At 36.5% G+C, this 144,179-nt stretch overlaps 1 protein-coding gene across 1 annotated transcript; it reads left to right on the top strand.

The window, feature by feature from the left end:
- The first annotated feature begins 63,140 nt into the window (after nt 1-63,140).
- TRPA1 (transient receptor potential cation channel subfamily A member 1) lies at nt 63,141-120,795 on the top strand. The gene is made up of 27 exons (XM_079155291.1): nt 63,141-63,348; nt 69,214-69,373; nt 71,883-72,058; nt 76,379-76,486; nt 78,288-78,396; nt 78,575-78,720; nt 79,711-79,847; nt 80,784-80,832; nt 82,301-82,400; nt 83,768-83,868; nt 84,871-85,040; nt 85,126-85,290; nt 86,849-86,963; nt 87,858-88,024; nt 89,410-89,503; nt 91,966-92,025; nt 92,533-92,631; nt 98,085-98,155; nt 98,713-98,875; nt 99,668-99,757; nt 101,254-101,423; nt 103,270-103,399; nt 103,798-103,980; nt 113,358-113,426; nt 117,130-117,240; nt 118,953-119,050; nt 119,967-120,795. Exons 1-27 carry the CDS (start codon nt 63,238-63,240, stop codon nt 120,175-120,177), a joined length of 3,363 nt encoding a protein of 1,120 aa, XP_079011417.1. The 5' UTR covers nt 63,141-63,237; the 3' UTR covers nt 120,178-120,795.
- The last annotated feature ends 23,384 nt before the right edge of the window (nt 120,796-144,179 follow it).

Here is a 144,179-nt window from a genome sequence, read left to right as displayed (position 1 = left end):
TTAAATATATATATATTACATTGAAAAGGAATTATTTCACAAGAGTTCTTTGTGGCATTCAAATTTTGTAAAATGGTGAGAAGAGCTTCTTAGTGTGAGTGATAAGAAAAATAATGTCTCAGAATGTGATTTTTAAGTAGTCTACTTTTAATAAAAATAATAAAACAAGAATTGTTACAGTTTGAATGTTTGTGTCCCCTCCAAAAACTTATAATAAAACTAATCCCTCATATGACAGTATATAAAAGGATCTTTGGGAGGTGATGAAGTCATGAAAGCTAATGGATTAATGTCTTATGAAAGGTCCTCTGCCATGTGGGGACACTGCATTTGTCCCTCTAGGGGATGCAGCAACAAGACACTATCCTGAAAGCAGAGAGGAGCCCTCATCAATCAACCTGCAGGTTGCTTGATCTTGGCCTGTCCTGCTTCCTGAATTGAAACAACTGAACTTTTGCTGTTTATAAATTAACTAGCTTCAAGTATTTTGATATAGCAGCACAAAGACAAAAATACAAAGAAAATCAATTGGATTACAAATTGTGGACAAGCTTGCAAATTCAAAATAATCTATAACTCTTCCTTGTAGTGTGTTTGTGTGAAAATGTGTGTCTAACTCTGGAGTAACTTTTAAAAATATCGGTGATGTTTCCCTAAGATTCCCCAAAAATGTTGGGTATAGATAGTCATATGTTGATATCCTTAGAGTATTCCCTCATGGTTGTAGTATAAATCTAAGATTCAAAAGGACTAAGTGTTTGTATATTCAAAAGCCCACTGATGGAGGGAAATTCAGTTCAATGAAATCAATAGAAAAATCACATTCCCTTTTGGTTATCATCTCTTCATGGATAGGAAGAGATCATCTAAATGTAATGCCTTAGGGTTAGAAAAATTTTAACTGTTAAAACTTTTGATCTACAAGAGAAATTGGTGTTCCATACTCCACTTAGTAGATCAAGTCATTCTTGCTAGTGTGGCTAATTTTGAATTATGAACAAGTTCTATAGAGATGGAAATGTATATATAGAGTTGGATTTCAGACTCAGATGTGACGATTTCTACCAAGAGGATAGCCTAATGAGTGGAGGCAGGCCAGGAAGCTGTGAGAGTCTGGGCTAGCCTGGTGATTCCCATGTGCCGCCTTCAGTTCTAAGTCATGAAGAATCCACTAACAAAGAATTGCCAGACTTGACAATGTGCAGGTGGGGCCAAGATCAAGTCCTCAAAATCAGGCTTTAAGCAACATTTATGAAGGCAAATTCTTCAAATTCTTCTTCTTTAGTGTATCTTTAATGCTCTACCTCACTGGTACTATTTGGTAGAATTAATTGTGAATGTTCATTTTTTTGTAGCAGGCATTTCCTGTATACTTATTAAAATGAGAGAGCCTGTTCTGACAATTTGATGTGAGTTTCAAGTTCAAAAGATTGATAAAATTGTGAGCATCTACTGGCTGCATTATTTGAATAGGATAAAAGCTTGCCTTCAAGCTGCTGAGTGAGAAAACCACCAATTACAATTTCAATGACAAAGATTTGCAAAGACACTGAGGAGGGTGATTTGGGCTAGCCTGGGAATTGAACAGAGGCTTCTTAGAAGAAATACTTCTCCAGCTGCACAGGAATAAAGAGATGTTAGCCAGCGAAGGTGGCAGGTAGATAATGCCTCCAGTGGAGGAAGCACAATGGATAAAGCCTTGACAGTATGGAAAGAAGGAAAGGAAACACAGCCATGTGCAAGGGAGGTGCAAGCAGTTGAAAACATTCAAGGCAGTCTGAAGGGTGGGAGGTGAGGCTGGAAAGTTACAGGGTACAGGTCATGGAGAACAATGCAAAGATCCTGAGGCAATGTGGGAGTCACGGGAGGGCGCCAAGCAGAAAGATGCCTTTAGAAAGACACGACAGTCTAAAGAAGGAAGAACTTGAAGCAGACAAAACAAAATAAGGTAATTTTTGAGTAAGAGGAAGATGATGCGAGATTGAACAAGGCAATAACCAACCATAAGAATGGGGAGAAAGCCATCTGGGCTTTATCGGGGCTAAAATTAGTAGGTGGTAGAGGACGGTGAAGGGGAAAACATTGAGATGGTGGACTCAGCATCTGGCTTGGGCAAGCTATGGGCTAGACTGAAACTATGGTCTACAAGAGAAGCAGACTTAGAAGAACCTAAAGAGTTGTGGTCCTGCACATTTATGCCAGATAGTTGGATCTGTGCTGAGTGGTGTAGCCGAAGTCAGGAGCTACAGATTTGAAAATCCACAGCCCAGAGATAGGAATCAAAACCATAAAGTTGGATGACATAGGGAGTATGTGTAGGATGTAGAGATCAATGGTCAGAAGCAGCAAATAAATGAGAGGCACGTAAAGGATTAAAAAAAAATCAGTAAAAAGAAATTGGAAGACATGAGTTAGGGGTTGTTTCATTCAGGTTTTTGGTGCTGTGACCAAAAGACCTGTCAAGAACAATGCAGAGGAGGAAGTTTACTTTGACGTTATGATTTCAGAGCTTCAGTTCATGGTTGGCTGACTCCATAGCTCTGAGTCTGAGGTGAGGCAGCGCATTATGACAGGAGGGCATGGGAGAGAAAATCAGCTCAGAACATGGCATCCAGAAAGATGGGGCAGACGGTGGTGGTGGGGACTGCAGGGAAGACGCATCCTTCCAGGGAATGTCCCCAGTGACCCACCTCCTCCAGTCATGCCCCACCTGCCCATAGTTACCACCCAGTCAGTCCATTCAAACTAGGATGAACTGATTAGGTTGCAACTCTCATAATCTAATAATTTGCCTCTGCATATTCCTGCATTAACAGGTGTTTTGGGGGGACACATCATATACAAACCATAACAGGGATTGAGTTTTAGAAAGAACCAGTGGGATTAAAGAGGATCCGATAGAACTGGAGTAGGAATAAGACTGACAGAATATATTTGAAATAGTTGAGCAGATTTTAATCCACAAAGTAGCTTTGAGTCAGTTTGATTTTGGGAGGATCATTTCTGTCTGTTTGCCAAGCCATTTGTGCCATCTAATGTCTGCATTTTCCATTAACTGTGACTACTACTGCAGGTGGCTATATAAAGTTTTTTAAGTAAATAAAGTTAGAATTTAGTTCCTCAGTAGTACACATGCATTTATGAGTAGTACTACATACAAATAGAATTCATGACATGGGCATATGGCCATGTGTAGCTAGTGGTCACCATATTGTCAGCACAGATACAATATTTCCATCATGTCAAAATGTTCTGTTGGACGATATATTGGCCTAGAAAATAAATTGACAGGTCTGTTATTACCCAGAAAAGGAGTCATGCAATCAAAACACAGTTTACCAGTAGGAAAATTATAGATATGGTTACAGTAATTACGCAGTCCAATGTTCAAAACATAAAACATTTTCCAGTATTACAATTAGAAGTCTTTGAAGATTCAAATTACATACACCTAATTACAGTAAGTGAGTGTTTAGCAAAACAAAATAAATAGAGGTTAATTCACTTCCCTCTAGCGTTTACTCAATAAAAGTTGTGTATGCTGCTATCATCTGGGTGGCTAGGAAAAACTGGACTAGGCATTTTTTTTTTTTTTTTACTGTTGATTACCATTTTTATTTTATTTTTCTATTAAACTATTATTTTAATTGTATAAATTTGTTAGGTACAAGTGTGATAATTCAATATGTACATACAATGTGCAATGATAAAATCAGGGTAGTTAACATTTCCAGCTCCTTAAACATTTTTCAATTTTATTTTTCTGGTGCTGGGGATAAAACTCAAGACCTCATGTATGCTAGTTACATGCTGGGGATAAAACTCAAGATCTCATGCATGCTAGTTACATGCTTTCCCACTGAACTATACCTCCAACCCTTTTCAAATTTTTGATTAACATGTAGTCCCATTTGTTTACAATAAAAAAACAAAAAAAACCAAAAAGCATATATATATATATATATATATCTAGATATATATATATCTAGAAATTGAACCCCTATATAGAGAAGCAGGACATATAGCTCAGTGGACTAGGCATCTCAAGTTTATATTTACTTTCCCAAATCTTCCAACAGACAAAAATAGTATATGCCTTTCATGTTTCAAGGAATATTTGGTTTTTATTTTTTTAAAAAAGGCCTTTCACCATCTTTAATCCAAATCAATGATCTAAATTGTTTAAATTGTTTAGTATTATAAAGTGAGATGTCAGAAGTCCCTAAAAAACTGTTTCACGGGGAAAAATATGGAATAAAAGATAAAAATATCTCTTTATATTTATGTTCTCTAGAATATCTTCTTTTTGGAGAATAGTGATGTTAGCCTGTCATGATAGGCAAACAGTAGTGAACATAATAAAACATTAATATCTACCATAGCAATGACTCAGAAGGTGAAGGCAGAAATGCATTCACCAGCTCATTTGCCATGGTATTTGGTTACTCTAGCGGTGCTGTCAAGTGGAGATGCTGTCAGGCTGCTTGACTCAAGTGGAAATGGCCCTCTCCTTTCATCCCAAATAACCGATCAAGTTAGTTTCTTCATCATCCAATAACTTGACCAGCTGTATGGCGCAAATACATCCTTAGCTTTTACAATATGAATCTAAAAGAGATTCTAAATAGTCTATAAAAGTCCAGTAGAAGAGCAGTGGTGAGAATATGGAGAGAGGATAAATAAGAAAGAAATCAAAGCATTAAGAAATGATGCCCAAGAAATACAGAAGAAAACCTAAGAGCAAGAATGTTGAGCAGAGTTCAGGGATACAAGCTGGTATCCCAACAATTTGGGAGGCTGAGGCAAAAGGATCACAAGTTCAAGGCCAGTCTCAGAAACTCAGTGAGACCTTATCTCAAAATTAAAAAAAGAAAAATGTGTGTGTGCAGGGGATGCTGAGGATGTGGCTCAGTGGTAAAGTGCTCCTGGGTTCAATTCCCATTACCCGGTCAAACCCCAGCAAGTGCTAAAAAGCTGTTATTTTGAGAGTGACCAGCAGGTGGCAGGAGTGCTGCAGCTAGCAGGAACATGGTCTTCATGATGCACAGAACTGAAAAAGACCTGTGATCAACTTGAACTAACTGCTTCTCTTTATAAGGCAAAACCAGAGGCACAACATAAATATTCATATCTTCAAGTAAATCTTTCATCCTGAGAAAAGATAATGTTAAACGTGATTTACAGAAAACTTATATATAACATCTGCTTCAAAGGAGTGAGGATGGTGTGGGGCAGAGATGAGGAAGGAAGAACCCAACGTGAGAGAAGTAGTTGGACTACTGTCTGCTGTAGGAGAGGCCATTATGGAAGAAAAATAGCTTCTGGTTTTCTGTGGCTTCATCAAATTCTTATAGGTGAACTTAATGCCTGTGAGGCAGCGTTGGAAACCAATATCTCAGACAATCTGAATGAAGAGAGGAGCCCCTGCTGTTAGTGCATATCCCTTGTGCGCACAAAAAGCTTGCATTAGCCCTGCTTCTGGTTGGAATGAGCAGCTTTTGGTACTGCCTGAGGACTGCAGAGAAGAAGGGCAGGTGGGATGCAGGTACTGAGGTCAGAGGCCAGCTCCTCAGCCCGGGAGCTGGTGGTGCTCATCAACACGAGGAAAGCATCATGTTTTGTTTTTGTTTGTTTTATTTCAAACCTAGGACTAAAGCTGCTTTCCCATTCCTAGGAAAGCATAGTTCTCAGTGTAGGCTGCTTGAATCCCATGGGGTCTTTTAGAAGAATCACACCCTAGAGCAATCGAATCAAAATCCCCAGGAGTAGACATCCTTGTTTGTAAACCATAACTGGATAACAAAGTACAGTTAAGGTTAAAAGCAGTGGCTGGGAGTTGAAATCTAAGACAAGGTAAGGGAGAGGAACCTGGAACCACAGGGGAACCATGTAGGGAAGACTGGAATGCATGTAGAAGCATTTAGGCTAGTAGGTTCTATTCAGGGGAGGGATATATTTTTAAAAAGTAATTTCTGTTGGTTCTTTCTCTCTTTCTTTCTTTCTTTCTTTCTTTCTTTCTTTCTTTCTTTCTTTCTTTCTTTCTTTCTTTCTTTCTCTCATCACTTGATGCTGAGCATAAATAAGCACTAAGTACATACAAGGAAATAGGACTTGGGCATCATCCTCAGAGAGTGAACTGTCTAGGTCTCCTTCTCTATCACTTCTTTCTCCTCAGCATGTACACACAGAAATAGGTTTCAGTCCTAAAAAATAAAATCCTCCACTCCTCTCTAGACCTATGCTCTTAACACTCATCCTCTCATTTTATTCTTATAATCCAAACCCTAACCCTCGCCCTCACCCTAACCTTGGGTAAATTTCTTAATTTACTTAAGTCTGTTTCCTATCTTAATAAAAATTAAAAGTGGGAATAAATGGTCTGTAACCATTTTTCAAATTAAAAAGTTTATGATTTTAAGTAACTTTTTGAGAATTTACTCTTTGGTTTATATCTGAAAGGAATGTGTTTCAGCATTTCCACGTTTAGAAGAGACAATATTTGTTTTAAAAGAAACAGATGTAGCTCTGCATGCAACATGGATTTCATTAATCCTATTTGTAAATCTTTATTAAGTAATAGCTACCATCTGTTGAGATCCGAAGGAGTAAAGAATTTTTTGATTACAAGCAATAACATAAATTGAAATTTTGGATCCTCAAAGAATATTTTTCAAAGAATTTTATGAACACAGAGTTGTAAAAATGTGATTGTATACTGGTACCCTTAATTTTATAAACCTTAATGCCCTCACTGCTGTTAGGAAATTGTTGGGGCAAAAAGAAAAATACGCTCATTGGAGAAAGAGCAAGTAGTTATTTTTTCTGTAGAAAATGAAACCTGAAAAACTTGGAATAAAATTGGAAAAACATTGAATTGCAAAAATGCATTTTTTTTTTTTTTTTGCATTGAATTGTGTGACAGTTTACCCCATGAGTTTTTCCTTGGATAAGCAGATCTGTGTAAACCAGAGAACCAAGAAAGCAGTAGACAGTTTCTTTCACAGAGAGTAGGGATAAAAAATATATTGAATTGAACTTTGTGAAAAATTTTTTAAGTTAAAACTGGTTGAATATTGCTAATTTAATATGAATTTAGCCATATAGTTCTTCCTACATAGAAGTATCAAATACCAATTCTACCTGCATATGCTGTGAAGACCCTAAGAGATATCATTGTTTTTAGTAATGTCCAATTAGGAATGACAATGTGAGAAATGTTAGGCTAGGCTCCTGCTCAAGAGAAGCCTGGACCACAGGGAAACTATAATGAAACCAGAGGTCATGTTTGAGGGCTGAAGGAGTAAAGAAGATGACGAGGTTGCAAGGAAATATACAGGGTGGATTCAGGCACACTCAAATTTGCATCAAGTTGCACCAAAATTAGCTCTAGCTTTCTCTATGCTAGACATGTTGAGGAAAGGACCAAAGGCTAATCTCAACTCCACTATGACTGGGAAATAACACATTTGAATCCTTTACTAGAAGGATGGAAAACAAAATGTGTAAATTGAGAGGCTTCCCTGCTTTCTCCAGCATTCTGCAGCTCCTTCCCTAACACTTTCCCTGATATACCCAGGTGCCTTTCTATGTTCTTATTCCTCCTCACCCACTTCCAAGAGTCCTTTCCCATTTAGGTAATTTTACTTGACTTCTGCTCCCTAGAGAGCCCTCTTATCTTGATGTCTCCTCAGTCCCACAGGTACAAGTATTTTTTGAAAAATTTCACCAATGTAAAACTCCATTTAATATCTTATAAAGAATCTATTAAGATCTTTGATATCTACTCCTTTGTATTCTTCATTTGGGTGCCTGTGTAGTTCACTAAGATAAAAAAAACTCTTTGGAAGATTTACTGTTCTTAAGAAAGTCTGATATAGAAAACTACATTCAGAGAAGAATATATAAACATGGGTGAAAGTGCACTTTTTATTATTACTTGGTAGACAATGTCTCACCAGTCCAGGTCTTAGGAATTTAGTAATCTCAAATTTCAAATTTCTGGGTGCATAACTTCCAGACATAAAATGAGCTGAGATAAAGTACTAAGGAAGTTTATGAATGTTTCACATGTGATACCTAATCTCAATCCATTTCTGCTTACTTTGCGTAGACATCCAACAAATCTGCCTTGTTTCCAAAGTAAATTGGATTCAGCAAGAAGGTCAACATAATCAGGGTTGAAACAAGAGGGTCTATATAGGCATATACAAGGAAGCAGCATTTAAAGAAAGGATAGAAGAAAAATCAAAATGAAATAAGAGACATTTGAAAGAGCAATTTTGGGTGATTCAGTATAGGCACACAAATTTTTTAATTGATTCTAGGATAATGGCTATATAGAATTCAGAAAAAAATTTTTGTCCTGATGAACGTATTTTCAACAAGGGTTTAAAATAAGTGACTTTTAAAGGTAAGTAGCAAAACATTAAATTTAGTCAGGAAAAAGATCATATCCAAATGTTATTTGTTTATTTAGTTCTTTAAGTTTTAGGACTAAAAGCAACAATGGTCAGCCATCCAGAAATTCAGCTTTCTAGATTGACGTATCTCTCAAGGATTGTAGATAACTGAAATTCTCCTGTTTAATCATTAACTTACTCAGTGTGAGCTTAATAAATGTTATTGATTATTACCTAATGACTAGTGAAAACAAGTTTTCCATTATATCTAGCTAATATAACTTTTGGGGAAGAATATGTTATATGAGAAATTTTATCTTTAATTGGGTAGTGTCGTAGATTACAGAGATAAAGGAAAACCCAGGGATGTACTTTAACCTAGTCTTGTAAAAATTTTGAAATTTCTCTTTCCACTAAGACATTTAATGATAAACTGGTAAATATGGTACTACAACAGGGTGCATGAGAAACTTATTTTCAAATGATGAAACTGAAGAGTCATGATTATTCTAGTGGTTTTATTTAAGTTTTTTTTTTAAACATCATCCATGCAGACCACATGATTGTGAATTTGTTATGTGATAAAATCCCTGGTGTCTGGTCAATGTTCACATGTACAATGCCTATTTGAGTGTGTTTCTGGGCAATGCAGGAGCCTTCCTGCTCAGTCTGGTTACTTTCCTGATCAGGGCCACCACCCAGTGCAGCATTAGGGCAACAGAGCAGAGGCAGGTACTGCACAGAGTTCTAACATGACCAAACACCTAGAAGAGACATCCCCACCTAACACATGGTGGTGGCGGACACCAGATATCATGGCTGAGGATCAGCCTGCTTTACATAGAATTGGTTAAGATTGCTCTTAAAACCTTGCCTGCCCTAAGAGTTACCTTTTACAATAAATTCCATCAAAGTAGCAACCATCCCAAGGCACTATTATGCAAGATGGTGATGGTATAAGACAAAAAGGGAAGCAACAGTGCCATCTGGGTAGCCTAGGGAAGATGAGAACACCATTTTAAGCATACCTGGTATTATGGGCTGAGTTGCATCCCTCCAAAATTCTTAGGTTGAAGTCCCAACTTCTAGTACCTCAGGATGTGGCCTTATCTGGAAACTGTCATTGCAGATATAATTAGGATGAGATCGTATTGGAGTAGGATAGGCCTCTAATCCAATATCACTGGTTCCTTGTCAAAAGGGGAAATATGAACCCATACACATGCACACAAGGAGAACAATACATGAAGAGGGAGACAGAAGTGAAGGTAATGCTTCTGTGTGCCAAAGATGCACCAAAGGTTATCAGGAAACTACCCAAAGCTAGAAGAGAGGCATGGAATAGGTCTCCCTCATGGCTGTCAGAGGAACCAATGATACCAACATCTCAATTTCACCAACTTCACTCTCAGTATTATTAGAAATATTTCCATCTGTGATTCTGTTGACCAAGGAACAGACCAATTAAATGATATCTTTAATGGAGTAGCACTCTGGCCACACTCTTGCTGTGGGTGCCACAAGTCAGATCCAGGAAATTTAACGAACTATCATTGAAACTATGTACAGGGCTCACTGTAAGGCATTTGGTGACAATACATACATAAATTATTAACCTCTGAATTGGGCATTAGTCAGAATACATATATCATCTTTGTAGCGTTTCATTGTTAACCCACGGGACAAAAAGAAAATCTCGGGTGGTAAGGTCAAGTCACAGGACTCCTTTGAATTTATGATAGGTTCTATGTCTCCAAGTTGAGGCTAAGTCTATCTGCAGCACTTCCGTCCTGCTCATAAAAAAGAGTTCATTCTCCAGGAATCCCTATTTCCCAGACATGTGCAAGAGTAATGCCCTACAAACATAATGGTGAACAAAGTAGAAGATCATCTATTATTATATTATTATAATAAATCATTTACATATTTATCTTTCATTTATAAAGGGTGATTCTCTCAAAATCTCTAAAATCATATTATTTAATTCCTTCACACATATTGGGCTTCGAAGAATATTCATTTATAGATTGAGGGGTGAATTTATGTGGAATAATAGTTATTCCTACTTGCTGCTTCTACTTTTATTCTCTTCCTAGATGTTTTTTGGAACACTTTGAATTCCACATTCACTCTCCGTGTTTGAGAAATCCACCCATAATGAGAGCTTTCTATTTGTGTTCCTTTGACTTTACTGGATAAAAAGTTCTCATCTCTCTGTTGCAGGATGACCTACTAAAGACTGTGATAAACAGCATCATTTAACCACAATTAGAAGTGCTTCCTGGCTTAAATCCTAATAAAATGACTTTAGGAAATAATCTGCTCTATTGGTGGAATGAGAAGAGCTGCCAAATAGCAATAATGGATCTGGGAGAAGATTCTGAGGGGAAAAGTTTATTAAATCTGAATTCTTTCCTTAGAATCCTTTGTTTTGTTTTAAATGGATTGCAATGCAATGCTTTCAAATTAATGGGGGTCCTTAAATTGGACATACCTCTAATTACCTTTACATAAACTTTGAAGACACTTCCTGTGGCACCTATATGTTACATTTCTGCTTTCCTTCACCAGGTTTGATCTAGTTTATTATATGCTTAAAAAACATTTTTGAAATGAACACTGAATGGCTTGTACAAAAGCAGAAATTATTTTGGCCTTGGCAAAATGTAGAGAACAATCTGTAGACATTTTAAATCATGAAAACAGATGACTCTAGCCTGGGATAACAAACACTAGAATAAAAAAAACCTCATCATAATTCATTCTGTTTTTAAGAAGGGCATATTCTCTTAAAAGAAAAACCCTGGCCTTATAGTTTTTTATTCTAATTTATAAAATCTATGCATCCGTTCCAAAATCATTTTTATTCATTTAACATGGATCTAAGGTCAAATACCCATTGAATTAGAGTCTCTTAGAACACGGACTGAGCAAGTCTAAGAAACATGGCAGCTGACAGTGAGTATTGGGAACTGCTGTGGTTTCACCATGTCCCCAGAATTTGAGTGTTGCAGACTTAATCACCAGAGCAACAGGTTGTAAAATTGAACCTTTATGACACGATTGGTGGGTTAGTTTTGAGGGAATAGGATTCTGATGATGCCATTATCACAGGAGTATGTTAGTTATTGACAAAATGGGTTCCTGAAAAAAGAGATGAGGTCTTCCATCTTCCTTCTTTCTGCCACATGTATACTCTTGCCCTTCTGAGAGAACACAGCCAGAGGACCCTTGCTAGATATGACCCTTCAACCTTAAACATTTTATCTGTATGTGTGGTGCTGGGAAACAAACCCAGGTCCTTGTGCAAGCTAAGCAAGTGCTCTATCACTGAGCACTACAGACCCAGCCTGAACTTAACTTACAGAACTGTGAGAAATAAATATAGATCTCTATTCTTTACAACTTACTATCTCAGGCAGTGTGTTATAGCAAAATTGACTGAAACAAGACAATAGGGAATAGAGAGGCTTGTAGTGAGATGGAGATTCTCCATAGCTGCCTTCCACTCCAGGAGAATGTTACCAAGCAGAAATGCTGGCCTAGATTTTAATGTCAAGTTTTGATAAACACTCTGTTCAGGTTGAAGGAAACACCTTAGTGATCTCAGTATATACTATGGGTTGTGATTTGTGACCTCTAATTAAGGTCCGGTGCTCATTATGTATGCTGTTGAAAGATTATTCCTTGTCTTCAAGGAGATTATAATCATCAAATGAAGTGTGATAATGGAGATGGATAAGATTCTATGAGAACACAGAAGAAAGAATCCTTATCCTGAAGCAGGATCACATAGTATATGTTCTTCATTGTCTGGCTTCTTTAACCCTGCATAATGATTTTGAGATTATCCATGTAATAGTGAGAGTATATGAGTGTTTCAGTTTTTTCATCCCTTACCTTTTTTAAAAAATTCTTTTATTCATTCTGGTGAATGCAGTGGTGCACCTTGTGAATTTATTTGCATTTCCCTAATGACTACTGATGTTGAACAGCTTTTCCTACACTACACTTTTTTACACCCTATCTATCTTCTTTGGTGATATATTTGTTCAAATTGAAGTCAATTATTTGTCTTCATATTGTGTTTTAAGAATTCTTTATATATTCGAATTACAACTTCTCTGTTGGAGATCTGTTTCACAAATATTTTCTTCCAATCCGTGCCTACTCTTCTCTGTAGACTGGGTAATTTCTTCCCTAAATGATAGAACAAGTTACCCAGAAATGGGTCTCCTCCTGAAATTCAGTTCATTTAGCCTTCTTTATATGTGAAACTCCTAAAAAGTTAAAAAAAAAAAGTTTCAAAAAAGATTTTATCTGGTATTTTCTCATTGTTTTGGCAGGAGCAAATTTTTTTAAACTTCTATATTCTAGCTGAAAGAGTAACTTAGAATTTGTTAAGGATATTAGTATAATCAACAAATTCACTAATAAATGAAAAAAATTCAAATAATAGAATTTCAGGAATTTTCTACCTAACACTTGGGGTAAAATAACTAGTAGTATTACAACTCCTTATAACTAATGGATGACTAATGAACTGTGATGCTGTGTCATTTGGCATATTGTTCTATAATACCAGGGTTAACTTCATACTCTGTACTTCGACACATCTAAGGAATCTGAGCTTGAATTCAACATTCTTAATATCTTCTAGTTACTCTGATAATTCAGATGAAGAAAAAAAATAAAGGAAGATAGATTCAAAGAGAAGGGAGGAAGAGAACCAAAGAAAATAAAATTAACTTGAATGCAAAAAACTTAACTTTTTTTTCATTATTGGATGTAAACCTCAATTTAAATCATTCTTAGATTTCTTCTTCAAGTGAGGCAAATCATCAGAATAAACTATCATGGAATTTAGTAGAGATTGTGAATGAAAATATGACCAATTCTTTGTGAAAATATCAACGAGATACTCATTAATCATAGCTCATGAATGGCCAAATCTTGTTTTCCTATTTATCAAATGTATTTGCAGAGATAAAAACAGATTAGAGCAAAAGCACAAAATTTCCTAAGCGTGCTTCAGAAAACTGCCATCAACAATCCCTGTGAATCTTATCTAGAATGGTGTTTTACTTTTTTATTTTTCTGTATTTCAGATGCTGACCCTGTATTTCTTGCCAACCCTGGAGAGACTGTCCCTGTCAGCACAAGCAGTTCCTGGAGATAGTAGGCCATTTGAGCTGGGCCTTCCAGATGCAAATCAACTAAGAGAAGCCCACACACCGACTACCTCTGTTGGGCTATTTAGGGTTATATTCCCCTGTTACAATTGTCACAGGGTACCAGTTCAACTCAGGACTGCTGCTACAGCCCAGAGCTCACTAAAATAATTCAAACTAATTAATTTATAGCCTGTGTACCTTGCCTCACTCATTCTTCCCCCTGGAAACCATAACAGAGACTCTTGCCCATGGTCCCCTCCTCCTCGTCCACCTCCTGATTGAACCTGGGGCTTCCCTGTGTGGCCCTGCCTGGCATTGCATTCTCCTTTCCCTTGGGACCTGTGACAAAGAAACTATCTTTTCAGTGACAATTTTCTCTTATTTGTTAGCCTCACCATCCCTTAATAATAACGAAACTTACATTTTAAAACACATAGCTTTGTGTTTTACTCCTTTTTTCCAAGAGACATACAAGAAAGCCTCAATCAATAAATGACAAACTTGTTAAGAAAATAAGAAAAGAAGTTACTCCTTTTGGATATCGATTATGGACTCTATTAGCTGTTTTCCTAACAGTGTCACATATAATTTTTTAAGTTAGGTTTCACGATCCCTATCTTATAGGCAAATAAACTAAGATTCAGGGAGGTTTCCCACACGATGAATTGAAGAGTTAGAATTAGCAGGCCCTAACAGAATGAATCAAACAACATTGCCCTATGTAAATTTATGATTTTTAATAAAAAAATGGAAAAAAAAAAGAATTAGCAGGCCCAAGTGACACCAAAATCATCATCGTTCTTTATTAATATCCTGCAAATTCAGAAAGAAACATCTGATCTCAAAGGACAGAGTCGTAGAGGTTTGGTAAACCTGTATGTGAGGTTCCTGTGATGAATTGTAAAATTGATAGTAAGATGTGGATTAGTATTACTACTTGGACTTGGACCTATGTTTCATACTTCTGGAAAATACTAATGTCTTTTGTGAGAACACATATATTGATCAAGAGGAAAGGGTTTGAATCCTAACATGTCTTTCATGTAGATTTCCGGTTTTAAAAAATAGCTGGGATAGGAGTTTGGGGAAACAAGTATTTGGGGAGATAGGCCTTCCCACGCCAAAACTGCTTTGTAAAAAAAAGTTCTCTGGTCAAGGGAACATCCTCCTTGTAATTTAAATCTTGCTTTAAAGCCTATACTTTCAGATACAAAGTTAATGATGAAACTTCACACTAATAGAGCATTGTGACTTTTCAATATACGTTTAATATATATGACATGTATTAATATATATTAAATATATGATATATATTAATGTTCGTTAAATATGGAATATTATTTTTAATGCATAATATATGAATGTAATTTTAATATGATACATTAATGTATTTAATATATGATAAATGTTAGTATATATGTGTTTTAGTCAGTTTTTTCACCACTGTGACCAAAAGACCTGACAAAAATAATTGGTGGAGGAAAAGTTTATTTGGGGGCTCATAGTTTCAGAGGTCTGAGTCCATAGACAGCTGACTCCATTCTTTGGGGCTCTGTGATGAGGCACAACATGGTAGAAGAGTGTGGTGGGGAAAGTGGCTCAGGACATGGCCACCAGGAAGTAGGGAGAGACTTCCCTCTCAACAGAAAAAATATAAAACCAAAGGGCACGTCCCCAGCCACCTACCTCCTCCAACCTGCCTAGGTTACCACCAGTTAATCCTTATCAGAGGATCAATGCACTAATTAAGTTGAGGCTCTCATAACCCAATCATTTCACCTTTAAATTTTCCTGAATTGTCTCACATATGAGTTTTGGGGGAATCATTTTTATATAAACTGTAACACCATGATTATGATTTCTTTTTTCTTTTTTTCTTTTGTGCTGGGGATCGAACTTGATGACTGAGCCACATCCCCAGCCCTATTGTATTTTATTTAGAGACAGGATCTCATTGAGTTTCTTAATGAGAAACTTTTTCCTTTGGCTGAGGCTGGCTTTGAACTTGGAATCCTCCTGCCTCAGCCTCCTGAGCTGCTGGAATTACAGGAATGCGCCACTGCGCCCGGCTATGATTTCATGTTTTTTAAAGAATTAGTTTTATTATTACCTAGACTGCTCCACACCTTAATTGTCTGGGGAGCTTCCCCATAAAACCGGTTCCTTTTACAATGTTGGGTTGCCCTTGGCTAAAACCTGGCTCCGCCCTTCATTGCTGGAGAATGCCACTAGAAGGCAGTACTACAGCCTAGGGGTTCTGTATGACCAACCCAACCGCCAGGCTGATCAGGATGACCTGAGGCAGCAGGACACACAGCCAGCTAATGCTTCTACTGTCCCCCATGACCCTCTACTCAAGTTCTTTTTCTTGACCAGATAAAAATAAGAACCTCTAGTTTTGGGGTAAATTGTGTTTTCCCATTTCTGTCACTAGCCCCTTTCTCTTCTATGGGATGCACTGCAACTGGTCTACAATCTGTCCCCCCACTTATCTTGGGAACATCCTCCTTGTAATTTAAATCTTGCTTTGGTTTTATATATCCCCTGTTTGTGTGTGTGTGTGTGTGTGTGTGTGAGAGAGAGAGAGAGAGAGAGAGAGAGAGAGAGAGAGAGAGATACAATCCCTTTTAGTTCTTCTGTGGGCTCTGGTTGGATCTAAGGACCCAATTTATACACATCTGATTAACAAAAGGAAAGCGTAAAAAAATTTATTAATTTTATACATACCTAGGGATCTTACGAGAGAGGGAAGTTCAAAGAAATAACCAACATGTGATGCCCTTAAAGGTATAAAACTTTTAAGACAACAATAAATTTGTAAAGTAATGACAGTAAAAATGGATATCTAGATTAGGGTATTAAATTCTAGGGATGTTACTAAGAGATATTTGGGAGTGAAGGAATATAGAAGCTGGTGGAAGATAAGGTTATTTCATAGTTTGCTTAGTCAGGTTCATTGCAGCCCCATTATCAGTCTCTGGTGATCAAAACTATTTTCCATCCTGGGTACGTGAAGGACATCACTCCTAAAAGAATCGCTATGACTTACTGCATTTAGGAAAAGACAATCCAAATGGTTCTTCTTGCAGTTACAGTTTCTCAAGTGATTTTAGCTTGAAATAATCAATGTAGCACTTGTCATATTTGGAGATGACGTGTCTTTACCTCCACTGTAAATTATATCTCTGTTTAAAGGACCCGGCTATCTAGAGTAGAATAATGTGCTTCATTTCAAAATTAGTCTTCCAGCAGATTAGTATAGGTGTCTCAACTAATTTCTTTGGGCCTTAGAATTCTTTCATGAGGGCTTTGTACTAGGTAGTCTCTCTGGTCATTTCTGGCTCTAAAACTTCCCCATTCATACATTTCCATTGGTAAGGGCATAAAACTACACAGCACAGGGCTTAGCTATCGTTTCATCCACCACCTTACCTTTCCTAAATCATGGAAACATTTGCCATGGAAATGAAACAATATTAGGAAAACTGATTGGATTTTCTCAATTTGTTAGGACATAATAATGATGTATGTTCTTATGTGTTTGAATTTACTAAGAAATTGCAGTTGGCACCATGTTATTACCTTTGTTGCATTCAGCTTATTATATTATTTCTATTTCCAATTACCCACATTTACTATTTCTTGTCTTCTTATATAAAGAAAATTTGCTGTGAGGAGACACAGAGGATTTTAGAAATACATTGAGTGGCAAACATCTATTAGATCCAAAGATTGGTAGAATTATTGGTTTTAGAAAATGGAAAGTAAGAATCACTTTGCAGTAAGAGGGCTATCATTTTGGCAGGGGTAAATAGTTTTATAAATATTCTAATAATTTTTAAAACTATATTCTTATTTTTATCAAAATTATATAGGTAAATATTTTAAAGAAACAGATTTACGTGACTTAAAAATATATACCATTTTCCATACCACAATGGCAAAACCTTCCAATTTTAACCTATTTTATAACTTCCCTTCATATCTCAAAGTACTATGCTTTTCGATTGTTCAGTCTTTGATTTTTCAGCTTGAGCCCTCCATTGATTGCTGAAAATTGAAGATGAAACATAAACAGTCTTTTTCGTCTTTTCACTGCCACATGCAAATACACACTTTTTAAAACTTTAGTTTTTCATAATTCTATATTGGTATGAGTAAATAAATGCTTTTAAAAGGTGGAAATTTAAATATACAATGATGTTTTCTTTTTATACACATCTTATTTAATTGGAATTAAATATTTTTGTTAACTTTTCATATTTATTAATTAGCATAAAACTTTAGTTATATAAATATGCTTTTTTATGTTCAAAAACTTCAGATGATTTATAAATTACATTGTCTTGAGCAAATCCCTCTCAAAACTTTCTACTGCTTCAGTCCGTATTATTTCATCTTAGTACAAGAGTACAGGGTCAGCCTTTCATCATCATCTTGGTAGTTACCTTCACCTCTCAGCCTCTTTTTTTCTTTGCATATCTAGTTGTTTTCTATATTTCATTGTTATCATGTGGCAAATCTTCTTTAGCTCATTTAGATAGAAAACATGGGGCTAATCTTTTGAGAACTTAATATTATTCTATCAAGCTATTTAATTGATAGTTGTTCTGGGTATAAAATTTTAATTTGGATACCTGCTTCCTTCAAACTTCTGAAAACATTAGTGCATTATCTTCCATTGTTGCTATTGAGAAGTATCTTCAAATATTCTTAAATATTTTCCATTTTTATAAATATCAGTTTGCTCTTCTGAAGTTTTGTTTTAATTTTACATATTGTGCTGAACACCTTGGTGAGTCCTTGTGTTAGCACAAAATTACTGAGCTGGGTGCAAACTTCATGGATCAGCATAGCCTTTATTCAGTGATGAAGTCATGCCTCTGATGGACCCACTTTCATGGTGTAAAATGAGCCACTGGCTAAAGGGGGAATCTTTTCTTATATAGGTTGTACTGAGATATGACTTCGTTATGGACAGTGTGTCAGTTTGGGCACTCAGGAAAACAGATTTGCGAGAATTTGAAATTTGTTTTACTAGGCAATATTTTTACTTGGGGAAGAATGGAGGGTCTGAGGTCAGTGTTCACTGTTTATCTCTTTCCTTTCAGGGTCCCATTTTACTGTCACTGGAAAAGGAATTATTTGGGGAAGGATCAATGTTTTGGCTTTCTCTTAGAGATTGCCATTTTAGGCTTGATGGATGTCTCCTTCCCAGGGATTTTGTTTTGCCATTGGATGATGTTTGCTTCCTTTCTAGGGATTGTTCTGTCACTGGGAAAGAATCAATGCCATCAGTGTGCTGCTCTCCTCCTCACTCCCTCTTTCCAGGTCACATTACTTTGGGATTTGTCATTTTCCATATCTTATACCTTGTACCTGAAAATTTCTATATTTTATTCTCAGAACTTTTCACTAAAATTGCTAATTACCCAGTTAATACCTTATCCAAGATCATGCCCTATTCTAGGGGGAAGATTATGGTAATTTTCTAGTGGTTGAAAAAAAAAACCAAAATCTGACTTTTGCTTCAATGCAGAGAAACTCTGAAGGGACTTTTGAGCAAGCCTTTCCCATAAGATTGGATGAGATTTCAGTAACAACCTTGAGAGTTGATTTTTTTCCCTCTTCCCAGTTACACTTCTTCTCTTTCTTAATCATTTCTCACAATAGTACTCCTCAAAAACATTCTGCATGCAAATATTTGTTTCTTGGTCTGTTCCAAGAAATTCAATCCAAAACACATATCTTTAAATGTTCTGCTTGGGGAGAATAATCCTGGCTACCAGATTTTGGGGATTCCAATGGAGAAGGAAACAGAGATCTCAAAATTTAACATGGAAAGATTTACTTAATCAAACACTTCTTTTAACTTCACCTTTAATTATACTTTTTCTTTTGTTCCTGTCTGATTTACAGATCCACATCTCCCTGTTTTATCCTCTCCTGTAATTTTTCTGAGATGATGGATTATCTCTTGTTTGCCTGGAATGTGTGTACATGTGATGCATTTGGAGGGTGCATTTCTTTTTCAGAGACATTTGGGCACTCCTATTGATATAAACCATATAAACACACAACATGTATCTTTGGAATTTTAGAAGAGCTAGTATTTAAAAATTGACAAAGAAAAAACATTGTTTCCACCAGTAAGATTTCCTCAATATTCTAATCTACATTTTTAGTTTTTAAAAAAGTTCAGTAAATATACATAACCTAAATTTAATTCTATATCCATTTTTAACAGTATAGTCAGTGTGTTAAGTACATGCACGTTGCTGTGCTATCTCTTCAGACATATGTTCATTTTGAAAAAATAATATTCCAGTTTAGTGGGTAATTAAATAGCATCTCCCCTTCCATTATGTCTTGAAGTTCACTGGTCTAAATTCTATCTCTAAATTTCACTACTCTAAATAACTAGTAGAAGTGGAATCATACAAGTTCATCTTTTGTAATTGGTTTATTTTACTTAAAGCCTAGTGTGTTTAAGGTTCATCTGCATTATAGCATGTGTCAGGATCGTCTTGCTTTTTAAGGCTGAATGATATTCTGTTTTGTGAATATACCATATTCTCTTCATTCATTTTTCCATTGGTGAAAACTTAGGCTGCTTCCATCTTTTGGTTGTTTGAATAATGCTATTGTGAGCATGAATGTACAATATAAGCCTATTAAATTATTGCTGCCTTTACTCAAAAACTTCTTCAAAGGTCTGCAATGGTCTTCCTAATTCTTTTTTGTTGAGATTTTCTCTTTCTTCTTCTTTTGTTCCTCCCAGTTTCCTCATAGCCCTTCGCTACTCTTACAGTCTCAAAGAGGAAAACAATATCCATGAAATCTCAGTGGTCAGCAGGGCTTTGCTCAGCCTCAAAGGGACTCATACCCAATCTAAACTAGGATTCTGAAGATGAAGAGATTAGAGCAGGTAAGATCATAAGTTAATGAGTTAAGCTACTTTATGGATGATATAGTTTTATATGACCTATCCTTGAAAAATTATAATTTATATTAAAAGTTCTATGGAAAAATACTGAATAAACATTTAGGATATAATCTGCACTACTCTGTATAGTAGGGATGCCACCTGAATATAACCTGGAAATTATGGATACTTGTGGAAAACAACCATTTTAGAAATAATTTCAAACTATACTGTAACAAAATAATAGGGACATAAAGTTGAGTGTTGCCAACAGTATTCAAGTTCACAAACATGTTTAAGCAGCCACAGTATTTTAGGCACTGAATATAACAAGAGAAGTTACCTATTAATATACGCTTTAAATATTGTGACATGTTATCCAAATAATGAAACTAGGTCAACATTCCCCAGGTCCCCCCATGGGGATAGGTAGCCATAGAGAGATAATGTAACCTACCAAATGGACCACAAGGGAATCAATGTAAACCTACACAGGTGGTCTGTATCAGAATCCAAAAGATCCGATTCTCATTTCTGTGCTCTTACCACTAGGGTATTCAAGCAGAATACATCAAAAAGGCTATAAAACCAGATTAGAATCGAGACGCCTCAGTTTGATAGAATAGAGCCCCATCATGAAATTTTGCATTTTAACTTTTGAATTCATGGAACTAATATCCAAAACACATGTTATTCAAAAATAATCTGAAATTTTACGTGTAATTAAGTCACCAGAATGTATGTTAGGTACAGTTCATTTTCTAAAGTCAGTAGAACTCCTTCCTGGTCTGATTAATATATACCATCCCTCAGTTACCATAACATGAGGTCTCGGTGACAACAAAATAGACAATTTAGTGTTTATAAAGATCTTTAGTTATAATCTTTTTAAAACAATCTCTTTTACTCCATTATAATATTCTAAAACTTCATGTTCTACAAACACAATTTTAACTTTTGCAAAAAAAAAGGGGGGGGCTCTTTTATTCATAAAGATTTCTAATATAAATTATTTGACAGAATGCCTAGATGAACTATCCTCTACATTTTGATAGAAACAGAAACTGGGCTAAACTTCAACTGAGATTTCCATAAAGAGTTGGACCTGAGATCAAAGTGGACTGAGAAAAGAATCTCTCTGATGGTCTGAATTTCGGGAACTCAGTTAAGAGTCGATTCCCTTGTTACTGATGCCACTCCCAGAAAAAAAACCAGGGTGAAAATGATCTGAAACCCAGGAAGAAGAGAGATTGTTCTTGGAAAGCTAATGGGTTTTAAAAGCCTCATTGTTTTCATCTGGTGAGAACCTGATGGGCAGCTTTAAGCATCAGGAAGATGAGAAGTGCTTTCTGAGAGCACAATTTCATTATTATTAAACTTCTCACAGTGAGTTGAGGTTTCTTGTTCAGAAAAGTGCTGAGGAAAACTTCAGTCTTGTTGAGTAGTAATAATGTAGAAACCTGATGTGGGGGGACCAGCAAAAGTAATTGGAAGATACCAGTGAAATCAAAAAGGATTTGCCTTAGAGATACTTCAAGCTAAGATGAAGACAAAACCCTCAAAAGTTAGAATAATCCCAACTGACAGCAGTAATTGTGATTTTGTGAGCTACCATTGTACATTCCATCATTTAAGGTCAAAAAATTCTCCTAAGACACCAGAAGAAAAGTCTCTACTCCTTATGTTAAATTATATTCCCATACTTTAGAAGAAAGAATTTTTACTTTCACAAAAACCACTCCTAAGAAGTGTTCTTTATCTGTGTAATATAAGGACATTACGTATCCACATGAATGACAATGTCTTGTGTCATCTGGACAGGCCAGAGCAACAGAGAGAGTCTGGATGGAATGGGCCAGTCATACATGCAGACCTGGCTTCTTGCTCCATGGTTTGTTTTTTGTTTGTTTGTTTTGTTTTGTTTTGTCGTTGCTGTTTTCTATTTACCCAAGACATTTTCTCCTTATTATTCCCAGGGTGACTTCTAGTCTGACTCCCACACATTTAAGTTTCTCCTTTAAAACCACTTACCCAGAACACCAAATAATTTTTATTGTTTCCCCAAAGGCTAGTTGAGGTAGTTTAAGTTTACACACACACACACACACACACACACACACACACACACACACACACGCGCACACACACATTCTTAAAAGAGGCTATAGAAAGTGCATATTTATGAATACATACCTTTATTTGAGATATTTCTGTGCAGTCTCCTCTTATGATTCCTGGCTTTCTGACTGTTCCTTAACTATGGGTCATTATTTTGCCACTTTTTGGTGTGTTTTTCCATTCTATCATTTCCCAGAGAAAATGCTATTCCCGCTTTTTTAAAATTTTTTTTTCTTTTTTTTTTTTTTTATTGTAAACAAATGGGATACATGTTGTTTCTCTGTTTGTACATGGCGTAAAGGCATACCATTTGTGTAATCATAAATTTACATAGAGCAATGTTGTTTGATTCATTCTGTTATTTTTTTCCCTTCCCCCCACCCCTCCCACCCCTCTTTACCCTCTATACAGTAGTTCCTTCCTCCATACTTGCCCCCCTCCCTAACCCTAACTCTAACCCTTCCCTCCCCCCCATTATGTGTCAACCTCCACTTATTAGCGATATCATTCGTCCTTTGGCTTTTTGAGATTGGCTTATCTCACTTAGCATGATATTCTCCAATTTCATCCATTTGCCTGCAAATGTCATAATTTTATCATTCTTTATGGCTGAGTAATATTCCATAGTATATATATACCACAGTTTCTTTATCCACTCATCAATTGAAGGGCATCTAGGTTGGTTCCACAGTCTGGCTATTGTGAATTGAGCAGCTATGAACATTGATGTGGCTGTATTTCTGTAGTATGCAGATTTTAAGTCCTTTGGGTATAGGCCAAGGAGTGGGATAGCTGGGTCAAATGGTGGTTCCATTCCAAGTTTTCTAAGGAATCTCCACACTGCTTTCCATAGCGGCTGCACTAATTTGCAGCCCCACCAGCAGTGTATGAGTGTACCTTTCTCCCCACATCCTCGCCAACACCTGTTGTTGCTCGTATTCTTGATAATCGCCATTCTAATTGGGGTGAGATGGAACCTTAGGGTGGTTTTGATTTGCATTTCTCTTATTACTAGAGATGTTGAACATTTTTCCATATGTTTGTTGATTGCTTGTAGATCTTCTTCTGTGAAGTGTCTATTCATTTCCTTAGCCCATTTGTTGACTGGACTGTTTGAATTCTTGGAGTAGAGTTTTTTGAGTTCTTTATAGATTCTGGAGATTAGTGCTCTATCTGAAGTATGATTGGCAAAGATATTCTCCCACTCTGTAGGCTCTTTCTTCGCATTGCTGATAGTTTCCTTTGCTGAGAGAAAGCTTTTTAGTTTGAATCTATCCCAGTGGTTGATTCTAGCTTTTATTTCTTGTGCTATGGGAGTCCTGTTAAGGAAGTCTGGTCCTAGACCAACAAGATGAAGATTTGGACCTACTTTTTCTTCTATAATCTGCAGGGTCTCTGGTCTGATTCCGAGGTCCTTAATCCATTTTGAGTTTAGTTTCGTGCATGGTGAGAGATATGGGTTTAGTTTCATTCTGTTGCATATGGATTTCCAATTCTCCCAGCACCATTTGTTGAAGAGGCTATCTTTTCTCCATTGCATATTTTTGGCCCCTTTGTCTAGTATGAGAAAATTATATTTATTTGGGTTTGTGTCCGTGTCCTCTATTCTGTACCATTGATCTACCTTTCTATTTTGGTACCAATACCATGCCGTTTTTGTTACTATTGCTTTGTAGTAGAGTTGAAGATCTGGTATTGCAATACCCCCTGTTTCACTCTTCCTGCTAAGGATTGCTTTAGCTATTCTGGGTTTCTTATTCTTCCAGATGAATTTCATAATTGCCTGCTCTATTTCTGTAAGGTACGTCATTGGGATTTTAATTGGAATTGCATTGAATCTGTATAGCACTTTAGGTAGTATGGCCATTTTGACAATATTAATTCTTCCTATCCAAGAACATGGAAGATCTTTCCATCTTCTAAGGTGTTCTTTAATTTCTTTCTTTAGTGTTGTATAGTTCTCATTGTAGAGGTCTTTCACCTCTTTCGTGAGATTGATTCCCAAGTATTTTATTTTTTTCGAGGCTATTGTGAATGGGGTAGTTTTCCTAATTTCTCTTTCTGAAGATTCATCACTTATGTATAAAAATGCGTTGGATTTATGGGCATTGATCTTGTAACCTGCTACTTTACTGAAATCACTTATGAGTTCTAAGAGTTTTCTGGTGGAATTTCCAGGTTCCTCTAAATATATAATCATGTCATCAGCGAACAGGGATAGTTTGAGTTCTTCTTTTCCAATTCGTATCCCTTTAATTTCTTTGGTTTGTCTAATTGCTCTGGCCAGAGTCTCAAGAACGATGTTGAATAGAAGTGGTGAAAGAGGGCATCCCTGCCTTGTTCCAGTTTTTAGGGGGAATGATTTCAGTTTTTCACCATTTAGAATGATATTAGCCATGGGCTTAGCATAAATGGCCTTTACAATGTTAAGGAATGTTCCCACTATCCCTATTTTTTCTAGTGTTTTGAGCATGAAGGGGTGCTGTATTTTATCAAATGCTTTTTCTGCATCTATTGAAATAATCATGTGATTCTTGACTTTAAGTCTATTAATATGGTGAATTACGTTTATTGATTTCCTGATGTTGAACCAACCTTGCATCCCTGGGATGAAACCCACTTGATCATGGTGCACTATCTTTTTAATATGTTTTTGTATGCGATTTGCTAAAATTTTGTTGAGAATTTTTGCGTCGATGTTCATTAAGGATATTGGTCTGAAATTTTCTTTCCTTGATGAGTCTCTGTCTGGTTTAGGTATCAGTGTGATATTGGCTTCATAGAATGAGTTTGGGAGGGTTCCCTCCTCTTCTATTTTATGGAATACTTTGAGAAGTATTGGAATGAGCTCTTCCTTAAAGGTTTTGTAGAACTCGGCTGAGAACCCATCTGGTCCCGGACTTTTCTTTGTTGGTAGGCTTTTGATGACTTCTTCTATTTCAGTACTTGAAATTGGTCTATTTAAATTGTTTATGTCCTCCTCATTCAGTTTAGGCAATTCATATGTCTCTAGAAACCTGTTGATGTCTTCGAAATTTTCTATTTTGTTGGAGTATAGATTTTCAAAATAGCTTCTAATTATGTTTTGTATTTCCATCCTGTCTGTTGTGATATTTCCTTGTTCATTCCGAATTTTAGTGATTTGGGTTTTCTCTCGTCTTCTCTTTGTTAGTGTGGCTAAAGGTTTATCAATTTTGTTTATTTTTTCGAAGAACCAACTATTTATTTTGTCAATTTTTTGTATTGTTTCTTTTGTTTCAATTTCATTGATTTCAGCTCTGAGTTTAACAATTTCCTGTCTTCTACTACTTTTGGTGCTGTTCTGTTCTTCTTTTTCTAAGGCTTTGAGCTGTAGTGTTAGGTTGTTTATTTGTTGAGTTTTACTTCTTTTATTAAATGCGCTCCATGAAATAAATTTCCCTCTAAGTACTGCTTTCATAGTGTCCCAGAGGTTTTGATATGATGTGTCTTTGTTCTCATTTACCTCTAAGAATTTTTTAATTTCCTTCCTAATATCTTCTGTTATCCATTCATCATATAATAGCATATTGTTTAATCTCCAGATGTTGGAATAGTTTCTGTGTTTTACTCTTTCATTTATTTCTAACTTCAATCCATTATGATCTGATAGAATACATGCTAGTGTCTCTATCTTCTTGTATTTGCTAACATTAGCTTTGTGGCATAATATATGGTCTATTTTAGAGAAGGATCCATGTGCTGCTGAGAAGAAAGTGTATTCACTCTTGGTTGGATGGAATATTCTATAAATGTCCGTTAAGTCTAAATTATTGATTGTGTTGTTGAGATCTATGGTTTCTTTGCTCAATTTTTGTCTGGAAGATCTGTCCAGTGGTGAGAGCGGCGTGTTAAAATCACCTAGTATTATTGTGTTGTGGTCTATTTGGTTTCTGAAATTGAGAAGGATTTGTTTGACATACATAGATGAGCCACTGTTTGGGGCATAGATGTTTATGATTGTTATATCTTGCTGATTTATGCTTCCCTTAAGCAGTATGAAATGACCTTCTTTATCCCTTCTGACTAACTTTGGCTTGAAGTCCACATTATCGGAAATGAGGATGGATACTCCAGCTTTTTTGCTGAGTCCATGTGCATGGTATGTTTTTCCCCATCCTTTCACCTTTAATCTATGGGTATCTTTTTCTATGAGGTGAGTCTCTTGCAGGCAACATATTGTTGGATCTTTCTTTTTAATCCAGTCTGCCAGTCTATGTCTTTTGATTGATGAATTCAGGCCATTAACATTCAGGGTTATTATAGAGAAATGATTTGGTTTCCCGGTCATTTGGTTCATTTTTAAAATTTTGTTTATTTATTTGTTTGACACAACTTGTTTCCTCCTTTATTTGACAATTCCTTTAGGATAATTCCTCCCTTTGCTGATTTGCTTCTTTGTTTTTCATCTCTTCCTCATGGAATATTTTGTTGAGAATGTTCTGTAATGCTGGCTTTCTTTTTGTAAATTCTTTTAGCTTTTGTTTATCATGGAAGGATTTTATTTCATCGTCAAATTTGAAGGTAAGTTTTGCTGGGTATAAGATTCTTGGTTGGCATCCATTTTCTTTCAGGGCCTGAAAAATGTTGTTCCAGGACCTTCTAGCTTTTAGGGTCTGGATTGAAAAATCTGCTGATATGCGTATTGGTTTCCCCCTGAATGTAATTTGGTTCTTTTCTCTCACAGCCTTTAAAATTCTGTCTTTATTTTGTATGTTAGGTATTTTCATTATAATGTGCCTTGGTGTGGGTCTGTTGTAATTTTGTGTATTTGGAGTCCTGTAAGCCTCTTGAACTTGATTTTCCATTTCATTCTTCAGATTTGGGAAATTTTCTGATATTATTTCATTGAATAGGTTGTTCATTCCTTTGGCTTGTTTCTCTAGGCCTTCCTCAATCCCAATAATTCTTAAATTTGGCCTTTTCATGATATCCCATAGTTCTTGTAGATTCTGTTCATGATTTCTTACCATCTTCTCTGTTTGTTCAGCTTTGTTTTCAAGGTTAAATATTTTGTCTTCAATGTCTGAGGTTCTGTCTTCCAGGTGTTCTATCCTATTGGATATGCTTTCTATGGAGTTCTTAATTTGGTTTATTGTTTCCTTCATGTCAAGGATTTCTGTTTGGTTTTTTTTTCAATATCTCTAACTCTTTATTGAAATGATCTTTTGCTTCCTGTATTTGCTCTTTTAACTGTCGATTGGTGCGATCAATCAATGCTTGCATTTGCTCTTTCATCTCATCATTCAATGCTTGCATTTGCTCTTTCATCTCCTTGTTTGCTTCTCTGATCATTTTAATTATGTACATTCTGAACTCCTTTTCTGTCATTTCTTCTGCCATGCTGTCATTGGGTTTTATTGATGTAACATCTAGATTTGTTTGCAGCATTTTCTTTCCTTGTTTTCTCATGTTGTTCAGATATCAGTGGACCACTGAGATATTGCAGATTTCCTCTGTTGATTTACAATGACCCTGAAGATTTCTATATATATCCCCTCTTAGCCTTCAGTAGGCTGAAGTCTTGGAGGAGGTTGATAATGCGGTGCTCCACAAGGAAGCTGCCTCTCTAGGAGTGGTGGCCTTCAGGTGGGGTATATTCCCTGCTAGTGGGCAGAGGTGCCTCCACTTGTTGACCAATGGTCATCCAAAGGGGACCTAGGCTGTGGGCTGAGGCAAGGCCTGTTTGGGCCTGAGCCTCTGGTTTTACCGTCCTTGTGGGAAACCTCACCCAGCAGGGAAGACTCACCCGGTGGGGAGGTCTCGCTGGTCAGTTTCCTCCTACAGGTTCCCCTCAATTTACAGCTACTGCCTGGGCTGGGCTGCCTTCCTCTGCAAAGTTTCCAGGGGCCCGGCCCTACCTCCTGGGCCTGGGAGCCTCACCCTTCGCAGATGAATCTCCTTAGGCTGCCCCTCCTCAGAGAATTTGCCCATAGGCCTGGAACCTTCGCTCCGCCCTTAGCCTGTCTCTGTGCGGCTCTTCCACCCAGAAGCCTCCTAGATCCTGGGACCCTGCTCTGCACCTAATCGCCTGGCTGCGTGGCCCCTCCTCTGAGCAGCCACCTGTGGCCCCGAACAATCGCTCTGAGTCCCAGAGACCCGCCACAGGCCTCTTCCTCCAGACAGCCGCCCAGTATGCCGGTGCGGTCGCTAGGAGTCCAAGAAACTCACTTCGTGCCTCCTCCTCCCACCAACCACCCGTAGCCCGGGGCAATCAATCACTCCGAGTCGAAGTGACCCTGCCCGTTCCTCCTCCTTCTCCAGATAACCCCCCGGGTGTTCAGGAGCAGTCCCTCTGAGTGGCTCTGAATCCACGTGACCCGCTGCACGGGTCCTCTGGGCAACCGCCCGGAGCTCTGGTGTGGTCCCTCAAGACCAAGCGTCCCACCACGCTTCTCCTCCAGGCAGCCCCCCTGTGTTCAGGAGCTGTCACTTTAAGACCAAACAACTCACCACTCGCCTTCTCCTCTGAGCCGCCGCCTGGAGCGCTAATGCAGTCACTGCGAGTCCAAAGGACCCGCCGCGCTCCTTCTCCTCCTTCTCCTACTCCTCCGGGCAGGCCCCGGGGTTCAGAAGTGGTCAGGGTCCAAACAGCTCGCCACGCAGCCCCTTCTCTGGCAACCGCCTGTAGTTCCCGTATAGTCACCCGAATCCAAGCGGCTGCTCCTCTTCCTCCTTGTCCTCAGGGCAGGCCCCGGGGTTCAGAAGCGTCGTTCTGATTCCAAACAGCTCGCCGCGCGGCTTCTCCTCTGGCAACCGCCTGCAGCTCTGGCGCAGTCTCTCCGAATCCAAGTGGCCACGCTCCTCTCCTCCTCCTCAGGGCAGGCCCCGGTGTCCTGAGTCCACACAGTTCTCCCCGCCACTCCTCCCCCGGGCAGCCGCCGGAGCCCCAGTGGCTGCTCCGAGTCCCAGCGCTGTGCCGACCGGCCTCCTCTATGGCGCTCCAGCGGGGGGAGGGGCGTCTCGCCGGCAGTTCTACTTCACAAAGTTTCCTGCGTTCCGGGACCCCCGTCCCATCCGGGATGCCCCCCCAGGGGGTGAGAGTCACCCAGCTACTTTGAGTTGGTCCCAAGCGTCTCAATATCTCCTCTCTTGAATCCTGAGTTCTGGAGCAACACGTAATGCAGCCACCCTCTAGGCCGCCATCTTGAAAACCCCCCGCTTTTTTAAAATTTAAATCTGAAAAAAATAAAAAAAAAAAAAAGAAAGAATCGAACTCCTTTGATTCAAACTTCCCAGGCTCCCTCAGGTCCCTGCTGCCCAGTTCCAGGTTCCAAGTGTTTCCAGCTGTAGGAGGTCAGGGTTTGCACCTCAGGACCGCAGTCAAGACCCAGTCCATTATCAACTCCATGCACATCCTGAGAACGCTAATGCTCTCTCCATAGACAGCGGTATCCCGAAAGTACAATTATTAATGTTATAATTCTTTTTAAAAATACATTTTCATTTTAATCTACACATTGTAATTCTCCATGTTTATGGGGTACAGTGTGACATTTCAATCTATCTGTATAATATGTAATGATCAGATCAGGGTAATTGGCATACCTCTCAGACATGTATCGTATGTTTGTTCAGGAGATACTGGAAAATCCTGACTACTAATTACATTGAAATATTTAATTATTATGAACCATAGTTATAGTTATCCTACTGTGCTATGAAACATCAGAAACTGTTCTTCCTAACCAATTGCATTCCTGTACTCATTAATCACCCTCTGTCCATCCATCTTTCCCTCTTACTTTTCTAGGCTCTGGAAACCACTATCCTGTTTTCTACTATTTTAGGATAGTTGATTTGGACGTTTCCAAATCTAAGTGAGAACATCACTATTTGTCTTTCTGTTCCTGAATTATTTCATTGAACATAATGTCTTCCAGTTCCATTCATGTTGTTACAGATGATAGGATCTTATTCTTTTTATGGCTAAGTAGTATTCCTTTGTGCCTGTATACCACTTTATTTATCCATTAATCTGTCAATGGACACATAGGTTGATTCCCTATTTTGGTTGTTTTTGTGAAAGAGTAGAGACCCCCTTATAGAAAGAAAATGGTAGAGACTCTCTGATTAAAAACAAATACAAAATGGGTGTGAATAAAATCTTTGAGTTGTGCTGACTGTGGTCAATACAAGGACACAAATACCCGAGATAAAATAATGTGTCCATGAGTTAAAAGGACTTTGTGACTATTTCTGTGAAGGAACGGAACGTATCCCTCCAGAGGCCCCAGAAGCTGCCAATTTCAGATATGGGTAGTCTGGCTCCCTCGGAACCCCTGCCTAACTCGCCCTGCTAACCCACCAGTTGCTACCTAAAATAGATAAACTAAAGCTTGCTGTTTGTATTCCTTGAAAAAAAAGAAAGGCCCCTGTTGTGAGCCTGCCAAGATTTTTTTTGTGTATGATTTTTCACTTTGAAAACCAGTTTGCTGAAGTCTGCCAAGATTTTTTTTTGTGTATGATTTTTCACTTTGAAAACCAGTTTGCTGAAGTCACTACTCACTATTGCCCCACTTAGAGTAGTGGTCCTGACGCATCAGTCTGTTTTTTTTTTTTTTTCTCTTTCCCCAAAATAAACTTTTTCCTACTTTAGTTTCTGGTGGTTTCACTATGCATTGATAACCGGACCCCACAACATTTTGAACCTGGGAGTGAATATATTTCTTCAAACCCTGACTTCAATTCCTTCGGATAAATTCTCGATTGTGGGATTGCTGTATCACATGGTGTTCTATTGCTGGTTTTGTAAGGAAACTCCATATTGTTTTCCCTAATGACAGTACCAATTTAGTTTCCTACTCTCAGTGTGGGAGAATTCTCCTTTCTCTCCATCCTTCTCAGCATTTTTTATCTTTTTTGGTACTAGCCATTCTAACCAGGGCAAGGTGATATCTTATTAAGGTTTTTATTTTCCCTGAAGATTAATGTGTTTTTAGTCACTGAAGATGTCAATTCAGGTCATTTTCCCTTTTTTAAAATGGGTATTTGTCTTTGGTGTTGGGTTGTTTGAGTTTTTTGTTTGTTCTGGAAATCAATCCCTTTTGGGATTAATATTTTGCAAACTTTTTTTCTCCCATTCTGTATGCTGTCTCTTCATTCTGCCAGTGGTGTCCTTTGTTGTACAGAGTTTTGTAAGTTTTATATGATTCCATTTATCAATTTTTGCTTTTGTTGCCTATGCTATTGGGTTCAAAATCCAGAAAAATCTTTGCTAAGACCTGAGGTAGTTTTCTTCTAGTTATTTCATAGTTTTGGGTTTTACACTTAAGTCTTTAGTCCCTTTTCGTGTATATGTTGAGAGATAGGGTCTAGGTCTTTTCTTCTGCTTATGTATATTCAGTTTTCCCAGAACTATGAACTGAAAAGACTGTCCTTTCACAATGTATGTTGGTTAAAAATCAGTTGGCTGTAAATGTTGCATTCACTCCTGGGTTCTCTATTCTGTTTCATTGGTCTTTGTGTCTATTTTTATGCCAGTCTCATACTGTTTTGGTACTATTATTTTCTAGAATGTTTCAAAATCAAGTATTATAATGCCTCCAGCTTGGTTCTTTTTGCTTAGATTTACTTTGAATATTCAGAGTCTTCTTGTTCCATACAAATGTTAGAAATTTTTTTTTTTCTATTCCAGTGACTATCACTGGTATTTTGTTAGAAATTGTACTGAATCTATAGACTATTTTGGATAGTATAGAAATTTTAGCAATATTAGTTATTCCTTTGTTGGTGTCTGTCAATTTTTTGGTATCTTCTCCAATTTCTTCCATAATTTTGTAATTAGACATTATTCACATCCTTGGTTAAATTTATTCCTAGATATTTCATTTTTTGGTAGCTGTTCTGAATGAGATTGTTTTCTCAAATTTTTCAGCAATTTTGTAATTGGCGAACAAAGAGCTACTGATTATGTATATTGAATTTGTATCCTGTGACCTTACTCAGTTCTAACAGTTTCTTGGTGGAATCTTTTGGTTCTTCTGTATATGAAACTATGTCATCTGCGAACAGGTATAAATTGACCTCCTCTTTTCCTAATTGTGAACCCTTTATTTCTTTCTCTTACCTTATTGCTCTGGGTAACACTCCAATATTATATTTAATAAGATTAGTGATAGTGGGCATCCTAGTCTTGTTCCTGATGTTAGAAGTAATGACTTCAGCTTTTCCCAATTCAATATGATGTGGGCTGTGGGCTTAACATGTGGAAGTGCATTTCCTTTACCTAATTTTTGCAGAGATTTTTTCATCATGAAAGTATGTTGAAATTTATCAAATGGTTTTGTCTGCATCTATTATGATATTATGGTTTTCATTCTTCATACTGTTGATGAGATTTATTGCATTTATAGTTTTGCATATTTTTAAGCCTCCTTGCATCTCTGGGATAAATTCCACTAGATCATGATGTATGATCTTGTGTGTGTGTGTGTGTGTGTGTGTGTGTGTGTGTGCATGTGCAGTTGGATTCTATTTTCTATTTTTTTGTTGAGAATTTTATTCTCTAAGTTCATCAGGGATATTGATCTGTAGTTTCATTGTTGTTACATCCTTGTCTGCCTTAGTACCAGGGTAATACTGACCTCATAGATGGATTTGGAAGGTTACTCCTTTTAATTACTTTGGACTCATTTGAGAAGAATAGGAGTTCTACTTTAAAATTTGGTCAAATTCAGCAGTGAAGTCATCTGGTCTTAGGGTTTTCTTTGTTGGGAGAGATTTTATTATTGATTCAATCTCATTACTTATTTTTGGTCTGTTCAAGTTTTTTATCCTTGTGGTTCAGGTTTGAGAAGGTATGTGTCCAGAAATTTTTCCATTTCTTCTGGGTTTTACAGTTTGTTGTTCACAATAGTCCTCAATAATCCTTTGTATTTTTGTGCTATCTGTTGTCTCCTTTTCCATCTCTGATTTTATTCAAATTTACTGGGATTTTTTTCTTATTTAGTCTAGTTAAAATTTTCTCACTTAAAAAAATCTTTTCAAAAAACCAATTCCTAATTGATATTTTATATTTTTAAGTCTCTTTTATTTTTTCTCTGATCTTTGTTATATTTCCTTATAATAATTTTGGGCCTGGTTTGCTCTTGCCTTTTTAGCTCCTGCATAATTAGGTAATTTATTTGTAAATTTTCAATTTTTTTTGATAAGTTTATTGTTATAAATTTCCCTCTTAGTACCATTTTGGCTATGTCTTATCAGTTTTGGTATATTGTGTTTTCATTTCATTTGTTTAAAGGAATTATGATTAACATGGATTAATGTCAAATGATTCCTCTGTTTTTTGGTAGGGGCAATGTATTAGTTGCATACCACTGTATACTCCACATCTAGCAAAAAAGCCTAGTGCAATTGGCTCAGATGACATCAGTAATGAATGAGAAATAATAATGATATATTCTTTAGGATAATAGCACGTTATCTTCACCTCTAAGTTTCTCATAGCTTTTCAAGAGTCATAGAATAACACATAGATGGATAAAACATCTTCTCACAGACAAACATTTTCATCAGTGAACAAAGTAATTAGGATAAAACCTGTCCCCATTTTATAAAGCATAGAAAATCACTCAGATCACTAAAAGCCTTTTGACAAATAAAAGCAAGTTGAGGTTAGTTTTAGGCCATGCTTAGACTGGAAATAAAGTAGAAGATGGTGGAAACTCGAGTCACCGGGGAGAACAGATTCTCCAGCAACCTCCGGGCACCCTGTAGGTTCTCACACTGTGTGTCCTACCTTTCTCTTACCAGGAGCTCCATTTTCCAACACTGTAGTGTCAATGAGCTTTAAATTTTACCCTGTGCTTCTTTTTTCCACCTCAGTGATATTACTCCTCAAAGTGTAAAATTGTTAAAGACACAGAAGAAATATGATTGGTCAACAAATATATGGAAAAATGTTCAGCATCACTAGCAATTAGAGAAATGCAAATTAAAACTACACTGGGGGGCTGGAGTTGTGGCTCAGGGGTAGAGTGCTTGCCCAGCATGTATGAGGCACTGGGTTCAATTCTTAGCACCACATAAAAATAAGTGAATAAAATAAAGGTCTATCAACATCTAAAACATGTTAAAGAAAACTACACTGAGATTTCATCTGACTCCAGTCAGAATGGCAATTTTCAAGAGTACAAGTAACAATCAATGTTGGCAAGGATGTGGGGGAAAAAGGTACACTTATATATTGCTCATGGGACTGCAACCTGGTGCAACCACTATGGAAAGCAGTAGGGAGATTCCTCAGAAAAATTGGAGTGAAACCACCATTTGATCCAGTTATCCCACTCCTCAGCAAATACCCAAGGACTTAAAATCAGCATACCATGTGGCAAAGTCACATCAATGCTTATAGCAGCTCAATTCACAATAGCTAAGCAATTAAACCAATCTAGGGGCCCTTCAATAGATGAATGGATGAAAAAAAATGTGGTACATATACACAATGGAATATTACTCGACCATAAAGAAGAATGAAATTATGGCATTTGTTGGTAAATGGATGGAACTAGAGAATACCATGCTAAGTGAAGTATGCAAATTCCAAAAAACCAAAGGCCAAATGTTCTCTCTGATATGCTGATGCTGACTCACAATAGGCCAGTGGTGGTCCAGTGGGGAAAAGTAGAGGTTCATGGGATTGACGACGGGAAATGGGAGAAAGAGACAGGGGCTGGGAAGGGGAAGGACAGTAGAGTGAATCTGATAATACTTTCCTATGTTCATATATGAATTCACAACCAGTGAAACTCCACATCATGTACAACCACACAATGGGAAGTTATACTCCATGTATGTTTGATATATCAAAAAACGCTCTACTGTCTCGTATAACTAAAAAGAACAAATAAAAATTTTTTTTAAAAAATTTAGAAAAATAACCAGAGTGTGAAGTTGATACGTTTCTTTTGCTACCCTGAAAGACCTGATGAAGATAGGTGGAAAGTGTTTTAAAAATGACTTTGGATATTCTACCCTTGCTTCAACTAGACCAGTTTTGTGTTTACCTAATGTACATAGTAGGATTCTGAGTGAACTTTTTATTTGTAGTCTGATTGGCACCGGAAAAAAAAAAAAAAAATAAGGATTTTGAAGACCTTGGAACAACCTCTCCTTTTTGTAGTTTCTGTTTTTTTGTATTTTTGTTTTCAATGACCTCAGGTAGCTGAATCAATTCTCTGACCCACTAATATGAACTCCCATATTTTACTTCACAGTTTTACTTAAATGCATATTTCTGGCTTCAGCATCTGGTGTTCAACATCTCATGTTCATGACATTTCTTTTAATTTTACATTTTTATAAGAAGTAATACATATGATGGGTACCATTATTTCTCATCCTTTCAGGGTCTGATCTCATTGCTCTTGAATTCTCTTCTGTAGCTCAATATGCAGTAATTGCAGAGGACACACACAGGGCAAATCTTGGCTTTGTAGAAAGTGCTCAAGATGTAGCAGATACCCTGATCTACATGTCGAGTGCAATCATACTTTTGAAAGCTGAGTCATAAGTTTAATATATGAGTCAGTATTCTATAACTATTGTCTCCTTCAAATTAATAATTTAAATATTGCATATTTAAAAGGCAAAATGAGCATACCAAAATATTTTTAAAAGTTAATATTGTTACAGAAACTTGTAAGTGGAGTGATTTTTCACTCAAAATTTTTACTGACATATTGCAATGAGTGATGATATGACTATAAACTGTGTTTCTTCTTTTCTAGTAGGGTTACAAACTTTCTTTATTTTTCTTGGGAAAATGTTAGTAATCAAATAAAACTGAGCATTCTTGATAATATAAAATTTGAGACAATTATATACACACACACACTAAGATTAAGGTGAACAGGATTTTTCTTTCTTTGGAAAAAAAATGATTGTCCAAAGACACTAGGAGATACTTTAATACAAACATACTATAATAACTGAAGGTACTGAGACAATTACTTATGATTTATTTTGGTTACTTAATTCCCATTATTATACAATTTGAAGAATTATTGTTCCATGGATTCAGTTGATTTCAAGAAATCCTGGAACTACTTAAAATAGTATGATTTCATTTATATATTTGTGTGTAACTTTCCCCAGAGAAACTGCATTCAGTTTTTATCAGAGTCTCAAGGAAGACCATGACTCCAGGGAAATAAAACATAACCAATTTTACTCATTGATTAGTTAAGCCTCTTCTATATATTTTGAGGTGGACGTCTGTGGGTGGTTTCTCCCCACTCATCTTCCCCTTCTTCAGTGACAGTCACAATTTTTATTTGAGGACCCACTTATCACTATTTTAGCCTATGTCTGAGAACAGTTTCATATTTGGGTATTGCCAATATATTGCCTTTTTGCTTAAGCAAATTTGGGTTGGCTTCTCTGCAAGTTGCAGCTTAAACTCTCTCACATCTCACTTCATCATCCATAGGCTGTCTTCCATAATTGGGTTCTGCTTTTTGCAGACGAGATCAAAATTTGGCCAACAGAAATTGCTTTGACTTTCTTTTCCAGGAACGGATTGTACAGTATGTGGAAGAAATGCCAACCTCGTGCTAGCTTTGAGTCTTCATGAATCAATGTTGTTATTTTAAATTTTGGCTTCTTTTGCCAAATTATCTTTTCTACATTGCTTCATTTCCCTGGAGGCCACTGCTGTGCCAGGGATGCTGCTTACTTGCCCTTGCAGACGTATTTCTCCTACCTCAGGGTGGGCAAGAGAGGTTCCTTTCAGCTTTCCTACTCTAGTGTATTCTTCTAGATACCAGTAGTTTGCGGGGAGGAAGAACATTTTGGCATAGGAAAGATTCTTAACAAGATCCTGGACACTTGATTTCAGTTCTACAGACTGGCTCTTTATTAATGCTTGCTGGGACAAAGAGAAGGCCATTTCCAGTAACTGCATGGATAAAGCACTAGATATTAACCCTTGATCATATTAGTTAAACCTTTTTGATGAGAATGCTCCTGATCTCATATAGATTTAGCACAGCTCCTCTGAAGGAACATTTTTCTTTTCTTTTTAGACTTTATTATATTATACACGATAAGAAAAGTAGATGGAGGGCTGGGGTTGTGGCTCAGTGGTAGAGCACTTGCCTAGCATGTGTGAGACACTGGGTTCAATTCTCAGCATCACATAAAATTAAATGAATAAAGTAAAGTTATAAAATGTTTAAGTTCTTAAAAAAGAAAAGAAAAAGAAAAGTAGATGGAATAGGCATGTGGTTAGGATGTGTAATAGCAGAATAACCCTCCCTCTGAACCTATTAGAAAAATTCAGAGAAAGTAAATAAACCATATTTTCAAAGGCTTTAGAGAGCAATAGAAACAAGGCTGAAATAATCTTAAATTGGAGAGAAATGAGACCCTTCTTCAGGAAAGTAAAGACAATCAGATATTTTTCTTCTGAGGGTATTTGAAAATTCTGTGCATAGCTGAAGAGACTATAAACAGGATTTTTAAGAAGGAAAGAGTGATCAGCAAAGCTTTTAGTGGTTACATGGGGTTGAAGATTTAAGAGCAAAGTTCAGGGGTTAAAATGCATGGTAAATTTCCTCAGTAATCATTTTCTGGGCTCCAATTCTGTACAAAAGCTAGAGGAGGAATACTTTAAAGAGGCAGTACAAATCTTGGGTCGTTCTATTGCCTACAAATGCCAACTAGTACTCCCCCAAGATACTCACCAAAATTTTGTAGAGTAAGGATCCAAAATGGTCACCTTGGAAATCAATTTCTTACACTTTTCAGAACTGAAGAAGCCATCACAAAAAAAAAAAAACTATTTAAAATCTCAGAATGGACATGCTTTAAAATAGACATGAATCAGACCTAGACTATATCTTATAAAAATGCCAACACAGCACTGACTTAATGCAGTAACTTAGTAGATTAGATGTTCATTCTTTCTCCTTGTCTTCCTTAGATGGTTAATCTTGGGTGTCAACTTGACTGGCTTGAGAAACTCCTAGGAAATTGGAAAACACACTTCCTGGTGTGTTTGTGAGGATGTTTCCAGGGATGACTGTCATGTGAGACAGCAAACTGAGTAAAGAGGGCCTGCCCAAAATGTAAACAGCACTGTCCAAAAAGTTGGGGGCCCACATAGAACAAAAAGTGAAAGAAGAAAACAGCTTTTGCCCGTTTGAATGGGCGCATTTTTTTTTTTTTTTTTTTTTTGCCCATTGACTGTACATCAGACTCGACTTTTCGGCCTTTGAACACAGACTTGAACCAGAAGCTCTCCAGAGGTGCTTCCAGGCCTTTGTCTTTAGACCGAGGCTGCATCTTTGGTCCTTCTTATTCTGAGGCTTGTTGGGCTGAGCCACTATTGGTTTTCTCGGCTCTGCAGCCTGCAGATGGCTATTATGGGACTATTCAGTCCTTGATTGTGTAAGCCAATCTAATAAATCCCCTCTTACAATTATATGTGGGTCTTAGTGGTTTTGTTCCTTTGGAGAACTCCTAATGCAGTTCCTAAGAAAGGAAATAGAAGATATGAGTACCCTCTGAAGAGAACTTACATTAACTAGACATTTTTATGGGTTTTAAAATACCATATATCTCACATGTAATCAGGAATTGCTAGGCAGAGAGCCAACTCATGAATGATCTAGGTACTGAGGTGAGCAGAAAGTCATTAAAATTCTATCAACAGTATTAATGCAGAGTTATAGTAGTAGAAGAATATGTAAACTGAGCAGTAGGATTGAATAGAGACTCTGGAAATAATCTTATAGGTATTTAAAAACCTGATGCATGACAAAGCTGACCTAATAATGCACTAGAAGCAAATAGCATTTTAATGATCATCCTGAGTTAATTAGATGTTTATATCAGGGGCAAGTGTACTTTGATCCCCTATCTCTCACACATTATGCATTAAATCCATTTTATATCAGTGTCATCTATAGGTGATAGGTAAAATATCAAAAGTTTCAGAAATAAACATAAGTCATCTTTGTGACTTGGAGTAGACAAAGAGTTTTTAAAACAGTACACAAAAACATTAAAGATAAAATAAAATATTGGTAAAGAGGACTATGTTAAAATCAATTACTTTTACATGTCAAAAGATTGTAAAGACAGTGTATAGGGTAAAAGAAGATGTTTTTTACATACATCTGAAAAAAGCAAGCCCTTATCCACAACATGTTAATTATTCTTACCAATCAATAAAAAAACATAGATATCCCCCAAATATAAAATACTGAAAAGTATTTAACCATATATATTATAAAAGAGGATATCCAAATGAAACTTATTTCATTCTTATCAGCTAATTGCAAATTAAAACCATATTGTAAATACTATAATATTCTTGCTGGAAATTAAAAATGAAAAAGCTGGAAAATACCAGGTTGGCAAAGGGAAAGTGGATCACTTATACATTGCAGATATGAATATATGTCCATATAACTACTTTGGAAAATAGTGATATCTACTGTAACTGAACACATGCATGCACTATGACCCAACAATTCATTCCTGGGTCTCCATTCAACAATGAATTAAAACATGAGTATATGCTCACCAAATGACATAAAGAATTTTCATGGTGACATTATTTGTAACAGCAAAAATCTTGAAATGTTCAAATATCAACAAATAATATAGAATGGACAAATAAGTGGTGGCATATTAACACATTGGAATATATGTTACAATGAGATGGAATGATTTATAACCCTCAAAATTTTAAACGATTTCAAAATACCTTATCCTAAGTGATTCCATTTGTATAAAATATATAAAAAAGAAAATATGCAATGATAGAAGTCACAATGGTGAACACTCTTGGGAAAGCAGGGGTGCTCTTAAAAGGGATACAGTGAGTCTTCGGAAGTCCTGATGATGTTTTATTTCTTCATCTGAATGCTATTTATGCATGGGACTGCAATTTGTGAAAACCTGTCTAGATTTACATTTTTACTATAATAATATTTGTGTGTTTTTAATATTTGAACCAAGTTGTTTAAACCATATACAGAATAGCATAGTGAATCATCATATAATTGTGTAACCACACTCAGTTACAATGATGGATTTATAGGTAATTTTATGTCAACTATACTCTCACTTCTCACTTCCCATACAGTTTCCAAGCAAAGTCCAGACACCATATTATTTCATTCATAGATATTTTAGTCTGTATCTCTGAATCATATGTACTCTTTCTAAAATGTAGCCACAATAACACTACACTAAAAATTATTATACTATGAATCATTCCTTATTCTAAAAATATAGTCAGTCTTCAACTTTCCAAGCTGAGCATGTACACACTTTTTAAATATGAGACAAAGAGATTATCTAAACTTCCCTTTTCCTCATCTTTCTCATTTCATCTTCCCAAATGAGGCTTGGAGTGGTCCAAGTGTTTTGGAGTCCCTTGGATCCAAAGCATCTTGCTGGATTACATCAGTTAACAAATACTTCTAGTGTCTACAGTTTCACAGGCCTAGGTATTTTGCAAAAAGAAGGAAGGAAAGTGTAGGAATGTAAATGAGTATAGACACCTTTATAAAAATTTTAGCACTCAGAATCTGACTGGCCTATGTACTGGGGAGATTCCTCTGTAGTATGTAAATGCAGGTGTGTTCAGAGAGTAAAGGAAGTGGGGACACCTTCTGTGGATCCAGAAGTGCACTCTACTTGAAAGGGACATGATTTCCATACCGGTTTTTTTAATCTGTTAGTTTAACTACAAATTCTATGTATACATGTAAGTAAGTTTATTTAGTTAATATTTATTTAGTTAATGAGTAAATGACAAGGTTCTCTGCATGTTGTACACACACAAACATGTAGACATTTACATTCTATGTTTACAGTTGGCTCCCCTTTCTATGGACTTTTATGATAGAGTTTTCTAGTTTGTAAAATATTTTTTTACTACATATTGTATTTTTTGAATGACATGTATAAAGAAAGATACTTGATGACATTTCTTCTTAAAATCAGTATTTGAATTTTTGGAATTATAAGAGGATCATAAATGAAGAAGTGTAAAAATGGAAACAGTTTTCTGTAGTAAATCATAGCTTTGTGGAATTCAAGTGACATGATAATTCACTATTCATGTTTGTTACTGTTGTCTGGATATTTATATAAAGTAATTACAGTGCTTACTCTGAGCAGGATGTTTAAACCAATGATATGATGGCAAAGGAATTTATATTAGCATGACCTGTATTTACTCAGCAGGTCTCAATGTTAGATGCCTTGAGTCATCTTTGAGGAAGTGGGCCTAAGGCTTTGCAATACAGTGGTGCTTTCCTGGGTGATTTTTCAAACAATAAACTTTTATGGCTGCCAAAGCAGAGTAGTACATTGATAAATCTTCCTTGCATCGTCATAATTGGTCTCAGCGGCAGATTGCATGGCATGGAGGAAACTCCAGTCAGCTGACTTTCTTCTTGAGAATATGAGGAATTAATCCAACTTTGGGGGCAGCAATCCCTGCTGAATTTTGACTGGCTTCGTCTTCAGACACTCAAGAGACATCTTGAAATTCAGTAATAAAAGTGAATACACAATGATAAGATTTTGTTACTATTTTGAGTTACTAGTATTTTTTTTCTATACCATTATTGGCATTTTAGTGAGAAATTGAGGGAGACTGCATTAGCATAAATGTTTTTTATTGCAAGACAAAGAAAGTGTTGCACTTTATTAATCATTTTATTTATTATCAAAGAGTACAGAGAAAATCAGTTCCAGGGTTGCTACGGTAGCTCAGAAATAGTGTTGCAGATGCAGAATACGTTCATCTGCGGTGCCACCTTTCTTGCATACCAGCTTTTATCCTCTTCTATTTGCTTTGTGTCGTGCTGCAGATCCAAGCATTAAACCCTATCCTGGTGGTGTCCAAAGCTAAAGAAAGGAAGTGAGCAGGAAAAACATGGCCTTTCATGGTGTGAAAGGAGAAACATTATTTTCAGAAACTCCCAGCTCTCCAGCCAACCTCCTCAAGCCTCAAGTTCTGGATGTTCACATCCAGATGAATAACTGGCAAAGCGGAATGGGATTACCAGTCTAGACCGTATATGGCTTATTCCCTGGAGTTCATCAAATGAAGCTAATACTTTCAAAGAAAGAGGGCTAAAGACACCAGTTATGCAAGGAGCCAGCCCTGGTGTGGGTTGCGATGTGGCTGTCTGCCTCACACCATTTTGAACAGGAATTCTCACATAGATTTTCTGGCATTGCCTAACATGTGCTATACATCAGATGTAGGTAAACAGAAGTCAATAGGAAAAGCAAGAAAATAACACACAAATACAAAAATCTTATTTCTGAAGAGTTTGAGTGCACAAACATAATCATTCACTCTATTTTTAAAAATTTAATTTTGATTGACACATAATAATTGTACAGATTTACAAGATATGAACTGATGTTTTATCTATGTATACAGTATGTAATGCCAAAATTAGATAAATTAGCATATGCACCACTTTAAACACCTATATGGAAGATCCATAAGTCAGGTCACATATTGGAATGTAAACTTGCTCTAGCTAAATGAATAAGTTGAAATGAGGATAGTAGTTAAGCAGATATTTTCAATCCTACAATAGCACTGAAAGAGTCAGTAGAAAGGAGCATCAACAGATGAAAATCAAGTTCATTCCCAACATGAAAAAACATAACTAAAGCATATGTCCTTGTGAAATACTCTGTCTTTACATGCAGGTTCATCAAATTGTTTTTGAGAAATCAAAATAAAATAATGCTTTAAAATGTATCAAAGAACAGCAAAAGATAGCACAAAGTAACCAAAAAAAAAAAAAAAAAAAAAGAAATAACACAAATGGAAATGGAGATTATATCATAGTTACTATTCTTGAACAAACACATCTGAGTTTATCTTTTCTCCAAATATTTATCACATTTGTTAAGATAGCTTTCCTGTTATTGTAAGTTTTTCATGTGGTTAGACACCCTTGTAACTACACAACACAAAACTAGCGATGAGGCAACTTTGCAGAAAATCCCAGGCAACATTTGGCAATATGTATGAGCGCTTGATCTCTTGTCAAAATGGAAGATTAACATCTGTGCAGAAAGAAAGTCACCTCTTTAAATGGCAATGTTAAGAAAAGGTAGAGGATGGCAGCTCCTACTGGTGGGGATTCTTACATGGTTTTCTGGGCCCCATCTTAGCCTGAGCTACTTCTTTATACCACTACTCCTAACTCAAAATAATACCACTTAAAAATGCAAGCCATCAAATCCATGTTGTGTGACCCTTGGACGTTTTTGTTTTTCTCTTTAACTTTATTGAAGTATAATTGACAATTAAAAAGGGTAGAACACTTCCTTAGTATGCACAAGTCCCTGGGTTCAATACCCAGCACCACAAAAAAATTGTATTCATGGTGTGCAACTTGATAATTTATATATTATATATATGTACATATACATATATATATTTCATTATATATGTACATATAGAAATTTTTTCAAAATCAAGCTAATTAACATATCCATCACCTCATATTTACCTTGTGTATGCACATACACCTGTTTGTGTGTATGTGGGTGCAGGCCTGTGTGGTGAGAATATTTAAGATTTACTCTCTGAGCAAATTTCTAGTAGAAACTACATTATTATGGACTATACTGACATTGTTGTACTTAGGTCCTCAAAACTAATTTACCTTGCATGCCTGAAATTTTGTATCCTTGGATCAATATCTCCCCATTGCCCTTACTTCCTGTTTCTGGCTACCACCATTCCACAATCTGTTTATACAAGTTTGGGATTTACTCTCCTTATTCTCAGTACAACACAAAGGGATTGGGTTTGGCTTGCAAATTTTGTTTTTTCAGTTAATTGGAAATTCTTTTAATAAAATAAAATGATAACGAATTTTAAAAATTAGGGCTGGGGTTGTAGCTCAGTGGTAGAGCGGTTGCCTACCATGTGTGAGGCATGGGTTTCCATTCTCAGCACCGCATATAAATACATAAAACGAAGGTCACCGATAACTAAAAACATATTTACAAATACAAGAATTAAAAAAATTAAAATAGCAACACAAAAATCTAGATCTAACCCAACATACTGCTTGAGAAGGAAGTGAGTGATGGTTTTGCACATGTCCTGGGACGGGGAAGAAAAGGCAGCTGAGACGTTTCAGAGAGGATTAGTTTCTGTCTGAAAGCTGACAATGTGCCTGGAGGCCCCACCTTCAGCCTGAGGCTCTGGGAGTCCCCACATTAAAAACCTGGTTTGGGCAAAGGGTGAAAAAGTAAGTCTGAGAGCTTCAGTAAATGACAGTCTCGAAGGAACCCACTTACTCCTGTGGGGGTGAGAAGGTGGGTGCCCCAATGGGATGGAGAGAAGTGGAGGTGGGGAAAGGAGTGATGGGGGTAGTAGGACAAAGCCCAGCATCACACAGAATTCCTTGTTCTCTCTCTTTTATTCTTTTCTTTTATTTCTTTTACCTGTTTTTGTCTTATTCACTTGCTCTGGGAGGTGACTTCTACAGGACTTCTTGCAACTGTCTACTAGAGAGGTACTAGCAATGGAACACATCAGAACAATGGATGATAGGAGAGAGAATTCAGGGTGGCCTTTCACACTTGCTGCCTCCATCAGTGTCTCTGGGCAATAGCATTAACTGAGATACTGCTCTTGATCTTCTCAATAATAATGAAGTGATTTCAAGAATAGATGATAATGATGTTCACCCTGTCTCTCAATTTGGCCTTTACTGCCAATTAACTGCTTATTTCCCTGGGACTTGTGCTTGGAATTTCCCAGTGAGGGAAATAAGCAATTCATTCAAAATTAACCCTAATCTGAATAAATTTTAGACATTGATGAGCAAGCGAGTAATTGTAATTTGTTTTGTTTTCTGTAGCCACAACACAGGAAATTTATATCTGGAAGGCTTTCCTCTTGAGCAGGCAACTTGTCTGGAAGTATTTATTGAACACAGGATGAATCATACTGTCAAGGATTAATGTTTACAAATGAAAGAAATTAATTATTCTAGCAGAGCAATGAAGAGTGTAGGTGAGGCAATTTGTTGGTGCATGGAGATTATTAAAGGTTAGAATTGGTGACCTAAGTTACCATGGAATCTTTATCTCTAACAACCCTTCAAAGTCATATCCTGGCCTTAGGGCAAGTCACTCAGCCACTCTATGCCTTAGTTTCTCATCTGTAAAGTGGGGAAATTTAAGGAACTCCTTCAGAGGTTGTGAGAATTGAATAAGATAATAAATGTGAAACAATGAAATATAAATATAAAAAATGATTCATTGTGATCATTCAATATGTGTGACCAATGTTCACTATTTACTGTACCTTGGTGACTCTGCAATAGAGATTTGACGAAACTTAAGGCATTATTTTCCCTTTTATTATAGCAACTCAATTAAAAAAATTAGCCATGTTCCTAAAGATTTAGCTTATCCTATAGAACCACAGTAAAGCACATTAAATTTTTGAAGAATCCAAGGTTTAATATTTGTCCACCTCAAAGTTTCATGAATGGTCCATCTTGTGCTGTGCTCCTAATGCCTTCTCAGATTTCTGAATAAAAATCAGCATAATAAACGTTTTTTATTTTTTTATTTTTATTTTTTGGTAACAATGCTTGTAAAACCCAGATAGTTATGTATTAAAACATAAGAAGCATTTTCTCATACAGCATCTAATTTATTTCTAACAAAACCCTTCTGAGGTTGGTTTTATTATTTCCATTCTAAGCACAAAGGATCAGAAGTCCAGAAAAATGAAATGGTCGATCTAATGTTATAACTGCCAGGTGGCAGGTTGAGACTCAAACTTTGGTCTTCTTATCTCAAATTCCAAGTAATTGTGAAGGCTTTTGTTCTCTAGGCCTGGAAAATTCTGGTTTGGCAGAGCATTCTATGGATAGCTAGGTAACTGGGATTTTCTACCAGGGAAGTAGGTAGTGGGTTTTGTCTTATTTTCTAATATGGAAGTATTTATTTTACTCTTGGTGATTCAAGAGAAACACAAAACCCAAAACTACCAAACATAAACGGCAGATTAATTCCTTCTTTTGGTAATAATCCACTACATTATAATTTTAATATAAACTCAGGTCATTCTCCATTTAAGCTTTTGAGCTTCTTGTAGCTATGCAGTGTAAACGATATATCATTTAGTTTTTTGTGTTTTTTTTTTGTGGTACTTAGGATCGAACTCAGGGCCTTGTGCTTGCAAGGCAAGCACTCTACCAGCTGAGCTATCCCCCCAGCCCTATCATTTAGTTTTTAAAGGGAAAAATAATTAATAAATATATTCTAGGTATATCACTTTTAATTCTTTGAGATATTATTATTCCAGATAATGTAGTACAGCATTTTAATGTTTGAGATCTTATTTTCTTAATAAAACTATAATTTCATATTCCACCAATTTCAGTTTTGATAATTTTCTACAAGCTGTTCTTTATCCTTTGGGATTTGTGTAATGCACATAAAATGTCTGCTATTAAAAGTGTTCTAACTTTGATCACTAAATAGTGATCTTGTTTAGCATGGAGGTTTAAAAAAATCTTTTTTGATTGTGCATACTTTGAACTTTTGTTGTTGTACATTCTACAAATTAATACTCTTGCTGATAGCATGCTCTTCTATTATTTTGATATTAAAATTTTGGAGATATTACTGTCAATAGCAGCACTCAGGATGAAGTATTAATAATGGGAATCATATGCATCATCATCATCATCATCATCATCATCAAATTTCCTCAATAAATTGGGGTAGAGGTGAAAGTCTTCCATATGGAGAAATATCTGATTTGGAGCTCCAATGGTTCTGAATTGAAGATGACTTTTTTTTTTTTTTATAGCTAGAGCATAATCAGATTCACTTTCAACTTTGATTAGCATCACTGTCATAAACACCAAAGGTGCTTCCAATCTATACCTGAATAACTTAACCACTTGGGGAAGCTGTTTCATTATTTATACTAAATGTTTGAGATGACTGTAATGTATTACTATTTCCACTGTTGTTGCAATGCTCACTATTAAAAAATAGCAAATTTGAATTCTGCAACTTCTCTCAGGGAAGTCCCTGGTGACATTCTGGTCTTCCTTTTCTTTATCTTTCTTCAGATTTTGCAAAGTTAAAATTTTCTACCGTTTAAAATCTCCTTCATCTCATGGATTTCTGGTTGACAGATCTTTTTTCCTCCCTTCTCTAAATACACTTACCTCTCTTGTCCCCAGGAAGTCAGAAACCTCCAAGACATTCTAGACTCTGCTTCTCTCATTCCAGCCTCAAACAGTCCTCCAACTTCAGTCATGTCTACGTCTCAGAGGTCTAATAAATTTTTCTCCCCCTTCATCTCTACTGCCTTAGTGAAAGACTTTGACCTTCCTATCTACCATGGTTATGCCATCTTTATTGACTTTACTGACCCCACCCTTGATCTGCTTGCTTTGTATCCTATGGGGAAAACACAAGGATCTGAATTGAACCTAAAGTTAAAATGAGGACAGTCTCATTATAAAAGTCTCCATGTCTTCATGTTCTTCTTTCCTTTCACTCCTTCATGAGCATGTTGAAATTCCTTAATTTCACCATCTTTTCTCATTTGTGAATTGCATGTGCTTTTCCTTGTGCTATCTTCGTCTTGCTAACATAACTCTTCCTTCACCATCCCAATTTCCTCCTGGCTAGTAGCTCCCCATCCAGCTTGGGCTTTTGCTCCTTTGGAGAGCCTTCCCTGATCCACCTATACCAGTGGTCCCACAGCAACTGTGGAAGAGACTTCTGACAAACATTGCTCTTCTTTCTTTTAGGTACTACATTTCTCTGACTCCTATGTAGTTATAGTCTTGTGGCTACCACATCAGGTCCAAAATAATAACCCTAGAGATCTATTTTTTACATTCAGAGCACAATCACATTCACTTTAAACTTTGATTAGCATTACTGTGATAAATGCCAAAAGTGCTTCCCATCTATACCTGAATAACTTAACCAGCAGGAGAAGGCATTTCATTATTCATGCTAAATGTTTGGAATGATTGAAATGAGTACCTTGAAACTCACTGTTCCATGCTTTTTACCCTTCCATGATTCAATGTAGAGACATGTTTAAGTAGCCCTAAGATGGCGGCTAGCATTGGGCCAAGAGGTGGCGCATAATTAGTGTTAACATGGCGTGATCTCTTATGACCTTTTGCCTGATTGGTTAATGTCTCCTCTGCGCTAGTGGTCAACAGATGTTCCTCATTCTTTCTTGATTGGTACCGTAGTGCGTGCTCCAATCGTGCTAATCCTAAGCTGATTGGCTGCCTTAGGTATATAAGACATTCTCTTCACCTGGGCAGAGGTTGCAGGTGGCAGGTTGCAGGACACAGGACGCAGGACGCAGGCTGCAGGCTGCAGGCTGCAGGCCGCATGCCGCACCCCGCACCTCCAAGAAGCGACCCACCTCTAAAAAAAGCAGTAGACCTTTGAAAGCTAGCCTCTCTGAAAGCGTAGCACCTCTAAAATTAAGCAAAGCCTCTCTTCCTCTAAGCAAAGCCTCTCTTCCTCTAAGCAAAGCCCCTCTGCCTCTAAGCAAAGCCTCTCTTCCTCTAAAAGCAAGCAAGGAAGCAGCCCAGAAATAGAAGTAGTTCATTCCCAGTCTGCCTCCGATAAATTCCCGCGGGATTGTTGCCTTGGCGGCAACAATCCAATACAAAAGGAAGCACAGGGAACTATGAATCAAAGGTGTCAGAGCCTTTGATTCATTTGGAAAGTGGATTAAGCTGAGAATACTTGTTTTGCATGGAGGGGATTGGAGGATATTATGTTAAGTGAAATAAATTGGGCACAGAAAAAAAAAAAATACTGCATGTTCTTACCTATATGTGGAAAATAAAAAGTTGGTCTCCCAGAAGTAGGAAACAGAACAGTGATTAGCAGAGTCTGGGAAGGGTGTTGGGGAGCGGGCATGAAGTGATTAGCAACATGGTAAGAAACAACTATGGTTGACAACTCAATGTGTCAAAGTAGCTCGTGAGGAGAATTTTGAATGTTCCCAAGACAAAGAAATGATAAATGTCTGAGAGAATGGATGTTCCAATTATCCTGATCTGATCATTACACAGTGTACTTATGTATTGAAATGCCACAATCATATCCCACAAATATGAACAATTACTATGTGTCAACACACACACACACACACACACACACAAACATATTTAGAATATCTATTTTGAACTTTTCATGATTAAGACCCCAGCCTGTACTACCACAGTAATACATTCTGCTTCAAATTTGTACTTCTCTTTCTTGTTAAGTTGGAAGCTCCTTATATACCTCGACATATGAAGTTACTACAAACTAAATGTTTCTGAATTAATAGAATGAATAAATAAAAATGCCTTAGGTAAAGAAAATGGAGAAAACATCAGATGGAACATTTTCATTCAAGTTTTCATACCTCACATCCAGAGTTAGTTTGATTAAAAGAAAAAACAAGTTTTGCAAGGTAATATGTTAATTACTCTATTTAGAAGTTTATTTTTTTCCTGAAATCATATAGACACAGATATGTTTATGGTGTGAATATATCTGATAGATAAGTATTTCTGATAGACACATATTTATGGTGTGAAATATTTATCATATTTAATTTTTTATACTTTTTCCTTGCATAGTTCAGTTTTGTTCACAATTTAATGTTGCATAACAGATTTTAACAAGTAAATGGCAAGGCTGCTATTCTCTATTTATTCTCTTGATAATCTATTTCTCTTGAAAATCTGTCCTAGTAACAAAAAGGTCATTAGTTTTATGCAAAAATTAGATAATTCTCCTATGCCTACTCCTATTAACTACTTTGATTTGTGGTACTGGTATATTAAAGAAGCATAGTAGATAAGACAAATGTACAAGTAATAATTAGGTGATTGGTTTTGAGCAGGCAACTATCAAATTTCAAAGCCCAAATTATGAATATATAGTGTTCACTCATAATTTATATAAGGCAATTTAATAAAAGGCATAATATTGACTCTTAGAATGAACCACCCCTCATATAATTATATTGGACTATAAAAGTGGTGCAACCTATTGACCAAGAAAATGAACAGTGCTGTATTCGGTCATTTATACCTGTGTAACAGGAGTAAATTTCCATGAATAAAGGTAAGCACTTTTTATTCAATTTCTCGTGACTTTCCTATGTTTAAAGTATAATGCATGTGTTTTAGAAGTTAGATGAGTCAAATATTCTGGCATGTGAAATGAATGTTTACACTACCATATACATCTGAATGCCAATTTGGGTTTCAACTATACAACAGAAAGTAGGGTCTCATTTTATATTTGGTATTATTAATTTCAATCTGACTTAGTTCCTACTATGAATTGATGAGATTAAAACTTCATTATAAATCCAATTCTATTTGAATTGTTTGAATCATGGTTTTCCAGAATTTACTAAGAGTCTTATGATTTGGAATCCTAAAAAAGGTTTTTATTGATTTGTTTTTTTTTTTGCAGACTGTGTTAAATTAATATATATTGAAACAGTCAAACAAAGTCTCTTTAAACTGAAGTCAGACTTTGAACTGCAGATAGTATTATGTTACTGCTTAAGATAAATTCAATAAAATATTTTCATATAATAAAGTAGCTCTGTAATAAAAGTATTAACATAAATAGTAGAGATGCTATTAAATAATAATAAAAGTATTAACATAAATAGTAGAGATGCTAAGAGAAAAGAACTTTCTTTTGTAATCTTACTGTTCCAGTCTAAATGACCTGGGTAGTAATTATGTGCATAGTAGGTAAAGTTGCACCTTAGAGGATTTTTGTAATCAACAGTTTTAATTGTACTTCCAAATTCTATAACTACTGAAACTGTGAGTAATCTGCTACATCTCTTATTTACTGGCAGATATCATAGAAACAGATTCTAAATTTTGGTTGTTGCTTCAGGATAAATAGAAGTAAATATTCCTAACATACAATGAACTCCATCATTTGATCAGATTAAGTAATAAAATATGTATAACTTTTTAAAAGTTGAATACCACCAAAATAATTCTATGCCTTACTTTATTCTAAAATCGGTTGCACTATTTTATTTGACACAATTGACCCTTAGGAAGGTTTTCCTTGTCTGGGGGTCAACTAAATTAACTTTATTAATATCTTATATTTTAAGTAATCTATCAGATTTACATTTTTATTAACTCTTTCAAAAATCACTCTAGACCATGGTTGCCAAGGACTCAGAGAATGGGGCTCATTTGGTTAATCTGTGTATATCTCTCGGTCTCTGGGAAGCAGAAAGGGCAAGATATGCTTCAGGTTTCTCCTGTAGCAAAATACACTGACTTTCTCTGATTACATGGTAGAAAAAATCATTTTATGGGTATCATGGTAGAGTTTGTGTGTGTGTGTGTGTGTGTGTGTGTGTGTGTGTGTGAGAGAGAGAGAGAGAGAGAGAGAGAGAGAGAGAGAGAGAGAGAGAGAGAGAGAAAGAGAGAGATCTGGGCAGGGCTTGATGAGTGGTAGAATCCCAGTAAACATTAGATTTCCCTTTTCTCCCTAACCCAATGCTTTTCTAATATTTCACAATAGGCTATATAAAAAATTTCTCTGCATACATTTTGGCATAAATAGGGCAGAATCCTTTAATCATATGGAAATTAAGAGAAAGTAATTGGATGAAGATAGTTATCTGAACCTACGTACCTATATTCCTTCCATTCTGAAATTCTATAAAGAGACCCAAATAAAACTCTGTGTGTATGTGTGTGTGTGTGTGTGTGTGTGTGTGTGTGAGTGTGTGTGTGGTGTGATGTGTGTGTGTGTGTGTGTGTGTGTGTGTGTGTGTATGTTTAAGAAAGAAAAATCTAAACAGGGTTGGAAAAAATGATGCTACCAACAGACTAGAAACGTGAAAGGATTCCAGAAAGATAGAAGTTAGGATAAGATTTACAAAGTTATTAAAACAAAGGAAAACACAAACCCAGGCAAAAGAATACTGCAATGAGAAGAAAGGTGGGGAGGCCCTAGAAGTGAGTCTCCTCATGTAATCACCTAAGAAGTTACAAGTTGAGAAGCGACAGGGAGACTGGGGCTCATCCCCACAACTCCTCTCTCTGATTTGTATTAAGCAACAGGTGCAATAGTGTTTACCCATGAGCTAAGGCAGAGTGTGGGCAACTGGGACCTGAGGCACAGTACTTCTCCAGGGAGGACAAGGCACTGTTGTACCTAGATGGGCAGGTTAAGCACACCAGCATCACATCAGATCTCCTCACAAAATCCCAGAGGTTGGTCTTAGTGAATAGAAGAGGCAAGTGACACTAGGACATCAAAATGGGCAGATGGATTATTCAGCATTTGAAGGAGCGAATGCTATTATATTGAGAAAATGAGGTTAATAGGATGACAAGCAGATGAGGACTCAAGAATGAAATGAAATGAAAATGTGAGACTATATTACATTTCCAGAGACTCAATCTGAGACTTTGAAATAAAAATTTCTTCATGACACTTAGAAATATGGATACTTGATAGATAAACAAAACTAAAAAATAAAACTGTGAACTGCTTCAGGTCAAACAATTTTCTCAAAATATAGTACAAAAAGACTAAGAAGTAAAAATTATGATAGCAAACAAAATACAAGGAAAATAGATTAAGAATTTTTAGTATATATACAGGAAAATCAAATATAAAAATAAAAGAAACCATATATATATTATATATAAATATATATATATATATATATATATATAATATATATATGTCCAGTCAGGGAGAAATAGTATCAATTCCTTGTCCTTCCCACTTTTTTCTCAAGGTGATGGAAATTATCCTTCCTCCCTTCTGAACCCATGCAATTGGGGTACATTTGACTCCTGTGTGGCTTCACCAGAGGGCACATATCTCAAGTCTGCATAATCAGGTCATTTTTCTGATCATGGTGACTGGATAAGAGATTGGATTCAAAACCTAATTAGAGCCAATGATACATCAGGAAATTTTGTGAAACTGGTGGAAAATTCAGTGATCATACCAATGAACATAAACTTGGAAAATTTGAACCTGGTGCTGCTATAGCTATCTAGGTAAGCCTTCAAAGAAGAAAACTTTCTTTCTATTAAAAAAAGAGATAAAAGGAAAGAGAAAACCAGTTTTAATGACATTGGGTCCCCAGATAAAGTCGCGTCTTAAGTTAGTACTACCATAGGTCTTTTTAGTATTAGGGTCAATAAATTCTACTTTTGATAAACAAGAATAAATTTGATGAGCCAGGCACAGTAGCACACAGTAGATCGGGAGGCTGAGGCAGGAGGATCCCATGTTCAAGGCCAGTCTCAGCAAAAACAAGGTGCTAAGCAACACAGTGAGACCCTGTCTCTAAATAAAATACAAAATAGGGCTGGGAATGTGGCTCAGTGGTCGAGTGCCTCTGAGTCCAGTGCCCAGGACCTGCCCCACTGCCAAAAAAGAGAATAAATTTGATTAACAAAAGTGGAATTGGTCGCATATTTTTACCATTTGTACATGAAAAGATGTACAATGGATAGAGAAATAAATGATGATATTAATACATGGAATATAATTTTCCAGAACCAAAGAAAATCACTAAATTAGAAGGGATCACAAGAACAAAAGAAGATTCTTTACTCCAGGAATAAACACAACAATCCAAAATAATTTGAGAGAGAAAACGAAATAACTTACAAAGAATGATTATGAAGTAAATCAATAGAAGACATTTTATCTGTAAAAATATACTATTAAAAGTAATAGCAAAGTCTTCAAATTTCTGTGAGCAAGTGACGTTGAAAAGATTTATACCATTTTAAACCACCATTTAATAGGAGGTTAAACTAAGGACGGTATTGGACATGCTAGGACTTAGCATTTTAATAATATACCTCTCTGGGAGAATGAATTGTATACGAAATTCAGAAAAGGTGATATGAGTTCAAGACAAAAAATGATAAAGATTAGAAGAACCAGAAAAATAAAATAAAGCAATGAAAGAATTTGGAATTATCTATGTATTTTTATAAAGCTTAATTCTTCAAATTTGAAACTAACGTACAGGATAAATTTAATATGGATAGGAGAGGAATTCAGAGAAGAGAGATGCAAATGTTATAAGTTTATTAAAGTATAAATAAGAAAAATGTAGGCAATCAACACTTGAGATTGATAAAAATCTTAAGTTTGTTGAAATTAAGGGGAAAATCACACAAAAAAATAGAATATGAAATCTTTAAATGAGTAGAAACTAAAAATGTACAAGGTCAACACAAAGTGGCAGGAAGAAACAAAGCAATAAAAATAGGTAAAATTTTAAAAGCTTTATTAAAAGAAAAATGTAAATGTATTAGTGATCATAAATATGAAAGGAAAAAACTTTTAGACTGGATTAAGAACAAAATAAAACCACCTCTAAGCTTGCCTGAGACACATTTAAATGAGAAAAAAATGTGCACAGATAAATATTGAAAATAAGGAGATGGAAAAAATACATAAGGAAAATAGTAACAAAGAAAGATGGTATAGTGGTATTAATACCCAGTAAAATGAGATCTAAGTTTAAAAAGCATTAAAGAGAACAGGTATTTCACATTGGTAAAAGTATAATCCAAGAAGATATAAATTTACTATTATTGTTATGAACATTTATGTATATAAAATATATATTAGAAACATATAAATGAAAAATTGATGATACATGATTAAACAGTCAAATCCACAATCACGGTGGAATTCCTTAACAGAAGTTTTTGTAACAAGTAAACAAAAAACAGGGATGTAGAAGATGTGAGGAACAAGTAATAGGTTTATACAAATTGATTTGTATAAAACTGTATGTTATAGTACTATACTAAATACAAATTATTAGACCAAAAAAAACCCCAATGAATTTTAAAACACTGATAAGATATATTAACAGAACATCATTAACAAAATTGCAAACTAAGAAGAAAGAGTTTAAAACTCCCAACCATTTAAATATTAAAACTCTTTTGAGTAATGTTTTTGTTGAAAAGGAAATTTGAACACAAATATAAGAATTAATAAGAAATAAATTTAAAAAACCATAATTTTTAAACACTTTCTTTACAGTTAAAGCCAAAATCAAGCAACATGTTATTACTTTAAATGAATAGATAAAAATATAAGAAGATTAAATATACCAATGACTCTATTTTTTTTTTTACATCTTCAAAAAATTCCAAATAATTTTACAGAAAATAGAAATTAAATGACAAGGATAAAAACAGAAAAGCATTTAATAAAACAACAAAAAATAGAAAACATGGTTGCTAAAGCCTTAAACTGATTATTAAAAAAAAAACAAACAGTAAAATAGGTCAAAGTCTGAAAAATAAAGATGTAAAACTTACACATCTCAAATAAACATCAGAAGCAAGAAAGGGGAAGATTTAGAAGTTTATGAGAACACTGTGATTCCCAATTCATTTTTAAGTGTATATGAAATGAATGATTTCTAAGGCAATTACTATTTGCTAAATTTGACTCAAGAAAACATAGGAGATCCAAACAGATAATCAGCATCCACAAATAGAAAATGCAGTCAAATGTTGAGCCCTGAAATACCTCATATTTTAACGTTTTCATAGATTAGTTCTTCTAAAACTTTGAAAAATTATTACTTGGAAAATTTTATAGCCTGATAGAACTCCAGGTTGAAATATAATTCAAATTACTGTAAGAAAAAATACAGCTGAATTCATCTATAAAAATCTGTCGTTTCATCTCTGTAACTATAATTATATATTTAGCTAATAGCAAAAGGAAGTTTGGGACACTTAAGAAGCAATTCTTTAACCTAAATAACATACTTTTCAAGTTGGTAGTGATGCTGAAAATCCAGGATAAATATTAAAATCAAAAAGAAATCTGATAAGAAGTAGTAGTAGCTACACATCTCATGGTAGCCAGTCTATAGTTTAATCACAGGAATATTTCTAAAGAAAACAAATAAAACAAAAACAAAGAGAAAAACCTAACCCTCTAGAACAATTAACCAGAATTTAGAGTTGCTATAGTGCATCATCTAAAATACCTAGGTGTAAACAAAAGTTTTTAAGACATGTATAAAAAAACAATGAATTATAATCCTTACTCAGAGAAAACATTAACACATACAAAATGATTCTGCCTGGCCACAGACATTACATTTGTCAGTTAAGTATTTCAAATCAGCTAATGTACGTATATTAAAACTTAAAGAAAATACATTCAAAGAACTAAAGGAAAATATGATGACAATGACAAAATAGAAATAGCAAGTAAAACAATCAATCAACTGGTCTCTATAGTTGAAAAGACAATAATAATTTAAATATTCACTTATAGGCTCAGCAGAAGATTTGAGAAGGAAGAAGCAGTAAACTTGAAGGTTTATCAATAAAATTTATCTAAACTAAAGCAGAGAAAGAAAAAAAGTTTGGGAAAAAAACTGAACAGAGCCTCACAAACTTAATGAGACAACATTAAGTTCACTATCATGTGTAACAGAGTCCCAAAAGGAAAGGAGAGAGAGAAAAGGGGATGGAAAATTACTTAAGAAACAATGGTTAAAATTTTTCCATGTTGGATATAAAGTATTAATTTAGCATTTCCAGAAGTTCAATAAATACTAACCAGGATAAATACAAAGAGATCAATACCTAAACATATTATAGCTATGTTGCTGAAAGACAAAGAATAAGTCTTGAAAGCAGGAAGAAAAAAACTACTTATAGAAAAAAAAAAAAAAAAGAATATTTGTTGACTTTTCTTAGAAGCAATGAAGGTTTGGAGCCAGCATAATAACATTCTGAGTGCTGGAAAAAACACCTATCAAATAAAACTTCCACATGTAGCAAAAAGAATCTCTTACTACTTTTTTCAAGCAAACCTACTTTTCAAGAAATTCCGAAAGAAGTCCTTCAAAATGAAAGTTAATCATACCAGACAGTAACTCAAATCTTTAAGAAGGAATGAAAAGCACCAGATATGATAAATGCGTAGGCAAATATAAAAACTTTCTCTATGTGTGTTCCCTTTTCTTCTTTTAATTTCTTAAAAAATGTGTAATTTTTGAAGTAATAATTAAAACAGTATTTTGGAGATGTTGTATAACATGCATAGATGTAATAGATATGTATAAATATATTACAAGTGACAATAATATAAAGAATGAGAGGAAATGAAGGAGTGTTGAAGCAAGGTGACCTTAGTAGATAAATACTAACCTGGTATTGATTGTGGTAAATTATAGATGAGCATTGTAATTGCTACACTCTAAAAATAAGTAAAAATTTCTAAAAATGAATTAAAATGGTATGCTAAAAATATTGAATATAAAATAAGGTGGTAAAAAAAGAACATAGTAATAGAGAAATACATGAGACAGAAAACAAATATCAAAATGGTGATACCATATGAACAATTACACTTAAAGTCGATAACCTGATGAGTGAACCCTGTAATCAAAAAGGGAGCCCGTCAAGCTGGATAGCAGAGCAGCATTCAGGTACCTATCCAGTATTTATAAGAAACACTTGAAAGACACTAATAAATCAAAAGTAAGAGAATGGAAATGACTTAGCATACACATGGTTAATGTAAGATATCTGGAATGGCTGTATCAGACAAAATAGACCTAAATACTAAGGGGAGAAAAGAGAATTTCATAGTGGTGAAAGGGAAATAAAATGGAAATAAGACACTTATAAATATACATGCACCTAAAAACAAAGACTTCTTTGCAAATGAAGGAAATCTTGACAGAACCAAGTGAAGAAGTAGATAACTGAACAATTATAATTGAAGATTTGAATATTCTTCTTTCAGTAATGGATAGCAGAATAAACAGAAAAATCACTAAGATTTTAGGAAACTTGAACAGCTCTATTAGGTATCTAGATATTAGGTCCAGCTCTAACCATCTGGACCTAATATCTTCAGGAACTTTATCAGACAAGAGCAGAAAACATATTCTTCTAAGAATAATCTTCAGTATAGATCATCTGCTAGTCATAAAAACAAATTTGATGTCTACATTTAAATTTATGTAGCTTGAAATCATGCAACGTATGTTTTCTGTCTATAATCATATTGAAATTAGAAATCAACAACAGAAAGAAACTTGGGGAAGTCCCACATATTTGGAAATAAAAAACAGACTTCCAAAAGTAATCTGTGAGTCAAAGAATAAACCACAAATAAAAACACAGCAAATCAAACTTTATGAGACACAGTTAAAGCAATGTTTAGTGAGTATTTTACAGTTTTAAATGGTTTTATTAGAAGGAAGAAATATTTGAAACAAACTAATTTTCTACTTCAAGGAAGTAAAGAAAGAAGCACAAATCAAACCAAAAATAATCAAAAAGCAAATCAGAGAGAAAATACATTTAAAACAAAACCAAAAGTTGAAAAATGATAATGAAAATTAATAGATTTGACATCTAATTGTTGGAAAAGATGAATAAAACTGGTAAGCTATTGGCTAGAAAAGAGAGATGATGCAAATTACAAAAAAAAAAAAAGAGGAGACATTATTACAGATATTGTAAGAATTCAGTGAGGTGCAAGGGAATTTTATGAACAATCTTATGCCTACAAATCAACAACTGATGAAACAGACACATTTCTCAAAAGAGGCCATGTCACCAAAATGGACTCAAGCAAATATATAAAATCAAAACAATTCCATAAAGATAAAAAAATATTAGCCAGGTGTGGTGGCATATGCCTGTAATCCCAGTGGCTAGGGAGACTGAGGCAGGAGGATCCAGAGTTCAAAACCAGCCTCAGCATCTTAGCGAGGCCTTAAGCAACTTAGTGAGACTCTGTCTCTAAATAAAATGTATTTTAAAAAAAGAAGGGCTGGGGATGTGGCTCAGTGGGTAAGGGCTCCTGGGTTCAATTCCCTGTACAAAATAAATACATAAATAAAACTATTGAATTAGTAATTTAATGTCTTTCAAGAAAGAAAACAAAAAACTTAGGTCCAAAGAATTGTACTGGTGAATTTTTCCAAACATATTGAAAGAGATAAAGTAATCCACCTTATCTGTTAGGGATACATTACCAGATCATCCAGTGGATGACTGAAACCATGTTTTTCTCATTTTAACTAAGCACTTATCATCTGACCATAACTTTTGTGATGTGAGGGATGATAGCAAAACTAGTACAAATTTCTTTCTCCTTCTTCCAAGTTTCATGGGAGAGGATTCATTCTTACTATAGCTCTTAGCAACTTCAGTATTTTTTCTTTTATTAAATTCATTTTGTCCCATTGTCTCAGATGTGGAACACCTATTAAAAACTTAAATTAAGCAACACATATGCCAGTTCTACATAATTTTTTTAAAAAAAATTAATATCAGGTTTACAATCATAAACAAGGAAATGAACTTAGACCTCTACCTTATATCATACATAAAAATTAACCCGTGGATCTATGTAAGAGCTAAAACTATATACCTGCAGCACAAAATATTAAAGAGAATCATTTTAACTTTGCCGAAGGCACAAATTTTCATATATGATATCCAGAGTACAATCCATAAAACACTTGACAAATTAGACTTTTATATCAAAATTTAAAAGTTTTGATTTTCAAAAGACATCACTAAGAAAATAGAGAAGCCATGGACTCTGAAAAATATTTGCAAATTATTTATCTAACTGAAGGCATATCTAGAGTAATGGACTCTTACATCTCAATAGTAAGAAGGTAGTCCAATTTCAAAAGAGGTAACAAAACCTAAAAAACATTATTTTTAATCAAGAAGACATAAGAATGGCTAATAAGAATGATACAATATGGAAAATATCATGAGCCATTAAGAAAATGATAACAAAACCCACAATGACTACAAAAAAAAATTAACAATACTAAATTTTGTGAGGATAACTAGAATTCTTATGCAGTGCTGGTGGATGTGGGAGTACAGTTACTTTGGAAAAAATGGGTATTTTCAGACAAAGCAAATGTACAGTTATAAAGAAAAAATTATCTTCTGAAAATTTCTCTGAAGGTTTTTCTGTAATAATTATCCTTATTTTGAAATTACAATGGTTAAATATTAGGTTTTATTACTACTCATCAATAATTAAGCTTCAAAGGGAATAAGATCCTAATTGTAAATGGCTAGATATCATCTTGTTCCTGTTTACATTAGGAATCTTAAGTCCAGTAATTTGCAGTAAAGGAAGCCCTGCCTATGAAAGAGATACTTTTGGTTGGTACAAAATAATTTAACTATCAATAAGAAATGGTTATAGGAATTCCTGAGAGGTCTATGGGAGACATTGCTGAAAAATTCGTGAAATGGAGAAGTCCAGTCAAAGATGAAAGGAAAAGTGAATTAACATTTCAATGTCTCTTTTCACAAGCAGAAACGTGGCGGGGGATTAGGCAACTCTATAACCCCAATCATCTATATTTTTCAGCATTAAAGCAAGAGAACCAGTTGGAAAGAATACATGCTTTGGGGTAGGTATATCTGTTTGTGCTTGGGATGTATACATGTAAATGAGGTGCAGAAGCTAGAATCAGAAGACATCATTCTGTAGAGACTTTGTGTTGGCAGCAGAGGGACATTATAAAGGAGGAGGTGTTGGCCTTAAGTGACTCTTTCCTTAGCACCCTCTCCACCGTGGGAGTTTCCTGGACCCCTCATCCTATCTGATACTGGCTATCATGACATATGCTTTGCCCGAGCTTCCGAAATGATCCCTTTGAGACTCCTTTTTCTTTCCTTTTGGCTTCAGTGACCCTTTTGATCTAAGAATTGGTAGACAAGCAATTGATCATATCAATTCATGAAAACAAATAAATAGTCAATATTTCTAAGAGGCATTTCCATTTTAAAAATGGGCTGGGTATCTTGTCTTAAAATGAAAAAAAAAATTAAAAAAAAAAAAGAGCTGGGGATGTGGCTCAGTGATTCAGCAACCCTGGGTTTATTCCCTGGTAAAAACAAATTAATAAAAATATAACTGGTAACTGGTGTACATAAAATGCCAGAGAGAGTAGGGACTCAGTGAAAGGTTACTTTCTTTACCCATCCCTCTGACCTCTGATTCTTTCCATTATTGGTCCTTCTCTATGTATGACTTCTTTCAACTAAATCATAGCAAAGTGTGCAATTGATCCCTGCTCTGTGCTCCCTCAACATAAATGCTGGTGGGAAAACTCTTCAAGGGGCAGGATTGAAGATCTTCAACCTTCAACATCTTCAATCTTTCAATAGCCACATTTATGGACTGATGATTGCTAATAAGTTCAACACCATCCTTGCAAGGAATTCCATGGGTGGAATTGATGTCGACCCGTCATATGAATGGGCAGACTTTTGGGGAACTTTCCATCGTTCCTCAATAACATCTAATTTAACGACCCTCTGCTGTCATTAAATTCTGCAAACTTTTATTGAGCTTTGGTTCTAGCTAGTTTCTGACTTGGTGTGGGTCTAGTGTTAAGTACTGGTGAAAACCAGGTGAATCTGACAATCCAGGACCTTAAAGGAGTACAGTTTGTCAAAGCAAAATTGTCAAAGCAAAATTGTCAAAGCTAAATTGTCAAAGCTAAGTTCTGTCCTTTTACTTTTTAATCTCATGGTCTAAGCATAGCAGCAGTAGTTTCAGAGTCTCTTTTGGCTGTACTCAAGTGTAGAACTAGAACTCCATTGAGCAGGAACACTTTCCACTGCACTCAATTTACACCTATGCTATTGATCAATAAATGCAACACAAACCCATGAAAATAAGTCTCTTAAACAAAGTTGAGTACAAACAAGCTTATGCCAATCAATAGTGGGTTATGTTTAACCTGACTGTCATTTTTGTTAACCATTCTTAACACGAAAGCATGAGGGGGATTAAATATTGTCATCCACAGGAAATGGGACCTGAGATTCAAAGGGACTTGGTCTAATCCCTCCAACCAGTGTAGGATGTAATCACTCTCCCAAATGTTTGGAAAGTTTTACTAAAAACCTAATTTCTAAATCAAGGAGACTCCCAAAAAGATATAGGCAAGCTCTGTCTAGGACATTTAGCTGGAAAAAAAAATCCTAAAATTAAAAAAAATAAAGTGCCCCGTTATACACTCATTCCTTCATTCTGTCTCCCACTCCCCACACCCTGATTCCTTTCCCATTCCCTATTCCCCTCTCCTCCATCTCCTTCCCAGTCCCTCTCCCTCTTCCTACTCCTGCGCATGCTTGTTGGTTAGGGGGCTCTAGTGTTTTTATTATAACAGACTTGCTGGATCCACCCTGACTTGTTCAGTCCTTCTGTCCTCCACAAGGGCGAGTCCTGAGCAGATACAGACACGAAGTCTGCATTCATTCCTCCTTCCTGCGCCCCGCCTGCTTCCTGGCTACAAGTAGTCCAGGCCTGAGAACTCCTTTCAGAAGTTCTCCCGGGGGGGGAGAGTTTTCCCGCTGCCTGAGATCTGCACGGTGAGGGAGAGCTGGGACTGGGCGCGGACTCCGCGGAGCGCAAAGCCCAGTCAACTGCGCTCTCTGGCCCCAGGTGCTCACGGACTTGGGGAGCAGCGGCGCCAGGTGACGTCTAGGTGGGGACAATGAAGCGCAGCCTGAGGAAGATGCTACGTCCTGGGGAGAAGAAGGAGCCCCAGGGCGCTGTGTATCTGGGCGTGGAGGACGACATGGACGAATCCAAGGACTCCTTTAAGGTACCCTGGGCGATCAGCAGCTGGGACCCGCTCCAGTTGGGAGGGGTTTGGCTAGCGGTTTCTTTGTGGGCAGCATTTGGATAGAGGGACTGGAAGCAGCAAGGGTGGAGAGAAAAAGAGATGCCCGCTTCGGGGTACGAGCGCAATGTTAGTACTCCTCACAGCCGGGGGAAGCTTTCAGGGTCATACTCAGAATGCGCCCCTGTAGTGCCCGTTTCCTCTTTTCGGTGCGCTTAGTTGTTCAACTTGTTTTTGATGGTGGGTGGGCAACAGTGATCCGGAGCTCTAGCCCAAAGGTACCTTTGTCATTTGCTAGAATCTGCGAGAGTTTTAAAGTTTGTGTCTTTCGCATGGATACCAAACTGGTAGTTGGATAGCTATCCGAGAGGTGCTTTGGGATTGAGAAGCATTTTTGTCTAATAGTGTCAAGCAGAGAACACCTGTAAATGATGCCTGAAGGACATTCATGAAATGGAGCGACAGGATTGGGGGTGGGGGAGTATCAGAAAATCTACGGGAGGGAGACCTTTTGAAGATGGGTGGGTAGCTAGGATGGGAGCTTCTATTTATTATGCAGTTCTCTGGACTTTTTGACCTAAACGCAGCACAAGCTGCCACCTGATGGTACCCTTCTAGTCAGAGGAGCAGAGGCTTTTGAGTTTCAGAAAACCCACCACTGTATTTCCTCAGATTGACAGCAGGAGAGACGGTCTCTTTTGTAATGAGAAGATAGCATTAAAGATGAATTTTGAAATCCCCATCCCAACTCCCTTTCCACAGTGAAACCATCTTAACAGTTCCTTACATATTTTTCAGAAAAAAACCACAAATACAGATACACACGTTCATACATCTTTTTTTGTTTACAAAAGTGTGACGTCACAGAGATTTGTATTTTGATTTACTTACAAAATTCATTTTAGTATACTTTTCAAATCAGCAGTTGGGATTTACCTCATTCTTTCTAGCAGCTTCATGACACTCCGTTTTATGAATGTATCATGATTTATTTAGCCAGTCCTGCACTGATAGACACTTACATTGCCTTTTGTTTTTTTGGTTTTGTGTTTTGCCATTACATTTGTGATTGGGTGTGTCTATGAATGTAGATGATCTCTCGGATAGTGTCTTTGACATGAATCTGGGACAAGAAGAAATTTTTAAATTCCAGAAATTACTTAACGTGATTCATTTTCTAGAGAGATTTGCTGAAGGATTTCTGCAGCCCAGTCTCAATCTTTTCTTCATGTTTTTGTTTAATTGTCTTTATTTAGTTTTATTCGACTAAATGAAGTAGAGTCATTTATGTTATTTGTTACATTAGGGCCTGCAGATCAAGGGATTTAGATATTTTATCTTGCTAACTGCAGTAATTATAGGTCATTCCATAAAAATCCCAGTGAATGGACTCATTTCAGTGCAACATATATAACACTGGAGGGTTTTGAAATCAGGGGCTTTCTTGGTGTCTTCTGATTTGAAAGATAGGGTGTATAATTTATTTTCTCCAGTACATACCCACCGTATCTCCTGAATGCTAATTAGAGGATCACCAGGCACATTGGGGCACATCTATAATCCTGGCTCCTCAGGAGGCTGAGGCAGGGGAATGGCAAGTTCAAGGTCAATCCCAGCAACTTAGTGAGACCCTGTCTCAAAATTAAAAAGGGTTGGGGATGTAGCTTAGTACCAGTAGTAGTAGTAGTAGTAGTAGTAGTGCCCCTGGGTTTGATTCCTAGTACTGGGTGGAAAAATGGAAAGATGGAAGAAAACTTCTAAGATGAGAAATGTAGAAAAAGAACCATCAGACTGATACCTTTTGTTTTGTTCAATAACTTTCTTTCAAGAGAGTTAAAATGTTAGTATTTAACCTTCCATTTGTTGTAATCTCTCACCTGAGTTTTCCTCCTTTTTCACCCCATTACTGCTTGTATGAATTTCATTAGAGCAAAGTAAAACAAATGAATTTGAAATCCCTGATTTAAAAGGACTAGTTATAATTAGCTTCTCTAAAGTGATCTAGTCTATAATATACTGAATCCAGTCATATAGTTCAGAATCCAAAAGAGCATGAAGGGACCCTGCGACAATAGGAAGCAGCGTCAGATGCATATGTAATAATTTGCCTAAATCATGTCCTAGGCTTAGCTTCAGACCTCTATTAAAGAAATCTCCTCAGAGCCTGACAACATATCAGTTTCTGAATTGAGCCTCTGGAGCACATCAGTAATACCTCGTGAGCTCACAGGTTCTGTTGAATTCACAATGGCAAAACAGTATCTACTTAACTTCCATGAGTACATGAGATGTGCTGGTACTTCCTCTAAGGAGTGTGGAGTTGGGTTTGTGTTGGCAGCACATCGCTGAACAGACCTATAAACTGCTCTTTCAGGCATGGGGTGGGCAGTATAAGCCTTTTATCATCATTCAAAGAGCATATCAAATTCAAGTGCAAAATGCTTCCACATGGATTTAGGTATACACTTTTATTTAATAAGACATGAAATTGAGGAAGAACCTTCTTTTGCAAGAAGTCCATTTTTTATTTATTACTGAATATGTGTAAATTTGAAAACAGATTCTTATTTTATGTCCTGTAATCATTAAAGGTATATATAGACTATATGGAATTCAGGTATTTTTAAGTTGAAAAGTGACACATCTTATTTAAGAATCTACAACAAAAGAGTAATTTCTTCAGTGCTCATCTGTGGTAACAGAAGTTAGATCCAAGTTCAAAAATTTGAGATTAAATTTTTATTTCAACCTGAACTTTACTGAATTAACCCTAATATGCTAATTTTTTACTAACTATATTAAGATAAGTATTTTAGGACAGTTTGATAGCTTTTCTTTTCAGGCATGAGAAATTTTCTAGTTATCTTTAAAAATAATAGATTGGCGTTTTGACACATACATTATCATGTGGCAAATGTGACCAGTCATAGTCAAAGGTAGAACTAAAATGAGTATCTAGATATTTTATTTGGGGGAGGTTTTCTGCATTTTCAGAAACTCATCATTGTATAATGGGTTCCATGAAAAGCTACTGTCTCATAGAACATTTTGCTCTGAGTCTATGTAATGAAGTATTCATTTAGAAATAGCTTTGGAAAATTTTTAGGCAAATGTTTACTTGGTCACATATTTGCAAATCTGGAAAGTGCAAGAAATAATTTTAATTATGATGTAGCCATAGAACTGGAATGAAGTTCTATTAATATTTCCTTAGGCTGATTTATGTTAAGCTTCTAGGGAATGAAAACTCACCAACTAGTCAAGGGGATTCCTAGTGCATATAATAATCCTCATGGCCCCACTTGCCACTATGTAAGATCTCTGTTTATTCATTTCTTCCTCTGGAAAAAAATTTGCACATATAAAAGTATCATTAAAAAGTACATGAATGTGTAGTACACACCTAGCATATGTAGTGCATAAAATGAGAGATTAGGAAAGAACTAGAAGCCGAGTGTGGTGGCACACGTCTGTAATGCCAGCAGCTTGGGAGGCTGAGGCAGGAGGATTGTGAGTTCAAAGCCAGCTTCAGCAAAAGCAAGGTGCTAAGCAACTCAGTGAGACCCTGTCTCTAAGTAAAATACAAAATAGGGCTGGGGATGTGGCTCAGTGGTTGAGTGCCCTGAGTTCAATCCCTGGTACCAAAAAAAAAAAAAAAAAGAAAAAGAAAGAACTAGATACAGTATTTCTCAAACTTTTTTCCTCTTTGAACCTCCTTAAACAATACGGAGGATCCTGAAGAATGTGTGTCTGATTTATATCTGCCAATATTTTTCATATTAGAAATTATAGTGGAGAAAAATCTAAAAAAAAAAAATGAGAAGGAACAGCACACTCCAGTAAAATCATTGCTGTGAGTTCCCACACATCTGGGAGACTCCATTGTGGACTGGAGAGAGAGCCAGAGGGGCTGTATAGCAATGGTTGCTAACACCACCAGGAAGACCTCCTTCGAGGCAGGATTTAGGAGGGCCACAGGAAACTGGGTGGATTGGAGACAGGAGAGGAAGAAGGTGCCTATTGTTCAGGTGAAGAGCCTTGCAGAGCTCAAGCATGACATGCATACAGCAGCACAACATGGAGCTGGAAAGGCCCAACTCCCAGAGGCCACCGCATGCCATTAAGGGACATGTTAGCATTTGGCCTCAGCCTCAGTTTTGGGCCAAAATTTGCAATTCACCTTTAAATTTGACCTTGTCTTTGGAAGACAAAGACAAATATTTCCAAATATCAGAATAACTAATTCAATGGCATTTCTAGCCTCTCTGACCTGATATATCATCAATGATGTCATTGTAATCTCAACAATGTAAAGTCATCAACAGTAGGATTAGGTATGACAATCAGATTTATTGATAATACCTAAAATTCACTTTCAAATATAGGCAAGATTTCTAGAAGCAACTTGGAACAAAAATCTTATCAGTCAATTGAAGTATAATTACTTTTGTAATTAATGCTTTTTAAAAGTCTTCATTTTCTGTGTAAGGTAGACATTAAAATCTTTAGATGATTGAATAAGGAGATATATTGTCAATGAATGTTATGAGAGGATTCAATAGTTAATTTTAGGAGGAACTTGATACACGTTATTACCCAACATATTTGAAGAATTTAAATAAGAATGTAAGGTAGATGAGAGAGTCAAGTTTATGACATGAAGACTTTTGTAAAAAATTTGTTTGCAATAGTGACCTTAATAGCATTAAATAAAATGACCTTTAAAGTTTTCTGTAACTTTTAGTAATTTGGTTCTGTTTAGGCTACCAGCTTTCCAAGAGAAAATCCTATTTGGAAATTTTTCATATTTTTGTGAGAATGAATCAAAACAGAATATAAGCACTATCACCTAAAATTTCACAAGGGGGAAAAACAATATTATCCATGATAAATCATCTTCAGTCTACACATGGTGAACATAAGGGAAGTAAAAAAGTGTCGGAGAAGTGGGGTGTTCAAAACAGCTCTAGCTCTTCCCCTGAGTGGAAGTGACATTTGTTTGGAATTTTACATTTACAGGTCAGTGACAGCAGTTGTAAAAAATCTATTGAGCCTGCCCTTCCATGTCTGTTCTTAAGCTTTATGATATCTTGTTCTATTGCATGATTCATTCTACGTTGGTGTTTTTTTTTTTTTTTTAATCTCACCCTCAGATTCTACTATATATTGATTTTTAACATTTGTCATGCAGCCAAAAATATATTCCACACACGTCTTGTCAGGACACTGACAGGTGTCCTGGTGCGAAAAAAAAAGAAGAGTTACATATTCTCTGGGGGAGGGGCACCATTCTGAATTACTGCTCACATGAATTGCAGGACGGTGCTGGAGGATGATTTGAACTCTGTTCTATAAGGAAACACTGGATGGAGTTTGACTGTAGGCAGGAAAGCCCAAGCAGACAGTAATTTAGACTCCTGGACTTAATAACCCTTGTATTTCTGAAAACCTTTTAATCTAACCTGAATCCCTCATGCTGGAATTTAAGTACATTTTCAACCGGCAAAGCAAATTCCTCTGTATTTTCACTGTATTTACTATTTCTCAGAGCATATTTCTTAAGTTCACTTCTAAACTTTCTCCAAGGCCTTTACATCTACACCATTTTTAAGTTTACAATCAGAAAATCAAAACATTTATTTAATGTACTTATCAATGCTTAGACATTTTCTTGTCTCATTTTATGTCAGTATTTTGCATACTTCACAAAAAATATATATATACTTAATTGTAAGCATGATAGTTTGGATAATTGTAAACTTGTTAAGGCTATAAAATAATTAGCTCTATAGTCATAAGTTTTGCATATTCTTGTTCAAGGTAATGGGTTTTCTTATATTCCTGTAGGTGGTTTTTGAAGGAAATGCACATAGATTACAAAACTTTATCAAGAATCGAAGGAAATTAAGCAAATACGATGATACCAGTGCTTCCCCTTTGCATTATGCAGCAGCAGAAGGTCAAGTTGAACTGATGAAGATGATCATCAGTGGTTCTTCTTGTGCAGGTAACAAAGCGTTACAGTGAGCCCTCCATAAACCAGTTCTCCCACTAGCCTGACTGGGGAAAATGGTATGAAGTAGTTCCAAAGGGTAGATTAGTGCCAGATTGCAAAGGGCCTGAGTATCTGTCTCCATCTGGAGTGTTGGTTTCCCTGCAGATGAGTACTGTTCAAATTTTTCCACTAAAATACTGCAAAGAAGAGTAAAAACATCTGGGACACGCACCACAAATTCAAACTTTCTTTGACTTTTTAGACAGATGATAAAAATTCGTGTACATTTTACGCACCTTATGTTTTTTCAGAAGATGTTATTCTACATTTAAATTAATCATTGAAAAGATAGTAGAATGAGACAGACATCATTACCCTATGTACATGTGTGATTACACAAACGGCATGAATCTACATTGTGTACAACCATAGAAAGGAAAAGTTGTGCCCCATTTGTGTACAATGAATCAAAATACAGTCTGTAAACATAAAAAAAAAAACATAAAGCTAGAAAACATGTAGATGGTTACCCACACACACAAAATAAAGCAATCATTGAATGAAACTAACACCTCAAAAAGAGGTGATATCTTCCTCTTAGCCTGGGACACCTGGCTTTGTGTGAGAAATGCATCTATAGGCAATGACTGAGGTGGATGTACAGAGACTTAAACAGTGAAATAGTATCATAAAATCTTATTTTAATCCTTTGTCGTTGTGGGAAATGGATTAGTAGAAGTCTTGTTAAAAAATCTTTTTTCTCATGAAGAAAAAAGAGAGGTTGGAATAAAGAGAAAGAGAGATTTGGGATATATGTACATGCAGGGTTGACAGTGCTTGACCACATTCTGAGCTTGAAGAGTAGGTGGCAGGAAGTTGGAACTGACTTTGAGATTCCTAATTTAGGAGATTAAGCTAATAGTATAACCATCTCAAAAAGGGAGATATGAGTTAACAGAAAAAACATGAGTGGTAAGTGTGTGAGGAGATATTTAATAGCCAGGGGACTGACCCTTGGAAATATCCATTAGATAATAGAAATATAGAAAGGAGCCACCTCTGCAGAGCCATTATAGGAAATAGATGGGAATGTGAAAGGGAATGAATGTCCTTTAAGATATCACAGATTGCTACCAAAGGTAGCCAAAGTTAGAATATCAACCTTAAGAGATACATGGCGGCAGAAGAGCCAGAGAAAGGACGAAGAGGGTGATGAATTAAAGATGGATGATACACAGGTGAAGGGAGAAGTTATTGGGATAGATGATACAAGGATCAATTGCTCCAAAGATTTCAAGTAGGAAGTTGATCACAAGAAATCTAGTTGATTGCCTGTCATATGGCCCCAATGACCTATGTAAAAGTGAGTTTTGGAAAGTGGTGAAGATAAAAGCCAAATTCAAGGTATTTAGTTAATGAGTGAGACTTTGTAAGCATAGGCCCTTGTTAATTAAGTTCACTGAATGGAGTGCTCCATCTTGCTCAGACAGAACGTTCAAGAAATATGCATGATGTGTAACTCTCAGGGTACGTGAGTGTGTGTGTGTGTGTGTGTGTGCTCGCCTGTGTGTGTGTTTTTGACAACGAGGCACTTTGACGAATGAAAGGAGATAGTGGAAAGAAACAGGAAAAGCAGCTGCATCATATTCCAGGTATTATCGACGGTCCCCAAATCATATTTATAAGTGAATCCTTCCCCCCCCCCCAGACATAAGGATATTCCGTCAAAGATGAAAACAGTTGATAAAGCAGATAGCCATATCTATTTTAGAATAGTTGTAGGACCCTGTAGGATAAAAGGGCACATTATTCTTATGCTCACAGGGTAAAAAGTACCATTTATTATATTTTAGAAATATGTGAAAACTATAGCATTAGGAGCTTAAGCTCATGTTTTCTAATTAACATGTTTGGAAACATCACCATAGGTCAGGCATTCAGCTAAGATCTTTAAAAACATGATTTAATATTATTCTCCTAATAGCATTGCAAAGTGTGTGTGTGTGTGTGTGTGTGTGTGTGTGTGTATTTTATTATTACTAACTTTGACTATGAGAAAGCTGAGGTTCAAAGAGGTAATATAACTCATTGAACTCCTCATTAGCTATGACATTTACAAGCCTCTCAATCTCTCCAGGTTTCAGCAACTTCATCTTTCTGAAAATTGGTCTCAGCGGTACCTCACAGGCTATTGGAGGCTAAAATGAAATCATAGTCATATAGAATCTAGTTGATTGCCTGTCACGTGGTTATAATCTCAATATTTATCATAGTCCTAGAATTTATAAACATCAAAACATGTAGAAATAAGATCTATTTCTTATGAGCACTACAGACAGAAATTTAACTCAATTTACAGAGTCAGCATGATGCTTTCATATATTCCCTAAAGGTGCCCATTGGAGGTGTCTTGAGAACCGAAGCTATATTTTTATTTCTGATAAAGAAGATGCAGCCAATTATAGTAGCACTTGGCACAGTCCAAGCAAAATTTAATACATGTTTTGATATTTTTTCCTAGTGCTGAATATAATGGATGATTATGGAAACACCCCTCTGCACTGGGCTGCAGAAAAAAACCAGGTGGAAAGTGTTAAGTTTCTTCTCAGCCAAGGAGCAAACCCAAACCTCCGCAACGGCTGCATGATGGCGCCCCTTCACATCGCCGCTCAGGGCATGTACAATGAGATCTTAAAGGTAAGCCTGCTGTCCCACTCACAGAGGCTGTTGGAGCAGCGGCTGGCACCAGATCCAACAGTCTCTGCCTGGGCCAAGTGATCAACTTAAACTTCAGGGCGCATGAAACATAATGACAACCTTGGTTACCTCTCACCACCTGCTGATGATGGTGGAGTGGAGGTGGGAGTGATAGTCCTTTTGATTTACCAGGCATTTTTTAAGAGTCTCGTGTTTTAATTTATTAAATCCTCATTATAAAAAAAAACTGTAACATTGTTAGTATCTCCATTTCACAGCTGAGTCAGATGAGGCACAGAGAGAACTTAATAACTTGCCTAATATCGTATAACTTGCCTAATATCGTATAACTACTGAAAGCAAGAATTAGGACTTTGACTCTCATCCTTTAAGTGCCCAAGCTCAGGCTTTACCACACACCTCATTGATGGAATGGCTACAAGAAAGAAGGCCATGAGTGTCTCAGTGAAATCAGAAACCTTAATTATAAGGTGCTGTTTTGTTAAAGTGAGCGGTCTGCCACAGGATCAGCTAGTAGAAGACCTAGGCTACTATTGGGGGATTTTTGTTTTTCAAGTCTTGATAGTAAGTTTACTGGAACAAGAAAACTCTGGTAAAGGCCTCGAGGGTGAGATTTAGGATATGGATCCCCCCGCCCCCATCCTGGGGATCCAATGCAGGGCCTTAGATTACGCTAAGCAAACACTTTACCACTGAGCTACACCCCCAGCTCCAGGCCTTGGCTTTTAAACTACACTTCAGAATCTCACAGACACACTGGAAAGCAAGCATGTTTCCTAAACGAAGAATGCCATTTACAAAAGGATCATGCCCTAAGAGTTCATTTCTAAGGTAGGTCATTTGGAACCTGAAATGTTTTCCCATGGAAACAATATTGAAGATGCTAATCTGGCTATTGTGCCAACCCACACCAAAGTCCAATTTTCTACAAATCATCAAAGAGATCCAAGCTCCCTTTAACACAAAATCTCTTCTCTCAGTCCTCTAAGACCCTGGCTTCTGTAAGGCTGGCATACCTGGAGTAAGGGATTTCCCCCTCCTGCTTCCCACTGTTCCTGTTTTGGACCTCTGTCAACTCTCAATGCATGATAATGTCATGAAATGTTCATGTGCTTTTCTTCCTCACTGGCTGGTTATACTTGAAGGAGGGACTGTGAATTACTGTGGTACTGGGTATTGAACTCAGGGTTCCTTACACACTTACTGAGTGTCTTCAGTCCTCAGTACTGTGCTGGTCCACGGTGGGTGTTGGAATAAAAAATTGATCGGATAAGTAGAGGAGAGAGCTGGAGTATTGGTACCCCTGAAGAGGGTTGAGACTGTCCCCTGAGGAGGTTATTAGAAAGTTCTTTGGCAACAGGCTGTCCAGTCTTTTCTTAATAGCTACGTTATTCATAAGCCTGGGGCTGCTTCCATGTCCTTCCTGTTGGGCCACTTGTGACTGTAGGGATCCCCCAGGGATGTCACATATTTCCTCCTGCAGCTCTTGGGCTTCTCTGAAGGTTCTTTTCAGAAACAGCTGCCCATTAGCTTAATTAATCTTGGCTCTAAAGTTGTGATTTGGGAATTCAAAGGCAGGTAATAATTGAAAAGCTATTGTTAATTAGAAAAAGAAATCTTAAGATCAACACATACAGAAAGGTTAATATGGCATGGAAATAGAAAAGAAAGTTTAGAAATAAGTCCACCCCATCACTGATTTATAAATTTGATGGGAGACATAAACCAAAATTTCCTGGGTGGCACTGCATAACAAAAGAAAAATAGGGTCATAGGACAGTTGAAATGTTCTCTCCCCTACACAGTCTTACCAGCCATAATGATAGTCTAAAAATATCTTTCAAACCCTTCTAGTTTACCAGAGACAGGAGAAGAGGCGTTTTGGAGCATCTCCCTGAATTCTTATGAATCACAGTCAGCCTGCCTCTCCCTGTCATGCCCATGGTCTGACCTACACCCACCCAGCCAGCCATGGCCAGTTTAGAAAGTTCCTTCACTTCCACCAGCCTTCCTCACACTTTTTACCATTGCCTGTTTGGTTATAAAGTAAAAAATTGTCATCCATGTATCACCTCAAATTACTGTACAGACAATGCAAAATTCTCTGGGGTCTCCTGCCTAGGGATTAGGGGGCAGCCATATTTCTCAATGGTCTTGGTCCTTGGGGCTTGAACTCAAAGCATCCAGTTGTTTCAAGCTCCCATGAGCTTTCTGGATTCTTTTTTTTTTTTTTTTTTTGGAGGGGGTACTGGGGATTGAACTCAGGGGTCCTCAACCACTAAACCACATCCCCAGCCCTATTTTGTATTTTATTTAGAAACAGGGTCTCGCTGAATTGCTTAGTGCCTTGCCATTGCTGAGGCTGGCTTTGAACTCAAGATCCTCCTGCCTCAGCCTGCTGAGCTGCTGGGATTACTGGTATGTGCCACTGTGCTCAGCAGGCTTACTGAATTCTTATCAGATGGACCTCAGAGAGTTCACCTGCCAAACTTCTAGACTTACTTGGTCATGAATAAAGATGAAGTGGGTGTACAGTTAGTTACTCTCTCTGGAGCTGCTGGCACATATAATTTAACAGATTTTTAAAATTGTGCTTATGATAGTACAATAGGAATGTCCTAATCAATGCTGCAAATTTGTGATTCTAAGAGGGCAAAGAGAAAAATAGTATCTTCTGATAGAATTTAGAGGGTTCTTTTATGTGTGAATATAACACTTCTTAAGAATAGAATGTAAATGTGCCTATTGTCCATGTAGTGAACCTTTTGGTCTCATTTCCCTTCATCCATCAGTAAGTCCCCTCTGTGTTCTTATGGACCAAAACCTCAGTTTAATGTTCTCCTATGAGCAAAGCTCATTAGTAATTCATTTGCTGACACTCACATTGGGCATATTCTATTGAGAAGGAACTCCAGTTGGAGGTTGGGTACTATTTTAAAGCAGTCAAGGTTTTTAAGAAACAGCTTGTTGAATAAGCTTTAAAAAAAAAAAAAAAAAAAAAAAAAAAAACAAAAAAAAAAAACAACAATGTAATTATGAGCCCATGTCATGATTTTACTGGGAGAGGAAAAGCCTCCAGTAGGTCAGTTAATAAATTTTTGTCTTGAGAGTAACCCTTGTATGAGACTACTTTTGTTGGTTTTAATATGAAATAAAGTCTGTTTAAAGAGCCATAGATCTGGCCAGCAATCAGTTGGCAGTCACCAGGTGAGTATGTAACAGTCTTCAATTAAATTCTATCAGCAAACTTACTGGATCATTTTACTGGGATCCTAACTTTCTTTAAAAGTTTTTTTTTAATTTGTTTTAATTAGTTATACATGAGAGTAGAATGCACTTTGATACATCATGTATAATGGAGTATAATTTCTCATTCTTCTGTTTATACATGATGTAGAATCCCACCGGTCATATAGTTATATATGTACACAGGGCAATAATGTCTAAATCATTCCACAACCCTTCCTACCCCCAGACCCCCTTCCCTCCCATCAATCCCTTCTATCTAATCTAAATAACTCTATTCTAGCCTAGCCACCCCACCCCTCATTGTGAATTAGCATCAGAGAAAACATTAGGCTTTTGGTTTTTTGGGATTAACTTATTTCACTTAGCATGATATTCTCCAGCTCCATCCATTTACAGGCAAATGCCATAATTTCATTCTTCTTTAGAGCTGAATAATATTCTATTGTATATATAATAGAAAAAATGTCTATTCCAGACCAAGGATGAATTGATTGAATTGTTATACTTAAGTGTTATATGGTGCTCTCTTTTACTGAAGAGAATAGAGTTTTCATTGACCTTTCCCAGAATGTTTACAATCAAGATAAAAATATAATGGCGAGGGGGGTGAAGAAATCATCCCTGCCTCCCTCCCGTCCTCTCTCTCCCCTCTTCTTTCCTCCTTTCCCTTTCTCTTATGCACGTATTACAAATGGCTCCACAGATTCATTTTTTGAAGATATTAGTTAATGTAGCCCACTGCATACAACTGAGAGGTAGTAAGTGAAACCATGTTAAGTATTTAAAATTTTTATTTGAAATTCTATTTCCAATTCTGCAATTCAATATTGTCTTAATTGATGTGATATTAAAATCACGATTTTGTCCTTTTGATAAATTTATTCAATATCCACTATGTGCAAGATTTTGTGCCAGATCATGTGGGAGAGGGATGACAAAAGATAAGACATGTTCCCTGTCATGGGAGACCTTGGAATCAAGGGGAAGACAAGTCCTTATTTGGAAATCTATAATTTTGCTTTTTGACATTTTCCCTCCTCTTTTGTATAGGTCTTGACTGAGCACAGAAGTATTAATATTGATTTGGAAGGAGAAAATGGAAACACAGCAGTGTTAACCACATGCGCCAAAGACAATAGTGAAGCACTTCAAATTTTGGTTTGTATAATTAACCATAATTTCTTTATCTTTTCATGTGACATGAATTGTTGCTATTTATAGCAGCTCTTTATTTTCTATCCTTAGCAAAATATAAAATAAAGAGATTGGAAAAAAAAAAAAAAACCTAGGTCTGTGTTTTTATATGTGTATATTCCACTTAGATTCTAAGTGGACCTGATATTGGTAACAGAAGACTAACATTAAAGCATGAAAGAAAATCAAAATGAAAAGAAAATATAGGCCGAAAATTTTAAGATGAAGCTGATGGTCCCATTAGAATATAGAATGCAAAGTATAACAGCCTGTATGTTGATAAAGATGAGTCAGATACTTGACTGTGAGCTTCCAAATGGTCAAAGGAAAAATGAATAGAGTCAATTCCAGATTGATTTGGCCCATAAAATAAAAGCCACAAGAAATACAGCTTTCCTGTTTCCAAGACCAGAGGAAAAATTCATTGCCATGGGTTCTCAAAAAGGGAGTCCTGAGTGTTTTAGTGGCTAATGTTCCTTAGTGGGAGCCACGGTCCTATGGCACAGAGCCAGCCTTCTTCCTGGCAAGGTTTCCTGGGTTGCCCAGTGAAATGCCAAAGATGTCTGTCTTTCAAATATTCCTTAATCACCTGCCTGATACCCAGGCCAAGTTCTGTATTTTCACCAATTGATTTCGCCTTGTCACCATCTCAGAATGTAATAACATAAAATTGAAAAGAATTTAAAAATATTTGTCTGATGTTGAGATGCAGAAGCATGAGTTAACATATTTACTACATGTACTTAGAGTATAAAAGCTGACACGATTGGACCCAAAAGAGAATAAATAATGAAGAGAATCAAAATAAATGAAATCACACTACTCAAACCAAGAAGTTAGAAAAAAAAGCCTTAAATAAACCAAAAGCAAGTTGTTATATCAAAATAGTAAAGTTGAAAACACTTTAGAAAATAATGACTTTAAAATTTTATTTCTTTGCAAATGTAATTTTTCAGTATATACTGTGTGATCATACTGTTCATGAAAAACTTTTACTTAACAACAATATGATTTGATGAACTATATCTTTTATTTTGGGTTACACAAAATTTTATATACATAATAAATATGTAATTTTATTTAAATTATGTCATTTCTAGAAGGCAAGTTCACAGGTATTTGCTTTGTCCTCTGTTCTAGAGTTTCAAAGCTATTTTTAATGTAATGATAAAAGATGATTAAAATGAAATTGAAGTCCAATGATTTATAGAAAATGGTACTTGAAAATAATTGACTCAGACAAAAAGATAAAATACAATATTAAATTCTTCTAACATCTTTTAAATAAAGAACCTTCCTTAGTGAAAATACCTGATTTTTATGACTTAATAAGAATGTTGGTATATATTATTTATAAATCTTTATCTATCCTTGTTTATTTAGTTTTTTACTAATTTTGCATAAAGGAAGGAAAAGAATCTGAAAAATATTATCACCGTATTTGTATAAGAAATCGAGAATGAGTATAGAGATTGTGAAAATGTTTTTAAAATATGCTGACTTTTGTTTACTGCAGTATCACAACTGATATTTCTGTATCATGGGGTTACCTCACCTTTGGAAGACTATTTCAGAATCTTAGCCTAGTTTCCAAATTGCCTTCTTGCCTAGATTTTGTATCATATGAAGGCTTTTGTATATTTTTAAACAGGCATTGAAGAGTGAAACAGCCCAAAGAACACAAACTCTTGTCCACCCCTGTTTTTTGGGGACTAACTTGTGTAATTGACTTTTTCCCTTTTCTTTTTTTTTTTTTTTCTTTCAGTTAAATAAAGGAGCTAAGCTATGTAAATCGAATAAATGGGGAGATTTCCCTGTTCACCAGGCTGCATTTTCTGGTGCCAAAAAGTGCATGGAAATAATATTAAAGTATGGTGAGTGGAGGCTTTTCTATTTTTTACATGACGAAGAAACCTGTTTTGTTAGATGCAATTAATTTGAAAAGTATTTAACAGAATTTGTACATAGGCTTTTATGTAAGTCTAAATGTCCTTTCTTTTTAAAGATTGTATTATTTTAAATATTCCTTGTGAATGATATTTTCTTCTAAAGGTGAAGAACATGGATACAGTCGAGAGTCTCAAATTAACTTTGTGAATAATAAGAAAGCCAGCCCGCTCCACTTGGCAGTTCAAAGTGGAGACTTGGAAATGATTAAAATGTGCTTGGACAATGGTGCACACATAGACCTGGTGGAGGTACTTGTTCACAATCTAAATGATACTTTTATTTTAGAATTGTCATAAATATTTCCCAAAATGCTTTACAGTTCCTTTAAAGTCAGTTTAGATTGAAAACATATATAGCAGAAAATAAATATTATTTCCTTGTATTCATGCAGAGAAGCAGAAGAGAATGTCCCCAAATTTTGATTGATAAATTGCAATATATCAAAAACAATTGCAAATACAGGTACAGTAAAGAGGATATCCATTATAACTGTCATTGAACAAGTTAAGGCTTACCCTCAAATATACTACTAGGCCTACCCTCAAAGATAATACTTTGTTAATATTGTCAGTCAGGAACATTTAAGTCCAACCATGAATGTCTTTGGTTAGAGTTCTAGTCTGAAGAGTTTAGTCTTTTAACCAGGGACCACCTAATTTCTAAGGATAAGTATGTGAAAAAATATTGACTGTGTCTGGTTCTGACCTTCTGCCAGACATGTCTGATCAAAAGTAGAGACTTAAGATCCTTTCCCTTCTGTGTCTTGGGTTTTGGGTGACAGCACACTCTACTCCCAACTACCTCAAAGGCTTGTCTTCCCTGTGGAAGAAGAGATTGCTTAGTAATCTTATACAACTTTTGGGCACTACCCCTAAATCCCTTCAATATAGAAATGAGGAGTTACCACTATTGGTATGGGATTGGAAGTCACTTTGTACACTGGGTCTTACAGCAATGGATGAAATAAGGTCCTCATACTCCTGGGAGAAAGAATGGCATCCATATAATAATGATGGCAGCATACGCCAAGAACTGTCAGATGGCAAAGAAGCATGATTGCTAACTTTGATTTTTATACTGATAATTTTCAGTAGATGCATCTAAGAACTACATTTCTTTTTAAATTTGACATTCCTTGATCTGGGAAGAAGAAACTCCCCATATATATTTATATTTATATAATATAAATTATATCCTTAAGATTTAAACACTGATTCTGGCATCAAAACTCTTTATAGAATGGGAAGTGCATGGCCCTTCATTTTGCTGCAACCCAAGGAGCCACTGAAATTGTTAAATTGATGATATCATCCTATTCTGGTGACAGCAATATTGTTAATGCCCTCGATGGAAATCATGAGACCCTGCTTCACAGGCAAGTTTCCCACCTGTTATTCTGTGTACAGATGTCTGGAGCTTATAAAATCTCAATGCCAACTAATATTCCAGATTCTATCAGAATCTCTGGGATGAACCTCCGGATTCTTTTAAAACTGTTTGACTCCAATGTTTAGTTAATTTGGAAACACAATGACTTGAGTATAGTTAAAATGTACCTTTAGAACATAACTTTAATATACCTAAGAAAGAGTTATTTTAGGAAAATGAATCCCATGTTGTTATTCAATGTAATTGTGAATTTTTGGTGAAAATCAGCAAGCTAATTCTGAAATACACAAAGGGCAGGAACACCTGAGATAGTTTTGAATAGGAACTTAAAAATGAGATTTGTGATGGGAAACATAAAATTGTACATCACTAGTAACAATTAACATTTGTTATGGCAATACTATAGTATAAATTAAAAACTTCTATTTACCTTACTAATTAAAAATATTGCAAAAACGTTATAATTTTGCAAACTATTTCAATTATTTTCCTTGGTCATTGGGAGAACAATGCTTTCTTGTGATTTTTTTCATGGTTTTTAATTTAAACTGTTTATATTTAACCAAAAAATATAATTGTGACTAGTTGTAATATGATACTAAAATAACTTCAATTCTCTTCATAATTATTTTTAGTTTTATGAAAAAGATCAGGAAAACCAGTGCTTCTTTATTAGCTTTTGCCAAAGATAAGCCCATGAAAGTGTGTGTGTGTATTGCGGGAGGCAGTATTTTGAACTCTACAAGTGAGTTTTAGGCACACTTTGCATGCAACTGGTGATCAATTATACATTTCAAGGGTTACCAATTTTTTTTTTAACATTATATCATCTTATTGAATATCCACTTAAATTCACTTTCTGAATATACTAGCTTTATTTTATTTATTTATATTAATATTACCCTACTTCTCTTTTTTGCAGAGCCTCATTATTTGATCACCATGAACTAGCGGACTACTTAATTTCAGTGGTAACTATTCAATGAACAAGTTTACTTTTTAAATTACTGTTTACATATGAAAAATCATATAATTACATAGTAAGAATTTCCAAAAATAAACCATATTCTAATTTCTTGCTTAGCAAGAAAGAAAAGTTTCCAGAAGGATTATTAACTTTTGCAACTACAGTATATTATGTATGAATACAAAATGGCCAAATTTTATTACCATGAAGTTAGAAATACTAAAGTGCAGTTTTGATGCCTGTACCAATGTTTTTTCATGTGTGGAGCTTGTCATGTGAGCTCTTTGTTGGTCTGTGAATCAGTCCTCCTGGAGGTCTTAGGAAACTTAGCTAACCCTTCTTTAGCAATGGTGGCTTGAGGGTAAAGCAGGATAGGTATCCTATGTCACTGTCACCTTTCATTGTACCTCTGCCACAGTACCTTTTTTCAACCCATGAAAATGCAGGAATTGAAAAATCCTGTTGAAGATTTATTGCAAAGAAAGCACGAGATCTTTCTCATTCCCAGTAGTGGAATCCCTGAGTTTCTGGATGAAGTCCCACCATGTCAGCAATGAATGTCCTACTTGTTGTATTTAATATGGCATAACAGTAACTACTGCAGTTGTGATAGTCACACAAAGAGTCCTAGAAAACTTCCTTAGATATCATAGTTTTGTGCCATGCATAATTTTCCAAAAATGCATGTTGGCATCTTTGCCTGGCAAGAGCTGTGGTCGATGTGGTCGATGCTACCTACCACCATAGAGCTTTCAAAGGGAATGCTGGGCCCACTGCATCTGTACTCAGTAGGTCCTGAAAGGTCAGGGATGTGCCCACAATTGGAGTTTAAGCTATTTTTATTACCCTATCCAAAGTATAGAATTCTCCCCATGAACATTTCAAAGACCTTTTGTTTCTAACCATAATATCAAAAAAACATAGTGTTTTTTTTCTTTTTTTGGTGGAAGAGTACAAGGGATTGAACCGAAGGGCGCTTAACCACTTAGCCACATCCCCAGCCCTTTTTTACATTTTATTAGAGACAGGGTCTCATTGAGTTGCTTAGGGCCTTGATAAGTTGCTGAGGCTGGCTTTGAACTTGCAATCCTTCTGATTCACCCTCCTGAACCACTGGGATTACAGTTGTGTGTCACTGTGCCTGGCACAAACAGTGATTTTTAATACTGTGGGAAATAAACTACTGCTATAATCAGAGAATTTTATCTTTAGGGCTTAGATAGTAATAAATCTATTGCCAGATGTCAACCAAAAGCCTCAAATGTGAGAATTATTTCATTGTTGAGTTTATTAAAGAATGCCTTGAGGTTTTGCTATGGATTATAGGGAAATGTAAAATAATTCTATGGTCAGTTACATGCTGGCCGTAATATAGATACTCTATTCCAGTGGATTATTATTATTTACAGATTGCAGTGTAAGCTGATTTGTCTGTTTATAAACCCTTTGTGGAAAGACTTGTTTTATTTCAGGGAGCAGATATCAATAGCACCGATTCTGAAGGACGCTCTCCACTTATACTAGCAACTGCTTCTGCATCTTGGAATATTGTGAATTTGCTGCTTTCTAAAGGTACCAAGGGGGAGCAATCCAAGCCTTTGGAGCCAGTACTCAATTTGGTTAGATAAACACTTATTACATCTATCATGTACCAGGCACTGAACTGGGAGCTGGGAATACAAAGATAAACACACTGTCTGTGTCTAGAATCATTTTCAGTCCAGTAAGGGAGCAATATTAAAAAGATAACTTCAGAAAAAAAAATAGATAACATTTAGAAGGCAATTGTTTCACACCAGGTATTTGTTGAACATTTTATCAGCTTTCTTTCAATAAGTCCGTACTGTATGGTTGTGGTATGGTAGCTACCCCCATTTCAGATACAAGTGGTACTAGGATGGCAAAAAAGTAGATTTTTTTCTCTTCCCTCTTCTTTCTTCATAGTCAATCTCTCATATTTATATTAAGCCTTTATGTATCAATGTAGTGTCACACAGATTCACCCCCTTGCAGGCATGCACATGCATACATGCGCGCGCGTGCGTGCACACACACACACACACACACACACACACACTGAGTAAGGTAAACCTATTTTAAAATGTTTAGTTTTCTTATCTAGATATCATTGTCTATAAGTTTAGGGAATGATAACCATCAAGAATACAAACAATAATAAAATTCTGGAGAGGATGTGGAGAAAAATGAAAAACTTACACTGTTGGTGGGATTGTAAATTTGTATAACCATAGTGGAGACCTGTATGGAGGCTCCTCAGAAGATTAGGAATGGAACCACCATATGACCAAACTCTCACCACTCCATGCTATTTATCCTAAAGAATTAGAGGCATGATACTACAGAGGTACATGCACACATCTTTGTAGCTCCACAATTTACAATAGCCAAACTTTGAAACCAGCCTGGGTATCTATCACCTAGAAAATGTGGTATAAATACACAGTGAAGTTTTATTCAGTCATAAAAAACTGAAATTATGTCATTTGTAGGAAAATAGAATTTGAAAACATAATGTTAAGCAAAATAAGTCAGACTCAGAAGGTGAAGGGCTGTATGTTTTCTCTCATATGGAAGTTAGGAGAGAAAAAGGAAAAGAAAGGTATAAGAGGGAATGTCTCATGAAAATCAAAGATCAGTAGAACAGAGGAAAGTGACCAGGGGGATGGAGGAGGGAGGGAGGTGAAATATGGGGGAATGATATTGGCCAAATTATATTGTTATATTGTGTGCATGTACAGATATTTACAATGAATCCCACCATATGTACAGCTGTGGTATACCAATAAAATGGAAAAAATAAAAATAAGATAAAATAAACATTAAAATTAAGGCATAAAAAAAAATCTCTTATTAAGTAGAGAAACCACCACAGTGCATGCTTTATGTAAGTCAATTTATATTTATATCATGTCTTTTAGGTGCCAAGGTAGACATAAAAGATCATCTTGGGCGTAATTTTTTACATTTGACCGTACAGCAACCTTATGGATTAAAAAATTTGCGACCTGAGTTTATGCAGGTAATATATGATTATGGATATCCAAAACTGAGTTACATTCAATGAAGAGTAAACTGATGATGCTTATTATTATTTTTATTGTTATTAACACTGATTCTAGAATTTGAAAAACATTTTAAAATAAAGATGTTATATTTAAATATCTATTTATAGCATGGTTAAGGTGAGGAGGTGATGATAATTGCCTCGGGAATGAGTTTTTGATGTTACAAAGTTTCTGTATACCCTCATCTATAATAAGTACACATACATAATTGATCATATTTCCTTCACTCTTCCACCATTATGAATCGTATATCAGTGGGAAAGTCACGTATGTGAGTGAACTAGTCATACTCTATCAGCAATGAAGAAAAACTATGTAACATACTTGACTCACTGATGACAGGCCAAAAGCATGATCTTCATATTTATATTAACCAACTAATATTTACTGTGAATATTAGATTCATGTGAAGTGCCATATTTTTATAATAAACAGATTTTTAGTTTGTCACTGCCTTTAATAAAGAATCAAGAATATATATGTACTTGAATGTTTTAAACAAAAAATAACAAACATGCTTAATAATTGGATTTCGACTTGCCATTCCTCTTTTATTATAAAAGAAAAAGTAAATCTAGTTTTAACATCCTATTCCTTTTGCCCAACAGAACACATTAAACTCTTATGTGTTATTTGGGGAAATAATGAGGAGAGAATCAGAGAGGGAAGTGTGGTCAAATATGTCAGGAAAATGCTGATAAAACTGTTAAGTGCATTTTCCTACTTGTAGGACTTCTCAGAGCCTTTAATATGGCAACATTGGTATGTTATAGAGAGACAAAATGTGAGGATTCATCCATCTTTAATTTGCTCTAGTATCCTCAATAAGGTTTATAGTTTTGCCCTTGGGGAACGCACATTGATCCTTGTTGAAAATACTATACTATGGAATAGTTTGCAAAATATTGTATTGGCAAAATAGCAGAGTTATAGGTAGAATGTTCATTTTTCCATAGATGCAGCATATCAAGGAGCTGGTCATGGATGAAGACAATGATGGGTGTACTCCTCTACATTATGCATGTAGACAGGGGGTCCCTGTCTCTGTAAATAACTTGCTTGGCTTCAATGTATCCATTCATTCCAAAAGCAAAGATAAGAAGTCACCCCTGCATTTTGCAGCCAGGTGAGGGTCAGTCTACACAACATGTAAGTATATCTTCTTTCTGTTTAACATTTACTTTGAAAATATGAAATCTATCTTTTTCAAGTTATGGGCGTATCAACACCTGTCAGAGACTCCTGCAAGACATAAGTGACACAAGGCTCTTGAATGAAGGCGACCTTCATGGAATGACTCCTCTCCACCTGGCAGCCAAAAATGGACATGATAAAGTAGTTCAACTTCTTCTGAAAAAAGGTGCATTATTTCTCAGGTAAGGACATGTGATTGGAAAATTGATGTATTCTTTGCAATTAGTCATTTTCAAACTGCTTTTCTGTTATATTTTAGTTATAGTACCTAACTTTGTATCTCAGTAAGCAGTTTTCTTAATCTTATTTAATCCTCAAAACATATATAACTTCTCAAATATTTAAAGTTCAATATTATTCTCATTCAAGTGAAGACATTGAAATTTCCAGAGTTGTAGCCATTTCTGAGAACCTTTGAAATACATTTCCTCATATTTTACTTCATTATGTTGCCGTCTCCTTATGCAGATTCAAAACTACATTTGCTTATGTGTGTGTGCATGTGAGTTTATACACACAAACACAAAGTTATGCACATTCAAAGGACTTACTTTTCATTCAAACTAATAAATGATGGACATAAAAAGTGATAATAGCAAACATTCAGAGTGAACCAATTCTCATTATACTTAAAGGAAATATAATACAAGGAACAAAACCAAGTCAAAATATGTTAGCATAATAATGTATATGCCACCATTGAATGACATTTTTGTAAAAATAAAAGAAAACCTCGAAACATTTACAGAGGTACAGTGAGCTACCTTGAAATTTCACCAAAGCTGTAGGTAGCAAGCAGCTCATTAGTCTAATGTTCAAAAAACACATCTCTTCATCAGAGGACAGATGCCAGCAAATTAGTGTCATAGCTCTAAACTGAATGCTATGCTCAGTTTCTTCCTGTTTTCAAGGGATGCTGAGTGGCAGATATGCAAAGGGGACCCAAGTGAACCCAGGCCAAGAGGCATTTCTTAATTACATCATAACTGACATAGCAAGGTGACTCTTGCACCCCAAGACAGCTGCTCATTAGCACTGCAATTAAATCGTGTCAGGTGTTTTTTTCCCCTATGTCTAATTTGGAAAAGTACCACTAATATGACAAGCTTCATTGTATTTACATCTTGAATTTCTGTGAAAAAAGACAAACATTTTCAAAGGGATTGAATGAGTGTCTTTGATAACACAGAGGATACAGACCTGAATGCTTAGACACTTAAGTGAAACTAAGCTAACTATGTTATAGTCATGTGTTCTAGGTTGTTATTATTTTATTAGCAATAGGTGTGAACGGTGAATACTAATATTAACATCAGGGAGCATTTTTTGTTTCAGTGTTCAAGAAAATAAGATTGAAAATAGTGTGTATGAGTGTATCACAGTTTTGAAAAAAATATGTATGGTACAGATATTCTAGTGATTTTCCCAACCCCAACTGTTTGATCATATGTTTGTATCACTTATATTTTATAATGACTATTAGTCATTATGAGTCACATTAGTCATATGAATAGTCATATGAATCACATTTCAGATAGAATGTTTTTAAGACCTCTGGGCTTCAAACTTATCTCATTATGATGAGACTGTATCATCATGTGTTATATGCTAAATATCGAGTTACTAGATCTTGATTATGATTTTTGTCATCAGATCCACTGATGATGAGCCCAGTGGCATCCTTCCCACATTTCAGTGATACAAAGTGTGTGCACATGTCTTTTCTTGACTCTTCAACAGTGACCACAATGGCTGGACAGCTTTGCATCATGCTTCCATGGGCGGATACACTCAGACAATGAAGGTCATTCTTGATACGAATTTGAAGTGTACAGACCGGCTAGATGAAGAAGGGGTATGTCCTGTTTCTGTGTACCAACTCAAAATCTTGATAGAAGAGCATTCTGGAATTGCAGGAAAGTCATATTCTTAGCCATGCTCTATCGCTAGCCTTTTATTGAGTTTTTAGCAAATAGACTCTTGCAGTGAGGAATGAGAATAAGGACAGAAATAGAAGGATACTGAAGGGTGGGTGCATGTTGAGGCCCACAGTGTCACAGAGGCATGTGCAGGGCCATTGTGGTCTGATGACAAAGAGTTCACCACTCCCTAGCCAACAGTAAAAAGAAGAGATCGGAGTGAGTGTATAATTTTGAAGTATAATAATCAGAAGTATTGCTCTTTATCATGCTATTCTGTTCTTTCTCCTTTTGTGGAGAGTAAGTATTAAAATATATATTTGTTCATGAAATGATGGAGATAAAAGATCACTCATTTTTTAAAAAAGAAAACATCTTAAAGGGGAAGACTAAAAATTGTCAATCTTGTAAGAATCTCTGATTTTTGTTTTTTTTTTTCATTTGACAACCTTGTAAAATGCCAACTCTGGAAACCACAGCTCTACTAGATGTTAAATTTCCCAGGATTATTTTTTTCCTCTATGTTCATTCAACATCCTTACCTTGAAAGTTTCTCTTTTGTCCTTGTGGAATCATCCCACTACAAAGGCAATACACACACATACACGCACACACACACACACCCCTTGAAATTCACACACCATGTCATGTTTGAGTGGTAAACATTATTTTGAAGCTTGATTCTGAACACCAGTTTTAAATTCGCATGTTTTAGTATTAAGTATGCTTGGTTGATCAATTTTTTTAAGCAATTCAACAATGAAACAATAAAATGGCCCAAGGGCGATAAGCCATTATCACCACATATTCTATATTCTGTCCTCTCACAGAACACTGCACTGCACTTTGCTGCCCGTGAAGGGCATGCCAAGGCTGTGGCGCTGCTTCTGAGCTACGACGCCGACATCGTCCTGAACAAGCAGCAGGCCTCCTTTTTGCACATCGCACTTCACAATAAGAGGAAGGAGGTGGTGCTCACGACCATTCGCAGTAAAAGGTACAATGGCCTCCTGTGCACTGTTAGGCAGCGTCCTCTGGTGTCAGGGATGATTCACAGACTGAGAAAAAACACGAAAGAAACATGGCTCTCAGACTTTAGTTGACGTATTAAAATGTCAGTTGTTTGCAGAATTTTTGATGGAACTTTTGGATGATGACAGGCATGTTACTTTACCCTCTGATTTTCCATTTTCATTTCTATAACGTTAAGTATGGGCACATAATGCCACCTTGGTAGTCCTGCTGTGAGACTCAAAGGCTCCAAGGATTCCAAGGATGTGGCATCAGGGTCATTGTCAAGCCAACTTTGCTCTGCCCTTTCTGAACTTGCCTGACAACACTCTCGCCAAGTCCACTCCAAAGCTCAATAGATATTGGTAAAAGAAATTCCCTAAGGTTACAGTGCTATCTAGTAAATTTTTCCTTAACACATTTCTTTTGTGGTTATAAGTTTTTAAACCATACTCTAAGGAGTTTTTGATGAAGTTAAAGGGTAGTTTTTCCACTTCTCAAACATGACTTTTCTATGTCATCAAGGTAGGTATCAGGGTCCATGTCACCCAATAGTGGACACAGAAGTGATCAAGTTCATATCCAAGGCAGATGTAGCCTGTGTTTTCAGCATGGAAAATCTTAGAACCTATTTCCTTTGAAACATCAGTCAACAGAAGTATAGAATCAGAAGTTTTATGTTAATAATGCAGATATTCCAAATGGACTTTACCTGTAGGATAAAAGAAAAATTGAGTTGTTTTTAGAATCAGATTCTCATCACTTTACAGGATCTTGGAGATCAATGGGCTTTCTTTGCTTCATGTCAGAGATTTAGTTTCTCCTTGATATCATAAACACCTTTTTATCCATCCAAATGGATGGTGTTGAAGAAAAGGGGTAAACTCTATAATGTTCTGAGAGAGCCTATGCTTCTTAAATATCTAACATATTATTTTGTAGTTTAATTCAGGGTGTGTGTGTATGCATGTGCGTGTGTGTGTGTGTGTGTGTGTGTGTGTGTGAGAAACCAAGTTGCTGATGTATGTAGTTGAATGTGAATATCTCTAGCCAACATGATCAGGTCTGAAAATACCTTTTCATGACTTCAGGAGAAAAAGAAGATAAAGACCTGCTTTCTTCAGAAGACAACTAAAGAAAGAACAATGATTATAATAACAGTCATTCTAGAATTTGCCTGCATTCCTAATTTCTATTAATAAAGATCCTATAATGGATTGATCATGGTTCACACATTGACTCCATTGGAACCAATGGGCAAGCAGTACATTTCAAGAATAAACTTAAAGTTAGGTTTATCCTAAAAATCTAATCTTGGGTTTCAATTATTGTGCAAAGAAAAAGGATAAAGACTTGTGCTTGTCTTTACAGGTGGGATGAATGTCTTCAGGTTTTTACTCATCATTCTCCAAGCAATAAATGTCCAATCACGGAAATGGTAGAATACCTCCCTGAGTGCATGAAAGTAAGCTCCCCAAAACAAAAACCTTATGGGTATACATGTGCCATGTGATATGGTGTGACAATTTATTGTAATTGCAACCTAATTATATTATTTGTCATCTTTAGATAAAGTTTCTGATTTTCCATAAGTTCTAAGGGAAATAAGCCAACACATTTTTTAATGAAGACCTATGTGCATTAAGGAATCCTAATAGTTATTATGTGTAATGTGGGAAAATAGAGTAAACAGATTTTTTCTTCAAATAATCCAAGTCTAGAGCAGATTATGAAGTGGTATGTGTTGGATGAATAAAAGCTCTGGATATGTTTTATTTTTCATGCAGGTTATTGTTTCAAATTTGCATTAGTTGCTAACAGTCACACCAAAGATGCTTTTCTTAATGATCTGGTTATCTGGCTTCCCATAAAAATATGAAGGTCTTATTTTTATAAGGGAAAATATATTGAAGTACAGTTGGAAGCAGTAAGACATGGTACACAGGGAACAGAGGGCCAGATTTAGGGTCTGGAAGCCCTGGGACTTAACCCTGGTTCTGCTCCTGGTTGTGCTGCTTTAGGTAGGTCACTGCACCCTCCTGAGCTTCATTTTCTATGTATGTACTTTTTCATTTTCTATATTTTTTTATCGAATAAAATGGTGATATTAATAGTGATCTTTCAAAGTGATTGCAAAAAAAAAACAGGTAAAATATATAAAGTATTAAGGATCATGGTTGATGATAATGTGCTTATTACTGTTTTTTTAATGTTTGTATGATTGTTACTAGTACTACTACTAACACACTGTTTTTATTTTTTCAATAAACATTTACTGTGTGCTGAGTGCTGAGTGCATATTTTTCTTTTTGATGTCTAATGGAAGAGCCATTCCAGTATACTAATGGCATGCAGATTAACTTTTTATGTACATAAATTTCATTAAAGAGCATATTCGTCTTTAAGGTCAAAAACTATCTCAGACTTTTATACGCAGTAATTACAGTTGTTAAAATCTGTTCTATTGAGTAATTAGAGATATAGACAGTTAGATATTATGCTTCCTGTGGCATTATTTATAATAGTACAAATACACATTATAAATATTAACCTATGGAAAACAGAAAACATTGATGCCAAAATACTAATAAGAATTGTTTGTTATGGGATAACAATTTTTTCCATCTTTATTTGTCTATGTATTTCCTAGTTAGTTTTTTATAATGACTCATATCATTTTTATATTATGAATATTTTCAATAAAATTGAGAAACTTGAAGTTTTTTTTAGATTAGCCTCATATCATGCATTTGAATTACTTGTACATTTCTGTGAAGTTGCTCTTACAAATCTCCACCCCACACTCCAGAGAAGTTCATCCTTTATTTTGCTTATTATTTTGCTGATTATTACAAAGTTTTCAAACTGTAGCAGCTAGACCTGCCTCTCTCGTTCTGCCTTCATGACACCACTACCAACTAGTTTTGTTTTTTATTTTTCATAATGTCTTTTCTGACTCAGTACTGCTCTCTACTCACCAACAAAGGCTTCTGTGGAATTTTCTAAGGCCCTCTGGCACCTGAGACCCTGTTTCTTCCCTCAGGGCACAGTCCAACCCTCTACTCTCAAGTCACAAAAGCAGGGTTGACCAGTTGCCTTAGAAGCATCAGGCTAAATATGGGGCCTTCTGGGACCTAATGTCCAGTCCTAGTTCCAAGAGGGTAGACTGGCCAGACAATAATATTTTTTCAGGATCATGAATTTTTGGTCACCATATTTGGTATAATTCACATCTTTTATATAGATAGAGGACCCCAAAATATCTGTCTCCACACACTCTAAGGTTACCTCTGATGACCCCATAGTGTTCTTTCCCATAATTAAGCATCTGGAATGTATTCAACTATTTCTCATTTTAACCCTATCCCCCACTATCCTGTACACTGCCTTCTGGACTATAGTCTCTCAGTGTTGGTCAGTAACTGAAATACAAAAGCAAACGCAGCATTCCAGACTGCAGAATATGAAAGATGCAACCTAGACCAAATGAAAATCTCAGTTCTGAAGTGAAAGATCTCAATTAAGGTTAATAATTGTGACTGTAAAATAATGAGCAAAGGAATCCTTAATAATCTATATATTCTCTAGAGGCCTATAAAGATACAAAATCTTAGACAAAACTAATGAAGTTGCTCTCACCCAAATTTTAGTAAGTGCAATTTCATTCTTGAGCATGCAATATTTTTTTTTATGAATCATCTGATATTTCTGAATCATTCAGAGGTAGTTTTGACATTTTCAATGGAATAATGGTAAATCTTGTACTTGAATGACAAGGATTATAACTTATTCTTGAGGTGAAAGAAGCACAGAAAAGGAAGGGAGAATATCTTTGGGTGCTGTTTTAGAAACAGATAAAATCCTTATATAAAATTTTTATATGTTGCCCACTGCCCCAGTATCTCAGCTGGTTTTTCTCTTTTGAAGGTTCTTTTAGATTTCTGTATGATACCTTCAACAGAAGATAAGTCTTGTCGAGACTACCACGTAAGTTTATTTTATCATGATAATTTGAATTTATTTTATTAAATCCTTTGGAGAATATTAAAAACAGTGCTCTTAGTTCTATATTCAATTGTGAATAGTAAATATTGTTTTCATTTGTCATATTATTGTATTTTCTACTTGAGAGAATTTTCACCTTATACTTTTCCTCAAATATTTTAATGGTTTATAATAGCATCATTTAATGTTATTACTTAGGTGGTTTTGTGTTAAGAATGAAGGTCTAAAACATTTGAATAATTTTTTTCGATAATTCTTTTTCTGTGAATATAAAAGTTGTAAAGCAATCAAATAATAGCTTTCCATAATATTTTTTGTAGTTAATATATAATAATTTAATTTTCTTTTCTGTACTTGAAATGACTCACCTTTGTTAGCATCAGTTAATTTTCAGCAGAATTGTAGACATATTTGATTTTTGAAGAACTACTTTTGGGATCTATAACAGAATAATTGTAATTTTTTTTTTTTTAAATTTGCCTTCTACAGATTGAGTACAATTTTAAATATCTTCAGTGTCCATTGGAATTAACCAAAAAAACAACACCAGTACAGGATGTTATATATGAGCCTCTTTCGACCCTCAACGTAAGTCTCGTATTTTCATTATCCAGGTAGTTTCTATGTTTAAATTTCAATGTCTGTGTCAACCATGTGATTTAACCCTTTATTTTTTAATAAAGAAAACAGTCATTTTCTGCCATTGCTGAAATGTCATTGACTTAAAGTTTCGCACTTCAGTGTGAATGGTCATGTAAGACTTGATTCATGTAGAATCAAATAAATCTTGGACAACACATTTAGTGTTTACTCCCCACCTCTGTCCACTTAAATATTCAAGAATTTCCTCCAATTTAAACCACAGGAAAAAGCCGAGTGTGACATTTTATAGCCACAGTTTCCAAGATCAGCCATTAGCTGGGCTCTAAGATAAACTGTGACCCTTCAGAGACTCAGATTCTTCCAGAGAAATAAATCCAATCTGGATCACTCTGTACACACGGTGTGATCTAGGACTTTCCAAGTCTTGCTCCAAACAAGCTCTTAGTCCAAAATTTCTAGCCAGTAAAGCAGTTAAGGCATGACTGTCACCTAATGCTGTCTAAATCATGGGTCAGACTTTATGCAGAGCAAACAGGTAACAAGTGAAGTAATGTGAGCTCTGGTTGAAAGGACAGAGGCTATTAGTTTCAACAAATTGTTGTTATGTGGAAACAGTCCAGTCTTATATGAATATTGGCAACAAATTAAAATTTTGTGCATGTAAAACAAAGATCAAAAAACAAGCAACATATTTGAGGATTGATTTTCAAAGTGTCTAGCTATGTGCTATCTGATATGGTAACTAGTCACTTGTGACTACTTAAATAGAAATTAGTTAAAATTAAATAAATTAAAATTTTTTTTTCAATGTCATTACCTACATTTCAGTTATAAAAATGTTGCCATCACTGCAAAGGTTCTATTGGACAACACTGGTCTAAATCAATGAAGAATTTTCATTCACTTTAAATAAATTCATTGCCCTACATGGAACCCTTTGGTACAGATCATAATACTGTGAAATCTAAAAGACTCACTAAGCATGTTGAATGTGAAGGCTGCACATGTATGGGGACTTTATGTGGGGCACTTTTTGCTCTCAGTGCTGGTGATAGCAAAGGGATTTTAGCTCTGTTAGAGTCTGTTATGTTTTGCAGTTGGTATTGTAGGGCAGTCAATAACCAAGTGATTAAGTAGTACTATACTATTGTGATACTAAGAAACATTTTTTGTATGTTTGTATTGTTCTATCTGAAAGAAAGCTCTTCATTGTCTCCTCCACCAGAATAAGATGGGGAAGGTAAAATCTATATAGGATCTAAAAAGAAATATACTCTATTTAATAATGGACATAGTATAACTTATATGAAAGAAACTCATTCAAATAAATACACTCACTATTCAGTGAGTGTCTCATCAGTACATGCCTGCAGTGCTCAGCAAACCTCATAGTTATAAGTGAGCTGAATGGGGTTCTTCAGGAAGAGGGGCCAGTGTGGTATGAAAAATATTGTGCACAGAAGACTAAAAGTCTAGATGCACTATTTGAGGTACACATAAAATTGGGTACTGAGATTAAGGCACATGAGCTGGTGGGAAGCTATTTCATTAATGGCACATGCAGAGTGGGACCCCTTAAAATACTCCTTTCTCATAGCCATAAATACATTGATATTTCAAGTCCTATTTATATTTAATATGGATGATATTTAGGTCTACAATGTACTTATTTGCTTAAAGTGGTAGATTTATCCCATTTGTCATTGGTTTAAAACATTTTCAACACTTGGGAGGTATAATAATTGGATTGTTTTAACTAAAACACATGGAAAACAAATATCTATGTATGTCTCTAGTATAGTGTTTTTAAATATTAGTAATACTTTAACTAGGCAAACTGTTCTTACAAGGATTTTTTCATGTTTTACTTTGAACTTGGAAAAACACAAACAATTTTAAATGGATATTTCATATCTGCATGGATATTTAGGTGAGATCTGAAAAATAATTATTAGATCCTGTCTGATTCTTGTTTTTCCAAGAATAGCTAGCTTTATGGGCTGTACTTGCCCTTCGACACATAGTGAATATTTGCAGCAAGAGTTCTTTACTTGTCCAGAAAATTGATTATAAATATTGCAATTTACTTTTCAAAAATTTGAAGTTAAATTTAAAAGAAAAACAGTGATCCTAAAAATATTCAGTTGTTGACATCACAATGGTATTTCTTAAAACTGGAATTTCTGCCTGCTTATATCAGAGTGAATGCAGTGATTGTTAAAATGAACATTCCTGAAACCTGTCTTTGACCTACTGACTCAGACTGTTTGGAGATGGATTATTGGAATATTGCTTCGAAATAAGCTTTTCAGAGGATTAATATGGATACTAAGATTGAAGAAATATTGGTCCAATGTGGTTCTGATAAGAATCAGTGAGTTTTTCAAAATGCTAAGTGGGTGTTCCATCCAAAATCTATAAATTGTTTGGTAGAATGATTTTGGAAAGTACAAACAAATCAAAATTTATATAAAAATGCTTAAACTAAAAATTTCACTTCTATCCTTTGTTCCAGAATGATGGAATTTTTGAAAGATAGAGAGAGAACTAAAAAGATAGTGGCTGAGAGTTGTCTACAAATGAGATGAGTCATCTAATTATAAAACTTCCCCAAAGACTAAACAAACCATCATGGCTACTTCATTTTAAGTTATAAAATGTGAAATGATAGTAGTGTCTAGCAATCAGGGAAGGACTAAATAAACCACTATATCTTTATAATGGAATATTAAGCAACATTTAAAAACAATGTTCTTGAATAATTGCTTCGCTTTGACATATTTCTAGGCCATGTTGTTGAATAAAAAGGCAAGCTGAAGACATAGTTTAAATAAAAACATAAATACAAAGTAATTCTACTTTTTCTATAGTTATAGATGAGTTTTTGTGCATGCATATTTATGCGTAGAAACAGAAAAAGATTCAAGAATGCAAAACAAGTTAATGGTGATGCTACTCCTGTGGACATGGAGTGAGGCTTAGTGTGGTGAGAACCGTGGACTCATCTCAGTGTTTCAGTATTATCTTTGATTATATCACATATCCCTTAAGATAAATTTGTAGTTAATTCTTATAACTATCATATTTCAAAAACATTAAGCTAGATTTAAGAGTGGTTTATTGACCGATATTACAATGCCATGTGTTTCCATAATTGACTATGTATTTTTCATTACCAGGAGTTATATTTTGGTATGATATTGTATTGCTATTTGGCATCCATTTATTCCAACTGGAAGAACTCTTTTCAGCGTTTCTTGTATAGTAGTTCTAGGAGTAATGAACTCCCTCAAATTTGGTTTGTCCAGGAAAGTTGTAATCCATCCTTAGTTTTTGAAAGACCGTTTTACCAGTTGCAGTATCTTAGTTGGCATTTCCTTCTTTCAGCTTTTGAACATACTTCCACACTTCCTTCTAGATTGCAAGGTTTTTGTTGATAAATTTTTTGATAACCATATTGGAACTGATTTATATATGATGAATAGTTTGCTGACTTCAAGTCTACTTGTCTATAACTTTTGACAGTTTTATTATGTGTCTCAGGTTAGGTGTCTTTGGATTTATGTTATTTGAAGCTCTTTGAGCTTCTTGAATATGAATGTTTACTTCTCTTCTCAGATCTGGGGAATTTTCAGCTACTATTTCCTTAAGTAAGCTCTCCAATCCTTTTCCTCTTTCTTTCGGCGACTTCCATAATTCCTATGTTTTTCTGCTTGATTGTGTACCTTATATCCCTTGAACCTTAAGCTTGTCTCACTTTTCTTCTTTGTAAAAAAATTTGTTTCTCTTACTCATTAGTTTTAAATGGCCTGTCTTTGACTTTCCTGATTCTTTTTCCTGCCTATGCAAGTCTCCTGTTGAACTCCTTTAGTGAATTTTTCATCCCAGTTGTATTCTTCAGCTTCAAAATTTCTATTTGGTTCTTCTTCATAGTGTCTATATCATTGTCAGTGTTATCATTTTGTTCATCATAATCCTCCTGATTTCATTTATTTCTCTATCTGTTATCTTTTAGTTTATTAAGCATCCTTATAATGATTAATATTTTTTTGTGTGATAATTCATATACCTCTGTTTTTTTTAGATTGGTTTCTAGGGAGTTAATTTATTTCTTTAATTAGTTCATGTTTCTCTGTTTCTTGGTATGCCTTGTTATCTCTGTTGGAAATTGGCATTTGAAAATAAAAATTGATAACCTCTATCTTTATAGTCTGACTTTGCACAGAGAGGTTCTTCTCCAGTCAATCCAACTAGAGATTCTGAAGCTCTCATGAGCCTTTAGTTGTAGATGGACATACTACTATTTATTTATTTATTTATTTATTTATTTATTTATTTATTTATTTATTTATTTATTTATGTGGTGCTGGGGATCAAACCCAGTGCCCCACATGTGCTAGGCAAGCACTCCACTACTAACCTATAACCCCAGCCCCATGTATATGATCTTCTATTGATGAGGTTTACCTCATCATAGCTTTAGTCAGGATGCTAAAGCTATAATGCCAAAGCATTGCCTAGTGTCTGATTTTGATGCCGCAGCCTCTTTAGTTCAAGCCCCAGTGATCTACTTTGCATTCAGGGTCACCTTCCTGTTGCCCATTCCTATCAGTGCTCAGATTTAGGCTATGTAAAAATCATTATGTGGGGAAGCTCCAAAAAGTCAGAACATTGGATGTACATTTCACTTTCTTTCTCTCTCCCTGGAGAGAAGCAGGAGTTGAGAGTTTACTCCACTTGGCACTGCACTCTGCCAGGAGAAGGGACTTTGGCAAGCAAACGCCACCAATTCTCCTCCTATTATTGATATGGCTTTTCTTGGCCTATCTGAGGTACAGAACTTCTTAACTGGGTTCTGGATTGCTCAAGGCAGTGGTTCATGTATTGTTAATTCAGGGTCTTTATGAAGGAAGGACAGTCTGAGTCTCGCTATTCTGCCTTATTGGTTACATCAATTTCGCTGTGTATTTCTTGGATAATGAAAAAATAATTTTTAAAACATAGTCATAGTATCTAATAATGTTTATGAAAACCTAGATTTGCAGATTATTTTAGCTACTATTTATGTGTTTTCTATTATCTACAATCCTTCTAGAAAAAGGGGCTAAATTTCTTTAAGGGCAAAATGAAGGTGCATTCCTTGCTAATTTATCTTTAAAGTCCTTTCTTGTTGTAACTCTGGGTAAGGTTATAAATCTCATGCTAGCTCAGCTAGTCAGAAATCAAAAGAGACAGATTGAATCAAATAATTGCACCTGTATAAATAATTCTCTCTCCCTTTTATTTAAACTATTTTGACATACTTTTTGATTTTTAAAATTTTCTAGAATAAGAAAATGTTACTTTAATATTAAAGTTGTAAAACTAGAAAAAAGCTCAAGCTTATGCTTACTCGTTTTATATGATTGTATTTTTATTACTGCTTTCTTATTTCTTAGACCATGGTACAACATAACCGCATAGAGCTTCTCAATCATCCTGTGTGTAAAGAATATTTACTTATGAAATGGTAGGTATTGAACAATATTTCTTTTTAAAATGAGAAACCCATTAAATCTATTAAAAGCACTCTAAGGAATTATTTTAATAATATTTTAATGTTTTTGATGTTAAGTTTTATAATTTGAAAAAAGTAATTATCAATGGCAAATTTTGGCATTTAAATGTGGCATTTTACATATTTGACACTAAATGAAATATTTGAGGAGTGAGAGGGAATTTTTTGTCTAAGACACAAAGAAGTATGGTGGATCCTGCAGCTAGTTGACAATGAAGTCAGAGGTATGTTCTAGGGGAAAACACTCAACTTGCAGTCAAACCATATGGGCTGAAGCCTTTGCTCTTCCATTAACTGGGGAAAATTTAAGTGAGTCACGATTTGCTCGAAAGTTGAGATTCCTCCTCTGAAATCAAAGAAGGTAAATTAGAAGATGTGTTTGCTTCTAAAATTCAGTGAATTTACCAAATAGATTTCTGGGAGAGATTTTTAACTACTTTTCCTACAGGTATCCTGAGTAAATATCTTTGTTTGAAATGACTCACTTATTTTTGCTTGTTTATTTGTAGGTGTGCCTATGGATTCAGAGCCCATATGATGAACCTAGGATCTTACTGCCTCGGTCTCATACCTATGACCCTTCTTGTTATAAATATAAAGCCAGGAATGGCTTTCAACTCAACTGGAATCATCAATGAAACTAGTGATCATTCGGAAATATTAGACACTACGGTATTTCCTAACTTCAACTCTTTCAAATAAAGGATTAAAAATGTATTTTTTCCTTAGTCATACCACCCCCATAATAAATCTGAACTATCAGGATTTTGACATTGTAAATACCCTATGGACTTTGTATATGGTATGAATTTCTTCAAATATTCCTTGTAGAATTAAGAGGGAATATGATAGGTTACTAAATGAATTTGTAACTAATTTAAAAGGAATTGATATGTATGATCTAGCTTGAATGCTGAAATGCAATACTTTAACATATATCTTTATAATAGCAGATTTGTGGTTGCCAGGGACTACAGAGAAAGGGAAATGGGGAGAGATGCTTAATAGGCATAAGATTTCCATTTGGGACTGAAAAAGCTATAGAACTAGATGGTGCTAATGGTGGTATAAGATTATGAGTGGGTTTCATGCCATGGAACTATGTTTTAAAATATAAATGTATATGTAAAATGTAAAGCTTTTAAATTAGCAAATTTATGTTATGTGCATTTTACCACGATTTTTAAAAAAGTAGAGGTCTGCAGATTTGTATTCCTTTAGAATTCAATTGGCAATTTTTGAAACTCTCTTAATAAGAAAATATGAAGTGAGCATCATATCAACTAAATGATATGAATATTAGCATCACAATGATTTTCTGTGTAATTCAAATGTGAGCAGTACATAAATGAAACAAACAGAAAATTAAATAAATACTTAATAGTGGGAAATTATGAAGTCACTAAAATGTTGTTTTATTTTATATCCTTCATAACTATTTGTCTTACACATTTTTCATTTCAGAACTCATATGCTATACAAGTTTGTATGATTTTAGTTTTTTTATCAAGTATATTTGGATATTGCAAAGAAGTGGTTCAGATTTTCCAACAGGTACATAACACGTTTTGTATCTTGAAAGTTGCAAGTATTTTAATATGCATAAACTATTTGATAAGCAATTATTGGAAGTAGTGTAATGTCATAATAAAATCACATAGCTTGGCTAATGTAGACCTTTAAAATAAGCAGAAACTTTTAAAAAATACATGATTTCAAGTAAGGTCAGTATCCATTTGATGTATCTGAAAAGAAGATGTTCCATTTTTACTGATCCAGATGAATCTGACTGGCTACAAATAATCATTATGAATAACTTTCATGTGTTTTCTCTTATATCTTTTTTAATGTTTTGTTAAAATAATAGGTTTGAATTTGATCATTTTAAATGTAATCATTTACAAAGAATTTATCTGGCTTAAGACTCAAATGGTTCTCTGTTTGAATTCTTTCTTTAGTAGAGATACTATTCTTAATTGGATAAAATTTCAAGTTATAATAAAAATTGGAAAAATTTTATGACATATTATTTTACTTTGCATTTTATATTTTCAAATGGTAACCAAGTTCAGATCAGACCCAAGTATTGTGCAAATGATCTACAGGTCCTTGCTTTGATTGATAAATGGCTTGGGTCATATTTCTGTGTACAGGTTTAACCTTTCATTATTTGTGTTTTTTGGGTCGTTTTTTGAATATTATTTTATAAATCATATAACTCTGATACAACACGTCACTTTCTGTGAAAATTTTCTTTGTGCATTGTGTTCCTGCATGCACAGATGTTTACATTAAAGAATGATGATAATAATGATGCTTTCCATTTAATTAGTTATATTTTACAAAGACTTCTAATTATATATTGTAAGTAAATTGTCAAAATTCTGAGAGACTATGTTGTTCTACTTTACCTTAAGTGATTTAAGGCATACAATATAATCTCTTTCCATTGTTTTCATTTTCTTAAAATGAAAATTGCAGATTATAGTTTAAATTGAACTATTAAGTTTATATAGTTTGACAGATTTGACTCCATGTTTTCTTACTGATGGTCTACCCTCCATGAAATTTAATGCCCCAAATGTGAAACTTTTTAAGAATACCATTGTGATTTTTTCTCATGTCCTGGTGAAATCTCAGTGAAGGTCTCAAACCTCTTTAGAGGCAGACATGGTTTATATGTATCCAGAGAGAGCCACATATTCCTATATAGACAAAAAGATCTCAGAAATTACTAATAAACCAACTAGTCCCCTAGAAGTTACCTTATGATAGAATGGGCTCTGTAGGGTAAGCCCCCAAACTTGTGGGATTTTTCTTAGGCATCAGACTCTCATTGCACCAGGTCAACTGATAATTTTGGGCCATCTTCAGCACTGATGCATACCTTAGGGCCCCAGGGGCTCTAAAGCAACCCAGGATGGCAGGAAGTGACTTCTTGGTCATATTAGATGTATATATTTATGTGTGCACACATTCACATGCATATGTGTGTATCCACAAGATACAGGTTTCTGTATGTGATAATTGTTCATTATTGTCAATCCCAGAAAAGGAATTACTTTTTGGATTATAACAATGCCTTGGAATGGATTATCTACACAACCAGCATCATTTTTGTACTACCCTTATTTGTTAATGTGCCAGCGCATGTGCAGTGGCAATGTGGAGCAATTGCAATATACTTCTATTGGATGAACTTCTTATTGTATCTTCAGAGGTAAAGCCAGTTTGAATTATTTCTACATTCTTTAAATATTTTTAACATCAAATGTAAAACTATTTTAAATGATATGAATTTGTAATGGACTTATTCCTTTTTTCCAGTTGTTTGAAAATGTGAAGGTATATATTTTTATATCCTATTAAGAAGAGGCAGGGGGTTGTGGAATTCAGAGTGTAGACTAGGGTCTTTCAACCTCAGCACTACTGAACTTTTGGGTCAGTTAATTCTCTTTCTGTGGGTATGTGTGTGGGGACCTCTCTTGTGTATTATAAAATGTTTGGTAGCATCCCTTTATTCTACCCACTAGATACTGGTAGTACCTACTCCATCCCAGATTTGACAACCCAGATCTATCCAGACACTACTAAATGCCCAATTAGTGCCGAATCTGCCTTGTCAAGAACCACTGGTCTAAGGTCTGGGGCTGTAGCTCAGTGGTAGAGCACTTGCCTTGCACATGTGAGACACTGGGTTTGATCCTCAGCACCACAGAAAAATAAATAAATAAAGATATTGTGTCCATCTACAACTAAAAAAGATATTAAAAAATTAAAAAAAGAACCACTGGTCTGGAGAGATCTAGATTAAATGTGGAGAGTAAATGAGAATAGAAGTTCTGCCAGTTCTTTTTTTGCTTGATATTATTTGACAAGCATTTACTTTTAAATGATAAAATAAAATGTTCAAAATGAAATGATAAGTAGTATGGGAAATAAAAGTGGTATTAAAAATAAGAGGAAAAATAAGTCCCCAATTTCCCCCTACTTCTCACATTTTTTGTTGTTGAATTAAATGTTATTTCATATTGCTTTTACAATGAATAAATGTTATGTCATTAATTGTATCATATAAAAGAAGTTAAAGCATGGCAGTGAGTAACTTGCTGACAATCTCTGCTAGCAAGACAAGACATAAGTATTTAAATAGTCTGCTGACTCCAGGGTTTACGCATTTTCCACTGTCCCATCCACATTGCTGTGTCAGGAGCACAGTGATCTTGCACCTTGGAGAGAACCTGGTGAGACCAGTGGCCCCAGGTGTCAGAGAGGTTCAAGTCAGGCTCCTGATCTGTCATTCGTTTTGTTCTGTTATTGACAGTGACCTTGGCGAGTTTTTCAACATCTCTGGGAACTTAACTGAAGTTCTTTTCAAATTTTTAAAAATTTGCTTTATTTTTTGATTGACACATCATGTGTATACATATATTTGTGAGATACAATGCGATGTTTTGATTTTTGTATATATTGGGTAGTAACAGTTTTTAAATCCTGTGATTTCCTCTTTTGGTAAGTAAAATTTGGCAAAGGAGAAGCATAAGCTAGTGACCAGATGACACACTTGTTGTCTATACAAACATTCCACCACACAGGGTGCTGGGGTGAGGAAGCAAAAGGGATCATGAGAATGGCTGAATGCGAATCGTGTCTTGTGCCCTGTAGTAGGGGGCGGTCTTCAACAACACAACCTCATTCAGTCAACCTCTCCTTGGTGCATTGCACAATTTATTTCTACAATTCCTTTAGGAAGCATTTGGCATCATTCTCTTTGATATTGGGGAGCTATGGGGTTTTCTCTGCTATTTTGGTTGAAGTAACATCTAGTGCTCAAGTGGGAAAATGATAAAGGTAAACATTAGCAAAAAGGAGGCAAAGGTCATTCAATGAGCTTCCTGAAAATAATGCTTAATTATTCATGAATTTTCCTAAGTCTTGTTTTCAAAATAGCCTTAATGATCTCACCTCTGAAACCTTTAACTGATTTAATTAATGATAAATATTGTCACTCAATGAAATATACTCTCACTAAAAAAGTGAATAAATATACTTTTTTATTTTTCTAGATTTGAAAATTGTGGAATTTTCATTGTAATGCTGGAAGTAATTTTGAAAACTTTGCTGAGGTCTACAGTAGTATTTGTCTTCTTGCTTTTGGCATTTGGACTCAGTTTTTATGTCCTTCTGAATTTACAGGTGAGATAGTTGTATCAGTAATTGACTTCATCACTGTGAATATTAGAAATATAGTTGTACTTAAATCTCGATTGCCTAGAAAATAAAAAAAAATTTTTTTCATCTCGATATATCTCTTCAATATTTATTGCAGTAAAAAGTAGAAAAAGAGATGTTTTCTATTATTAAAAAGTTTGCTTAAAATATACGATTTGTTTAAAATATACAATGATATGTGTACAAAAGATCTTTTTAATAATTTGTTATAGTTTACTATATTTCTTTTGACCGCATTTTAGTAGCTACTTGCCTATGACTTTTAAAAAAGTATTCTATGTTTTTGTCATCTTACTCTCTGGGAAATACATGTGCATTACACACATTCTGCATTTAATTTTGACCTTTCTGTCTTCTCTCAGGATGCCTTCAGCTCTCCATTGCTTTCCATAATCCAGACCTTCAGCATGATGCTAGGAGATATCAATTACCGAGATGCCTTCCTAGAACCGTTTTTGAGGAATGAATTGGCATATCCAGTTCTGTCCTTTGCCCAACTTATTGTCTTCACAATGTTTGTCCCAATTGTCCTCATGAATTTACTTGTAAGTAGTTTATCTTTGTATTTTCTCTGTGTTGATCATAATAATTATTCTTAGCTTCTTTGATGTCCCTCTCCTGGGGGGGGGATGGATGTATATAGCTTCATGTTGCTACAACAAATGCCTGAGGCAAGTAACTTACAAAGAGAATAACTTTACTTAGCTCCCAGTTCTGGAGATTCAAAGGCTTGGCATTGGTATTGGCTCAGTTCTGGTGTGGGCAGCAGAAGGTGGCATATAATGGTGGGAACACACATAGGAACAAAACAATAACGTCTCAAACTATAGCAGAGAGAGAGAAAGAGTATGGATGGGGTCCCACAATCCCTTTCAAGGGCATTCCCCAATGACCTAAGGACCTCCCCACCAGGCCTCACCTCTTTAAAGTTCACAGCATCTCTCTTAATACTTTCACCCTGGGGACCAGGCCTTTACATATGGATGTGTAGGGGTCCAAACCATAGCAATGGAAAAAGTGCTACTGCAAAATCTATTCATTCAGTTCATACATAGTGCCTGGGGTATACCAGGGACATCAAGAGGCTCAGGAGGGTGTGCATTCAGTTGACAAATAATTGCCAAGAATCTACTATATGCCAGGCACTGTTGCAGGTTCTTAAAAATAGTAGTGAACAAAATAGATCAATGTGATTACAAACCAGTCTGAAAGTAGGCAATAATGAATTAATATGCAAGATAATGTAATGGAGATGATAAATGGAGCAAAGAACTAGAAAGAGTAAGATAATGAAGGTGATGGTATGGGCTTCTTTGGAGTTGGGAAGGGTGTCAGAGACTAGGCAAAGACCTTTATAGAGTGTATTGTCTTTACCTGGACTTTCTCATTAACCAGAGATTCAAGTGGGGAAGAGACTCTCCTTTAGAGGCTGTTGGTTGCATTCAAATGCTACCTTTAACTAAGTCAAAGTCTAGACACTCAGCAGACAGCGGAGTGCTCTTCACATGGGATTTTCTGGAGAATTTTCTCAAATCAGGAGCATCTTTGCTGATGCAGACAAAAGTGCCTCCAGGTCCCAGGACCTTTGAAAATTCTAGTTGGCATGATGACGATTGTTTTGCCCTTATCTGTTTGTGCATATATGCATGCATTCTGCATGTTTTTTTTTTGGAGTCTGACTCTGTAACCCAGACTGTGTCAGGTAGTGTTTTGGGAAAGAAATAATGCAGACTCCTTAGTGTTTTGATTCACTTATCTGATACAACTCCAGAGAGTTTTTTTAATCCTTGAAAAATAAAGGCTAGTACTAGGAATCATAGAGAATGATACAAGCCTACATTCTCTTATAATGGCTTATGTCTGGGAAGATGATTATTCACAAGATAATTTGGGTTAGCAGTCGGCTTCACACAATGATGATGTACACACCCAGCTCCCACTGAGCATCTCTACCTGCATGTCCCAAGGAAAAATCAAACTCCACAGAGCCAAGACTGAAACCATCTTTCCTTCAAAATCTGTTACCGCTTCTCAGTAGCATCTCCTACTCGTCTTACATCATTGGAAGATATTCTTGACCGCCCCCACTTTCCCTCATTTCTTTCCATAGTTATTTGCCTCTTATGTCTACTCCAGCTGGCTTGCACCCTCATGGCTCTCTTCAAAATTGCTGCAGTAGTCTGGAGAGATTCTACCTAGTAACACTTCTCAAATCCTTCCTACACATTTTCTTTCTTTCTTTTTTAATTGTAAACAAATGGGATACATGTTGTTTCTCTGTTTGTACATGGAGTAAAGGCATACCATTTGTGTAATCATAAATTTACATAGGGTAATGTTGTTTGATTCATTCTGTTATTTTTTTCCTCCCCCCCACCCCTCCCACCCCTCTTTTCCCTCTATACAGTGCTTCCTTCCTCCATTCTTGCCACCCTCCTTAATCCTAACCCTAAATCTAACCCTAACCCTAATGCTAACCCCTCCCACCCCCCATTATATGTCCTCATCCGCTTATCAGCGAGATCATTTGTCTTCTGCTTTTTTGAGATTGGCTTATCTCACTTAGCATGATATTCTCCAGTTTCATCCATTTGCCTGCAAATGCCATAATTTTATCATTCTTTATGGTGGAGTAATATTCCATTGTATATATATACCATAGTTTCTTTATCCATTCATCAACTGAAGGGCATCTAGGTTGGTTCCACAATCTGGCTATTGTGAATTTAGCAGCTATGAACATTGATGTGGCTGTATCTCTGTAGTATGCTGATTTTAAGTCCTTTGGGTAGAGGCCAAGGAGTGGGATAGCTGGGTCAAATGGTGGTTCCATTCCAAGCTTTCTGAGGAATCTCCATATAGCTTTCAGAGTGGCTGCACTAATTTGCAACCCCACCAGCAATGTATGAATGTACCTTTCTCCCCACATCCTCGCCAACACCTATTGTTGCTTGTGTTCTTGATAATCGCCATTCTAATTGGAGTGAAATGAAATCTTGGGGTAGTTTTGATTTGCATTTCTCTTATTACTAGAGATGGTGAACATTTTTTCATATATCTGTTGAGTGTTGTACATCTTCTTCTGTGAAGTGTCTGTTCATTTCCTTAGCCCATTTGTTGACGGGATTATTTGTATTCTTGATGTAGAGTTTTTTGAGTTCTTTATATATACTGGAAATTAGCACTCTATCTGAAGTATGATTGGCAAAGATTTTCTCCCACTCTGTAGGCTCTTTCTCCTTCGCATTACTGATCATTTCCTTTGCTGAGAGAAAGCTTTTTAGTTTGAATCTATCCCAGTTATTATTTCTAGCTTTTATTTCTTATGCTATGGGGGTCCTGTTGAGGAAGTCTGATCCTAAGCCAACAAGTTGAAGATTTGGACCTAGTTTTTCTTCTATAAGATGCAGGGTCTCTGTTCTGATTCCAAGGTTCTTGGTCCTTTGAGTTGAGTTTTGTGCAGGGTGAGAGATAGGGGTTTAATTTCAATCTGTTGCATATGGTTTTCCAGTTTTCCCAGCACCATTTGTTGAGAGGCTATCTTTTCTCCATTGCACATTTTTGGCCCCTTTGTCTAATATGAGAAAATTGTATTTATTTGTGTTTGTGTCCATGTCCTCTATTCTGTACCATTGATCTACCTGTGTATTTTGATACCAATATCATGCTGTTTTTTGTTACTATTGCTTTGTAGTAGAGTTGAAGATCTGGTATTGCGATACCCCCTGCTTCACTCTTTCTGCTAAGGATTGCTTCAGCTATTCTGGATTTCTTATTCTTCCAGATGAATTTCATAATTGCTTGCTCTATTTCTGTAAGGTACATCATTGGAATTTTAATTGGAATTGCATTGAATATGTATAGCACTTTTGGTAGTATGGCCATTTTGACAATATTAGTTCTGCCTATCCAAGAACATGGGAGATCTTTCCATCTTGTAAGGTTTTCTTTAATTTCTTTCTTTAGTGTTCTGTAGTTCTCACTGTAGAGGTCTTTCACCTCTTTTGTGAGATTGATTCCCAAGTATTTTTTTTTTTTTGAGGCTATTGTGAATGGGGTAGTTTTCCTAACTTCTCTTTCTGGAGATTCATCACATGTATAAAAATGCATTAGATTTATGAGCATTGATCTTGTAACCTGCTACTTTACTGAATTCACTTATGAGTTCTAAGAGTTTTCTGGTGGAATTTCCAGGTTCCTCTAAATATATAACCATGTCATCAGTGAACAGGGATAGTTTGAGTTCTTCTTTTCCTATTCATATCCCTTTAATTTCTTTGGTTTGTCTAACTGCTCTGGCTAGAATCTCAAGCATGATGTTGAATAGAAGTGGTGAAAGAGGGTATCCCTGACTTGTTCCAGTTTTTAGGGGGCATGCTTTCAGTTTTTCACCATTTAGAATGATATTGGCTATGGGCTTAGCATAGATGGCCTTTATGATGTTAAGGAATGTTCCCACTATCCCTATTTTTTCTAGTGTTTTGAGCTTGAGGGGATGCTGTATTTTATTGAATGCTTTTTCTGCATCTATTGAAATAATCATGTGATTCTTGACTTTAAGTCTGTTGATATGGTGAATGGCATTTATTGATTTCTGGTTGTTGAACCAAACTTGCATCCCTGGGATAAAACCCACTTGATCGTGGTGCACTAGCTTTTTAATATATTTTTATATGCGATTTGCTAAAATTTTGTTGAGAATTTTTGCGTCAATGTTCATTAAGGATAGTGGTCTGAAATTTTCTTTCCTTTGAGGTGTCTCTGTCTGGTTTAGGTATCAGGGTGATATTGGCTTCATAGAATGAGTTTGGGAGGGTTCCCTCCTCTTCTATTTCATGGAATATTTTGAGGAATATTGGAATGAGCTCTTCTTTAAAGGTTTTGTAGAACTCGGCTGAGAACCCATCTGGTCCCCGACTTTTCTTTGTTGGTGGGCTTTTGATTACCTCTTCTATTTCATTGCTTGAAATTGATTTATTTAAGTTGTGTATGTCCTCCTGGTTCAGTTTAGGTTATTCATATGTCTCTAGAAACTTGTTCATTTCTTCAAGGTTTTCTCTTTTGTTGGAGTATAGATTTTCAAAATAGCTTCTAATTATGTTTTGTATTTCACTCGTGTCTGTTGTGATATTTCCTTGTTCATTCCGAATTTTAGTAATTTGAGTTTTCTCCCTCTTTCTCTTTGTTAGTGTGGCTAAGGGTTTATCAATTTTGTTTATTTTTTCAAAGAACCAACTATTTATTTTGTTAATTTTTCCGATTGTTTCTTTTGTTTCAATTTCATTGATTTTGGCTCTGATTTTAACTATTTCCTGTCTTCTACTACTTTTGGTATTGGTCTGCTCTTCTTTTTCTAGGACTTTGAGCTGTAGTGTTAAGTCGTTCATTTGTTGATTTTTACTTCTTTTTTGAATGCGCCCCATGAAATAAATCTTCCTCTAAGTACTGCTTTCATAGTGTCACAGAGATTTTGATATGATGTGTCTTTGTTCTCGTTTACCTCTAAGAATTTTTTTGTTTCCCTCCTGATGTCTTCTGTTATCCATTCATCATATAATAGCGTATTATTTAATCTCCAGGTGTTGGAGAAGTTTCTCTTTTTTATTCTGTCATTTATTTCTAATTTCAATCCATTATGATCTGATAACATAAGGGGTAGTATCTCTATCTTCTTGTATTCGCTAACAGTAGCTTTGTGGCATAAAATATGGTCTATTTTAGAGAAGGATCCATGTGCTGCTGAGAAGAAAGTGTATTTGTTCTTTGTTGGATGGTATATGTCCATTGAGACTAAATTGTTGATTGTGTTATTAAGATCTATGGTTTCTTTATTTAATTTTTGTTTGGAAAATGTATCCAGTGGTGAGAGAGGTGTGTTAAAATCACCTAGTATTATTGTGTTGTGGTCTATTTGATTTCTGGAATTGAGAAGGATTTGTTTGACGTACGTGGAGAGCCAATGTTTGGGGCATAGATATTTATGATTGTTATGTCTTGCTGATTTATGCTTCCCTTAAGCAGTATGAAATGTCCTTCTTTATCCCTTCTGACTAGTTTTGGCTTGAAGTCCACATTATCTGAAATGAGGATGGATACTTCAGCTTTTTTGCTGTGTCCATGTGCATGATATGTTTTTTCCCATCCTTTCACCTTTAGTCTCTGGGTATCTCTTTCTATGAGATGAGTCTATTGCAGGCAACATATTGTTGGATTTTTCTTTTTAATTCAATCTGCTAGTCTGTGTCTTTTGATTGATGAGTTCAGGCCATTAACATTCAGGGTTATTATTGTGATATGATTTGTATTCCCAGTTATTTGACTCATTTTTTGTTTTTTGACATGATTTGGTTTCTCCTTTATTTGGCTATTCCTTTAGGCTAGTTCCTCCCATTGCTGATTTGCATTGTTACTTTTCATCTCTTCCTCATGGAATATTTTGCTGAGAATGTTCTGTAATGCTGGCTTTCTTTTTGTAAATTCTTTTAGCTTTAGTTTATCATGGAAGGTTTTTATTTTGTCGTCAAATCTGAATGTAAGTTTTGCTGGGTATAAGATTCTTGATTCCGTTTTCTTTCAGGGCTTGGTAAATGTTGTTCCAGGCCCTTCTAGTTTTTAGGGTCTGGATTGAAAAATCTGCTGATATCCGTATTGGTTTCCCCCTGAATGTAATTTGATTCTTTTCTCTCGCGGCCTTTAAAATTCTGTCTTTATTTTGTATGTTAGGTAATTTCATTATAATGTGCCTTGGTGTGGGTCTGTTGTAATTTTGTATATATGGAGTCCTATAAGCCTCTTGTACCTGGTTTTCCATTTCATTCTTCAGATTTGGGAAATTTTCTGATATTATTTCATTGAATAGATTGTTCGTTCCTTTGGTTTGTTTCTCTAAGCCTTCCTCAATCCCAATAATTCTTAAATTTGGCCTTTTCATGATATCCCATAATTCTTTTAGATTCTGTTCATGATTTCTTACCATCCTTTCGGTTTGGTCAACTTTGTTTTCAAGATTAAATATTTTGTCTTCAATATTTGAGGTTCTGTCTTCCAGGTGTTCTATCCTATTGGTTATGCTTTCTATGGAGTTTTTAACTTGGTTTATTGTTTCCTTCATTTCAAGGATCTGTTTGTTTTTTTTTTTTTCAGTATCTCTAACTGTTTATTGAAATGATCTCTTGCTTCCTGTATTTGCTCTTTTAACTGTTGATTGGTGCTATCATTTAATGCCTGCATTTGCTCTTTCATCTCCTCCTTCAATGCCTGCATTTGCTCTTTCATCTCCTTGTTTGCTTCCCTGATTGTTTTAATTATGTACATTCTGAACTCCTTTCTGACATTTCTTCTGCTGTGCTGTCATTGGGTTTTATTGATATAGTATCTATGTTTGTTTGGGACATTTTCTTCCCTTGTGTTCTCATATTGGTCAGATATCAGTGGGACTCTGAGATATTGCGGATTTCTTCTTTGGCTTATAGTGTCCCTGTAGATTTCCAGTATATCATCTCCCAGCCTTCAGTAGCCTGAAGTCTTGGAGGAACTTGATAATGCAGTGCTTCAGAAGAGAGCTGCCCCTAGCCTGCTACTGGTTCCAGGGCTGGGGGCTGGCTCTGTGCGGAAAAGCTCTCACTGAGCGGCCTGTTCCATGAAGCTGGCTGTGGGTCGAGCCTGCTGCTGGAGGGCGCAAGGCTGCTTGGGGAAGACTCAAGCTGCCCTGCCCTGCTCCGAGAAGCTGCCCCTGTCCGGGCTTGCCACCCGGGCCAAGCTTCACCTGGTGGGAGAGACTTACCCTGTGGCTCTATGTTAATCCGATTCTCTCAATGCCTCCCCTTCTTGAATCCTCAGTTGTCGAGCGATGGGAGATGCAGTCACCCTCTAGTGTGCCATCTTGAATCGCCCCCTACACATTTTCACTACAGAGATGGCTAATGAAAACCTGCCAGGTGCTCACCTATTTTTTTTTTTTTTTTTCATTATTGGGGTTGAACTCAGGGGCTTTTAACTACTGAGCTGCATCCCCCATCCTTTTTTAAAATTTTATTTAGAGACAGGGACTCACTGATTTGCTTAGGACCTCGCTAAGTTGCTGAGGCTGGTTTTGAATCTGCCATCCTTCTACCTCAACCTTGAGCCACTGGGATTACCGGCCTGTACCACTATGTCTGGCAGTCTCTGTGATCTTGATATTACTCAGATCTTACCCAAAGTCTCACCTTTTCCAGGAGTGTGCCGGCTTTCCTTCATGCTTCCTGGACTCTGCACAGGCTCTTTCTTTTGCCTGGAAAACTATCCCACCATGTGTTAACTCTAAACTTTCAAAACTCAGCTTAAGTGTCATCTCTTCTGGGCAGAGTTCCTTAACCAATGCCTTCACCTCCCATTACTTTAATCAGAATTGGCTGCTGCCTCTTCAAGTTATCATGGTTTGGAGGATACAAATCACAGATAATAAAATCTACATTCTTGGGGTTTGGGGAAGATTAAATTATCTAACACAAAACACTTAAAATGGTACTTGGCACATGATCCAATGAATGATAACTATTAAAGGTTGATAATTGATCTGTTTTATGTATCCTAAGCTGAAATGTGTTCAGAGCCCAGGCAAGCATCTTAAATGTGTGAAGAGGAAAATATGAGATGATTGGTTTTGATTTGGGTTGCTGTAACTTGGGGAGAACCCCCATCTAAAGACTTGCTAATTTAAAATGAAAATCATGACAAATAAAACCCATTTGCTGAGCATGTATTGTTCTCAGTGCCAGTTTGCCACTTCTAGAATATATTCTCACACTGTTCATTCATTGAGCAAAAGTTTTGTATACTATGTGCACAGTATACGAAACAGCGGACATATAGCAATGAGCCGGCAGACAGAACTCTTTCCTGGATTCATGGCTTTGATCTCCCTGAGAGCAGTCATTGGCTTTTCCTCTGTGGTGCAGCTTCCAGGATGCCAACTCAGCAGAGACAGGGAATAAAAAAATAAATAAATAATGAGCCAATTTAATTAGATTGAATAGATCTGAACCAACAGCTTCTCCTCACCTGATTCTATCTAGTCATGGATTTCTAGAAGGATTCCTCACCAGAGTTTTACCTACCACTGAATTGTACCTTCTTCTGCAAACATGTGTGAGATATAAACTCTTATTCCCTCAGGTTAATATTTGAACTTTTCCATGTTGTCAAGTCACTTTTATATGCCTTAGTTACTCAATTCCTGGAGTTTCTCACCATATTGCATGGCCACCCCCAGTTGCATTTGATATCACATCCCCCCTGTCCTCTCCAAAAAGAACATATTTTTATCTTAAAATGGGTTGCATATTAATCTGTATGTCTTAAGCTTTTATGATAATAGTTAAGATCATTGTACTGAAGACAGCATTTGGCACATGATAAACATACACTGAATTCTGAACATGATTTCAAAGGTCTATGGGGTTTGTAGTTCTCTGTAAGGCATATTAGCAAAGCATTACACAACCATTGCTAGTAGATCACATGCCCACTCCTCCACTTTGGACAGAGAGACCTTACTGAGTGGTTATACCCTGCAAGGGTTAAATGTTGACACCTCATCAGCGAGGTGACAGTCTTAGACAGGGCCCTTGGGAGGTGATTAGCACATGATGGTGAGTCCTCATGAATAGGACTTGTACCTGCATTAAAAGGATGTGAGAAGTTTGTTGGACTCTTTTGCCCCCTACCATGTGAGAACACATAGAACCCATTCTGTGAGGAATGACTGCATCACTTAGTGCTTTCATTCTGGAGATTTCCCAACCTCTAGAACTGTGATCATTTTATGCTGTTTCTAATATACTCAGCCTGAGGTATTCGGCTGTAGAAGCCTGAATAGACTAAAACAGACCTGAAGTGCATTTTTAGTTGTGCCATGTTTAAATTTTGTGTTGTACTTCAGATCGGTTTGGCAGTTGGTGACATTGCTGAGGTACAGAAACACGCATCATTAAAGAGGATTGCTATGCAGGTAAGTATTATATTTATTTATATATTTATTGAAATGCACAGCGTCAAAACTATTTGCAATAAGAATAGCAGTTTTTTTAATATTCATATTTATTATGGCTATTTTCTCAATACTGAGGATTTATATCCTATGTCTCCTTACATGTTCTCTGGCAAACTTGCTGTAGTCAAAGTTACTGAGAATGATGAAAAATGTCCTAGAACAATCTAAGCAGAGAAATGTAGACACTACCTGGACCTCTTTATGACAACACATGACCAAAAATGTAGCTAGTAGCTAGACCAAGAACATCACTGGTGTGAGGTGTTATGTATTATCACAGCCCATGCATTCAAAGGAGCTCCTGATTTTTTAGTATGGAATCATGGGGTCCCCAGGCCTGTTTTATATTTAAGTTTTAACTATATCCATGAGACTTTTGTCCTTATGATATCCTGTCATTTTTCTAGATAATTTGCTGTAAATTTTGCTGTTATCAAGGCTTTTGCATAGGTCCTTGACTACTGAATCTTGTGAGGTAGTTTCCTATCAGAGAACACAGTTATTTCTATGCTCTTTATTGTATTATCTTTAAATTTCAAATTGGAATGCAGAATATCAGATGATTCGTAGAATGTATGCATTTAGAAACTTACGCCAGTTCAAGAAAGAAAAACCCATGCTAAAATATAACTTTATTCAAAAAACAATGTTCCAGCACATGGTATGTATACTGTACAGTACAACTTAGTGTGAGAACTCAGAGGAAATAAAGGGATGTGATCTATGACTTTATTAAGATGTGCCTACTTATCATACCAACTGCACATTCAAAGAATGAAAGATTAAAACTCAACTGAGAACTATTCTTAAACTTTATGCTGTATGACTTAGCTGTGTATTGTACAGAGAGTATGGGACATCTAGAGAACAAAAATATATGAATTAAATGGTTATCGGGTACAGAAAATAAATGCAAAACAATTAAGGGAAATTACATAGAAGAAGTGGGATGAATGAGCATCGAGAGCTGGTGGGCTTTTAAAGGGCAGTGAGATAGTTCCATGTCACTGCCCGCGGCAACAATTCTGCGGATATTTGTTACTGCCTGCAGCAACAATTGCGCAGGTATTTATCGGAGGTGGACTAGAAATAAACTACTTCTATTTCTGTGCTGCTTCCTTGCTTGCTTGCTTTTTTAGAGGAAGAGAGTCTTCTTTGAGAGGAAGAGAGACTTTGCTTAGAGGAAGAGAGACTTTGCTTAAAGGAAGAAAGACTTTGCTTATAGAGAAAGTTTTAGAGAAAGAGAGGCTTGCTACGCTTATCAGAGATCTATTTCTTCTTAGAGTTCTGCTGCTTCCTCTTAGAGGTGGGTCCTGCATCCTGTGAACTAGGTGCTATCTATCTGTGATCTAGACCTAGAGGTGTGTTTTCAGTTCTCTGCTCTACGATCTGCCTTCTGCTTCTGCCGCTGCCTGCTGCTTACTGCTTGCTGCTACTTCTCTCTGCTTGCTGCTGCTTCTTGCCTTCTGCCTTATATTCTCTCCAGGAGGCGGAGGGCGGGGCCACGCCAGTTGAGATCAGGCGAGGAGCCAGCTGCCCTATCACCGGCAAAGGTTAAAACGAGCAGGCCTGAGCAGGAGCACTTGGGAACCCCTGTGCACTCGTTGTGTGCATGGGCTTAATTGAATATGGCCAATGATAAATCACCTGGGTGTGCTTATATTAATCAGCCTCCTCGCTGCTGATGTGATCAAAACAACCTCCGGCTGGCCGCCAGGTGCCATCTCTGCGCAGCCCACATGGCACAGCCCCCAACAGTTCCAGAAAGGAGAAATGCAGGGGAACAAAGGCCCAAGGCATAACTAGGGGAAGTGGGTGAGGTGCTGTTATGAGGCCTCCTTGCCTGAAGTGTGGTTCATGTGAGAGGGTAATAAGGTTGTTCTAGCTGATAAGGGCTTTGTTCCAAAACAGCAAAGAAAAACCTTCACTTTGCAGTAAAAGGCAGAAAATGACAAAGTACTTTGAGTTATCCTGTTAATGAGTAGAGTTATTATCAGTCCTCACAAAATGAAAATGGTACTTAAGATGATCTGCTTGTTATGTTGGCTTAGTGGGGAAAGATTGGAACAAGAGAGAGTTAACGGTAGGTTATGACTCTAAGGAGGATGGAGTTCAGGGCTCCAGGTAGGTGGATAGGAGAAAAACTCCAGCAGTGGCTCTTAACTGCCCTAAGAGTGCTTTAAAACACCTGGGGAAATAAATAAAAAGAATAGTGTAGACAAAAGCACTAGATAAAATGTTCTAGGAAAGCCCACTAAAGTCCCATGATAGGAGAGCGGAGTTGAAAAGCGTGAGGTATTTATTCTGGTCCCTGAAACCAAACAGCACAAAGCCTCAGACCTTGTTTGTTCTTTGTTTTGGATCAAGAACAGCATTGACTAGAAAGCTAGGATGCCCTTTTCTTCTTTCCCCTGAGTTATTTTAAAGCGATTTTTTACATCAGTTGTGAAACCTCTGTTTGCAACCCCTCCAGGACCATGTTTGAGAAAGGCTATCTGGTAGCTCCTATATATGAACAGGTTTGGACACACCATGTTGGCAGACTTGGGGCTTGAATAAATTGACTTCAAGTAAATAAATAATAGCATGTAACCTCTAAAAAATAAATATGGCAAGGGGTAAGGAATATTACCCTAAAGACCCAAGGGGACAAAAGGAACTCAGAAAAGTATTATAGAAAAATCAAAGAAAATATCTAACTGGTAGTGCTAGCAAAGTACAAGAAAACATAGTTTTTCTTGAAGATGAAACTAACATACAGGAAGTTAGGGGTGATAAGCACTATAAAAATAGCAGGGAGCCAGACAGTGAGTGTCTTGTGGGAGGCCGTGGAGGCTACAGCTTCAAGCCATATGGTCAGGGAAGTTCTTACCATCTCATCATTTATGACTATCAATCACCTAAATATCCAGGTATTGAAAAACATATGGTCATAGATTAGAAAGCGAATCTCACTGTATGGAAATTACAAAAAATATTTCTAAGCAACTGACGCAAAGGATTATAAAAAAGTGTGAAAGATAAACTTGGCCAACACAAAAGGAAAGTTTAAAAATAAAAGAATTAAACTAAATGAAAACTCAAAGCAGGAGCATTAGGTGAGATAAAATATTATACCTTCCCAAGTAGAAATTTATTCACTATACCATTTGCACCTGAGAGCATAGCATAAAAATTCACCAAATCCTCTTAGACATCCTAGTTCTATTTTTTTTTTTTTAACTGCTTACCTTTTGCTCCTCCAGTTAGGCACTCCTTCCTCTCCCTTCTACATTCATATCATTCCACTCTCCAGCTGTGACATTTGGCATTATTGTAATGTCCCAAGAGTACAGACTGTCTGTTTCTTCTTTATCTCTCCAATGTTGACACAGTCCCTGAAAACTAAATGCCTGCTGACCTAAATGGGATTATTCCCTTAACAGCCTGTCCCCGCCCCAGCAGATTGCTTCCCTTTTCCTGTGGGTGGATGAGGGAGGGGAAAAGGTGGGGGAACTTGACTGAGTGAGGGACTGAGAGTCCTAGCCAGCCCAGCTTCTGTGCATAAATAAGGACACAGGAATCAATCTTCATTTTGCCATCTTCATGATTACTTCTGTGCAGTATAAGACTTCCAGATATTAATTAATAATTCTATCAATAAATCCAAAATACACTTTAGGTGGAACTTCACACCAGCTTAGAGAAGAAGCTACCACTCTGGTTCTTACATAAAGTAGATCAGAAGTCCATCATCGTGTATCCCAACAGGCCCAGGCATGGCAGGATTTTGGTAAGTACACTTGACCAATAGCAGCATAAGCAACATGGTGCTTCTTTCCTTGTGTTATCCCACCACTGCCCTGTTATGGGCTCTGATTCTGCTCTGCTTGTGAGAAAGAAGTAGTTGTAGGGTTGTTTATTATTATTACTAAAATAATTGATTAACACAATGTGAAAATGACAGTCATTGGGCAAGGAAACTTCTGTTTTCTTCCAGATGGCTCATCTACAGCATCCAAATTAAATATGCCCATGTACCTGGGAGAGCAGACAGGTGGTAGACCAGTGGTAACCTTTCAGTGTCTTGTTTTTTACATTACAGGTGTACCTTATTTCTTTTTCCTGTCACTTCCCACTTAGATTTATGTGTAGATATATGTACATGTATATATGTGCATGTACGTCTATACATAGAGCACATGATAAAGAACACACATAAGCACTCACAAATACACATACATGGAGAAAGTCCACTATAGAAATTATACAAAATGATCAAAGATCAAGCAAGACCATCACCTTTAATGGAAAAGGGAGTACCAAGAGTCAGAGGTTCTGGATACTAATCCTGACCATGCTGGGTTCTCCCATCTCTATAACTGTTCTTCCTTAGTTCTTTGCAGTTATTTTTTCTTTGTATAGTCCTAAAATGATAAAACTTGATATAAGAATTATCTAACCTTTATTCACACTATCTCCCATCCTGTTTCACTCAAGTGAATTGCAATTGCAATCTAAACACTAAATCCAGTACTTCATTTCTTCCACTGAAAGCATGCCTTTGAGTTCCAGGGCTGTATTCAGCTGATTACTTGACATTACCACTGCGTGTCATGAAGCTACTTCAAATTCAGCATTACAAAACCAACCTTCACTCCTCCATGTCTCACCCCCTCTTCACATCACCTATAGAAAGACAGTGAAAAAGTTCTAATCCTCCTCTAAAGGTCTTCATTGCAATTTACATCAACACTATTCCCTTATCCATGCAGATGTCATCCTGACATCTCCCCTCCCTCCTCTTCTCCTTTCAAGTCCATCCCTACATTTGGTACCTTTGATTTTCTGGGAGGCCTGTGCAAGTAGCCAAGTTCTCTTACCTGGACTCTTAAAATGATCTTGTTCTTGGCCATTTCACATTGGCCCTTAACCCTCTCCTGTCCAGTCCACTCATGGATTAAAGGACACTAAGCTGAGGGTATGACTCAGTGGTAGGGCACTTGCCTGGCTGCACAAGGCCTGGGTTTAATCCTCCCCCCAATAAAAAGAGGACACTAAATTAAAACAAAGTTCATTAAAATTATATTTCAGAGATTTTCCTAAGTGAAATTCATTCATTAGTTCAGTCATGTCAGATAATGTTGCAGAGCAGTTTTAAAGAATTGTCAAATCTTGGATGGAATATCACCACCCATAATGGGCATTATTTCATGAGAATTTATTAAATGATTCAGTTCAGCCCTTTCCTAAACACTTATCTACCCCGTTTTATGCCTTCTTATTGTTTGCACAAGTTTTACTTACTTTTTATATGACTTCATTTTATAACTTTGTACAGGGCTGTTTCTCACAGTAGACAGTGAGCTCTCTGAGGTCCACAGCTGTGACTTATGAACAGATGCACTTAGTGAACCTGGTTCAGTGGCTGACTATTGGTGTGTGCATAGGAAAGAGTTCCTGAAATAAATTCAACCTGAGTAACTATTATGTTTTATCCAACAGCGTTTATTTCATTACCTCTTTGGTACCCAGGAAATAAGACAAGAAATATCAAATACTGATACATGTTTAGAAATAGAAATATTGAAACAGAAATACCGGTATGTATTTTTTCCTTCTACCTATATTTGAGAATTTAAAACTCTGAAATAATAATGTATAGTATATAGTTATATTGCATATTGGTCTTTATTTCCTATATGAAGACATGCTTTGTTGACTGATATAGATGGAGTATTGAGGATCATGAGACTTTTTTTTTAAGACCCTGAAACTTATTTAGCACTCTTCACCAATCAGTTTGCCTTCTAAGAAATAAGTGAATAAAAATTAAAATGGTGTTTTCCTTACACTTGGGGGCAGTGTTATAAACTGCATTCACCATGAGCTATCTGAATTCATAAAGCAAAGCTCTGAAAACCTTTGAGGATCTGTGGAGTAGCTGTGTAGTGGACAGTAGGTAAGCATGAGGGTTTTAGCATTAGTTTACCTTTTTAAACCTCTACTTAACTTTTTGTTAAGATGTCAGGATGACATCTGGATTACTGGCCTGCATAGGTAGAGGAATAGTGTTGATGTAAATTGCAATGAAGACCTTTAGAGGAGGATTAGAACTTTTTCACTGTGTGTGTATGGTGCTGGGGATTGAACCCAGGGCCTTGTGCATGGGAGGCAAGCACTCTACCAACTGAGCTTTATCCCCAGCCCTACTTAACTATTTACTAGCTCTGTGTCCCTGGAAAACTTGCTTAACCTTTCTGTGCAATAGTTGCTTGTCTGTAAGCTTGGAACAACAACAACAACAACAACTGGCCATGAACTAATCTTGTACTTTGGGAAAATCACTGAAACTTCAATGCAATGTATTCCTTGGGAGTATTGTGACTACCAGAAAGCTGTTATTATCTGTGCCCAGTTAATTTAGAACATTGTGGAATGTTCTACCATACCTCCTATACTCAGAAAAGTTCAAAGAAGAGCTGACAATAAACTCATGAAACATGTGTGTTCTTTTAGGCTGAAGGACCTCTCTTCTCTCTTGGAGAAACAGCATGAGCTCATTAAACTCATCATTCAGAAGATGGAGATCATCTCTGAGACTGAAGATGAGGATAACCATTGTTCGTTTCAAGACAGGTTCAAAAAAGAGCGGTTGGAACAAATGAATAGCAAATGGAATTCCGTGCTGAAAGCAGTCAAGACAAAAACACAGTGCCCAAAGCGTTAGTCTCCCAGACACCGAACAGGGCTTCTTACAGGGGGTGCATGAGTTATTGCATCTAAGTTCACCTAAAAAGAATGAGGAAGGAGCAGAGATCTAATTGATGCCACTACATGGGAAACAGTGGTTCCTGCATTCTCTGTCAAAGTCAATTATTTCTTTCTATTCATGTTTTCTGCCAATCACTAGGAATTGAGAATATTCTGGCAGATATGATCAAGTTGGGTTTTAATGAAAGGCAATATCATCATTTGAATGCATACAAAACTTACTTGCTAGAACACACATGTTTAAGGATAAAGGAGTAATAAATGTTAAGTATTAAGCTAGGATGCAAATATCAATACTGGATTCCTGCTTGATAATTATATAAAATAACTTAGATAATAGTCCCAAGTGCTAGATTGAATTCTACCCTGTGGAAAGCTTTTCTGTGTTTCAAGAACCTGTGGGTGGCACCCTGTGTACTGTCTGTTCCTACTGTGATAAACAGCCCAACCCTTCTTGCTGGACCCAGATCATTCTGTGTTACCTTGAGTCATGTATTTGAAGTCCAAATTAGCAGACATGATATGCAATATGTGTTATTTCTGTATATTTCATTTGTCAATGATCACAATAAATGTAAAACCTGTGTAGTCATTCTTCAGCAATTATGGTACAAACTTTTTATTGCATTTAGTTTTTTGAGAATTGCAAAAATGCTTCCATCACATATGCCCTTTCTTCTTCTGATGAACACAGGATGAATTAAACACACACTTCATCACTGATTTCTAACTACACTCTATTCTACCCAGCCTGTCCTTTCTCCAACACTTTTATATCTCAACTTAGGTAGCATCTGTACTTCAAAATTATCCCTTGAGGTCCCCTCTGATTATGTTCCCTGCCTCCTCTGAACTGCTATATGCTGCATTTCTCCTCTGCCCTTTGACCTATTTGGTGACCGTGATTTGCTTCACCTCTGTTCCCCACCAGGAGGTAGGCTCCCTGAAGCTCACAGTTCATGTCACTGCCAGTCTCAAGTGATAAAAAGAATTACATTATACCTTATTTCATGTTTTTCATCCTTTGTAGCTCCTGGCACAGTACGGTGTACATAATAGATGCTCAACAAGTACACATATGTAAATCAAATAAAAATCAGTGAAAATGATAAATATTATAGATCTGAAAGAGACTGCAAGGAAACTCCCTCATAAAAGTATGTTAGTGTCTTTATTCTATTGATTGGTGTCCTAGACAATTTGAAGAATTTGCTTGTAAGTGGTGAAAGAGTTACTAGTACACCATTTTTCTGCCTTTTTCCCTGCTCCTTCAACTTGAATCAATATTTTTATGAATTTTAACTATAGTTTGCATGGTAATAGAGTTTGCGCTTTGCAATTTGTGCCTTCATACTGGCAAATTCCAATTGGTTGACTCCAGATGTATTTTCTCCATTTCTATCTAAAATGGTAACAGTAGCATATTGCAGTGTTGGTAGGAATGGACAACATCATGCAAGCTCAATAAATCCAATTGCAATTTGTTTTCAAAAACTAATATAACAGATAAAGGAACTTATAAAGCACTATAATGTTCGTATCCTACCAATTACTAATTATACTTCCTTATAAGTTAACTAATTGCTAACTTGATATAAACTGGAGCTCCCAAACACTTTTGGATCCCTTGAACCAAGCAAATCTTAGAATGTATGTACTACTATATAAACCTCATATTCAGAGAGAACTTTGATTAAAATACTATTTCAGCAATTTTTTAATCTTTACTTTTGCCTTAGATTTAAATCGGTAAGCATCAATAGAGTGCTCACTCTCTGCTAGTCAGAGTAAATCATCATCATTTAATATTTTTAGCCATTTTAGACATTTTGATGTGAGCAGCTTAAATAAGGATCACAAGAGGAAAGGGACTATGCATCAGATGTTTCTCAAAAGGACTATGAATGAGCTCGTTTGATTCTCAAAATCAGGTGCTTTGATTGCCATTCTTGCTTTATAAAAGAAATCCTGACATCTCCAGGTCGAGGAGCATGTTCAGCCTCTCATTGCTGAGTATGAACTCAGGAGGTCTGCCTCTGGACTTCTGTGTTTTTGTCATGATGCCATACTCTCTCTCAAATACAAACCAGAGAAAAGAGCATATCTCTTTGGTGACTTCATCCTTAACAGGTTGCTGGGCGGCATTGCAGTGTGATATTTATAGACATGAGCATTGAAGGTCAGGAGACAGAGCACTACAGGCAGCAAAAGCAAGAGTGCTGGCTTCCTGCGCTATAGGAAGTCTAACTTCAAGCTGTGTGACTCTGTTCACTGAGGACAATAACAGTGAGGGCAATTAGGAAAATACCTCACACATTTATCTTTGTGTCTCTGTGACCAACATACCCAAAAAGAACAACTTGGAGGAGGAAAGTATTTTGGCTCACAGTCCCAGAGGTTCAGTCCATAGTCAGCCCACCCCATTGCTCTGGGCCTGAGGAGAGGCAGAACATTAGGACTGAAGAGCTAAAGTTTGAGGAAAGCAGCTCACCTCATGGTAGCCAGGAAGCAGACAGAGGATTAGGTCAATGAGAATCTGAGAACATGGCAGCCAGGAAGCAGAGTGAGTTTAAGTGCAAGGAGCCAGGGATAATATAATCCCCAAGGGCACACCCCAGTGACCTGCTTCCTCCAGTCATGTCCTACTTGCCTATAGTTACCACACATTAATCTATTCAAATTATTAATCCATGAAATGGATTAATCCACCAATTGGGATAAAGCTATTATAATGTAATCATTTCACCATTTCACCTCTGAACATTCCTGCATTGTCTCACACATGAACATTATGGGATGCCTCATATCTGAACCATATCAACTATCAAAGTACATCTTGTAATGTATAAAGCTGCTCCCCCGCCCATCAGGTGCAGTCATTGTCCCTGCCTCCCAACCACTTGTCAATCTGTGAACATCCTAGCTAGCTATTGGTTCATCAATCAGCTTGCAAGTATCCTTCTCCAATATTGGTCCCATTAGCCCGGTGGAATTCAACTGTTTTACTGTAGCTTCCCCACCATCTTTTCCATTCTTCTGTCTGTCCTACTCACTTTTCTCTATCCTGGCTTTCCACTCTCTCTAGTGCGCACCCTTTCTTTTCCTTTCTCTTTTCCTCTCATTTTCTCTCTTACCCTGCAGGGAGACACTCTGTTTGCTTAATAAACTCCCTTATGTGATTTGCCGTGTCCGGCGTGGTTCCGCGGAAATTTCCTTACACATCTAAGAAACATTTAACTTTAAAATCACTTAACTGGCATACACAGGGCACTCTGGTGCAGAATCTGAGAACTGGGGCCTATAACTGCAGAACCCAGGTGACTCAGATGCTCACACTGCACCACCAAACACAGCTGTGAGATCCTGAGTGCCACTAAGTGGAGACTGCAAGAATTAGGAACTGAATATTCCTGATGGCATTATGGATATGGCATCTAATGAGCAAAGGCAGAGTCAAATGAGGAGGCCTCTCAGATTATAGGATACTTCCAGTTCTGCTCACTGTGTGGCTTCATGATAGATTAAAATTCACTCAGTTACAGCTGATCCCTCTAGTCTAAAGTCGCCTAACAACAGTATCCTTAATAGTGCTGTTTCTTCAGGCCAGAGTAGTTTCACTGGGGAGATAAAAGAAGACACAAAACTGGGCCACCCCTTGCAAATTCTAGCTCCAGGACTTCCAAAAAAGAGTCCAGCGTTTATGCAGGTTTCCAGGAAGCAAAAGGTGACTTTCAATCCTTAGCTGCAAGTGGTCTAATCAAAAATAAAACCTCTGAAGAACCAGCGCCCTCTAGGGATCTATAGTGGCTGGAAGCACAAGACCTCATTGGTGGAGACCTCCATTTGTGCAGTAGGATCCCTTATATTAGGAAAACCTAAGTGGCAGTTCCATATGGTTCTGCTCTTCCTTCTATTGAGATTTTTCCGGCACCTTCAAGTTCAAAGGCAGATGGTGATACTAATTTAAAGAGACTTCAATTTCAATTGCAGCAGAACAATATTTAGGTTGCCAATAAATAGATACACAGAATAAACTATATAAAATGATACTTTCATGTGAATCAGAAGTACTTAGCAGTTTAAGGGAACATAGTCTCCTTTCCAGAACCAAATCCATAAAAAGAAAATTGAGCACTGAGGAAGAAACTCCCAAGATAAATCATTATCAGTAGTAACTTCAATTGTTTTAAAAATAGTTGGAGAAGAGGAAGAAGAGAATGGTGATTATATTTCATGGACATAATGATCCTCAGCAAAATGTCAGTCCTAGAAGGCTTCACCTTGCACCTTGTTAACAGGTTAATTTCGAAGTGATCCTGAAGTTCAGGAATCTGTTAAAACAGCAACCATGGTACAGAATAGAGGACATGGACACAAACCCAAATAAATACAATTTTCTCATACCAGACAAAGGTGCCAAAAATATGCAATGGAGAAAAGATAGCCTCTTCAACAAATGGTGCTGGGAAAACTGGAAATCCATATGTAGCAAAATGAAACTAAACCCTTATCTCTCACCCTGCACAAAACTCAACTCAAAATGGATCAAGGACCTTGGAATCTGACCAGAGACCTTGCATCTTATAGAAGAATAAGTAGGTCCAAATCTTCAACATGTCAGCTTAGGATCAGACTTCCTTAACAGGACTCCCATAGCACAAGAAATAAAAGCAATAATCAATAACTGGGATAGATTCAACCAAAAAACTTTCTCTCAGCAAAGGACACTATCAGCAATGTGAAGAGAGAGCCCACAGAGAGGGAGAAAATCTTTGCCACTCATACTTCAGATAGATCACTAATTTCCAGAATATATAAAGAACTGAAAAAACTCTACACCAAGAGTACAAATAACCCAATCAACAAATGGGCTAAGGAAATAAATAGACACTTCACAGAAGATCTACAAGTAATCAACAGATATATGAAAAAATGTTCAACATCTCTAGTAATAAGAGAAATGCAAATCAAAACTACCACAAGATTCCATCTCACCCCAATTAGAATGGCGATTATCAAGAATACAAGCAGCAATAGATGTTGGCGAGGAAATAGGGGAAAAGGTACACTCATACATTGCTGGTGGGGTTGCAAATTAGTGCAGCCACTCTGGAAAGTAGTGTGGAGATTCCGTAGAAAACTTGGAATGGAACCACCATTTGACCCAGCTATCCCACTCTTTGGCGTATACTCAAAGGACTTAAAATCAGCATACTAAGAGATACAGCTACATCAATGTTCATAGCTGCTCAATTCACAATAGTCAGATTGTGGAACCAACCTAGATGCCCTTCAATTGACCAATGGATAAAGAAATTGTGGTATATATACACAATGGAATATTACTCCACCATAAAGAATAATAAAATTATGGCATTTGCAGGCAAATGGATGAAATTGGAGAATATCATGCTAAGTGAGATAAGCCAATCTCAAAAAAACCAAAGGATGAATGATCTCGCTGGTAAGTGGATGATGACACATAATGAGGCACGAATGGAGGAAGGAGGGACTATATAGAGGGGAAAAGAGGAGTGGGAGGACTGGGGGGGGGGAAGGAAAAAATAACAGAATGAATCAAACATAATTACCCTATGTAAATGTATGATTACACAAATGGTATGCCTCTAGTTCATGTACAAACAGAGAAACAAAATGTACCCCATTTGTGTACAATAAAAAAAAAATTTCAAAAACAACAGCAACAACAAAAAACAGCAAACAAAGTTTCTACAGCCCACAGAAACAACTTCCCCCCAAATTTCAATTTCTTATCAAGAACTGCTACAGGTATAGTTCAGGGGCAAAGCAAGAGCCTCAGCTCAAGTTCTTAGAGAGGAAAATGTGGGAGGAAAATAAAATGTCTCTACAGAGAACTTATTATCCTGCCTACAAGTCAACTTGGTAATGGCAAAAGCTCTGTGCATCAGTCAGGATATGCAGGCCTTGCAGGCAGAGAACATTGATTCTGAGGGAGCTGAAGCTCTTTAAAGAAATCACAGTGGAATCAAGGCAGGAGATGGGGTTGAAGACTGCAGATAAGTTTACTTTCGGGATGCCATAGGTAGACACAAAATCATTCACAATGAGATAAGCCTGCAAGTATGAAGTTTTCTGATTCTGGATGGTGCCAACAGCTCTTAGGATACAGGCTAGGTCTTATGAAGGAATGAGACCACACAAATCAAAGTGCAGTCTTCAGCAAAGGACTCAGTCTCTTCCACTCCTGTAGGGGCAGCTGGTCAGCAGATAGCTTGATGATTCAGGTGGTTACTTTTCAAATGCTGGGTGTGGGACAGAAACTACGAGAAAACTCCTAGAAGGTTGCAATACTGAACTGTAAAAATGTGTGCATTAACACCATCTCTGATCACTTGGGAAACTTTCCAGGTTATACATTTGTTGAAAAACATTTATTTGTTCATCAACACTTAAGGTGGAAAATGTATCAAACCCATGTGTCTCTATACTCACATGGGTAGCCTCCCAATCCTGCCTCTGAAACCAGCAGTTACAGAACCACAGTCTTGCGCTCAGCTCTACCATGCCTTCTTAGTTGGTAAGTGAATGGAATGGCTTTTCTCTCATCGACATTACTATAGACTTAACATTCAATGTGTAAGACCTGACTTTATGTGTATCATCCCATGTTCGATTCACTGCCACATCATGCCTTAAAATGGAATTGAAGAATTTAAATTTACCGGGTGGGTAAATGACATGATCAATGAATGATCAAAAGGAACATTGGAGATTTTGAATATTTCCATCGACTAATGAATGGACAGTCCACAGAACTGTATCAAACTTTTGAAACTTGGAATATGTTAATTTTATAATATGAAGTATATCATCTATGTGACATCTGATTTGTTGAAACTTTGTTCTTTTTTAAGTGGTTTTACTTTTATTTTTTTAACTAGGGAAAAAAGCCAAAGATGAAGAATGTTAAATCCTGTTAAAACATTTTCAGATACATTTGATACAGTTAGTTTAAGTATTAGCATTTATAATAAGCATTTTCAACATGTGGCAATTTCTTTGTTATTAAGGATTATCCACGAGGACTTCAGTCAAGTTCTTTGCCTGTGGAGAATCAGGTAGTGTCTGTGAAAAGCTGGGTTACTGTCTTCTATTTTCACCAAGATTTTTCCATAGTGACCATAACCCACTTTGAAAACAGAATAAAACAGAGTCAAAATTACTTAGTTGTTTATTCATTCTGTTTTATTTTTAATTATTGTTTAGTTTTAAAATATGCTAGTGGAGTCAGAGAATGGATAGTTCTTTGAGGTTGGGCATAGCTCTGATTCTTGGGTAAAATATTTCCTAAGTTTCAAGTCTTTACCTGCTTGGAATGGGCACTTGAGGAAAAAAAAAAAAAAAAAAAAAAAAGAATGAGGTATTTTCATTTAAACATTTAAAAATGGCAATTGTAAAACTACAATTTATTAATGTTTTCATTTATTGTCAACATTTTCTTAACTAAATCTTTGGGGAAACCATTATCATAGAAAATATTGCATGTATGTATACATATAGTATCAGAAAATAGTAATTCGCTGCTGAATTTAAACTTGCAAGGGTTTATACATGTAAGTTCACACCCTGAAAAATAACAATCTAGAAATTACAAGTAAATACACTGAGAGTTACTACCAAAATAAGTTCTTAAATATGAAAATCTGATGTAATGGTATATTTCAAATGATAGAATATATGAATTACACACATTCAGATGAGTAAATAGCAAACTAGGACGCCACATTTGAGCTGTTGTTAATATGTGGAGTTTTTTAAGTAATTTAAAATTTGATTAAGACAAGAAATATCAGATGCTTTTAAGTTAAACAATGAATGTATCACTGATTTAAAAATGTAACCACTTAGTAACTAAGCTGCTATCATAAACTTCAAAGGAGAAGATGTAAGGCAACACCATCAAAAATATGCTTTAGCTTAACCTTACTTGTAAATATTCTGCTCTAAACAGGGACTTTAGACCTGTCTTGCTAATAATGCCATGATCCACAGAATTCCCAGCTGGATTTAACCTGTCTGCATTGCACTTTTAAACCAAGTTAGAAAAAGGCAAACACCCTGTTCTTCTGGTGCCCTGTGTATATATTTTGACTATTTAAGGATATAAAGTGGTGGGGATAAAGCACCTTTTGTTTCATTTTTTACCATAATGAGGAGAACCACCTGACATATGGGACAATCCCACTAGATAAGATAGGAGCAGTAAAACACAGGGCCGGAACAGAAAGGAAAGTGCTCTCTAATGTCCTGTTGGGCTTTGGATGTTGTTTTTTAGGGTATTTTAAAACTTTTCGTTTAACCGAGTATACCTGAAGCCAAACATTGAAACATGAAGCATCTATAAATACTTACTGATCAATGAAAGTTTCCCAAGATCAGAAATACAGCTGCATATTCTAGGGTGTTACACCCAAGATCCATCTGCAGATTTTTAAGGGAAAATGACTGACCCATTCATAAATTACCATTCGTTAAGTTTCTGTTTCAAAGCCCAGGCAAAGAGCTTCCTAGCTATAAATTATATCCTTAGTATTGATCATTGAAAGTCAAACTGGTCATGTTTTGCAATTACAAATAGTGAACAGAGGATGGTACGCATACTAAATTGCTCGTTTTTCTTAAAAAAAAAAAAAAGTGTCAATTCTATTCTAATCAAAGTAAGGATACTTTCATACCTGACATTTAAAAGTTAAAGAAATATAGGGTAGATGATTTCTTTTAAAAATTATTAGGTAACTAACAATATAGTTTACACAGAATACATGTTTATTCATACACACACGCACACACACACACACACACACACACAAGATGAAAATGAGCAAAACAATATAAGAAAATCTAAAAAAAAAAAGAAATCCGTATGTATCAAGAACCTGGCATGGTGACACATGTCTATAATCCCAGAGGCTCAGGAAGCTTAGGGAGGAGGATTGAAAGTTCAAAGTCAACCTCAGTATCTTAGCAAGGCCCTAAGCAACTCAGTAAGACCTTGTTTCTAAATAAAATATAAAAAAAGGCCTGGGGATATGGCTCAGTGGTTAAGTGCCCCTGGGTTAAATCCCCAGTACCCCAGTACTGGGGCGGGGAGTGGAGAGGAAGGAAAGAAAATATTAAGACCCACAGAAATTCAAAAACATAAACAAGACTACATAAATAAGGTACAACCTATCAGTCCTGACAGCAAATCTAAATTTCAACAGAATTTGAGAGAAAACAAAGTATTCTCCAATTGGGTATGAGAGAATAACCTAAACTACTACACAAAAATAAACAAATACATAGGAAAATGTAAACAGCAGGCATGACAAAATGAAGGTAAGGGGAAAATATAAAATTGAGCAAAATCGTTCCTTTCACTGATAAAGATTTTGTTCTACAAGGAAGTCATGAGTTATTAACCTTTTGTTTTAAAGAAGTTATCAAAATATGTCAAGCTATAATTGGTAGAAATGAATCATTGGAGGAAATATGGTGGGAGTCTTATCACACCGCCATTAGCCTAATCCCAGCTCTATGCTGACGAACCGTGTGACCTACAAAGGTCATTAAAACACAGTTGCCAAGGAACCAGGAGAGAAGAGTCTGCTAAGCTGCCACAGCTGACAGAGGATAAGAGCTGCTAGTCACATAGGGGCCAGAATTAGGTTCCCAGACTAGAACAGGGTCTGGTCACAAAGATGAAGATGGGTCTATAAGCGATAAGGGGGTTTATGGTCCCTTTCAATGGTTGATTGCGTTTTGTAGTGTTACCTCCTCATCTGACTCAGGTTAATATTTTTGTTTTTTAATCTCTGGCCACACTTTGCCCTTTCATTTTTTTACAATTTGTATTGCATTTTGAATTATTAAAGCGTTTTAAAAAAATCTATAACCCATGGTATTTGAGTTTGTGGGTAGAAAGAAAAATAATTAAATCTAAACCAGTACTGGACCTGGCGTTCTTCCTCATACCTGAGTTTTAATGACAGAAATGGACCTTGGTCCATATGCCAACTGATGGACTGTTAAATCATCACTGAGTCCTTTCACCAATTCATTACCTATCTATAGCTGAGGGAGGACTGCCTTACTTGTTATTTGAATTTATGGACTGGGCATGTAGCTCAGTTGCTTAGTCCTTGCTTAGCATGCCTAACGGGCCTGGGTTGTGTTGTCTGAAGACCAGCAGTATAGGAATCCCTGGGAGCTTGTTAGAAATGCAGAACCTTAGACTTCACTTTAGATCCACAGAATTAAAATCTGAACTTCTATAAGATCCCCTGGCAATTCATATGCATGAACTTGTGCACTTGAAAACTGAAGAAGCCCTGTCATCATGTTGCACACTGATACTGCTGGATGCTTCATAAAAGGAAACAAAAACAAGACAAAACCCAAAGGCATGATGTCTTACTTTATTCTCACTAATCCCAGGGTTCTCAGTGTGCCATTGGCTTAGAAAGGCTCTGATAAAACCCATAATGAAGAAACCCAAACCAATTCCCTCTCTGTTGCTTCCTCCTCCTCCTCCTCCTCCTCCTCTTCCTTCTTCTCTTCCTCCTCCTCCTTTTCACTGATTTCCAAACTTATTTTTCCCATGGGTCCCCCTGGCATGTAACACCTTATTAATGTCCTTCAAACTCATGACCTGTGAAACACATTTGATAAACATGGACATAACATAAAGAAAGAAGGTAAATAACAAATTAGACATCTCTTCGGAAAGGGGACCTATCAATATCAAAAAGTGGTTTTGAGGAAAAGGGGAAATAAATGTGAAAGCCTTCTGAAAACGCAAGGGTTTGAGACACTTTCATTCATTATTTATTCACTTAACAAATATTTTTAAGTACCTACTCTGTTCTAGGCCTGTGCTAGATGTGGGGGCTAAAGCAATGAGAAACAGTTCCATTTTCATGGAACCATGAATTAAGACTATAGGCCACAGAAGTATGCCCTGATTTCCCTAATGGAATAAGTTGCTAATGGAATCTCATCACTCTTAACTCAAAAATTATTTATTTAAGTAGCAGAATCCCTTCTCGAAAACTACAAGGAGCAGAGGTACCTACTAAGTATTAATTATGATGTTAACATTTATACAGAACTTACTGGTGTCATCTAAACATTCGTGCACTGGCAAGCCAGCCCCTGATGTATAATGTTTCCCAATTTCTATGTTATAAGCACTCTAATTTCAGCCAGTTAATATAAGCTACCAATATAATGTCACTGGATATGCAGAAGTTATTATCTGCAGAATCAAAAAATATGTAGACTCTCAATACAAATCAGCTGAAGTACCTTAAGGCATACACCATTTAAAGTATCTCACATAAATCATAACTATACAATAAGAAAGTAACTATTATATTCCTTATTTCACAGATGAAGAAACTGAAGCACAAAATTGCATAACATTGCCAAGATCATGCCACTAGTTAATGATAGAGCTGGGATTTGAACCCAGAGATGCATAACTCCAGAGCCTATTTCTAAATACTGTATTAGTCTGTTTTTCACTACTAGCATGAAATACCTGAGATGTACTAATGTTATAAGGAAAAGAGGTTTATTCAGCTAACAGTGTAGAGGTTTCAGGGCATGGTGCTCAGCTCTGGTGAGGGCCTTCTTGGCTGTATAACATCATGATAATGACCTGGCAAGAGCACATGTGAGAGGAATAAATCACATTACCAATCAGCCAGAGGGACTTCCATAAGGGCTCCATAATCCTTTCTGAGGGTACACCCCTGATGATTAAGAACTAACCACCATGCTCTATCTCTTAAAGGTCCCTACCTCTCCCCACTGCAATGCTAAGGACCATTCTTCCAACACGTGAAACTCGGAGGGAACAGACCAGATCCAAATCATAGCAAATACCATGGCCCAATACTTAGTGGGAAACTGATAAAATTCCTAGGCTTAGTGTCAGCCAAATCCATGTCTTTCATTTATTTATTCAATAACTGATCAAGAACAATCAGTGATGATTAATGTGCATTGAATGAGATGCATGTTGTTGCTCCATCGGAGTAAAAATATTCTATGTGGAAAGTAAAATACCCCAAACATTTGGGTTTAGCTAACATGCTGTTACAGTTTGGAAGTGAGGTATCCCCCAAAAGCTCATATGCAAGACAATGCAAGAAGGTTTAGAGGAGAAATGATTGGGTTTTGAGAGTCTTAACCCAATCCGTGAATTAATCCCTGATGGGATTAAATGAAGTGGTAGGGTGTGACTGGAGGAGGTGGGAATTGGGGCGTGGCTATGGAGTATATATTTTGTATCTGAAGAGCGGAATCTCTCTCTGCTTCCTGATGATGCAAGCTGCTTCCCTCTGCCATGCTTTTCCGCCATGATGTTCTGCCTCACCTTGAGCCCTGAGGAGTGGAGCCGGCCTTCTATGAACTATGAAGACCTCTGAAACCATGAGCTTCATATAAACCTTTCCTCCTCTGTAATTGTGCTGATCAGAGCCTTTTAGTGACAGCAGAGAAAAAGCTGACTAAAACACATGCCTATGTGATAGAGCTGTACTTCACAGGACAGCCACAACAAAATTCCTTTGCTTTGGCATTCCAGATAAATTGGGAATTGACCAAGCTGCTAAGCAGTGACTGTGCTGACAGGTTTTAAAGGAAGTTCAGGAGGGTCCCTGGTGTGTCTGCAGCTCCTGCCCTCTAAATGTTGAGAATATTGTCCTAGATTAAGCTAAGGTTATTTTGGACAGTCTTTAAATGGGTAGAATAGTGTATTAGTTTGCTAGGGCTGCCATGATAAAGTACCCAACGTACTTAAATAACTAGGTGGCTTAATTTATTGTCTCACAGTTTGGAGGGTAGAATTCCGAGATCCCATTGTCACCAGAATTGATCCTTCTTAGGACTCTTAGAGAAATATCTGCTCCACTCTTCTCACCCAGCTCCTGGTATTGTTGGCCCTCTCAGTCTTTGGCTTGTGAAGAATCATCCTCATCTGTTCCTCCATGTTCACAGGATGCTCTGCATGTTTGTGAATCTCTGTGGCCCAATTTCTCGCTTTTATGAGGACATAAGTCATTGGATGAAGGCTCAATTTATTGACCTCACCTTAACTAATGACATCTGCAATGACCCTATTTCCAAATAAGGTCACTTTCTGAGATACTGTGGGTTAGTAATTCATATGAATTTTTGGGGAAAAGGTACAATTCAATCCATTAACAGACTACAAGAGCAAAACTCAAGAATTTTGCCTTAAAAAATGATACAAGCAAAAGTATAGCTTATTCTGACATAAGCCAAGTTTAGAGGTGAGTGGCTTAGGGCTAAGATGGTGACTCTGCTCCAGGACATATTTTACTCACCTCCACCATACAAGCATGGGGGTCTCTCCTCAAAATTCACAATGCTGGCATCCATGTTCCAGGCCATGATAAAGGGAAGGGACAGGGAAACGAGCTGAACCAGGTCTCTCTTATACAAGACTCCTGGAATCTGCACATTGAACTTTGATTATATGCCATTGCTTGAGCTTAGTAAAATGGCTTTTTAAAGAGGGTGGGAGATACAGTTCTTATTTCATGCAGCTATGTGTTCTGCTAAACTTGCTATTTTAAATGGTGACAGTTAGTCAGCAATACCTACAACATATTATAAGGAAAAATTACATTACCTGTGAGTACAGGAGTAGAGGGCAGGGCCTAAAGGGGAGAGTATTTATGATGTCAGTTACCTCATCTGATGGGCCAGGTTTGAGTCCTTGAAAAGAAGTGTTCTCTGGGATAATGGGACCCAGCTAATGGCAGAGAGGACGTGGATCAATCTGTGAAAGGCATAGCTACCCACAAGAGTTTTGCAAGAGGTAAAGAATTATATAGAAAGACCAGACTTAAGGAAGTATGACAGAAACTAGTTAATGACATATTTATTCCAGGCAAAATAGTTTTCTTTCTAGAAATCCATGGGGAATAGAATCACAATTGAAAGTACCTAGAGAGCAAGTACTTTTTTTTTTTTTTTGCAAGCCAAATTATTTAGTTTTATGATACTTTGTGTGTTTAGTTCTCTTTTCCCTCAAGAATTTACTAGTTTCTTTTTGGATTTTGAATCCCTGTGTTATGGTTTAGACATGAGCTCTTCCCCAAAAGCTCATGTGAGAGAAAATAGAAGAAAATTTAGAGGTGAAATGATTGGGTTATGAGAGCCTTAAATTAATCAGTGCATCAGTCCACATGAATGGATTAACTGGATGGTAACTGTGGGCAGGAGAGACTGAAGGAGGGGATTCACTGGGGTGCATGCTCTAGGGGCATATATGTTGTCTCTGGTCAGTCAAGCAGTGTCGCTGCTTCTGAACTGTATGTCCTGAGCTGCTTTCCACACACTCTTCTGATACCCATGTTGAGAATCAGGTTCAAGTCCAGTTCCCCTGATGTTGAAGATTGAACACCCAAGAAATACTGAGACAAGAGCAAAAAGTTTCATATTTAGGATAGAATAGAGAGGGGGGTGCACACAGACTGTTCCTCAGAGAAGGGGGTCCAGTTGGTGCCCAAGGGAGTGGGGGTGTCCTTCCCCTTTTATACCTTTTAGATTTCCTTTCTTCCCTTATCCCCTCCTCCTTTTATCTTGCCTACCTGACTGGAAGGTGAGTCAAAAGGTGGGAAAGGAGCCTTCCAGGGGTACAGGCAGGAAGGGAGGAGCCCAGGGGGCATTCATTAATAACTCCTTGGAGGGAGGAACAATTCCCTATAGGCAGGTAACCTTGGCAAACGGTTGGAGGAGGGGGAAATGCGCCTCTTGAATCAACCCCCATCTACCTGACCCAATCATTCTTCTCTTACACTGACTATTGTTTTGCCACCCCCCACCCTACCTCACTTCCACTGTGATGCTCTGCCTCACTTGGTTCCAGAACAAAGGAGTTGACTGTCTATGGACTGAGACCTCTGAAATCATGAGTACCAAATAAACCATTTCTCTTCTCAATTTGTTGTAAGGTCTTTTGATCACAGTGGTGAAAAAACTGGCTAAAACACCCTGTGTTAGCTGTGAGGCAGTTATTAAGCCAAAGGGTTTTGTTCAACTTAGGTCAGAAATTTTAAATGATGAAGCGGAGCCCATCTCTGATAGTTACACTAATTATGGTAATTAGTGATCATTACTCTAATTGCAGATTTGATACTGAATGGTTCATCATCCTTCCTTTCCTACTAGTATAACTTCTTCTAGAGCAAACTTTGGGAAGGTGTGTGTTTTATTACAGAAGGCTACCTCTCAGCTTCCACACTCTGCTGCATTTACTTTCACTCCCAGAGTTCTCTCTCCTTTCTCCCCTAATCCTTTGCTTACTCCTTGAATACAACAGCTGCTGGTCCAGGGCCACCACCATTTTTAACCAAAAAAGCACCATTAGTAAGTTTCTTCATATTCTGAGAACTTAAAAAATCAACTCAGATAGAGAGGGGGTGGGGGGAGACAGGGAGAGAGAATCATGTGAACATCTGCAAATATTTAGCAATCTGAATATTTAACAATCATCTCTCAGGCTGGTATGGGAAGGTCCCAGAACACCAGTAATCATAAAGAGGCTTTACTTCAGATTCATATTCTAGAAGTTGCATTTAAATCCAGTCTCAAGTGACTGGAGCAAAAACACACTTTCCAGTATGTCAGAAGAATAACTTAAAGGAGCTTTGATGGTTATTTTAGTGTCAACTTGATTGGCCTAAGGGATGCCAGATAAATGATAAAGCATTACTTCTGGCTATGTCAGTGAGGGGTGTCCAAAAGAGATTAGCATCTGAACTAGTAGACTGAGTGAAGAAGATTACCCTTGCTGAGGTGAGTAGGCATCATCCAATTAATTAAAGGCCTCAGTTGAACAAAAAGGTGGAGAAAGTGTGAACTTGCTCTCTGCTTGATGTAGGACATTCATCTTCTCCTGCCCTCAAATATTGCTGCCCTGAATCTCCAGTCCTTGGTCCTTCAGACTCAGACCAGGACTTATGCCATCAGTTCCTTGGTTCTCAGGCCTTTGGGTTTGGATTGGAACTACTTCAGTATCTTTTCCGGGCCTCCATCTTGCAGATTTCTCAAACTTCATAATCACATGAAGCAAAATTTCATAAATAAATCTTTCTACATACACTGACAGGTATATTCTATCAGTTTTGGTTTTCTGGAGAATCCCAATACAAGAGCCATAAAAGAGTGTTTGGATGATACCTTCATGCATTTTGTGCTGCTCTAATGATACCACCAGATGGATAACTTATGGTACACAGAGATTTCTCATAGTTCTGGAGGCTGGCAAGTTCAATGTCAAGGTGTCCGCATCTGGTGACAAGGGCCTTCCTGCCGCACCATCACATTGTGAGAGAAGAGAAGGTGAGAGAGAAGGTAAGAGGGTACCACATGCATCCTTTTATAACAGCACCAATCTCACTGATGATGGGGGTTCCACCTCCTAAGGCTGTTACAATGGCAATTAAATATCTATATGAGTTTTAGAGGGAACAAACATTCAAATAATAGAAGATGAAAAATTTATCCATAGGAAAGTAAAAAAAATCGCTTTCTTAAGCAGCTGAAATATGGAAGGAGTATGAATAAACTGAGCAGAACAAGGAATTTTCCTTCTCCAATACATCTTCCATTATCAATATGAAGTGTCTTTCAACTAAATGCTAGGTTTGTTTTCCCATCCCTATACCCTGAAAAGTAGTTGATTTGATCTTCAGAGAAACAGGTCCATAAACAGCAATAATTATTTTTATCTCTTATACAATGTGATTTCAAATGTTTTATATTTTAGTTTCTTTGCTGTGAAAGGATCATGCAATTGCTCACAATGAAGCTTAATAGAATGGTGTTTATAAATGCAGATTATTTAAATTTGAATATTATGAGCAAACTGTTTTCTTTTTTCTCCATTGTCAGGTAAAGTATATTTTGTTGATTTTGTGAGAAAGTTTATTAAAACAACTATAATAGAAGTATTATATGAATAACTCACTAAATGGAGACATTTGAACCAAAGTTCATTTCTTTATGCTCAAAGGTATATTTACTATTGCCTTGAGACAAACATAAAAGTAGCTCTATGTTTACGTAAATATCTTTTAGTAGGTTTTTTAAAAAAAAAATCTCAGAGCCTTTGGAATTCAAGTATTTCTTTAGTACAAAGTTAAGAGTCTGTTCTTAATTTGGAATTCATTAAAATGAATGTTTAAACTCTCTTGTAAAAAGGCAAGTACTTTTCTTAATCATCTCTCCAATTTATTTGTGTGTTATAGATTTTCTTTCTGTTACAAACTTCCTGCTCCACCACAGTTGCATCTAGTTCTGTGAGCCTGTGGTGTCTGAAGGCCAAGGCCATGACAGAGGACTGGTACCCACAATGGCAGGTCAGGAACATGAACAGAGAATGAGTGCAGACCCTGAGCCTCAGGTTGTGCTGAGTGTGCAGGAAACAAATGGCTTTTCAGGTCAGAAGACTAGAGGTTCAGATAGATAATCTGTGTTTTCCATTTATATCTGAATTTGTACAATTGGGAAAGGAATATTGGAAAACAAAATAATATGGGAAGATGTATACATCTTATTAACACTAGATGGCAGTGAATGATAATAATTATTTGGAAATAGGCCTTGGGTGTCATTCATAATGGCATTATGGACATTTTTGGGCTGTCCTAAGTCTGGATATGAAGAAAAAAAAAATCACCTAATCTACTATTGCCTCTTTTCACTATTGTAGCTATTGCCTGGAGGCTGGCAAATGCAATGTCCCCATGGTAGTCGCAAATCAGATTCTGTGTCCACTGGGACTCCATGTATTATCAGTAAATAAATTGACTACAATAATGACAATTTCATCCATTTTTCTTTCATGAACTCAAGATCCTTTCTAACCTCATCCTGAAAGACGACCATTGCTACAGTTTGGATTTTGAATGTTCCCTTTCCCCAAATGCCATATGTTAAAGGCTTGGGCCTCCAGTCTATGGTGATGGAAACTTTAAGAGGTGCGGCCTAGTGGAAAGAAGTTATGTCACTGGGGGTGTGCCATCAAAGGGGATGTTGGGGCCAGCCCTTCCTGCTTCCCTCTCTCTCTTTCACTTCCTGGCTGCCAAGAGCTGTGCAGCCTATCTGCCAAACACTCCTGATGCGCTGTCTCACCATGGCCCCAATACAAAGGAACCAAATGACCATGGACAAAAACTTCTGAAATCATGAGCCCAAATGAACCTTCCCTCCTTTTAAGTTTATTGTTTCAACTATTTCTGTCACAGTGACAGAAAGCTAACATAGTCATCTAGTCACATTTATATACAAGATCTTAAAAACATGCTCCATAGTTTAACTTTATACTAGTTTGCTGTAAACTCTGTCCCATCTGGCCTCCTTGATTAGTGCAAAATTTTTTCCTTTTTATTTTTATAGATTAAAGCTTCATCAATGTGCACCCTATTATATCATATTTACCCTGCTTTCCATATATATGCTCATTTCCCTCAATTGTTAAATGAAATTCTATTTCAGCAACTTGGGAGACTGACACCGAAAGACTGCAAGTTCAAGGTCAGCCTCAGCAATTTAGTGAGATCCCATCTCAAAATAAATAATAAAAAGGGCTGAGGATATATTTCTCAGTGGTGGTGTGCCCTTTGGTTCAATCCCCAGTATCACAGAAAAAATAAAATCAAATAGGAAAATAAAAGTCCCAGAAGCAGTAATGCTGGAACTTTGTGAATTCTCTCAAAATAGATAGAAAAATGAGTGGGCAGTTATGTGTTGTATCATTTTTAAATGAAACATAATGTGCAATAATATAATACCTGGAAAATCAAACATTTATTAGAGAGGAAGCCATGACAGGAAGAAGCTGGGAAAATTTGGGGGCCATCTCTAGATAGAAGTCAATATTTCTCTACTACAGGGCATGCTATTTTCTATTGAACCTGTGTTCAATTTCATGATGGCAATTCAGTTGCTGAACATGTTGTCATTTTTAGCTTAAAGGCCTCAAAGTTAGTGAGTTCACCAGTTTTCTGTAACAAAATACCTGAGAAAATCAACTTAAAATGAGAAAAGGTTTATTTTGGCTCACACTTTCAGAGGTTTCAGTCCGTGGTCGCCTGGTCTTGTTGTTTTGGGTCTATATGCATGGTAGATCATGATGGTGTCACCTGGCAGAGGAGGCTTATTCACCTCCTGGAAATCAGGAAGCAAAGAAAGAGGAAGAGGAGGACCCAGAGTTCCAATATCCCCTTCAAGGAAATGTATCAAATGTCCTAAATTCTTTCCACCAGGTCCCACTTCCTACAGGTCTACCACCTCTCAGTAGCACCACCTGGGGACCAAGCCTCAACACATGGGCCACTGGGGATTTGCCAGATCCAAACAATAGCCATTGGTAACATGATTGCTATAGCATTGACTTCTTGGTAAATTTAAAGTTTGAAGGAAATTTTACTCTTTCTTAAATCTAACCCTAAAGACATCTCCTTTCTTATCACTTTTAAGTAATGCAATGTTCAGTGTGAATTTGAAAATTCTGGTCTAATTTAATGTTTCCCCCTTCCTAACCTGGCTTGCCTCAGGTATAGACGCCACAATGCAGAGAGGGTGAGTCACAATTTGCTGCTCTTCTTTTTCCCCATCAATCCTTCTTTCATGCTCAGTCTGCTGTGTCCAGCTCCTACAGGAGAGGAAGAAGCCTAACTTGGCAGGTGGCATTGCTGCTCCTTGGGTTTGGCAGACATCTGAAGCTAACTCTATTGGGAGGTACTTCTATGGGCTTCTGAGCGTATTCTGCTGAGGACTTCTACATGCAGTTTTCTGGTGTGAACTGTCTCTTCTGTGGGTTGTTTTTGATTCCCTACCTCAGACCAGTCTTTGAGGTTTGGATTCCTTATCCCTGGCTAGAAGTTCCCAGGGGAGGGACGTTTTCAAGATGGGGCATGCCTGACTCCCTTGGGACTGGTGACGTATGTGCCCTTGACCTGCATTGATGTAGATGGCATTTAATTCCTACTGTGCCATCTATGGCTTCAGAGGTATCATTTGGAGAAGTGGTACTCAATGGGAGACCCAGATGGAAGGCAGGGATATTGTGATTGTTACAATTGGGGCAAGGGGAATTCTACTTGCCTCTAATGCATCTGATAACGAATGTCCTACAATGTACAGATCACCCTCCCATGATGAAGAATGATTTGGTCCAAATGTCAACAGCCCTGAGGTTGACAAACACTGGATTAGAGGGTTAGTATCTACGACTCTGTCAAAGTCTGTATACCTGCAAGGGTTAAAACTGAATCATAACAGAAATAGAAACTGTGAAGGGTCATCACTTAACTGTGCTAGAATTTCCAGATAATCTGGCCTATATATCTTCTATGACTGTGCACTCCTTATTCAAACATCTAGTTAGAGGATTAGAAAACATTCTCAGAATGTGTTTCAGCTACCCACATTGATGTTCCTCCATGCCAAATGAATTTCTCCTTTGCTAATTCTTAAACTACCTATTTACTTTGCATTTCTGAAAGTCCACTCAACTTGACATCTGAAAACAGGCAAATTAGTCAGCATCACATCTGAAAATAGGAAGATTAGTCAGAGATGAAAAATGAGCATTTTGGGGGTATATGCTTTGAAGACAGAAGACTTAATTACCAATCATAGTTCATCCTATAGACATTAAAGGTAGGAAGTAGGACCCAAAGCCACTCTTGGTAGTCAGTCAGCAATGCTGGGGCCCCTAACCGTGCTAATAATGATGAGGTTACAAAGGAGCTTCAAGACAGCCTCATTAGTCAAATTGCTTATAAGCTGGGAGACTGACCTTTCTTTCAATTTAACTAAACATAGGTTCAGTGACATGAATCATGTATCATAAACCTGGGAATGCAGAGAGTTGTCTTATTTCTTTATTTTACAAATTCAGACCTTATCTACTTCATGCTTATTTCAGATATTACTGGGGAATCAACAGATAGCAAAGAGCAGAGGAGGATGACTGAGCAATATCATAAGATACCAGTGCAAAAGGGTGTTACATTGTAATGGGAAGGAATCACAATACATTCGACTGCAATCGCAGGATCATTTGGGGAAGAAATATGTAAATAGAGCAATGGAGCATAAACATGATGCAGGAAATGGGCAGGGTAAATGTTAGAGTTAAGAGCTTGTTTAAAAAACAACGTAACTTCAGCTCTCATGGGTGCAAACAGCTTATGTCTGATTCCCCTCTTTGGTAGCAAAACTCTCTTTTACCTTCAATAAACAGGAAATTACAGTCACGGAATGCACTGCAGAACAGATTGCCCTGCTCTGGATCAGACTGTGCACTGTGGATTGCAATGCTCCCTGAATTTACAGATTAATACTTCAGAGCTTTAAACAGTAAACTGCTAGGTCTGTTTATCTCAGCAGTGCTTACTTGAGAATTATGACAAAATGAGTAGCTTACTGCTATAGTAAAGACCCCGAGTGTAATATTTGTAATATAAAACTCCTTTGCTTAGAAAATGTGGATAACTATTTTGTGGGGACTTTACAAATAGCTTGAAGACACTGGTTCTTCAGATAAAAGCTAAGTGCTTTCCAACAATTGCAATACCTATGGCTCCCTGTGGCAATATCACATCAAGCAAGCAGGGTTGAATGAAAATTGTGAGCTTTCTCTAAGAATCTCCACCCTTGGATTCTTTCAGAGATTCACTTTTTGTTTCAAATGAAGCATTTGTCTTTATTCAGGACATCATCAAAATACTGGCCCTGAGCCTCTGTTCTGAGTCTTTTTGGGGGGAAGCTGTTGACCTCCTCATTAGAGAATCCCCAAGAAAGCAAAAGCTAGAAGGGATCCCAAAGAGGTCTGGAATTTGCTCACGAGTGAGCAGATAAGAGGTGAACAGGAAGTGAGTGCACCCGGGCTTCTGATTCCAGATTCAGGGGTATATTCACTCTTTCCACCAAAGATACTAATAGTCCCACATGTTCATACAGCTGCACTCATAGATCCACATCAGTCTGCAGCATCTTGTTGATCTAATAATTAAAACCATTTCTGTGTGGAAAATAAGACTATTGAACCTAAATGAAAGAACACATTTTTCTGAAAGCTTCAGAGACAGAGTTGGAGTTTCCCAAGTGTACTTACTCCTCGATGTAGCCTGATATCATTTTATACTTTAGCTCTTAGTATTTGAGTACCTTGTAGCAGGGAAATACGTTGTTATAGAAGCACAAACAGCATAAAACCAACTAAAATACAATTTAAAAATGCCCTATAGCGTATCCTATGCTTCCATTTAACTTTCCCCTTACTCTTCAGGGTAACTTCAGGCTTTGATTTAACATTTATGAGATTCAGTTACCTCTTCCGTGGAAGATCAAATCAGTCCTTTGTTTTGGGGCATGAAGATTCCTGGTTCCTGTCTTAGAGATTCGCAGTCTGGGATGTGGCCCAGCAATCTGTCTTTTGGGAAAGCTTCTCATGTGATTCTGAGGTACAGCCAGACATAGAAACTACCTGTTAGGATGTTTTCAAGAAAATAAAACTATTATTTTGGAAATATAAAAGCTATGCTTATATTTGATGCTAGTAATCCCAAACCAGGTATCAACATGGTAAAACACTCTTTGAAATCAAATAAATTTAAAATTTTTCATGTATAATTTTATAGGCTAAGTAGAAGAGGGAGAAAAGCAGTAAGCTGTTTAGTTGCTGGCAGAATTTTCTCAGTCAATTTGCATAAAGTTCTTAGAACACTACTTGCTAAATAGTAAGCACTCAATAAATGAGAAATAAATTAATTAATATTTTGATAATAAATAACAGAGAATTATTTCTCACAGTTATGGAAACTAAAAAGTCCAATATCAAGGAACTGGCAGGTTTGGCATTAGGAATAAGTAGTTGTGGGTTTCAATCTTCTTAAAAATATGTGAAGTCACTTCTAAAGTTCATTTCTATAAAGTTTATTAGTTTATAAAGTTTATTCCTCAACTTTAAAGACTGCCCTTTATCCTAAGAGAATGTCTGTCCCAATTTCAGTGTCAAAATTAAAATCATTAAATGTTCTTTATGGAAATTGTAATCAGAGACAGTTTAAACACAGTAATACTTGGAAAAAGGAAGTTGGCAATGCTATGTCTGAGCTACGATTATTATTATTTTGGTGGTAGTTTTTTGTTGATATTTTACATTTTACATTTTTATGGACAATTAATTTAATATTGAGTAGACAGTGCATTGATCAGGAAAATTGTGAAGTGAATTTTAATGTGAAGAGTACTCATTTCTTTAAGTGAGCAAAACATCTTTTAGAAATTATGTAGAAATATTAAATAATAATGCATAATAATATTTAAGCTTCATTATATTAGCTTCTTAGATTTTTCTTTTAGGCACTTTTGGATAGTCCTCTTCTTACTCTTGCCTAAACTTTTCTTCTTTAAGACTGATATTGATATTGATTTTTCCTTCTAGAAAATTGGTTATACCAAAAATACCTGGAAAAGGTGTATGTTCTCAAAGACGTTGGAGTGGGAACACATCCTTTAGATCACCTAGTTCATCCTTGGTACAAATGCTAGGACAGGATTTGGAAACACATGCCAATGAAATGTAAAGACCAGTGACTCTTCCTGCCTTGTACAAGTTCAGGGCAAGGATATGTCAGAATCATCCAAGATGGCTTAAAGGTGGAAACACCTGGCTTTGATTGCTTCCTTGCCCTAAATGACCTGTTCATTTGAGTTTCAGGGCAGTTCTTCATCTTCCTCCATCAACTTTTACACCTTGCAGACTTCCGGGCCTCTTCTTCTGCTCTTAGCTGGGACAGAATGCCACTTCCTGGCAGATGCAAAATGGCTAGGTTGCCTTGAGTTATGACAAACCTGTGCTGGGCCACTAACACAAGACCACTT

This window comes from Sciurus vulgaris (assembly GCF_902686455.1).
Source record: "Sciurus vulgaris genome assembly, chromosome: 1".
NCBI lineage: Eukaryota > Metazoa > Chordata > Mammalia > Rodentia > Sciuridae > Sciurus > Sciurus vulgaris.
This window is presented reverse-complemented; position numbering and strand designations above follow the sequence as displayed.

Coding starts and splice junctions, on each gene's coding strand:
- TRPA1 (XM_079155291.1), top strand. CDS start 63,238: ATGAAGCGCAGCCTGAGGAAGATGCTACGTCCTGGGGAGAAGAAGGAG. Junction 79,848..80,783: donor CATGAGACCCTGCTTCACAG/GCAAGTTTCCCA, acceptor TCTTTTTTGCAG/AGCCTCATTATTTGATCACC. Junction 88,025..89,409: donor ACGACCATTCGCAGTAAAAG/GTACAATGGCCT, acceptor TTGTCTTTACAG/GTGGGATGAATGTCTTCAGG.